Source organism: Mobula birostris, chromosome 14 (assembly GCF_030028105.1).
Source record: "Mobula birostris isolate sMobBir1 chromosome 14, sMobBir1.hap1, whole genome shotgun sequence".
In the NCBI taxonomy this organism is placed as follows: Eukaryota; Metazoa; Chordata; class Chondrichthyes; order Myliobatiformes; family Myliobatidae; genus Mobula; species Mobula birostris.
Window position 1 is genome coordinate 13,726,101 of NC_092383.1, and position 144,179 is coordinate 13,870,279.

General features: G+C 40.4%; 2 protein-coding genes across 4 annotated transcripts in view; one reads left to right on the plus strand and one right to left on the minus strand.

Annotated features, from left to right (window-relative positions):
• The first annotated feature begins 17,288 nt into the window (after positions 1 to 17,288).
• On the plus strand, positions 17,289 to 108,703 carry LOC140209707 (monoacylglycerol lipase ABHD2-like). Of its 2 annotated transcripts, none has more exons than XM_072278118.1 (11): positions 17,289 to 17,345; positions 34,365 to 34,465; positions 36,684 to 36,892; positions 53,609 to 53,784; positions 54,456 to 54,623; positions 66,284 to 66,467; positions 81,102 to 81,194; positions 85,087 to 85,200; positions 87,536 to 87,605; positions 89,303 to 89,387; positions 98,592 to 108,703. In XM_072278118.1, exons 3-11 carry the CDS (start codon positions 36,687 to 36,689, stop codon positions 98,792 to 98,794), a joined length of 1,299 nt encoding a protein of 432 aa, XP_072134219.1. In that variant the 5' UTR covers positions 17,289 to 17,345; positions 34,365 to 34,465; positions 36,684 to 36,686; the 3' UTR covers positions 98,795 to 108,703. The 2 variants fall into 2 exon arrangements, with proteins under 2 accessions (XP_072134219.1, XP_072134218.1); XM_072278117.1 differs by having other exon boundaries at positions 17,297 to 17,345; positions 34,362 to 34,465.
• A 27,260-nt stretch (positions 108,704 to 135,963) lies between these two features.
• rlbp1b (retinaldehyde binding protein 1b) overlaps positions 135,964 to 144,179 on the minus strand; it is a 20,577-nt gene continuing 12,361 nt past the window's right edge. For both annotated transcript variants that reach the window (XM_072277697.1, XM_072277696.1), the window contains exons 5-7: positions 142,432 to 142,590; positions 139,767 to 139,877; positions 135,964 to 136,154 (exon numbers count right to left, since the gene is read on the minus strand). In XM_072277697.1, coding sequence (XP_072133798.1) covers positions 136,002 to 136,154; positions 139,767 to 139,877; positions 142,432 to 142,590 — 423 coding nt within the window. In that variant the 3' untranslated portion in view covers positions 135,964 to 136,001. The remainder of the gene's footprint in view (positions 136,155 to 139,766; positions 139,878 to 142,431; positions 142,591 to 144,179) is intronic.

The following is a 144,179-nucleotide window of genomic DNA, read 5'->3' on the forward strand; positions in this document are numbered from 1 at the left end:
GGGATGGCGTTTTTACAAGTATCTGGTTGGGACGAGGTATGGTCCAGATATCTGTGAGAGTTGGTTGGTTTATAATAGATATCATAGATATGGTTTATAATAGATGTAAGCTGAATCTAGAGATAGAGACAGTGAGATGGAAAAAGGGAAGGGAAATGTCGGAAATGGGCCAGGTGGATTTGAGGGCTGGGTGGAAGTTGGAGGCAGAGTGGATGAAATCACTGAATTCAGCATGGGTGCAGGAAGCAGCACCAATGCAGTTGTCGATGTAGCATAGGAAAAATGTGGGATGGTCACCGGTGTAGGCTTGCAACATAGACTGTTCCACGCAGCCAAAAAACAGGCAGGTATAGCTGGGACCCATGCAAGTGCCCATGGCTACCCCTTCTGTTTGAAGGAAGTGAGAGGGCCCAAAGGAGAAATTATTTAGAGTGAGGACAAGTTCTGCTAGGCGGAGGAGAGTGGCGGTGGAGGGTAACTGGTTGGGTCTGGTGTCGAGAAAGTAACTGAGAGCTTTGAGGCCTTCCTGGTGGGGAAATGGAGGTGTATAGGGACTGGACATCCATAGTAAAAATAACATGATAGAGGCCACAGAATCTGAAATCCTTGTAAAGATCAAGAGCGTGTGAGGTGTCACGGATGTAGGTGGGAAGGGACTGAACCGGGGTGGGGGGATAAAAAGTTGAGGCATGCAGATATGAGTGCAGTGGGGCAGGAACAAGCTGAAACAATGGGTCTACCTGGACAAGCAGGTTTGTGGATCTTGTGTAGGAGGTAGAAACGGGAGATGCAGGGTGCAGTAACTGTGAGTTTGGTAGCAGTGGATGGGAGATCCCCAGAGTCAGTAAGGTTGGTCATGGTGTGGGAGACAATGGCTTGTGTTTCTTAGTGGGGTCCTGTTCGAGGGGTAAGTAAGAGGAGGTGTCTGAGAGTTAGCGCTGGCCTCAGCAAGGTAGAGGTCAGTTCGTCAGACTACTACAGCACCTCCCTTATCTGTGGGTTTGATGGTGAGGTTAGGATGGGTGCAGAGGGAGCGGAGAGATGAGCGTTTGGAAGGAATGGGATTGGAATAAGAGAGAGGAGTGTTAAAGTCTAGATGGTTAATGTCCCATCGGCAGTTGGCAATGAAAAGGTCCAGAGCAGGCAGAAGACCAGGGCGGGATGTCCAAGAAGTGGAGGAGGGTTGAAGATGGAAGAAGGGGTCATCGGTGTGGGGTGGGGAGACCTTGCCATAGAAATAGGCTTGGAGAGGGAGATGGCAGAAGAACAGTTCAGCATTATGGTGGGCGCTGAACTCACTGATGGGTGGGCTCAGGGGAACAAAAGTGAAGCCCTTACTGAGGACAGAACGTTCTCTAATAAAAGTAAGGCCCTCACTGAGGACAGAACTTTCGGTAACAAATGAGGCATGTTTGATAACTTTGTGACTGTACTTGCTGGAGTTCAGAAGAATGGTGGGGGATCTCATTGAAATCTAATGAATATTGAAAGATATTCAATAGATGGAGAGAGTCGATGTGGAGAGAATGTTTCCTATAGTGAGGGAGTCTAGGACAAAACAGCACAGCCTCAGAATTGAGAGGTGACCATTTAGGACAGAGATGAGGAAAATTATTTTAGCCAGAGAGTAGTGAATCCCTGGAACTCATTGCCACAGGCCAAGTCATCGAGTATATTTAAGGTGGAAGTCGATAGGTTCTTCATTAATCAGGCCATCAAAGGGTACAGGGAGAAGACAGGAGAATGGGGTTGAGAGGGATGATGAATCAGCTTCAATAGAGTGGCAGACTCAAAGGACCTAATGACCTAATTCTACTCTTATGTCTTATGGTCTTATGGTAATACTTTTTGTCTCAGCAATCTGAAGTTCATTGTCACCATCAAGTAGTCCATAGTCTTTACTTTGGTCTGACAGTGTTACAATGTGCACTGACGGACAACTGAACCCAGGTGCGGAGGAAGACAGAGTCCCACCTTGAGATGGAGATTAGTTTATTCAACAAAGCTCCAACTGAACTTTGTTAGCTTGGCAAAGTGACACCATTAGACAAATCATTCTCGAAACACACAGAAGGACCCTTGCGATAAGCATTAATTGGGAGTCCACGTTAAATAGTCACAGTTGGCTGAAAACCCATGCCAGTCAGAATAAGTTTGATAATATTAAACAGAAAGCACAAGGGCTTAACGACTCTAGATAAGATGACAATCACCAAATACAAGTGCAAATTTGGGAGGATTCATGATAGTACCTCCCTCCCTATTGCCGACATCTGATAGCTCAGTGAGTCCTGGGGAACTCAAGGCAGAGCTGGTAAATTCAAGGCAGATCTGATGCTCTCCAAACAGGGCTGGTAAATTCAAAATAAATCTGATACTTTCAAGACAGGGCTGGAAAATTCAGGAACATTGCACATAACTTGGAAACAGATGTGAGAGTACGGAGGAACATCTGGATAAACTTCTGAAATGCCCGCATCGCTGCCACTGCTACTGTGTGGTCCGGAATCTCCGGAGTAGAAAGGCCCCTAATCCTCGGCTTTGCTTGTTTTGGCGGCCAGGGCGAGGTCGAAGGTGCTCGGCAGAGGATGGCGCTCGGGAGGCTGTATCGGAGGGTCTGGCCGGAGGCTCGAAGTTTTTGGATGGATGGACTCAGTGTTGGCTGTTGTTGGGTGCTTCCAATACATCGGCAGTTGTTGGTGCTTGGAGGTTTATGGCAGCGAGTTTCTCCCTTTTGCCGCCTGCTATCGGGGACTCAGGAGTAGATTGGGACTTTGAAACTTTTTTTTTACCGTCTGCTCTTCATCAAATTATGGTATTGTTTTGCACTGCTGTAACTATATGTTATAATTATGTGGTTCTGTCAGTGTTAGTCTTTGGTTTGTCCTGTTTTTCTGTGATATCACTCTGGAGGAACATTGTATCATTCCTTAATGCATGCATGCATTTCTAAATGACAATAAACGAGGACTGAGTGTTCTCATAATGTAAAAACATAGAATCAAACTTGGGAACACAGCATCAAACTCAGAAACCTGCAATAGTCCTTGGACACCTGGAATAGTCCTCAGAAACTTGGAAGATTCCCTGGAAACCTGGAGGGCCATGGGAGACTTAGGAAATCTTCATGAGTTTGTACATAGACTAGAGAAGCGTGGAATGTGGACTTGGGAAACTCAGAACTCAGGGCCATCACTGAAAACAGAAGACACCCTTACCTCCAGCCAACCGATGTCAAGCTGCTGTTGAAACTCTACTGGATTCATTTATGGCACGGGGTCCTTCTGTCACGGTGTGCGCAGGCAGATGACTGAACCCAGGTATGGAGGAACAACAGACTCCCATGCTGAGACAGAAACGAAAGTTTATTCATTTGAACTCCAACTGAACTTCAGTGGCTTGATCAAGTGATGCTGGGAGATGAATCATTTGCAACACACACAAGGACCCCGCAATAAGTGCTAATTGGGAGTTCACTTTAAATAATCACAGTAGGCTGAAAACCTGTGCCAGTCAAAAAAAAACGTGACAAGATTAAGCAAAAAGTACAAGGACATAACGACTCTAGATAAGATGACAATAACAAGGTCGGCGGGGCTCTTGACCGAAAGAGTCCCAGATCTGTTTTATTCATTCGGATAATCAGGACCTGATCAGGATCTTGACCCGAAATGTTAACTGTTTATTCTCTTCCATAGACACTGTCTGACCTGCTGAGTTTCTCCAGCATTTTCTGTGTTGCTCTGGATTTTCACTATCTGTAGAATCTCTCGTTTTTTTATCTTCATATTCATATTTTGTTAAATATTTTCTCCCACCTTTGTCAAGTCAAGGAAAAGCATGGGAAATGAAGGAAACATTCAGTTGCAATTTTTCAGAAAATAGTCTCAGCATGGACGCTGAATATTTTGAATGCAGGTCATAGCTTAAGAAAATGCTGGGAATGTGAGGTAGATTAAAAAATCAGCACTTTGAAATCAAATCAAGTACAGCAATTCATAAACACAAGAAAGTCTGCAGATGCTGGAAATCTAAATTAACACACACAAAATGCTGGAGAAACTCAGCAGGTCAGGCAGCATCTATGGAAATGTTTGCAAAGGAATTTAATGTAAAACCTAAACACTCAAAGTGATCAGATATTTTGTGAATGCATTGTGCAGTTTCCATAAGCTGTGAGGTCTCCTCGCTGAAAATTATGTGCATTGGTAAGGAGGTTGCCAGACATGCATTCCAATGGCAAAGGACAAATTATACACAAGTTGGTGTCACTTGCACAGAATTTTAAACACCCAAGGCCAGTAACACAGTCACGTCTTGATGTCGCTGCATTAGTTAAAGGACTACAATCTTAAAAATTGGGTGGCTGGGAGAGTGAGGTCAAACAGAAAATAAATGGCTTTATTCCTCACTTTACTACCCACTCACCGACAACTCTTGGGACCTTGTTGTGTCCATTAAACACCAACAATTAATAAGGACTCAGATATGTTGCACGTCTACCAGTCATGCCTTAATATCCAGATATTTGATGTTTTCTAAACTCCCCTTCCCCACTTCTCACTCTCATTCTCATTCCATGTCTGAATTTTCCTACCATCCCTATGTCTAACTTATTTTCCTCCACTAACTCTGAAATGGGACATCCAACAAAGGTAATCAGTTAGGCCTCAGCTGGAGTATTTTGTCTATTTTTTGGGCAACATGCTTCAAAGTTTAGTGTAATCAATTACTCTTTCATGTATTAGGATCATCTTAGATTTATGTCTTTAGGTTTTTTTATTTGCTTAAACTTGCTTCTGTAGCAACTTACTCAGTAATGCAACCATAGCATCCCCTTGTGATCTCCTTTAGTCACTGTTGTGAACTATATCTTCAATCTCTCCAGTTTGCTTTAATCTGTGATCTTATTTGTTCTTCAGCAAAGATGAATGTACATTGCAATTAAGAGCTCAAACTACTCAGCAGAAAATTTCATATTTTATACTCACATAATAATACCTAAGAAGTACACACAACCCTCTATGAATGGATTTTAGAATCCTCTTGCCAGTGAAATGATTTAGAGTCAGAGTCATAGAAAAGTACAGCACAGAAACAGACCCTTTGGCCCATCTGGTCTGTGCTGAACCATTTAAATTACCTACTCCATTCGATATGCACCCTGACCATAGTGTTCCATACCCCTACCATCCATGTATCTATCCAAACTTCTCTTAAATGTTGAAATTGAGCTTGTATGCACCACTTTCACTGGCAACTCACTCCCCACTCTCATGACCCTCTGAGTGAAGAAGTTTCCCCTCATGTTCTCCTTAAATTTCTCTTCTTTCACCCTTAACTCACAAGCTTTAGTTGTAGTCCCACCTAAGCTCAGTGGAAAAAGCTTGCTTGATTAACCCTATCTACATCGTTCATAATTTTTGTATACCTCTATCAAATCTCCCCTCATTCTCCTACATTCTGAAGAACTACGTCCAAACCAATTCAATCTTTCTTTATAACTCATGTTCTCCAGTCCTAGTAAAATCCTTGCAAATTTTCTCTGTACTCTTTCAACCTTATTTATATCTTTCCTGTAGGTAGGTGACCAAAACTGCACACGTATTCCAAATTAGGCCTCACCAATGTCTTATACATCTTCACCATAACATCCGATCTCCTGGAATCAATATTTCAATTTATGAAGGTGAATGTGCCAAACGCTTTATTTATGACCCTATCTACCTATGCCGCTGCTTTCAATGAATTATGTACCTGTATTCCCAGATCCCTTTGTTATACCGCACTCTTCAGTACCCTACCATTCACTATGTAAGACCTACCCTGGTTGATCTTACCAAAGTGCAACACCTTGCACTTGTCTGCATTAAATGCCATCTGCCGCTGCAAGCTCTGATGGACTTCCACGCTGCCCACTGAACCCCCAATCTTGGTATCATCCACAAATTTGCTGATCCAGTTAACCACATTATCAATCAGATTATTGATATAGATAACAGACAGTAACAGACTTAGCACTGATCCCTGTGGCACTCCACTAGTCACAGGCCTCCAATCAGAGAGGCAACCATCTACTACCACTCTCTGGCTTCTCCAACAAAGCCAATGTCTAGTCCAATTTACTACCTCATTTTTGAATGCCGGGTGACTGAACCTTCTTGACCAACTTCCCATTCAGGACCTTGTTAAATGTCTCGCTAAAGTTCATGTAGACAACATCCACTGCTTCGACTTCATCCACTTTCCTGGTAACTTCCTCGAAAAACTTAAAAGGATTGGTTAGACATGACCAACCACGCACAAAGCCATGCTGACCATCCTTAATCAGTCCATGTTTATCCCTTAGGATACCTTGCATTTACTTTCCCACTACTGATGTCAGGCTCACCAGACCACAATTTCATGGTTTATTTTTAGTGCCTGTCTTAAACAGCGGAACAGCATTAGCTATCCTCCAATCCTTTGATACCTCTCCTGTCACTAAGGATGGTCTCTGCTAGGCCATCTGCAATTTTCTACACTAGCCTCTTACGGGGTCCAAGGTAATACCTTGTCAGGTCCTGGGGATTTATCCACACTAATTTTCCTCAAGACAGTGAACACCTACTCCTCTGTAATCTGTATAGAGTCTATGACCTCGCTACTCTTTTGCCTCCCTTCTATAGACTCTGTATCAATCTCCTGAGTAAATACAGATGCAAAAAAATCCATTTAAGATCTTCCCCCATCTCTTTTGGCTTCACGCATAGCTTACCATTCGGATCTTCCAGAGGACCAGTTTTGTCCCTTGCAATCCTTTTGCTCTTAACATACTATATCTTTAGAATCCCATGGGATTCTCCTTCACCTTGTCTGATAAGGCAACCTCATGCCTTCTTTTTGCCCTGTTAATTTCTTTCTTTTAAGTTTTCTCTTGCATTTTTATACTCATCAAGTACCCCATTTGTTCCTACCTGCCTTAACCTGCTATGCACCTCCTTTTTTTCTTAACCAGGGCCTCAAAATCTCTTGAAAACCAAGGTTCCCTAAACCTGTTATCTTTACCTTTTGTTCTGACAGGCACATACAAGCTTTGTACTCTCAAAATTTCACTTGTGAAGGCCTTACACTTACCAAGTACACATTTGTTAGACAGCAGCCTGCCCCAATCCCACACTTGCCAGATCACAAGACCATAAGATACAGAGGCAGAATCAGGCCATTTGACCCATCATGTCTGCTCCACCATTTCATCATGGCTGATCCAATTTTTCTCTCAGCCCCAATCACCTGCCTTCTTCTTGTATCACTTCATGTCCTGACCAATCAACCATTGTCTTAAATATACATGAAGACTTGGCCTCCACAGCTGCCCGTGGCAAAGAATTCCACAGATTTACCACACTCTGGCTAAAGAAATTTCTTCTCATCTTCATTCTAAAAGGACGCCCCTCTATTCTAAGGCTGTGTCCTCTGGTCTTAGACTCTCCGGCCATAGGAAATATCCTTGCCACATCCGTTCTCTAGGCCTTTCACCATTCAACTGGCTTCAATGAAATCATCCTTCATTCTTCTGAATTCTAGTGAGTACAGGCCCAGAGCCATCAGACACTCTTCATATGACAAGTCATTCTATCCTGGAATCATTTTCATGAACCTCCTTTGAACCCTCTCCAGTTGCAGCACATCCTTTCTAAGGTAAGAGGCCCAAAACTGCTCACAATACTCCAAGTGAGGCCTCACCAGTGCTTTAACATTACATCCTTGCCTTTCTCCAGTTTAGGAACTAAACCTGTGGACCTGCCTTATCTTTTACAGTATTTACTTTAAAACTAATGGCATTGTGAGCACTAGATGCAAAATTTTCCCCTACACAAACTTCTGTTACCTGCCCTAATAGCAGATCAAGTATTGCATGCTCTCTCACTGGGATTTCCTTGTACAGATTAAGGAAACTCTCCTGAACACACTTGACTGACTCTATCCCATCTAGCCCTTTTACAGTATGGAAGTCCCAGTCAATATGTGGAATTTTAAAATTGCCTACTATAACAAATTTATGTTTCTTGTAACTGTCTGAGAACTCTCTACAAATTTGTACCTCTAAGTCCTTTGGACTGTAGTGTGCTTCATAATTTAGCCCAATTAATGTGGTCATAACTTTCTTATTACTCAGTTCCACCCATAGGGTCTCACTAGGTGAGTTCAGTCTGTCCTGACCGAACACAGCCAACATTTTCCCTGACTAGTAACGCCATTTCTCCCCGTTTAATCACTTCTGATCTGTTGCATCTAAAACAGCAGAACCCCAGAAAATTGAGCTGCCAGGCCCACCCTTCCTGCAACCAAGTCTCACTAATGGCTATAATATCATAATTCCATGCGTTGATCCATGCCCTGAGCTCATCTGCCTTTCCTGCAATACTTCTTGCATTGAAATATATGCAGCTCAGGATATTTGTCACACCATGCTCAAACTTTTGCTTCCTGACTTTGTCTGAGGTCTTACCAACATTTGTCTCCACAACCTCTCCATTATCCGGTCTGGCACTCTGGATCCCACCCCCCTGCAATTAGAGTTTAATCTGCTCCTGTGCAGCGCTAGCAAAGCTTCCTGCCAGGATATTAGGCACTTTCCAGTTCAGGTGCAAACTGCCTCTTCTGTACAGGTCCCACCTTCCCTGGGAGAGAGCCCAATGATCCAAAAATCTGACTCCCTCCCTCCAACACCAATTCCTTAGCCACATGTTAAACTGTATGATCTTCCTATTTCAGGCCTCACTAGCACATGGCACAGGTAGCAATCCTGAGATCACAACCTGAGAGGGTCTGCCCTTTAACTTAGCACCTGACTCCCTGGGTTCGAGCCTCAGCCGAGGCAGCGAGTTGTGTCCTTGAGCAAGGCACTTAATCACACAGTGCTCTGCGATGACACTGGTGCCAAGCTGTATGGCTCCTAATGCCCTTCCCTTGGACAACATTGGTGTCGTGGAGAGGGGAGACTTGCAGCATGGGCAACTGGCTGTCTTCCATACAACCTTGCCCAGGCCTGTGCCCTGGAGAGTGAAGACTTTCCAGGCGCAGATCTATGGTCTTGCAAGACTAACGGATGCCTTTAACTTCCTGAACTCACTTTGCAGAACCACATCACTCTTTCTACCATATGACAAGCTGCTCACCCTCCCACTTAAGAATACTGAGAACTTGATCCGAGATGTCCTGAACCCTGGCACCCTGGAAGCAACATCCCATCCAGGAACCTTGTTCTCGTCCACAGAATCTTCTTTCTGTTCCCTTATCTAATAAATCTCCGATCACCACAGCTCGCCTCTTCTTCCCCCCTTCCTTCTTAGTCACAGAGCCAGACTCAGTGCTAGACCTCCTCTGCTAGGTCATCCCCCCAAAGAGTATACGAAGTGGTAACCTGTTGTTGAGGGGGATGCCCACAGGGGTACTCTGCACTGGCTGTTTATCCCACTTCTCCTTCCTGACTGTCACCCAGACCTCTGTGTCCTGCTTGGGTGTAACTACCCCTCTGTATCTATCACCCCCTAAGCCTCCCAAATTTGTTCTTGTCATCTTGTCAAAACTACTTGTAACGTTAGACATCATTTTAATCTCACTTTAAATTTCTCTGCCCTTGGGATCTTCTGAGAGTCTCCACAGGTTGGAATCCCCTCACTCGCTGCCTTTTGGAACTCACTGCCTGTTTACTTGGTGGTGCTGTCAAGAGGTAATTAGATTCGTAGAGTAACAGCCTGATACAGCATGGATACAGGCCCTTCAGCCCAAAGAGACAATGCCAACCATATTGTCCACTTTCCAATCTCAATTTTGGTACTATCCCTTCAGCCCCCTTGCCTCCATGTACCTATCCAAGTTGTCAGATGTGCAAATCCAGAACGTGTTGTCATTTACACTGTAGCTGACTAGTAAAATGGACTAATTACTAGAATGAGCCACACCAATATGTAGGACTTCAGAACATCAAATGATAACAGCAGATACTGGGAGCACTCGACAATTTATTATCTCTCTTTCAGACCCATCATTTCTGTAATATCTCATCCTTTGTGATAGTGGCTCATTTTTTTTCTTTCTTCTATAGTATGGTCTTACCTAAACATCCCACAGCCCTGCTATTAGCAATACACACTCAGTGGCCATTGTAATAGGTACACATGCACACCTGCTTGTTAATGCAGCAAATTTCAGCTGAGTATGTAGCATCAACTGAATACATAAAAACATGCAGACATGGTCAAGGAGTTCAGTTGTTGTTCAGATCAAAAATCAGAATAGGGAAGCATGTGATCTTGACATGAAATGATAGTTGGTGCCAGATAGGGTGGTTTAAGTATCTCAGAAACTGCTGATCACCTGAGATTTTCATGCACAACAAATTTTAGAATTTCAAAAGAAAGGTATTAAAAACAATAGGAAAATCCAGCGAGTGGCAGTTCCATGGGCAAAAATGCCTTGTTAATGACAGAGGCCGGAGGAATACGGCCAGACTGGTTCAAGCTGACAAGAAAGTGACAGTAACTCAAATAACCATGTGTTACAACAGTGGTGAGCAGAGGAGCATTTCTGAATGCACAACACATCAAACCTTGAAGTGGATGGACTACACACAGCCAGTGACCACTTTATTAGGTACTTATTAGATACTTATTAGCCAGTGAAAGCCTGGATAGGAGTCAGTTATTCCTGTTCCACACTCTGTTGCCGCTACTCCTCACACCTTACCTCTTGTAGCTTCTGTGAGAGTATCTGTCCTACCCTGTGTATTTCATCATGAACTTCTGAATGTGGATGAATTAACAATGAAGGCTATTCTGTTTGTTACTACATCTATTCCTTCAGCAGGGATAATAATAAATGCCAGATAACTAGACCTGACAGACCATTTAGTTTGCAATTTGCACATTTCACTTTATGTTTCGATGTACACATGACAAATATAACTAATCTTTAATTTGAAAAAGGATGGAGTGCTTTCCCAGCATATATGACAAATATACCCGTCTTGGGCTTCCAGCTGGGTACTGGTATCAATTTTAACTGACGTTTCGATGACAGACTCTCCCATCTTCATCAGAGATTATGCCGAGGCATGTCTAATCCAGTGATATATATACCCCCGTCATCTGTCCTTCCTGATTGGTTAGTCCTCATCCTATCAGGTTTCCACTGTCCCACATTGTTTACAATCGAATTCCAGTTCTTACTTAGAGCTACCATCTTGTAAGTGCCAGAAAATTCCCTCTGAATGCAGAACAGCATATATATGCCAGACGGGATGCACGGTGGAAACCCCAAGAAGCACAGGAGGAGTATCCATTTGGTTTACCCAGAGAAATTGGCAGTAGCAGAACATTGCATTCACAATGGTCATAGGATTGACTTCAATGGCACAAAACTATTGTGCCGTGCCAATGGCTTTCTTGACCGCCTGGTGAAGGAAACCATTGAAATAAAACTGGAGAAAAAGAACTTTAACGAAGATGAAGGTCTCACCCTAAGTAAGAACTGGAATTCGATTATAAACAAGGTGGAACAGAGGAAACCTGATCGGATGAGGACTAACCAATTTGGAGGGACAGATGATGGAGTCATGCATATATATACCACCAGACTAGGCAGGCCTAGGCGCATCCCTGATGAAGACGGCAGAGTTTATCATTGAAACGTCGGTTAAAATCGATACCTGTACCCAACTGGAAGCTCGAGAATGGTTTATTAATCTTTAACATCTTCAATATTGTTTTAGGTGAGGTCCAGAAATCTTCAAACAGAGGCATTTTGTTCCATTCTTGCCACAGTTGATCTTGCAAGTTTATCAGTAATATGTTGCAGTTTGGATAAGAAAATATACAGTATTTGCATTAAATATCAAATTGTAAAGCTAAAGCTCTGATTCTGTTTCTTCTCCGAGATGCTGCCTGACTTGTTGGATAGTTACAACAGCTTCTGCTTTTATTTTAGATTGCCAGCACCTGCAGAATTTTGCATAAGGGAGATGGAAATTAATGCAGGAATATGCAGTGTCCATCATTAAGGACCCCCATCACCCAGGTCATGCCCTGTTCTCATTACTACCATCAGGAAGGATAGACAGAATCCTGAAGGCACACACTCAGTGATTCAGGAACAGATTCTTCTCCTCTGCCATCCAATTTCTGAATGGACATTGAACCCATGAACACTACCTCACTACTTTTAATTTCTATTTTTGCACTAATTATTTAATTTAACTATTTAAACTTCCAGCCAAGATGGCACCAGCGAACAACGATTCCTCAGAAAATGTCTTCCATAATCCACAAGACTGTTTATTTCACTTCTTGTTTGTCTTCTCTTTATCTTAAATGTGTTTCTGGAACTGACAGAGCCTGTGATTTACAGCTTGGAGATCAGTTGTGTGATCTAGAACTCTGCTGTGTCCAAGAACATTCCAGGGGATAAGCAAGGACCCCGTGGTGAAGCTTAGAGACAGTGTGCGAGCTCATGATTGACTCCATTTTGCGGATTAAAGCATCCATCAATCACCAATTAAAGCACCGAGGAAGATTCAAACATTGAGACGAATGCCGAAGGCGAGCAAGTGTTCAGCGCTGGTGATGATCTGCCTCTCGCCGTGCTGTGATGGACCTTTGCCAGATAAGGTGTCTGAGGGTGACAGCCTATCGCTCACTGTTGCTAGATAAGTTGCATATGGGTGAAGGCCTGTCACTCGCTGGTGCCAGATAAGATGTCTGTGTGTGACGGCCCATCTCCCTGGTTGCTCTGTCTCTGCATTTGTGGTCTCCCTCTCCCTCGGGGAGGATCCCCCTAGGAGGATATTACTGAAGTTCTGTGATTTAATGGATGTGGGTACTAGACTGCTCTCTTTTATGTTTTTTGTCTTCTATATTCTGTGTTTTCACCAGTAAGTTTTTGTGTGATTTGTAAGTTTTCCGTGTGCGAGGAGGTTGGGGTTGGGGTATGATGTTCTTGCAGTTCACCCGATTTGTTGTTTTTCTGCATGGGTGGATGAGGTGGTAGATAGTCTTATTGCTGTTGCCATTTAAATTTTTTGGGCAATTGAAAGATTTATTTTGTGCGTGGGGGGCTTGGTTTTTGATGTTCTCGCAGTTCACTGATTTGCTTTTCTCCATTGGGGCTGGGTTTTGACGCTCTTGTTCCCATAGTGATTTAAATGTCTTTGAACGACTTCCTTTGTTTTCTTTGTTTCATGGCTATCTGGAGAAGAGAAATCTCAGAAACAACAAATTATGATTATGAAGACACGTAGTCCTCTTTTATTGTCATTTAGTAATGCATGCATTACGAAATGATACATTATTTCCTCTGGTGTGATATCACAAAATACAGGACAAACCAAGACTGAAGAAACTGACAAAACCACATAATTATAACATGTAGTTACAAACAGTGTAACAATACCATAACTTGATGAAGAAGTCCGTGAGCACAGTAAAGTTCAAAGTTTCTCAAATGTCCCATATCTCAGGCAGACGGGAGAAGGAAGAAAAACTCTCCCTGCAATGCCGATCACAGTCCGACTCTGAGTCATCCGAGAACTTCGAGCTCTGATCAGCTCTCCAACACCGAGTACTGAGCGCCATCTCTGTCCGAACGATTCGACCTCCTTCTCGGTCGCCAAAAGCAGGCAAGGCCAGGGATTTTGAGGCCTACCCTCCGAAAGATTCCTGACCACACAGTAACGACGGCTGTGGACGGGCATTTCAGAAATTTCTCCAGATGTTCCTCTGTGCTTTCACGTCCATTCTCCATCAAATCAGAATTGTCCACGGCCCCTATTTAACAGATACAATATCATTTTTTCACCGGAGGGCTGCGCACGCGCGGCGCGCTGCCATCTTCTCCTCCCGCCTTAACATAGGCCTGTGATATTAAACTAACTTAAGACTATTAACAGTACAAGACATGGAAAGTATTTTGACAGTTGCATTGCAGCCTGACATGGCAACTGCGCTGTTCTTGACTGACTGAACCTGCAATGAGTGGTGAACACAACCCAATCTATCATAGGTTCATCACTTTCATCCATCTGGCCCATCTTCACATTGCTTCAGGAAGGCTAATTGTATCATCAAGAAAACCTGGTCATTAATTTTTATCTCTTCTACTTTCTGGGAGAAGATGCAGGAGCTTACATGTTGCTTTTGGTTCTTTGCAGGAATGGGACTGGCTCTCAGGGCCTCACGACCGGCCGTTTTTCGATAAATTTAATTTTCGAAAAATTAAAGCACCGAGGAAGATTCAAACATTGAGACGAATGCTGAAGGCGAGCCCTTGGGGTGCTGGACTTTCGTGGCTCTGGAGGCAGGCGGATTCAAGGTCGGTGCCGCCACAGAAAACTGGTGTGTCGTGGGAGACGGAAGATTGTAAGCAGCGGGCTGGCTGCTGCCTGTGTGCCCAGAGACCCGAAATCTTTGGGCACAGAGCTCGGAAAAAGCGACACAACAGACTTTTAACACCATAGATCAGCGAGTTGATTTGTTGTGTCTCCTTTCTTTTTCCCTCATTAGGGAGAGAGAGAGCCAATGGTATGTTGAATTACTGGGTGGAGTAGTCTTTGGGGTACTGCAAGTCTGTCTCTTTGTTGATGCTTTGCTGCACGCTTGAGTGCTCAGCGGAGGATGCAGATGCTTTTTTTGCTGGGGGAAGGGTGTTTGTCCCTTTGCTGCTTACGCGTGGGAGGGGGAGCTGGGGGGACTTTGGGGTTCTAACATTTAACTGTCATTCATTCTTTGGGGCACTCCTCTGTTTTTTGTGGATGTTTGTGAAGAAAAAGAATTTCAGGATGTATACTGAATACATTTCTCTGTCAACACACATCAAACTTGCTGGTGAATGCAGCAGGCCAGGCAGCATCTCTAGGAAGAGGTACAGTTGAGATGCTGCCTGGCCTGCTGCGTTCACCAGCAACTTTGATGTGTGTTGCTTGAATTTCCAGCATCTGCAGAATTCCTGTTGTTTACATTTCTCTGTCATTGGATTGAACCAATTGAATCTATTGAACCTATTGAGCTTGAAAGTTTCTATACACCAGACTTAACAGCCAAGATGAGTGTGATCCAGCCAGCTTGGGTGAGGTGCCAGTGTTTGCATAGTCTCTGGAAGACTAAAAGCGCATGTGGTGAAATATTTGTGTGGATTCACCAGTCTCCTTGAGTTTTTCACTGATGGATATTCATTGGAAACACTGAAATACATGGTCTTGCACCTCATTGTCTGCCTGGACTGCACTTTCTCTAAAACTGTAACTCAGGTATATTCTGTATCTCGTTATTGTTTTTCCCTTGTACTACCTCAATATAATATGATGAAGTGATCTCAGAATGCAAGCAGAATCATGCTTATTATCACTGACGTGTGTCATGAATTCTTTAATTTGTTGCAACATTACAGTGTAAGACACAAGTCACAAAATAAATAAATAAAATAAATAAAATAAATAAATTGTGTGAAAGAGGAATAGAAAAAGGAAAAAGGGATCTGTGGGGAAGGCATGCCGGCATGTAAAACAAAACGCTTCACTGTACTTCGGTACATGAGGCAACAATAAACCAATCACCAATTACTTGAAGAGAGTCTTCATTAGGATTCAGATTTTTTTCATTGTTTGCTCCCCTTTAACATGTTCAATTTTGGCCTCAACAACCCAGATTTTGGGTGGTGTTGTGGAGATACTTCTCTGCCAAAGTAGGTATATGGTGATCCTTCTCTCCACTAGCCTATAAGTCACCCTTGGGCAAACTGTAGCACCTGATTAGCACCCCCCTCCCTGTTCAGGGTCACATGAAGCCATGGGAGCAGGTCGTGGATAGTTGTATGAGCAGCTGGTGCATATCACAAGTCCTGGTTATGTGACCACTGATGCCAAGCAGACAATCTCTGAAGAGTATTGATAATGGCTAGGGTAAAGACACGGCTCAGAAGAAGGCAATGGCAAACCACTTCTGCAGAAAGATTTGTCAAGAACAATCATGGTCATGGAAAGACCAGGCTCATCCGCATCATACAACACGGCACATAATGAATGAATGAACACCAATTTTAATTGTTGCCTTCAGGTATCAGGGCCTTAGGATTTGTAATTCCCTTTCCAAATCTCTCTACTCCTTTACAGCTATTTTCCTGCCATAAGCTCTTTAAGGACTAAATGTTTGTCCAAGCATTAGGACAGGGGTCAGCAGCCTTTTTGCCTCTGTGGGCCGGATCGCGTATTAGTGAGCGGACGGTGGGCCAAGTAAATGCCATAAAAAACTTGAAATATGGGAATTATTCATTTAAATACATCTATTTATGTTTTGCCTCAAATTAATGAATAACGCATGCTAGAAAATCACTTGTGCTTAAGGTTGTCTACCCCTGCATTAGGACATCAGCCATGTAGCCTTGCGTTAATTTTTTTGTTTAAATAAGCACATTTGTTAATGATTAATGTGAATATTTGCTATATTAAAGGTGCCATATATGTCAAAGTTAGTGATCAAGTTTCAAGTGCTTCTTTTTAGCTATTATTCAACTGAGGCACAGTGGTAGACCAGATAATACTACAGTCTCACAACTCCCACCACCTAGGTTCAAGCCTGTTATCTGTATGGACCTTGCACATTCTACAGGATTTCAACGCAAAACATTTGGGGCATTTCCTTTCTCTCCAAAGATCCTGTTAGACAGATTGGGTTCTTCCAGAACTTGATTCTGATTCTGAAATAAGTGGGGAAAATTGGATGGACAAAATTGCACGAGAATCAACAGGGCAAATGGCCTCCTTTGTGATTGTTGGAAAAGGAACATGTGTACTCCAGGTATACAATTTAACCAGGGTGGGCATAATGATAATCTTTTGGAGACACCATGGTCAGTTATGAAAAATTCTGTCTTGAATGTTCAACATTTCCAGTAATTCTAACTTACTTCAGAAGTGAATTGTTAACTCTGTCTTGACTTAATAAGTCATTGATTACTCTTTTGATTTTAGATTTCTACCGTACTTTTGCTTTGATATAAGGGCTCCAGACATCTTACTTTCTATTGGTTGACTGCATTGTCAATCATCAATATTGTGTTGCATCCTATGGGTGATGAGCGGCAAATAGGGAGAGAGAGACAGGAGGCTAGACCTATACTTGTGACGTAATTAGGACAAGGGCGGCTCGGTAGCTGGTCGACGGGCTTCCGCAATGCCCAATAGTTATTCAGAAGTCAGCGATGGAGGCGGGACTATGAGAAATTCAGGCCAATGACGGTGAGTGGTGTCGGTTGGGCGGGACTAGTTCATTGCCCGGCGTAGAGGAGCTGTTCGGTGGTGTCTGGGCGCAGAGGTGAGGAAAGTGCTGGAATGTGAGGGGAGGTGGGGAAATGAAAGGGTGGGAGGGGGTGGTGTCTCTATGGAGGAGAAATGGATGCAGTCGGAGTGTGGGCGCCGGCCTGCGGGTTTCAGGAATAGGAAGCGCCGGTATTACACCACCCCGTCAGCTGCCGGCTGGCCTTTCCCTTCCTGCAGCCGCCGGCCAGTATCTTTCTCTCTTTACCCATTAGCCTCCCTCAATAATCAACTCCTATCCCTTTCACTCACACCAATCACCCTATCCTCTGTCAATCACCCTCTCCACACCCCCCCGATCAGTCACCCCTTCCGACCGCTTCCCCTCCCCCGTTAGTCATCTCTTCCCCTCCTTCGTCAGTCACTCCCTGCCCTTCCACTTCAGTCTCCCTTTCCAGTCCCCGTCAGTCATCCCCTTCCCCTCTCCATCAGTCACCTCCCTTCCCACCGATCAGCCACCCCCTTCCCTCCCCTCTCCCCCGATCGGTCACCCACTCCCGATCAGTTACCCCCTTCCCACCCCTTTAGTCAACCCCTTCCCCCAATCAGTCACCCCTTCCCCTCCCGTCAGCCATCCCCTTCCCCTCGTCAGTCTCCCCCTTTCCTCCCCTCCCCATCAGTTACCCCCTTCCGTGTCAGTCACTGGCTAACCCCCTCAGTCATCCCCTCCCCTATCATGTCAGTAACCTCTCTCCTACCCCATCAGTCACCCCTTTCCCCCGATCAGGCACCACTTTCCCTCCCAGACAGTCCCTCTTCCCGCCCCCGTCGGTCATTCTCTTCTCACCTCCATCAGTCGCCCCCTTCCCACCCCTGCCAGTCACCCCCTTCCCTCCCCCGTCAGTTACTCCCTCTCCCCCTGATGTTGCCTCCATCCTACCCCTGCTGGTTTCCCCCCTCCTCCTATCATCACCTTTTCTTCCCCCTCCCTCCTCAATCATTCCCATTCCCATCAATCATCCTTTGTTCCTGCATTAAGCATCCTCCTCTTACTCTCATCACCCCACTTTCCCTTCCCTTCCTTATCTCTGCAGTCACTAGCCTTTGCCTCCCAGCACCTGAGCAGGCAAAAAAGTCTCCATTTCAGTGCTGAAGGAAGTTAAGGCCACCGTCTCTCTATTCATTCCTGTTTGCTATTGCATTCCTGTCTGTTTGAAGCAATAATTGAATTGCCATTGGAAGCCTGCTGTGTTTACATTTGGCCCATCCTACTTCTGGAGAGTCAAGCACAGAATTGGAAGTTGCCAACCTGCAGTGGTTCATTGCATTCACCAGCCTCTGATGTAATTCTGAGTGATAAATGGAGCATGGGGTAGATAATGTCCCTTTGTGGTCAATCTGGTCTCTCTCTTCCATCCTATCTGTTGGTGGAATTCTACCTGTAAGTTAAACAGATGAGAAAGATGCTTTTTTTCTCAATGTGATTACACTGGCTTTAGTACCTAGACTGTGAGGATTCAGTTGCTCCTTAGCTTTTGATTGAGTACACAGCCTGGGAGAAAGTTGTACCAATGAGGAAAATATCACTGCACCTACTTAAAAGTCAACCTGTGGGGATGTTTTTAGTTACTTGCTTTCAATACTTTTAAGGTTCCTGTGTAAACTAACTTTACTAAAAGTGTTACAAATATCTACTATATTTTAGATGTATGTTATTAAACTAAAGCTTTGTGAAATAGTTTTAAGGGTCCATCATGTCAGCTATTCTATTGCCTTTTTGATATTGCATCAATAGGGGAATTTTATATTTGTCTTTTATTGTAATGGGGTAAACCACATTCTACATTCAAACAAGTATGCATAACAAAATGGACTATGTAGATGTCTGCAGTTTGGGTGATAACTTTTTGGTTTAAATATTTTTCTTATGGAATGGAATCCAAGATACTGGATTTCAGATGTTTTATATAAACCAGAAACCTTTTCTCAAGATTGTGGATCAGTTAACTTTTCTTTCACTGAAAATGTTTCTTTTAATTTTGAACTGTTTCCATAATCACTCCCTGTGACAGATAAGCTGAAAAAAGATCCAGTGCTTTTCCGGTATATATGATGAATAAACTCTTCTTGGGCTTCCAGTCAGGTACAGGTATTGATTATAACCAACGTTTCGATGACAAACTCTGCCATTTTCATCAGGGATGATGCCTGGGCATGTCTAGTCCAGTGGTATTTATACACCCAAGATCTGTTCCCCTCGATTGGTTAGTCCTCATCCAGTCAAGTTTCTGCTCTCCCACCTTGTTTAAAATCAAATTCCAGTTCTTACTTAGATCGAGACCTTCGTCTTTGTTAAAATTCTTTTCCTCTACTTTTAATTCAGTAGCTTCCTTTACCAGGCAGTCCCAAAAATGCCACAGAAAGGGGCGACCGACAGAGAAATCGGCGGTAACAGAACATTGCATTTGCAATTACCATAGGATTGATTTCAATGACTCAAAACCCTTTGGCCGGAAACGCCGACTGTACTTTTTTTCCATAGATGCTGCCTGACCTGCTGAGTATCTCCAGCATTTTGTGTGTGGATGAGGACTAACCAATTTGAGGGATGGACTACGCAGATATAAATACATCCGGACTAGACATGCCCACGCATCATCCCTGATGAAGATGTCAAAGTCTGTCATCCAAACGTGTTAAAATCGATACCTGTACCCGGCTGGAAGCCTGAGAAGAGTTTATTCGTAGTATATAAGCTTTTGGAAAAGGATTACACATGAATATGATCAGCTTGTGTATCACATTTGTAATAAAATGTTTATTTGACTGTAATCTGGAATTCATTGGTGTAATACCTGGTATAAAATTCATGCATTGTGTGCATGACTTTGACTTCATGACACTCTGCATTTCATTCTTAAGACTTAAGCATTGATAACAAGGCCAGCATATATCACCTTTGCAGAGATGCCCTTGAGAGGTGATGATGAGATTTATTTTTGATATTTTTGAATTCAGACTCTTGAATTGCTGGATAAAATTTTATTTTGTTGCTATATGCTGATGTAGATGCAATGCTCATAATTACAATTCTGCAGGCGATGATTTAACTGCAATTGTAGCTCAAACGGTTTCATCCGTCATTTAAATCCTTTTGTGTGCTGACCTGAAAACTGTTTTCACTGCATATTTTTCATTGTAGAACATTCACAATTAAAATGTTTACTGCAAGAATGTTCAAATGAATTAAATGCTAAGTGAATGGGTTTACAAGTGTCCTTCAATCTGTTTATTTTCGTCTTTAAATTGATTTTATTATTAAACAAAAATATTCTCGATTTAATAATGACTGAAATTAAGCGGAGGAAATTCTTCTGTTGTCCAATGGTTTGAACTGCAACAGTATTAAAAAATTATTTAGTATTCATAATTATCCTTGGGATCATTGCAGAAGAATTTATTTACAACATTTTTAACCACTGATGGTGTTTTGTTTGTCAGTAACTTGCTGCTGTTTTGTACATTGTTGCTTGTGTGGTGTGTAAAAGTGCCGAGTGTACTTAACATATCTTGTTTTTTCATTAACTTAAATCCCATGTGTCAGTTGGGTATGCATTTAAGATCGGGAGTTTAATTTTTACTGGTAGGAATATCTTCAATTCTGCTTTAAATCCAGAGTACGTTGCAGTTTCCAGAGAGCAAAGAGAAAATATATCATCAGCCATCTTACTGTTCTCCATAATGCCTTTGAATCATCTGTCACTTTCCTTTGCCCGAAGTGCCTGGTATGTTCAGATTTCTGTTGTGCCATCCAGCCCGCTCCCTGGACAAGGCACCTACTGCAATTGGTGTTTTTGCATGTGGAGGAGTTCACACTTTAATCTTCACACCTGAGAGATATCCTTTAAGGTGGAGTGAGTTCTAAGAGGTAACTCAGTCTTGGGAGGTGCGCCACTGAAGCTTTATCATGGAACTACACAGCATATTTTGAAGATCACTGCTGTAAAATGCTTTAATCATAGATATCTAAAAACTATTAAAATACGTAAGATGTATTTGGTGTATAAGATGATGAGCGGCATTGATTGTGTGGATAGTCAGAGACTTTTTCCTAGAGCTGAAATGTCTATCACGAGAGGGCACAGTTTTAAGGTGCTTGGAAGTAGGTGCAGAGAAGATGTTGGGTATGTTTTTTACGCAGAGTGGTGAGTGCGTGGAATGGGCTGCCAGCGATGGTGGTGGAGGCAGATACGATAGGGTCTTTTAATACAGTAGTCCCCAACCTCCGGGCTGTGGACCGATATCAGGCTGCGAAGCATGCAGGGGCGGAGCGGTAGCCAGTGCACACCCAGCACATCTTTAAGAAAAAAGCCAAAATAAACAAGCTAATTAATTAGGTGCCACCCAGAAGCCAGTCTTCGTGAGAGGAACTGAGGTGGAGAGGGTCAATAACTTCGGCATTAAGGATCGACGTTTCTGTTTCTGAAAAGTGTCAGAGGATCTGTCCTGGGACCAGCATGTAACTGTCATTACAGAGAAACCACGGCAGCACCTGTACTTTATTAGAAGTTTGTGTAGATTCAACATGTCACCTTGATCCTGACAGCCCTGTCTTTTCAGCCTGTCTGGGCTGGCGTTTAAATTGACCAAACAATGGAACAGCTAAAGGCTCCAGCGCCCTGGAAAGAGGAGTGAACATCACGTAGAGCAAGTGAAATCAGCAATCGCCTCTGATCTGGGCCAACATTTACGTGCCGGGCAGCACCTAATTAATTAGCTTGTTTATTTCGGCTTTTTCATTAAAGATGTGCTGGGTGCGCTCAGACTACTGCTGCACCTCTGCATGCTTCGCGGCCCAGTATCGGTCTGTGGCCCAGAGGTTGGGGACCACTGTTTTAAGAGACTCCTCGATAGGGACATGGAACTTAGAAAAATAGAGGGCTATGGGTAACCCTAGGTAATTTCTAAAGTAAGTACATGTTCAGCACAGCATTGTGGGCCGAAGGGCTTGTATTGCGCTGTAGTTTTTCTGTGTTCTAAATGTAGTTAATAAATTGACACTGTAAAAGTATTAAAAATCTAAAAACATAGAGGTGATATAAATAAACCATTTCCATTGATTAGGGATGTTGTCATTGCTTTGTCCTTGGGCTCACTGGTGAGTTCAGCAATTGGAGGGGTGATTGCATTGGACTTTCACATTTGCTTGAGCATACACAATCGATAGAAACACACTAAACTGCAAATGGCTGAAGATAGTTGGCAATCAGCTTGGTTCAGTCCACTAGCTTTATTTACTTTTTATATGGCCAATATCAAAATTGTAAGCACATGAACTTTGCATGTATTAATGGGATAAGAAAATTAGTTTTTTTCACATTTATTTATGCCACAACAGATTTCCTATTGTCCAATGTGGTGTGAACTCTGCACTGAGATGATATTTCACTGTAGAGGAACATTTGTGAACCCTTGTCTCCAGACAGAAAATCCAAAGTGAATATTGTTCTATTAATTGTCTTCAGTCTTACAAGCAAATCTTTAGAGCAACACTTCTGGCCCCATCGTCCTTTGTGAAGTATTTATGTTGAGCTATAAAGTTCCATTTACATTTCCAATCAATAGTTAATATTTTTAAAAGAATACTTGTTAGTTGATTTTGTAGCTGTTCAGTGTGTCCACCTTGGGTAGGTGCCAATTTTTTGTTTTGAGGCCAATTAATTTAAAATTTGTAGCCTTTAGCATTCTGTCTAGCCTGTGTTACATCCATAGTCTGGTGTTTGGTTATTTCTCAGATTACAGGAGTGAAATTTCCAGTTGGTATTATCAAATGAAACCCGAAATTAGATACGAGTCTTGGAATTATTCATAAACATCTATTGTTAGCAATGATTACATTATACTTCACTGTACTCATCTCTTCAAAGAGATTTGCATGTGCTGACTAATGAATTTTATGTCAGTGTTGTAGGAGATTCTTGACCTCTATGAATTGTACACAGCATAATCGATATCCCAGAGTGACTTTAGGACAGCAAATCAATTTTTTAGTCATTTAGTAAGTATTAAACTTGTGGCATTTTGATAAGACAAGTTGCTTTCTAGTTCAGAGTTGTAATTGATAATTAAGAACAATATGTAATGTGTTACATATGACAAAAGTACTTGGATTTCTGTGTGTTGAATTGTGGAAAGAACTTTTGAAGAAATATCTTTTAGTTTTAAATTTTACATTGGAAATTCTGTTGATGATTTTTTCTTCCCTTGAGCATTTGATTTATTTTCCTAGTTTTTTTTCCCCTGAATTGATTCTGGAAGGCCAGTATCTAACCCTCCCCTCTTTCTTCCTCCCTGGGCCTCCTGTCCCATGATTCTCTCATATTCCTTTTGCCAATCACCTGTCCAGCTCTTGGCTCCATCCCTCCCCCTCCTGTCTTCTCCTATCATTTTGGATCTCCCCCTCCACCTCCCACTTTCAAATCTCTTACTAGCTCTTCCTTCAGTTAGTCCTGACGAAGGGTCTTGGCCTGAAACGTCGACTGTACCTCTTCCTAGAGATGCTGCCTGGCTTGCTGCGTTCACCAGCAACTTTGATGTGTGTTGCTCTAAAAGGTAGTCTTCTTGAGTACGGAAAAGCATATAAGCACCAGAATTATTGGAAAAAAGTAAACTCTTTAGTAATTGGTTAGTTTCTATTTGAAAGGTTTTACCTTGTGTATGCAAAGTGACATGATCAGGCAACTTGGCCTGTTAAGTGATGAATCAAGCATGAATGTACTATGTTCCAAACTGTATAAAGTGCAATGCAGCTTGCAATAATATTTGTGAGTAGTTTCTTGAAGTTGTTTGCTTGGAAGGAAAATTACTTTTTTGGGGATTTAAACCTTTATAGAGGCACTTGGGATATTTTGTCTAGCACTAATGCTGCACACTTCAGGAACAAAGCCAAAGCCTTATAAGAAGAGCTTGACATTTACTAGAATGATACCAGATATAATGAGTGCTTATAAAAGCTGGAAATGTTCTTCGTAATGCACAGGATGGCAATAGGAGATTTTTAGAACTTGGTCAAATTATGGAAGGTTTAAATTAGAGCGAACAAGGGAATTTTGTTTCATTTCTCAGGATAGTCAATAAAAGCTGGACAAAGAGTTAATTTTGAATAACTAGTTGTTGTCTGTACAGATGCTGCTTAATCTGCTGAGCATTTCCAGCTTTTCAGTTTTAAATCAAAGATTTAATGCATTTTTCCAAAATAACTGGAGGAGATTTTGCAAGTTATGATCTGGAATTCACTTCCTGAAAAATTGATGCAAAATTGATAGCAATTTGCAGAAGGGAATTTAACATAAAATTGAAAAGAGGGAAAAAGTGGGTTATGGGAGGAACAAGCAAGGTTGTGGAACTCTTTGAATAACTTGTTAAGAAAGGAAAAGATTCCATTAGCTCAATGACAATCTCCTCTACAATTCTATGATGTAACCAAGGTAACTTAAGAAGGGAAGTGCTTTATGAATTTGCCCCGATTGTCTGGTAAGAGAAATATTGACATGATCTCCATCTTTCTTTGCTTTTGTTAAGAGTGCAGCTGTTGGAGCTAAACTGTCTCTTGGGTAGCCTTAGTCTTCATGTCCCATATGTGTAATTTGGAAATCTCTGGCATAATTACATTTGAGATATGGTTCACCAGAAGTATCTCAGTTTGAGATCCCCACAAGAATATTGCAAGCGGTGATCAACATTACAGCAGAGGATGGGCAAGAGGTATATTCAGAGGGACAGAGGGTGAAAAAGGAGAGTGAGAGAAAAAATGTGTGCATAAAAATAAGTAACAGATGGGGTACGAGGGGGAGGTGGGGCCTTAGCGGAAGTTAGAGAAGTTGATGTTCATGCCATCAGGTTGGAGGCTACCCAGACGGAATATAAGGTGTTGTTCCTCCAACCTGAGTGTGGCTTCATCTTTACAGTAGAGGAGGCCGTGGATAGACATGTCAGAATGGGAATGGGATGTGGAATTAAAATGTGTGGCCACTGGGAGATCCTGCTTTCTCTGGCGGACAGAGCGTAGATGTTCTGCAAAGCGGTCTCCCAGTCTGCGTCGGGTCTCGCCAATATATAAAAGGCCACATCGGGAGCACTGGACGCAGTATATCACCCCAGTCGACTCACAGATGAAGTGTTGCCTCACCTGGAAGGACTGTTTGGGGCTCTGAATGGTGGTAAGGGAGGAAGTGTAAGGGCATGTGTAGCACTTGTTCCGCTTACACGGATAAGTGCCAGGAGGGAGATCAGTGGGGAGGGATGGGGGGGACGAATGGACAAGGGAGTTGCATAGGGAGCGATCCCTGCGGAATGCAGAGAGAGGGGGGGAGGGAAAGATGTGCTTAGTGGTGGGATCCCGTTGGAGGTGGCGGAAGTTACGGAGAATAATATGTTGGACCCGGGGGCTGGTGGGGTGGTAGGTGAGGACCAGGGGAACCCTATTCCTAGTGGGGAGGCGGGAGCATGGAGTGAGAGCAGATGGGCGGGGGGATGGAGTGAGAGCAGATGTATTTGCTATATTTGCTTTGCTACGCATTGTTCTTCTTTAATAAACTGAGGTTTTCTACTTCAGTTTCCAAAGCAAAGCAATACCAATAGCATTCAGGAAAATTTAATGTTCATTCTGGTCACATCAGACTGCACTACCCTTCTCTCAAAGGGTGCTCCAATGGGTCACCCCGTTGTCTAGTTTAAGTATTAACAGCTGGCATGTAGAAAGTAACACACAGAAGTTGCTAACAATAGAAACCAAAAATGAAGTTCAGATAAATAAAACATAATTCTTTTGTTGCTACACATACAAAATGCTGGAGGTCTCACGGAGGTCTTGATGAAGGGTCTTGGCCTGAAATGTTGAATGTTTATTCACCTCCATGGATGCAGTCTGACGTGCTGTGTTCCTTTAGCATTTTGTGTGTATTGTTCAAAATTACAAGCATCCGCAGAATCTCTTGGAAAATCTTTGGAACTCGCAAGGGATTTTAGGAGTTAAATAAATGTATTACTTAAAATAGGTGGTGGAGAACAGGAAGCGAAAGAGAGTTTTTGTCTGCTAAGTGTAAGCTATCATAGGAATGGAGTGGTTTATCTCCATAGCAATTGAACAGAAACTTTACCAACATATAAGAGAAGTGGGTACATTTGGACGGATGGAGGGAAATGGCAGGAGAGTGGGATTAGAATAGGTATTTTGGTTGAAACTCTGCGCAGCAGCCAATAGCAACATGAGTTTTCTTCCTGTATTGCAATCTTTGTTTTAAATATTTGTATGACAGTAGAGCTTTGACTTCTGTATTTTAGATTGTTATTCCCATCTCTGGGTGAAATGTTTCAACAGTTGCTTCTAAGCATCAATGAACCTAAGTATTAGCAGGCTACAAATTGGGATAAGTTATGGCAAAAAATAATTCAGGCCATTATGCTTGTTTAGAAATTACTCTAAATGTTTTATTCTTAAAACAACCGTGACTATAAATAGAATATCCTAATGTAGTGCAGCATTAGCAATAATATTTGATCTGTACACCCTTCCAAAGCACAATATGCAAAACCAGTGTTTCATGTTCAAAACCGAACAAATATAAGATGAGATAAAACTTTATTTATCCCGAAGGAAATTATTGTTGCTAGGTTGCTCAGTCAGAAATACATACGTCAAAATACAAAACGTAAGCATTGAGGTATGAAAAAAAACAAAATGGGCATTAAAAAGTAATAGTGCAAAATACGAATATGCAATGAAACCATATACTTATATACTTATGGAGGAGGAGTTGTAGAGTCTTATAGCCACAGGGAGAAAGGATCTCGGTGTGTCTTGGTATAATACCTAATGAGGTAGTAGAGATTATTGAATATTCATTTGAGAGTTTTTGTATATCCGGCAGGATAACAGCAATGTTGTTGAAACAAAACTGATTGATGATTGGCTATGTAGCTTCAGACCAGTTTCTCTGTTGTTGTACAGTTTAAGATGGCACTGGTGAAGCCCAGCAACTGCTTATCAATGGCAAATAAAGCAAAGGATGCAACTAAATATTTTATTGATACCACTTTTTCTGGTAAACAATCAACGCAAACAATGGAAGTGAGGCAGAGTCAAGGCGAGCGGATGGGAAGCGGAGTCGAGGCAGATGCAGGCGAGCCAGTTCATGGTAGAGTTGAGCTCAGCGAAGGCGAGGCCTGTTCACCAAAACCAAGAGCAAAGAACGACCCAAGGTTTGATTGATCTAAGCACTAGTCCGATTTGGAAAGGTCGAGTATGAGCTAAAATGTGGTGGCGAGGTCCAGGCACAGAGCGTATCGTATCGACAGGGCTTGGGTCCTAGAGCAAGGAACGACGTGATGTTTGGATGATTTAAAAAGCAGGGTGTTGGGACCAGAGGTGAGGGTCAGGCCGATTCTGCTCGCTGCTCTGCAATGTATACACGGCTCTGTGCTGAACTGAGGCTGTGGCTTGCTCTGGCTGCAGTGATGCTGGGTTTCGTGTCTGTAGACTGTCTCATTCTGAATGCTATTTGCTTATTTTTATTGTTTGCACAATTTGTTTTTTTCTCTCTTTACACATTGTATGTTTGATGGTCTTTTTTAATGGATTCTTTTGGGTTTCTTTGTTTTGTGGCTGCTTGTAAGGTGACAAATTTCAAGGTTGTATAATGTATACATACTTCGATAATAAATGTACTTTGAACTTTTAAAAATTTATTGAATGCTCTTTCAAATGAGAAATTATCTTTCACTAAATATAAGTTTCCTCTTCTTACACTCATACAGAAGTGGGCAGTTTTCAGAAGAAACTGATGTCTGCTTGGTGTAAAGTTTATATTGCTTATACATCTTTAGGGAGCGGTGTCTGAGAAAGGCGGCGTCCATTATTAAGGACCTCCAGCACCCTTTTGCCCTTCATGCCCTTTTCTCACTGTTACCATCAGGTAGGAGATACAGAAACCTGAAGGCACATACTCAGCAATTCAGGAACAGCTTTTTCCCCTCTACCAACCGATTCCTAAATGGACATTGAAACTTTGGACACTACCTCACTTTTTTTTAATATACAGTATTTCTGTTTTTGCACATTCTTTTAAATCTATTCAATCTATGCAATTGATTTACTTGTTTATTTATTATTATGTTTTTTTTCTCTGTCTGTGCTAGATTATGTATTGCATTGAACTGCTGCTGCTGCTAAGTTAACAAATTTCACATCACATGCCGGTGATAATAAACCTAATTCTGATTCTACTGTATGTCTGGTCTAGATGTTTCAAGCACTTGTGAGATTGAAAATCAGTTTAAAAAATTCATTTTTCTTATTTTTAATCCACCTTCCACATGTGTTTTTAATTGCTGAACTACAGACTTAATCATAGTGTTGCTTTTAATATCTTATAGGGAATTTGGTTGTATACAGACTTTGTCATGGATAGCATCATAGGGCACTGCAGCACAAAAATAGTCTCTCCTGCTTAAGATGGTGCCAAGCTGTGCTGTCAGTCAAGGTCATGGCTCAGACCTCGTTGCTCTTTACGTTTGTAGAGATGGCTTTGAGGACAGCACGGAGACTTAGGAGTCTGTTTAGAGCTTAGGATCAGAGAGCACAGAGAGTTGTAGGTCAGGGGTAGTAAATGCAGAGTTAGGGGCAAGAGCTGGATTTTGGAATGTTACAGGGTTGAAAGGCAGCGATTTCCAGGGGTTGGTTGGCCGGCACTGAGTACGAAGACCAGCGATCCCTGTAGTCAAGGACTGGGGTCAGTGGGCCCTGAGGACAAGGGATTGTAATCTCTGAGGTTGGCAAGACTCAGGGTAGGAGGTCTGTGTGTAGGAGTAGGAAAGGGTGTGGTTTGTTGTTATTGTATTTGCCTTGTCGTACATTGGCTGTGTGTAGTTCTGCTGAACATTGTGGGCATGCTGTGTTGGCAAGGAAGCATGGTGACACTTGCGGGCTGTCCCCAGCACACTTTCAGACTATGTTGGTTGTTAACACAAACAACACATTTCACTGTATTTTTCGATATGCATGTGACTAATAATCTAATCTGTTTCAATTCCTTTGAGTCATCTAGTCCATGCCAACCTAGTCTTCTGCTTGGTCTTTCTGCACCTGGACCAAAGCTCTCCATATCTCTCTCATCGACATAACCTATCTAAACTTATATTAAATGTTAGTAATGAACTTGCATCTACTGCTTCCACTGGTAGCTCACTCCACACTGAGAAAAAGACTTTTCTACAGATGTATTGAGAGCATTTTGACTGGTTGCATCACAACCTGGTATGGAGCCTCCAGTGCCCAGGATTGCAAGAGGCTGTAGAGGGTTGTAGACTCTAGACAGCTCTATCATGGGCACAACACTCCCCATCATGAGGACATCTTCAAGAAGTGCTGCCTTAAGAAGGTGGCTTCCATCACTAATGCTGAGGATTACAATGCTGAGGATGTTCTACGAAACTGTGGTGGCCAGTGCGATCATGTTTGCTGTTGTGTGCTGGGGCAGCAGGCTGAGGGTAGCAGACACCAACAGAATCAACAAACTCATTCGTAAGGCCAGTGATGTTGTGGGGATGGAACTGGACTCTCTGACGGTGGTGTATGAAAAGAGGATGCTGTCCAAGTTGCATGCCATCTTGGACAATGTCTCCCATCCACTACATAATGTACTGGTTGGGCACAGGAGTATATTCAGCCAGAGACTCATTCCACCAAGATACAACACAGAGCGTCATAGGAAGTCATTCCTGCCTTTGGCCATCAAACTTTACAACTCCTCCCTTGGAGGGTCAGACACCCTGAGCCAATAGGCTGGTCCTGGACTTATTTCCTGGCCTAATTTACATATTACTATTTAATTATTTATGGTGCAACTGTAATGAAAACCAATTTCTATGACTATGACTAAACAGCCTCACCATCTGAAACATGCCATGATGAAAATGTTTTAACAATACAGATGCTGTGTCTGAAATAAAAACAGAAAATGCTGGAACAACTCAGCTGGTCAGGGAACATCTCAGGAGCTAAAAGACTGTTCCATTTCATTCCCCCCTCTTCCACCCACCCACCCATCTTACCCCTCACCTACACTCACCTGTTGCCTGACAGCTGGTACTCTTTGTCCTCCCCTCAACTTCTTTTTCTATTTTTCTGCCCCCTGCTTTTCTCATTTCTGATGAAAGGTCTCGGCCCGAAACACCAACTGTTTCCCTTCATAAATGCTGCCTGACTTGCTGAGTTCCTCCAGCATTTTGTGTGTGTTGCTCAAGAATGTATTGTGTCATGGTTGAGGCCTAAAGCTGTAAATAATAAGAGCAATGGAAATGGAGTGTGAAAAATTATTTCCAAATCAATCAAGTACTTCAAGGATTTTATTAAATTGGAACTGAATTTGGGTTGTCAGTGAGAGGTACTTGTTTGGCAGTTCTTCCTTTCCTTGCTGCCATTCTTTCTTAAGTCCCTGAAACATGCTATCTATAAGATGATGACTCATGGTGTTCCACAGTGACTATTTAGTGACTAATGATGTTCCACAGGAATCTGTTCTGCGACCCTTGCTCAACGTATTTTTTGTAAATGATTTGGAAGTGGAGTGGTGAATTACTAAATTTGCAGATGCCACAGAGGTTGGAGGTGCTGTGGTTAGTGTGGAAGGTTGTTATAGGGTACAATGGGACATAGGATGCAGAGTTGGGTGGGAAGTGGCAGATGGAGATCAATTTGGAAAGGTGAAGTTATACAGTTTGGAGTTCTGGTTTTATTCCTCAGGGGTTTCCTATGTGTAGATTGAGAGCACACAATTTTCTTACTATTTAAATAAGTTGCCGATGTTGAGATGAATTACCCCCAAAGTAAATAGTGAAGTTGGATGATGAGTAATTATAGTAAAAGGAGAAGGAAACGAGAAGTCTGAGTAGAAAAGGAGTCAGAATTTTCCATGGGAAATGGATGGGGATCTATCAGTGCAAACTTGTCCATTCATAATGTGGTACAGTGTGGAATCAGGGCCTTGATCCACCAAGACCACGTCGACCATCAGCATTTACACAAATACCATTTAATTCCAATCACATTCTCATTGGCCTTGTTGTTGTATGCCCTGTTTGCCAATGGTACTTTACTCCCATGATTTCAAATTATATTGTAAGGCAGTTAGCCACTTGGCTTAACACTCCTTGCAATTCACCAGCCTTGCTTTATATAATGGTGTTAGAGAGTTTGTTGACCCTGTAGAATTTTCTCTATTTCTGCAGAAATATGACCTAAAGTATGACCAGATCTTCACTCAAGTCCTAAAACTAGATAAAGAGAACCCAATTAAACAAGTAACACAAAAAACATAATACTTGTTCATTGATTTATTGAGAAAAATGATCCAATATTACATGTATTTGTTGGAAAAAGTATTAGAGCCTTTGCTTTCAGTAACTGGTGTCACCCCCTTGGAAGCATTAACTTCAACTAAACACAAACGGTAATTGTTGATCAGTCCTGCACATCAGCTTGGAAGGATTTTAGGCCTTTTCTCCTTACAAAACTGTTTCAACTCTCGGATGTTGGTGGGCTTCCTTGCATGAACTGCCTGCTTCAGGTCCTTCTACAACAGTTCTATAGGATTAAAGTCAGGACTTTGACTCAGCCATTCCAAATTACAATATTCTTCTTTTTAAACCATTCTGTTGTTGATTTACTCTTGTCTTTTGGGTCATCGTCTTGTTGCATTAGCCAACTTATATTAAGCTGTCCAGGCCTTGAGGCAGTAAAGCAGCCCCAAACCATGATGCTCCTTCTACCATGCTTCACAGTTGGGATGAGGTTTTGGTGTGGGTGTACAGTGTCCTTTTTCCTCCAAACATAGCAATGTGCATTTCTGCTAAAAAGTTCTTTGGTCTCATCTGTCCACAGAACATTGTCCCAGAAAGGTTGTAGAATATCCAGGTGGTCTTTTGCAGCAATGCTTTTGGAGTAACTGTTTCCTCCATGGTGTCCTTCCATGAACGCCATTCTTGTTCAGGGTTTTTCTTAAGTGGACACATGAACAGAGACTTTAACAAGTTCTAGAGATTTCTGCAAGTCTTTTGCTGTTACCCTTGGTTCTTTTTTTTTTAACCTCCTTTAGCACTGCACATTGTGCTCCTGCGGTGACCCTTGCAGGACGCCCAGTCCTAGGGAGAGTAGCCTCCATTTGTAGACAGTTTCTCTTACTGTGGACTGATGAACACTTAGGTCTTTAGAAATGCTTTTGTAACTTTTTCCAGCAACTCTACAAATCTTCTTCTAAGGTTCTCTGAAAGTTGTTTTGATTGAGGCATGGTGCACATAAACAGATCTTTCTTGAGAAGACCAGGTTCTGTCAGTAACCTGACTTTGTGGGGCAACTCACACCTCCAATCCCATCTCATTCATTGGAACTTTTGACTCCAAATAGCTTTTGTAGAAGGCATTACCTCAGAGGCTCACATACTTTTCCAACAAATGCGTGTAATATTGGATCATTTTTCTCAATAAGTGAACAAATGGACAAGTATCATGTTTGAAGTAGAGAAAATTCTACAAGGTTCACAAACTTTCTAGCACCACTGTATGTTTAAGTGTCTGTGTTTACACTCCCCATTGGATTCAGGTCACCTTGCTTCATCTCATCTTTGTTAATACAACCACTTACTATTTTTTCTGCCTTAAGCTTCCTCTGAAATACATCTGTGCTACTCACTTTAGTTACTATGAAGAAGAATTTCTATGTAAGAAGTATTCAAAACTGCATTTCTGTATTTATGATCCACTAAGGACCCAGAGGTCCTTCCGCAGTTGTACAGGGCCCTGGTGAGACCACACCTGGAGTATTGTGTACAGTTTTGGTCTCCAAATTTGAGGAAGGACATTCTAGCTAGTGAGGGAGTGCAGCGTTGGTTCACGAGGTTAATTCCCGGGATGGCGGGACTGTCATATGTTGAAAGATTGGAGCGACTGAGCTTGTATACACTGGAATTTAGAAGGATGAGAGGGGATCTGATTGAAACATATAAGATTATTAAGGGATTAGACACGCTAGAGGCAGGAAACATGTTCCCGATGTTGGGGGAATCCAGAACCAGAGGCCACAGTTTAAGAATAAGGGGTAGACCATTTAGAACGGAGTTGAGGAAAAACTTTTTCACACAGAGGGTTGTGGTTCTGTGGAATGCTCTGCTTCAGAAGGCAGTGGAGGCCAATTCTCTTGATTCTTTCAAGAAAGAGTTAGATAGAGCTCTTAATGATAGCGGAGTGAAGGGATATGGGGAGAAGGCAGGAAAAGGGTACTGATTGTGGATGATCAGCCATGATCACAGTGAATGGTGGTGCTTGCTCGAAGGGCTGAATGGCCTACTCCTGCACCTATTATCTATTGTCTATTTCATGTTGATAGCCCTCCTTAACTGTTCAATCTCACTGACCTTGATCAGTAACATTGACCTATTCCTCTTGGCCTCTCTTGTGACTCACATTTATAAATAGTCTTTTCAACAGTTCTGCTACTGCCCCTGATTCTGCTTAAATATAACTCCAACTTAAAGTAGCTACCCATTTTAAAGGTACCCTGTGAATGCATGTTTTTGTTAGAGAGCCATAAATATAGCTCATTATATAATGCATTGCACTGGACTCCCAAATTCTTGAAATATGAAAGAAATCAGTAATAGTTCATGTGTGCAAGAGCAGTTTTCCTGAGGTGTATAGTGTTGGCAACAAGAAGAGTGATGGAGTAACGACAGCTGAAGCACCTTTGATGTTCCAGATGGAGCTAGAATTTACAAGCTGATGGGATAACTGAGAGTTAAAAATAGCAATGTAAATTTAGTGAAGAAGTCAGTCTGTGACGGATTGTCTTCATCGTGATTCATCTAAAACGGAATTATTTTCCAATAGGTGCAAATGGTATGTTTGTTATGATGTGAATTTTATGTGAAACCCTATTTATTGCCTTGTTTTTGCAATTTATTAGATCTTTTTAACCTCAGACCATTTATGCCTATACATATATTAAAGTACCTTTTGTTTTAGTAGGTTGGCAGTCAGAAGTCCAAATCCTGTTACTTGAAGAGAACCATTTTTTCACCACTATTCTGATAACTGATTTTGCCTTTGATCAGTGGCTAGCTTAATTGGTAAGTTCTTGTTTCTCTTTAATTTTCTTATTTTTACTTTGTGTTGTGAAAGTGAATTATTGCAAAGATGGGAAAAGTGGTTTAAAGGTTATGTAATCGCTCTGCCATGCAACTCGAATCCATGCTTGAACCTCATGTAATGGAAGTGGGCTTCTCCTAGAAATGTGCTTATGATTGTTTTTAACATTGGTGATTCGAGGTAATAACTAACCCCCTAATGTAACAGAAGAAAGGCAAGTTAGTGTTTTTTAGGGCCCCTGAGATTGGTAAGATTACTAATAACTTGTTCATAACTGTCACTTAGAGCAAATTGAATTATATTATCTTATAAGTCAAGATGGACTGCTTTGTCTCAGCAAATTGCGGTGTGAAAAATTATCATTGTAGACATTTGGAACTTTCTGTGACTGTCTCTGAATTATATGCAGGTCTGCAAATTTGTTTTGATTTTCTCCTCTCAAAGAATGACTCAATTTACCGTATGTAGTATTGTGCTTGGGAAATGCTGGCTAAGTATAGAATCAGAATCAGGTTTATTATTACTGGCATGTGTCGTGACATTTGTTAATTTAGCAGCAGCTGTTCAATGCAATACATAATATAGAAGGAGAAAGAATAGTAATAAAAATAAGTAAATCAATTATATAGTATACATATAATGAATAGATTAAAGACATGCAAACACAAATAACATATATTAAAAAGGTGAGGTTCTGTTCACAGGATCCATGTCCATTTAGGAATTGGATGGCAGAGGGGAAGAAGCTGTTCCTGAATTGCCAGCGCATCATCCTCTGTAACTTTAGCTACTTCCCTTCCCCTTCCCCCCACTTTCTTATTCCTGGCTTCTCCTCCCTTTTTCCAGTCTTGATGAAGGGTTTCAGTCAAAATGTCAGCTTTTTTTTCCCCTCCATTGATGCTGTCAGACCTGCTGTGCGCTACCAGTATTTTAAGTGCATTGCTTTGGATTTCCAGCATCTGTAGAATCTCTCCTGTTCATCAAATCCAACTGATTCCTCTGTAGTTGTTTCTCCCCAGGAACTAAATATTCATTTCTCGCCTGTCACCACACAGATCACTTCTAAGGAACTATTTTGTGTTAACTAGAACCAAGTAAATTGATTTGAGTTGGGCAGTTAGCAGTCTTGTACCTAAAGCATAATGCCAATGTATTTCAAAGATTTGAACTATTTTTATGGTGTCAGTTTTATGAGAGGTGTGTTGGCATTCATCTGCCTCAAAGGAGAATGGGTGATGATCATCATCACAAGCTTGAGCGGAAGGTATGGAGATCCTGAGATGCCCAGTCATCAAGATCCCCCTCTCAGCCTCACCAATGTAGTCCAGAGAAAAGTTTATGAAGCAATAGGTTTGGCACCAGCTTGGCTGCAGAAACTGCCAGAAGGATGTTCAATAACATCCAGCCGCCTTAGTGTAGTGTAGTGGGTGGTGCTCTAGATCCACTCTGGATTTGCTGTCTGGGTTTACTCCCATAGCCTTTATCTCTCCCAAGGCTGCCCACAAGGCAATAGGACTTTTAACCCATAGCTGAGGATCTGGTTCATAAGCACCAGGGCGTGTCCACATACTGGTGGGCCTGCATGCTTCGTGTGCAGGGATCAGACCTCATCCCCATCCTCTGTAGCCTGAGTCCAAAAGGAGTTCAGTTTCCGTGTGTTGCCAGTGAGGAGGTACTGCATGAGGTTTACTGTTGGAGAGACTATGTACTGGCATGGAGAGGCTTACACATTCAGCTGTCCTTTTTGCAAAACTGCTAGCCAGCAGTGGAAGCTGAAAGTAAGAGTGACAATCACTACCCATTACACTACCACACTAGATGGGTCACAACAACCATTTTGAGGTATACCATGAGAGGTATAGGTCGGGATATTGCAAGCAGACTCTTTCCACTGAGGTTGGGTGAGACTAGATGTAGAAGTTAAGGGTGAAAGATAAATTTTTTTCAGGGGAACCTGAGGGGGATCTTCATTCAAAGGGTAGAACGAGTCTAGTTCAAGCTGCCGGCGGAAGTGGTACTGGTTTCATTGCAACATTTAAGAGTAGTTTGGATAAGTTCATGGAGGGCTATGGTTCAGGTGCGGGTTGCTGGGACGAGGCAGAATAATAGTTGGGCATAGATTAGATGGGCTGACGGGCCTGTTTCTATGCTGTAATGCTCAATGACTCTATAATCATTTTTTAAAACTAATACCTACAGGTAATGATGGCAGACTCTGAAAGTGTAAGGATTGCTCCAGAAATGCCAGCCATGTTTGATGGGATGAAGCTGGCTGCAGTAGCTGCAGTGTTGTATATCATTGTAAGATGTCTGAATCTTAAGAGCCCCACTGCTCCTCCAGAGCTGATGTTCCAGGACACCCCACTGACTCGATTCTTGCTGAAATCATGCCCACTGCTGACCAAAGAGTAAGTAACTTAATTGCATTTCCATTATATGTAGGTGTACAACAGTTACGTGTGTTGTTAAAAGCCCAATGCCTTAATTTGAAAGACTCTTCAATGCACATGATTGAATTTTTGTTGCAAGGAAATTGCTATTAAACTGCCTCCTACCTAGATCTGATAACACTAATCATTACATTTTTCAGTTAACTTGTGATGCAAAGTACAAATATTTCTAGTTCAACTCTTTTTTTTGCCCCTGCTGGCTTTATTTAATATTTGGCAAAATCAGGTGTGATTAGTTTTTTAAAAAAAGTTCAGTCAAATGAAGACCTTCTGGTCTCGAAGGTCCAATTAAATTGCAATTTATGATAATACCAATTCGCTCATATTCCAAGTTGTATTAACTTACTACTGTGTACCATTGTTAACGAGCTAATGACTATTACATCACTGATCATATAATAATGCCAATTTGCGCACATTCCAAGTTGTATTAACTTATTAATGTGTACCATTGTCAATGATGTAATGACTATTACATCACTGACCAGCACTTTCCACAAGCAACTGGGATTGAACATCTCTTTATAAAAGTGTTTTAAAATCCACAGACAACATTTTTTAACTGCTTGTGCTAATTTTATCAAAATTTAAATGATTTTTTTCCAAGTTTGCAATTGTGCTTTTTAGATTTTATCTGCAAAAGCTAGTAAAATACATGGCTAAATGTAGAATAACATGTTTCTTTTGACAAGTGAACAATTGAGATCATGCTACATGAAATACCAATGTATAAATTTTAAACTACTAAGTTATTGCAATTATCTGAATCATAAAATGTTGATAACTGCCATTGATATGTGTAAAGAAGGGAGCAATTTTGAGTTTGAAGTATATCTTTTCATTCGAGCAGTTCTGTTGATCTGTGGCACTTCCAGTAATATGTTCCTTACAGTTATAATTTTCAGGAATTCCTTGGGAGAATATCTAATAATTTTCCCAAAGTTTAGTGTGTACTGACAAAAGCCGGCACAATTGATTACTTGGGATCTTGTTGAATGATTATGTAATTCACTTTTACATAACGTATCCAAAATGCTGGAAGGAGCTCAGAAGGTCAGGCAGCATTCATGGAAAGGAATAAGCAGTCAACATTTTGCCCTGAGGCCCTTCATCAAGACTCTTACATGCTGATGCAGGGTCTCAGCCAAAATGTTGACTGTTTATTCCTTTCCATACATGCTGCCTGACCTGCTGAGTTCCTCCAGCATTTTGTGTGTGTTGATCTGGATTTCCAGCCTCTGCAGAATGTCTTGTGTGTAGGATTCATCTGTAAGTATTGGGGTTTGTGGATCATGGATATGGAAATTCTTTTCAAGGGGTTTAATTGCAATAAACTTGAAAGCACATCCTTTGGAAGTTCAGAATGAGTGAACTTATGTTTTTTGGTCGAAAGCAGTCCTGCTGGTCATTTACTAATACAAGGATATTAAGAAACTTTGAAGATAAGCTTGCAGTTTGTTGATTTCAGTTTCAGCAGAGCAATAGTTCAACATTTACTGGCTGCAGTAATATTGATAATGGAAGCATTTTCCTTTGACACAGAGCAAATGATATACAAATCATGCTAGGGCTGTTAACAATCAGTATCACATCAAAATTTATAATTTAAGACTTATTTAAATGTAGTATATTAATAGACCTTTCATAAAGACGTATTAGACTATGCCAGGTCTCCTCTTAACCATTTTGACAGCAATGTTTTTATTTAATAAATTTTAACTTTTTATCTCTATTTAATTTATGTTCTGCTTTTTCAATAAAATATCATAAAAAGTGCAGATATAAGTTATAAATTAAAACCTTGAGGTCCTTAATTTTAACTTGAAATGTCAAACTGATGTGAGGTAAAATGGTCACCACCTGAGCCATACTGATCCTGTGTTGTCCCAACTTACATTAAACCCATAAAATTATAAGACATAGGAGCAGAATTAGGCCACTCGGCCCCTCGAGTCTTCGCTGACATTCCATCATGACTGATTTATTATCCCTCTCAACCCCATTCTCTTGGCTTCCCACCATAACCTTTAATGTTCTGAATACATTACTGGTGTCCATTTTATGACTTTTTTTTTTCTCCTTTGTTTCTTTTGACAAGTGAACAGTTGAGATCGCGCCACAATAAATACGGATGTATAGATTTTGAATTATATAGTATAGTATAGTATAGTATAGTCATACTTTATTGATCCCAGGGGAAATTAGTTAAATTGGAATTACCAAATTATTGCAAAATTATCCAAATTTTAATATCCCTATGATTTTGGGACAGTGCCATTCTTCGCAGTGGCAAACTTGTAAATTTGTCAGGATGGTCTTTGTTCAGCAGAATGAGTGCCTCATGTTCGCAAATTTCCTCTAGCCCTCCACTCCTTTGCCAAAAGGCCTGGTACCCACTTGACATTCTCCTTTTCACAGCAATAGACATCAATAGCTGTTTGTGTCAATACCCATATTATATCAATCATTGGAAATGACATTTGTTTACTTTTTAACATTCATTGTTCTGCTATAATTCTCAAGGGCCTTTATTATAGGAAGACATAGGCAAAAATTGCCTTTGATATTGAGGCTAAATGGAGATTGATGAGGCGAATGTCAAGGAAAGGTTTAATGTAAGGGAGATTTCAAGGGGGGGGGTGGAATTCCAGAGTTTAGAATTCGATTGCTAACAGTGGAACAAACTAAGTGGAGGGCAGACAAGAGGCTGCAAAGATATGGGAGGTTATTGTGCTGGAGAATATTCTAGAATTAGATGGGGTGAGGACAAAGATAATTATAAAATTAAGATGGCAAAAATTATTTCTCAAATGAACATTGTTCTGTTGAAATGGAATCAAACTCTTTACCTTTTAAAAATGGATTGAGACTAGCTAGTATTAACATTGATTGAATCTTCTCTATTAAATAAATGTTAGCTCTGTAGGCCTGACTGGAGAGACTTGCAGACAGAAGTGGATTGTATTTCATTTGTCTGACTGCGTCAGATTGGATTTCATTTGCCCAACTGATTCAGGAACTTAAATCCTACACCCAGCTGCTCAGCCATTTTCTGTAGTATATTTAAATACTGAAGAGAGACAACTGGCCTTCTTGAATGGGAAGTTTAACATCACAGTTTTGTGGGATATAAAAATTAGTTTGGTGAATTCAATTATGTTTCCGTGAGATGCTGAGAAAGATAAACATAACAACACACATCAAATTTGCTGGTGAATGCAGCAGGCCAGACAGCATCTCTAGGAAGAGGTACAGTCGATGTTTCGGGCCGAGACCCTTCGTCAGGACTAACTGAAGGAAGAGCTAGTAAGAGATTTGAGAGGGGGAGGGGGAGATCCAAAATGATAGGAGAAGACAGGAGGGGGAGGGATGGAGCCAAGAGCTGGACAGGTGATTGGCAAAAGGGATATGAGAGGATCATGGGACAGGAGGCCCAGGGAGAAGGAAAAGGTGGGGGGGGGGGACCCAGAGGATGGGCAAGGGGTATAGTCAAAGGGACAGAGGGAGAGAAAGAATGTGTGTATATAAATAAATAATGGATGGGGTACGAGGGGGAGGTCAGGCATTAGTGGAAGTTAGAGAAGTCAGTGTTCATGCCATCAGGCTGGAGGCTACCCAGACGGAATATAAGGTGTTGTTCCTCCAACCTGAATGTGGCTTCATCTTTACAGTAGAGGAGGCCGTGGATAGACATATCAGAATGGGAATGGGATGTGGAATTAAAATGTGTGGCCACTGGGAGATCCTGCTTTCTCTGGCGGACAGAGCATAGGTGTTCAGCAAAACGATCTCCCAGTCTGCATCGGGTCTCGCCAATATATAGAAGGCCACATCTCTGAGTAAAAGATTTACCCCTGACATCTCCTCTGTACCTACTCCCCAGCACCTTAAACCTGTGTCCTCTTGTGGCAGCCATTTCAGCCCTGGGAAAGAGCCTCTGACTATCCACACAATCAATGCTTTTCATCATCTTATACATCTCTATCTGGTCACCTCTCATCATGTTCATTCTCCGTACCACTCCTTCCCTGATCTCTGTCTTTGGCTGTCTAAACTGATCCAGCGATGGCCTATCCGGAGATGAGAAACAGGATTTCATCTTTGAACTGGACACATAGCAGTCTTCATGACTCAATACTGAATCCAACAGTATCAGATAACTGCCCTTTTCTATTGCATTAGAGCCATCTAGTTCTGATACAAGCTCATCTACCTGAAATATTACCTGTTTTCTCTCTCCATGGCACTGCCAGACATTCTGGGTATTTCCAATATTCACCTTTGTTTCAGATTTCCAGTAACTCCTGTGTGTGGCATCACACAGTTCCAGCATGTTCTTTTGTTCCTTTTCTCTCTGTACTCATTCATCGATTACCCAGATAAGACTGAAAGGAATTTTGTTCCCCAGATAACTTCAGTCTCTACCCAGTCACAGACATTCTCTTTCCATGTATCACTGCAGCTTAAACCTGCATGTTTTCTCACTTTTTCCAGTTCTGATGATGGGCATTACCAAAAATGCAATTTCTCCTTCCACAGATACTGCTGTTTCCAGCATTTTGTATTGTTTAGATTTCCAGCATTTGAAGATTTTTCTTCAATTCCATCCATCTATCTCATGTCCTTTTATAATTTCATTCAGGCTTCTGGCTTTCAATGTTTTAACACAGTTGACATTCAACTGAACCTTGGAGTTTGGTCATATGTTACATTATGCCTTGTGATTAGCTTAACATGAATCACTGCAATGAGGCGGCTAAGAATGAATTGTGACTCTGGTAAAAGGAGGAAGGTTTTCAATTCTGGGGCTAGACAGAGATTTGCAAGGTGTAAGGGTAATATTTTTTGTTGAGGATTCAGCTAATATGCTTGAATAATGTCTGCCCCAAAAGGTGGCCATGCTGGTTGTATGTAATGTTCATGATTTTATTGATGGTGTTTTGACTTTAGGCCCAGGCAGTAGTGACAGAATTTAAACCCAGGGTTTAAATGAAGCTGATATTTTATTGAACAATGAGGATAATGGTATTAGGAAGCAATGTAAGGTAACACTTGTTACAAGAATCACTCCTTGTAATAATGATCAGTTAGATAGTAATACCGTAAATAAATGAGTATTTTCAGATTGAGTTTGATTTTTTTATTCTGTTCTAGGTTGGTTGTCAAATGAAATCCTACTGCTTGTTTTGATATTTGGTTGGTCACTTTTCCCATTCCCATTTACTCTAAAGGTTTTCTCCTCCTGATCTAACCAGAGTTATGATTCTATGAGTTGGCAGTGTTTTTAAATCTTATCCAACTCCGGTGCTGCCCAAGTATTTAGTTAAACTATCAATGCTATTTCTTCTGAATTTTTTTTAAATGGATGGAGCTGCATGACTGGTTTAGATCAGAATCTGGTTTGTTATCACTTGTGTATGTCATGAAATCTGTTATTTTGCAGCTGCAGTATAGCGAAAGTCATAAAAGTGACCATTAGTTACAAAAATGAATAATGCAAAAGAGGAATAGGAAGATCATGTTCATGGGTTTATGGACTGTTCAGGAAAATGAAGCCAGGGAGAAGAAGCTGTTCTGAAAAAGTTGAGTATGGATCTAAAGGCTGCTGTACCTCCACCCCGATGTTCAGAACATAAAGGGGGCACGTTCTGGCTGGCGATGGTGTTTAATGATTGCTGCTGCTGCCTTGAGGCACAATCTTTTGGAGGCTTCATGTTGGACTCTGATGCAAACAGAATGTTTTCCATAATGCATCTGTCGAAATTTCTAAGTATCTTTGGTGACATACCAAATCTCTTAAAGTCCCTAATAAAGTAGAGCTCCTGGTATGCCTTCTTTGTGATTTCTTCAAGTGTTGGGTCCAGGATAGATGTTGAGATAGTTGATGCCCCAGGAACTTGAAGCAGCTCACCCTTTCTAGCACTGACCCCTCAATGAGGACTTGTGGGTTTTCTTGTGTGTTTTCCTGACTTCATGCTCTTGAAGTCCACAGTCAGTTTGGTGGTCTTGATGACATCAACTGTGAAGTAGTTGTTGTGCCATCATTCAACTAGCCTGTTAATCAGTTCACAGATGAATTGGTTTCCTGAAACATGCTTTTTCTCTTTTCTGTAGAGTTAAGTTTTTCAGAACAGTCAAAGATGGGGTTCCTGAAGAAATCACTGTTAAGTGAATTCATTGCTATCTTGTGGTTGTAAATAGTTAATGATTTCACTGAAAGAATCTGGAGTATGCTTATATGGAGAATACATGTGTATATGAGAGATATTTATAGGTGGAGGTGTGAACTAAAAGCAATATAATTTTGTTTAACTTGTACAAGCATCTGTTTTAGTTGCTGCTATAATGGTAATGCGGTAAGATGTGGCAAATTTATTGTTTCAAAATCCAGTTCACAATCTGAGTATTTAATCAACGCTGAGAGGTGGATATATTTGAGAGTACTTTTCAGCTGGCAGTCCATGCCTTGTCAGGTGAATATATGCAGAAAAGGAAGTTTTGTAAATCTTGGGCATGAAACTTGCAGGGTGGAGGAGGGGTTGCTGGAGGAAGGCCACTGGAAATAAAAGGGAGTGTATTGTATCAGTCAAAAATTTTAATTTTGTTTTAATACCAGTTTCCTCTTGGTTTTGAACGAATCCTAAATTTAAATGCTGAGTTTTTGCTTGAATTTTTTTGTATATACTTCAGATATCATGAAAATGCTGCTTTAGATAGCCTGTGCCTAGGGAAATAAAATGTTGTCTTAAACATATGCAGTGGATTCTGGTTAATTGGGATACATTGGAACCAGTACATTTTGGACCAATTGAGCGGCTACCCCTGTTAACAGAAGTTTCTTGGAAATAGATAAAAAGATATAAAAAAAAAGACAGTCTACTATTTAACTGAATAACTAAGTACATAAAAAATCAGACAATACCAATTTTACTACTACAGTACTATAAAACTATGTTTTAGTTCCTAATAGTCATCGACAGAGAAATTCACCCAGTGTACACTGCTGTGTTTGTTTGATTGACTGTAAATGCACAAGTTCAACAGAGACATACCTTGTGCAGATAATGGACTTTAAAAGTCCATTTTTTAAAAGTCAAAATAAAAACAAAATTATCAAAAGTTACACACAACTGATGCTACTTAAAACTTGTTCACTCAAAGCATGGCGTTTTGTCTAATGAACTCATAACTGCATGTGATTGTTTGGGAACAGTCTCCTGTCCTACTTAAGTGGCTTAGTGGCCCAAATAAACAAAGGGAGTCGTGGCCATTTTTCGATTAGATTTTGTTCTTTAATAGTTGTCCCAAATAAGCAGCTGTCCCAATCAACCGAAGACCCAATTAACCGGAATCCACTTTAACTGGAATTTGCTTTAAGACTAAGCATTATTCATAGGTTTGCCATTGTTAAATCTTAGTTTGCAAAGTCTCAATTCTTCTAGGTTCTGAACTTTAAGGTTTGATAATATTCTCACTGCTGAAAATGTGGTTCCATGTTCACCTTTCACCCCATTAATGTTCTGGTTTTATGAGAAGAGGAGAGAGGGGTCATTGAGCTTTGTGATCTTTGAAAACTGTTGAGCCACGTCCCATACACCCGACTGAATGTTTAATATCCTTTGCCATTAACTTTATATATGTGTAATTTGAAGTGAACAAAATTATTTCCTGTTTGACCTTAGAATCATATAATTAAAGAGCTTGTCCCAGTTTTTTTAAAATCCCATAACATTTTGAGAAAATTACATTTTAATGCTGCCTTTAGTGACTTAACTAATGGCAACTTGGGTACTTTAATTACTGGAGTGGTTCAGCAGTAAACTAATTTCTAAAAAGTTGTGCTCTGCTGTAATTTTAATGGGATCATATAGAATTGCTTTCCTGTTGATGAAAACTTTTGGATGCATGTCTATGCAAAGAGTGTATGATGAGACCATGAGTAAAGAGTGAATGGCAAAAATGTTATGTAAAATGAAAAAATATGAAAACATTCAGCAGTTTTTCAAGCTCAAATCTTTTGAATGATCTTCATATGTCCAGAAGTTAGTGTTTTTATGTAATTATGGTTAGTGCATAAATGCTGAATTGAGGCATGAGATTCATCAGTGTAACTCTATATCACATTGTAACACCATCATGTACCAACCCTACTTTATTTAATAAATGGATGGGGCCTCATACAGTCTCCATGCAAGGAAATTAAAAGACATACCTAACTTTGGATAGCACTGCAGTTATTTTAAATTAACCTTAATTGCATTGCTTCTGTCAATAGTGCTTGATGCAGCATCTATTATTTAGTAAAGTAGAAGCTAATGTTCTTCCAGGTTGGCATAAATTAGAGACTTGAGATGACAAGCAGTTATTAGGTCTAAAATGGCCTGACATTCAGAGCCTACAATTTAAGCTGTTTCCTCAAATAGTCCTTGATACTGTGACTTCTAATGTTTCATGTAAAGTTACCTAATTTGCTTTTAATCTGATGGCTAGTGGTCAAAAGATAATGTAGAAGTTAATTTGTAAGGAAGTCTGTTAGTCATTTAAAGAATTTTAATGTCCCAGAGTCATACAACACCAGAGCAGGTTCTTTATGCCACTGTGTGCTTAAGGCTGCTTACCAAGTTAAGAGCCATGGTATTACAGGTAAGTTACTAGCATGGTTAGAGCATTGGCTAATTATTAGGAGGCAGCAAGTGGGAATAAAAGGATCCTTTTCAGATTGGCTGCCAGTGACTAGTGGTATTCTGCAGGAGTCAGTGTTGGGACCACTTCTTTTTATGCTGTGTATCAGTGATTTAGATGACGGAATAGGTGGTTTTGTTGCCAAGTTTGCAGATGATATGAAGATTGGTGGAGGGGCAGGTAGTGTTGAGGATACAGAAAGACTACAGAAGGACTTACACAGATTAGGAGAATGGGCAAGAAAGTGGCAAATTAAATACAATGTTGGAAAATGCATGGTCATGCACTTTGGTAAAATAAATAAATATGCAGTCTATTTTTCTAAATGGGGAGAAAATCCAAAAATCTGAGATGCAAGGGGACTTGGGGGTGCTTGTGCAGAACACCCCAAAGGTTAATTTGCAGGTGAAGTCAAGTCAGTGGTGAGGAAGGCAAATGCAATGTTAGCACTCATTTCAAGAGGTCTAGAATATAACAGCAGGGATGTGATGCTGAGGCTTTATAAAGTACTGGTGAGGCCTCACCTTGAGTATTGAGAACAGTTTTGGGCTCCTCATCTAAGAAAAGATGTACTGGCATTGGAGAGGGTTCAGATTCTGGGAGTGAAAGGGTTATCATATGAGGAATGTTTGATGGCTCTAGGCCTCTACTTGCTGGAATTTAGAAGGATGGGGGGGTGGGGTGGAATCTCATTGAAGCCTTTTGAATATTGAAAGGCCTAGACAGAGTAGATGTGGAAAGGGGGAGTCTAGGACAAGAGGGCACAGCTTCAGGATAGAGGGGCATGTATTTAAAACAGAGATGTGGAGAAATTTCTTGAGCCAGAGTGTGGTGAATTTGTGGAATTTTTTACCACAGGCAGCTGTGGAGGCCAGGTCATTGGGTATATTTAAGGTGGAGACTGATACGTTCTTGATTGGCCACGGCATCAAAACTAGCAGGGAGAAGGCCCGGGAGTGGGGCTGAGGAGGGGAGTAAAGGATCAGCCATGACTGAATGGCAGAGCAGACTCGATGGGCCAAATGGCCTAATTCTGCTCCGATGTCTAATGGTCTTATGGCCTTGCCAACCTTTTTTGCCCTTCCTCATTAATCCCATTTACCTACATGAGGTCAGTATCCTTCTAATCCTTGCCTATTTAAGTGTCTATCTAAATGCCTTTCAATTATTTCAGTACTGCCTCTGATATCATCCATTCTGTGTATAAATAAAACACAGTCCTCAGGTTCCTATGAAAACTCCACTTCATCTTAAACTTTATGCTCTCTTGTTTTTAATGCCTTTACTATGGAGAAAAAAATTTGGACTATCTACTCTATGTATGTCTCCCATAATCTTACTATTTTCAATCAGGTCTTATATATTTCTATCAGATAACAATTCACCTTCTGATTCCTTCTACTGAAGTGGATGATCTTTCACTTCTCCATATTAAACCCCATGTGCCAGGTTTTTACCCAATTGCTCAACCGTAGATGTTTTTTCTCTCTTTTAGCACAAGAGATTCTACAGATGCTGGAAATTTTGAACAACACACACAAAATGCTGGAGGAACTCAGCAGGCCAGGCAGCATCTGTCGAGGGGAATAAACAATTGATGTTTCGGTCTGAGATCCTTCATCAGGACTTGGAAAGAAAGGAGAATAAGCTAAAATGAGAGGGTGGTGGGGAAGGGAAGGTGTATTTTGGTAGGTGAAATCAGGTGAGGGAAGGTGGGTGGGTGACAGAGGGAGATGATAGGTGGATAAGGTAAAGGGCTCTTTTGTTTAGTCATTGGTTTAAAGAGCCAGTCTCATTGGAAGTGCTGTGGACTATTATTTTCATGTTGTTGAGTAATTTCATTGCTTTGTATGTACAGTAATCTTTTCCTGAAGAAGGGTCTTGGCCCAAAACATCAACTGTTTATTCCTTTTCATTGGTGCTGCCTGACCTACTGAGTTCCTCCAGCATTTTGTGTGTGTTGCTTTGGATTTCCAGCACCTGCAGACTTTCTCGTGTTTATGACTTTCTACTTCCAGTTAAAAAATGAATCTGCCATGTAAGGCACTACATCAGTTACAACAGTTCCCCTAAAACTTTCTTTGTGTGTTCCATCTGTTTCAGACATTTATGGTGGTGTGCACAAATTGTGCCTGAATTGCCAGTAGTATTTTTGTCTTGCATGGGTTTTGACCAGTGGTTAACTTAATGTTGAACTTTTCTAGGGAAAGGTAGCTCGAAACCTGTTAGTTTGCAAGTGTTTAGTGGGTAAATGCTAGATCAACAAATGAAGCAGCAGTAGTGAAGTTCATTATGGTTAGGCAAAAGTCAGCAGTTTTCTGGAAATAAAATCACATTTGACATCTGCGGACATGTTTGACATGTCTGATTTGTTTTGATAACTATAGACAGGTAAAAATATAAGAGCATAAGATATTGGAGCAGAATTAAGCCTTTTGGCCCATTGAATCTGCTCCACCATTCCATCATGGCTGACTTATTATCCCTCTCAACTCCATTCTCCTGCCTTCTCCACATAACGTTTGATGCCCTGACTAATCAAGAACTTATCAACCTTTAAATATACCTAATAACTTTGTCTCCACAGCTGTCTGGGGGCAGTGAATTCCATAGATTCACCAGTCTCTGACAAAAGAAATCCTCATCTCACTTATAATGGGTTGTCCTTGTATTCTGAGGCTGTGCTCTGTCTGTGGTCCTAGACCCTGCACTGTTGGAAACATCCTCTCCACCTCCACACTGTATTCGATTTGTCTTTCTGAGGCCTCCATTGGCTAGAGATGACCATGGATATTACGTCCTAGCTGTCTAGATACGCAAGCCTGAGGGGTATGATATGGAGAGCAAGCTCCCCTCTCCACGCAACTGATGAACCCAAAGGAACGGCAGAGACCGATACAGTTTGGTACCAGCAGCATCGCAGGAGTTGCCAGTTAGTATTGAGCTCAATGAGGGAGTGCCTTAGGGACTCCACCTCCGGATTTTTCCTTCGGGGTTTACTCCTGAAGCCTTCCCCATGAGTGGCTGTAGCTGCAAGGCAGCGGAGGTTTAAGATCAGAATTTTCCTTATCCTAGATGAGCTGCCAACCATGCCCGAAACAACTGCTTTTAAAGTGCCAGTAACCCGCCTTTGCCCCTTCTCCTGTCAGCGGAAACAGTTCCATCGGCCACATGTGAAGGCCAGGAGCTGAACTTGGTTCTCAGAGGCTATTGCGGTGCATGCCATTGGGAGCACTTAATAGGTCGTGGGAGCTTGTCCCCATTACCATCCCCAGTTATAAAAACCTTAAGAACTATATTCAATAGGCCTTTCAATATTCAATAGATTTCTTATTCTTCAAAACGCCAGCGAGTACAGGTCCAGAACCATCAAATGCTCCTCATATATTAATCCTTTCATTCTTGGGATAATTCTTGTGAACCTGTTCTGGCCTCTCTCCGATGACAGCACATCCTTTCTTAGATAAGGGGTACACAGCTGCTCACAAAACTCCAAAGCCTTATATAGTCTCAGCATTACATCCTTGCTTTTACGGAACTGTGCAGAAGTCTTCGGCGCCCTAGATTTTTTATATGAATTTTGTTTTAGATGTTTATTTTTTGTCTTCTACATCAGTATGTCAGTAAAAGAGCAAATTTTAGATTTCCAAACATTCGTTTTCCAAAAAATTAAATGTTGCAGAGAAATTTTTGTATTTTGTTAAAGAAAGTAACATACTAAGTAATAGACCACTTTTCAAATACAAATTTAATTACTTTGTAGGTATATAATCCAGAGCATGATTAAACAAAGACAACAAAATGATCAATTACATAGTTGAATGAACTAAACTGATTAACTGACACAGGAATGGGTGTAGAAGGAATCAAACTGGGTGAAGAACGAACATACTAAAGGGTGAGAGTGTGGCAAATGTGACAGTTTAACCTTCAAGTCATTAGTTTGTACACCATGGCAAGGGTGAGCTTAGCAACAAGACACAAGGTGGTCATCCTGCATCAGCAAGGCCTCTCTCAAGCAGAAATTTCGTGGCAGACAAGAGTTTCAAGAAGTACTGTCCAGGCCCTTTTGAAGAAGCACAAAGAACAGGCCAGGTTGAGGACCAGAAACAACAGTGGACAGCATGGAATCTGAGTGCAGCAGATGAGAAATGCAACAGACTGATGTCCCTTCTAAATTGGAAGAAGTCCAGCACTGCTTTCAGCTCTGTACTCACAGAAACCACTGGAACCCAAGTATACCCTTCTGCAGTCCAGAGAAGTCTTGTCAGAAGGGGTCTTCATGGAAGAGATGCTGCCAAAAAGCCTTTCCACTGAAGTTGAAACAAAGCCAAGAGACTCACCTACGCACAGAAACATAAGCACTGGGGTGCTGAACAATGGCAGCAGGTGCTCTGGACTGACGAGTCAAAATTAGAAATTTTTGACTCAAACAGGAAACTGTTTGTCTGTAGAAGAGCTGTTGAGCACTACATGGATGAGTGTCTGCAGCCAACAGTGAAGCACGGCAGAGGATCCCTATAAGTTTGGGCTGCATTTCTGCAAATGGAATTGGTTATCTGGTTAGAGTTAATGGAATCCTCAGTGCTGAGAATTACAAGCAGATTCTGATCTGTCACACAATACCATCAGGGAGGCATCTGATCGGACCCAACTTCATTCTGCAGTGGGACATTGACCCCAAACACATGGCCAAGATCATAAAAATCTATCTTTAGCAAAAAGAAGAACGAAGGTTCTGGAACAGATAGCCAGAAGCAAGCAAGACAGCCAAAGTCTGCAGGAGAACTTGACAAGTCTCCAAGATGCTTTGAACAACGTACCAGCAGATTTTCCTATAAAACTACATGACAGTGCGCCTAAGGGAATTGATGCAGTTTTAAAGGCAAAGGATGGTCACAACACATGTTTATTTGATTTATTTTTTTTTACTGGTTCCAGCTCTTTATAGTCATTTTTTTTGATATTTAGAAACTTTCATTTCATTACTTTTGAAGCATCTTCGCTTTACAATTTTTTTTAACTTGTGCTTCAGACTTTTGCACATTATTATATATTCTAATCTTATTGAAATGAATGCTAATATTGCATTTACCTTCCTTACCACCAGCTCAACCTGCAAGTTAACCTTTAGGGAATCCTGCACGAGGTCTCCCTAGTCTCTTTGCATTTCCCAATTTCTGAATTTGCTCCCCAATTAGAAAATAGTTTTCACTTTTATTCCTTCTATTAAAGTTTCTTTGACCATTCTCCTAATCTGTCAAAGTCCTTCTGCAGACTCCTGGCATCCTCAACACTACCTACCCCTCCACCTATCTTTGTATCATATGCAAACCTGGCCACAAAGCCATCAATTCCGTCATCTAAAGCATGTAACGTTAGGAGAAGCGGTAACAACACTGACACCTGCGGAACACCACTAATCACTGGCAGCTAACCAGGTCGGGCCCTCTTTATTCCCACTCTTTGCTTCCTGCCAGTCAGCCATGCCAGTATCTGTGCTAGTATTTTTCCTGTAATATTCTTGTTCTTGTTTAGCAGCCTCACGTTTGGCGCTTTGCAAAAGGTGCCGTGCAAAAGATAACTGAAAGTAAGAGTTTGTGGCGTTGGTGAAAGTTAACCATGAGATGAAGAATGTTTATCAGGAAATAAAACAAAGGTCATTTTTGGGTTGCTAAGTTGTTACTTGATGTGCAAAGTTCAGAGTAATTGACAATTAATTTTAATAACTGAAATGATAAAACAGTGTAATAAATTTAAATCTGCGGTCTGTACAAAGGTAGCTGGGAATAAGTTGCAAAGCACGCATGAATAGGTGGGTTGTTTGGGTAACAAGTTGGTATATGGAATATAACAGTAAGGACTGTTACTCCATTTTGATAGCGGAAATGTTTCTTTAAAATATAATTGTAAATAAAATGGTTCAGGAAGGCCTTTGTGTGTTCTTGTGTATTAACAGTACTTGAGGCAATGAAAATGGCGCTAGCGAACAACACAACCAAGGTCAACATGCTTCAGATAGTTCACAAAACTACTTCTTTCACTTCTGTTTACTTTGTCTTTTTCTTTCAAATATGATCCTGCTGCTGTTGGAGCCTGTTTTGGTGGCATGTTTTCAGGCTGACCGAGCGATCTGATACTTTGCTGTCTCTGAGGAGTTTCAATGAGGCTTTGAGTGAAGTGTGTGGCCTGGAGGCCAAGCAGCCTGAAGAAGGAGCACAAGCCCATGCTAGACTCTATTTCTCACCAATCCCGACGATTAAAGTGTTGAGCAAAATTGAAAACATCGAGGATGAGAAAGGAAGGTGAGCAGGTGCTCACCGCCGTCTACCTGTTGATGACGAAGAGGGACTCTCTCTCCTCCTTGCTTGCTGCTCCCAAAGGAAGGTCTCCGAATTTGGATAGTCTCTCTCATCCTCTCACTCGATGCAGCCGGAATCCTGGGTTTTGGGCAAGATTCAATCAATGTGGTTTGTGAATTGGACTCTGTAGTTCATGTTATGATGTGTTTCTGGTTGCTGCTTTTTTTTGTTCCGAGAAAATCTGCAGGTGCTGGAAATCCAAAGCAGCATACACAAAATGCTGGAGGAACTCAGCAGGCCAAGCAGCATCTGTGGAAAAGAGTAAACAGTCGACGTTTTGATCCGAGACCCTTCTATTTTTGTGCGATTTTTGATTGAAGCAGAGTAGTTCTGCGGCCTGAAGATAATGAATCGATACAACACTAGATTGAACTGAACTGAGCTGAACTAAATATGCCTGGATGGTTTCAATGATTTGTAGTTTGGTGTTTTATATTCTGTGTGTTTTTACTTGTTTTTTGCAATTTGCGCAATTTGTTTTTTTTGCACGTTGGAGGTTTGATGTTTTTGTTTGAACAGGTTCCATGGTTTTCTTTCTTAGTTTCGTGACTGTTTGTGGGAAGATGAATCTCAGGGTTGTTTACTGCATACATAGTAATAAAAAATGTACTTTGAATCTTTGAATCTTGAAGGTGCAGTGAGTGGTTAGGAATGCAAATGATATGTTGTCTTTTATTGCAAATGTTTTATGTACAAGAAAGAAACCTTGTTATCATTTACACAATTTTAGATTGAGCACATCAGGAGTACTACGTAAAATTGTGCTGTCCATTATCTCTGAGGTTAAACTTGGAGGCAATGTGACGTAGTTCAGTAATCGCAGTGATTTGATGGATATATGGGGCTGTCATCTGAAGAATTTGCTTACATTCTTGATTAAAAACAATGAGCGGGGCCAATGGAGTGGATACCTAGAGGATGTTTCAATTTTTTGGCTACAGCGTTAGACATGGTTCTGGTTAAATTAATTATTTAGTAAACTGGTGGATTTTCCTTTCCTCTCTGGTTTTTTATGCACCTTGGGGATTTTCTAGCCTACCAAGCTATGGATGACAAGCTGTGCAACGATTTAAAGCTAGGTGATAAATTTTTGAACACTGGAAATTAAGAAATGAAGACTAGGAAGGAAAAATTAGGTAATTGATTACCTACTTACCGACCTAATGGATTGATTTTTGCAGTTAGCAGAGTATGTTTGAAATTTCTTGTGGCGTATGTCTCCTGTTATTACTTATTTCATAAGTAGGCAAATAATTTTAGTAAAATTTTACTAAATTTCCTTAGTTTAATAAAGTTTTCCTTATTAAAATAATTAATCAGTTTAATAAGGAATACCCAGACTTATGATTAATTAAAAATTCAGTATGGCAACCAAATAAAAATATTACTTTTAGTTTATTTTATTGGGTCTCTAGAGAATTCACTTTTCAAATGGCACTAATAAGTGAAGAGTGAAAAGTTAGACATCTCATAAAATGTCTCTGGATAAGATTAACAGTACTGCTGGCAAAACACTTCCAACTACTGAAATATGTGGCAAGAAGGAGAGATCTGTTTATGGAGAAAATGGGATGTAGAATAATGTGCTTATGAAGGGGCTAGTAATTTCGATGTTTATATTGTTGAACAGATACATTCCACCCCTCATTTGGGGAAAGAGTGGACACGTACAGACAGCTTTATATGGTAAAATGGGACGTGTAAGTTCTCCTCATCCCTATGGTTTACGCAAGTATCTCCCTATGCCAGATGGAGCTACTGCAACGTGGGATCTTTTTGAGCCTTTGGCAGAGCACAACACTAGAGGTAAGTGAAATCAAGTGTGACTGTAGAGCATTTTTGGTGGAATTTTGAATAATTCATACAATTGTCATTCTTCCATCCAAGTACGTAAAAGAAGGGTGATTGATTTGAATTCCAGCTTGTGACCTCGGCTGTTGCAGCGATAAAGTCATTATATTACCTTCTACACAGCAAGATTTGGGAAAGCTGAAAGTAAATTATCATGTGTTCTTTTACTTCTATTCATTATCCAGAAACAATTTAAGAGCTTGGAGTGCTTGCTGAGTAAGGATGCTATTTAATTCACTGAACCTTTCAGATGAATAGTACATCAGCTGTAAGTTGACGCACAATGCTAGGTAATACTTTGGTCATACACTGTTGAGGGTTCTGATCCCCTAATCCATGAAGGTATTGGTCTTGATAAATTTCACGCATACACATAGCTCAATGAGCAAAATGCAAAAGTAGTTAAAGATAAGTGGTATATTTTCAAATGAAAGGTAGTAGATTTATGGAATAAATAACTTTCTGTACTGCATATTGGCAGAGGGGACAGAATTAAAGGAAATGCGCACAGTCCAGAGGACTTGGTGTCTAGGTCAAATACCCTTTTTCTGGGAGAAACAAATTTCTTATCAAGCTGTTTAATAACACTCACTTTATTAATACCATGAATTTATTGTATTGGATAGAGGATATTACTATGGTGATTTGTCCTGGGATCGCCAATCACAGTGAAAAGCAGTATATTCGAACATTTGTCGATTATGCTCAGAAGCACGGATACCGGTGTGCTGTTCTCAACCATCTCGGTGCTTTGCCAAATATTGAACTCACCTCTCCTCGTATGTTTACATACGGTAAGGCAATTTTCACTTACCATTTTCTTGCTAATAGAAAGAAACATTTTACAGGGTTGTCATGACGTATTATACCATCAATGTGCGGTTACAGAGAATCTAAACATCAGTAATATTCCAATATTTATGTAAGCAAAGACTTTGTCATACAATATAACTCTGATGTTCTAAACTAATGCATTTTCCAAATACCTCTATTAATATTACAACATTTTAAATTCACTTTTTAGATGTTACACAGCGTCATAATGAATTTTCCAGTGTGCCAGGTAAATTCAAAGGGAGCCTGGGGACAGAAACCCTAGTGAGTGGAAAGTGAATGAGGCAAACATCAACTGCTGAGTAGATGGCAAATCATCTGCAGTACCCCTCACCCCCACCAAAAAAAAGAGAATGGCAGTAACATTTCCAAATAGATAGATAACAAATTATCAGAGTTTTGTTAATTGGTTGCTGACAATTAATTGCACTAAAAGCAAAGATGAATATACATTAATATTTATTATGATAAAATTTCAAGTTTACACCTTTTTCCATAAATTGGTCATTTGCATGGTCGTAATTTGTCACATCCACACATGGGTTATGCAGATAATGCAATGCAGATATCCTTTCCGAACTTGATCTGAAATCTCAGCAGCAAGCTTTACTGATCTCTTTACCATCACCTGTTTGGGGGGGGGAGATGGGCTGTGGGGAAGAGGATTGCAAAACAAAACTCCCCACTCTCAGAAATTGCAGAAATTCTGGTTCAGCAATTCATAGGTAAACAAAGTACCTCCATTTGTAGGTAGATGAGGAAGATAAATGATAAGGCAAGATGGACTGTGTTGCAGTTCTCAATCTCCTTGATGTCTCATTCTGACTCTTATTCGAAGAGGAATTTGCAGAGTAGAATGGTCTCGGCCTGAAACATTGACAGTTTATTCCCCTCCATAGGTGCTGCCTGACCTGCTGAGTTCCTCAAGCATTTTATGGGCATTGATTTGAAGAGTAGACAAGTCTTTCTCCTATTATGTGGGGATTGAAAGGGAAATATATGGATGCTTGAGGGAAAAAAATGTAAATTAGATGACCTTTTAAGAGTACTTCTGATGACCCTGCATTTCCAATCACTTGTCATTTTAATTCTCCATTCTACACATAATCTCTCACTTTCATCAACAGTCTTCCAGAAAGGCTTAATGTAAGTTTGAGAAACAATGCCTCACCCAAGTAGACATGCTAAAGACCCCATAACTCAAAATTAACTTCAGTACTTTCAGGTAATCCATCATTCTGATTTGTCAGAGCAGACCGGTATTAAAATAATGACATCCACCCAGTGTTAATTCAGTTTCCCTCTAACTAATCTGCTGAATAGTTACACTATTCTTTTCTTTCAGGTATCTAGCCACTTCTGTATTCTGGACCTCACTGTTCCTGTACATTTTTCTCTCTCCAACTTAATTTTCTTTTCCTCTGTTTACATTCCTCCTGATGGAGCTTTGATTAAAATGATAGCTTTTGAAAGCAATGTATTGCCTGAGTAAACCCTTTGTTTCCACACTATGATAGACATTTCTTTTACTTTCTCCACTACAATCATCCGTTTGGTTCTTGGAACTTAAAACATAATTATTTTCTTTCTTTTGCACTTGGAAAATCATTCAATGGAAGATCAGCTTAAAACTTAAAAAAACTACATTTCCCTCTCCAGAAATGCTGAAGAAATGATCTACGAACACACAAATTACGAGCAGAATTAGAGCACTATACCCGTTGAGCTAGTTAAAAGGACCTTGTTCTAATTTGCTCAGTATTTCTAGAATACAGTTTACAATTAGTGTTATGTAGAACCCCAGTGGGATTGTATCTGGAATGTTGTGTACTGTCTGGTCTGTTTACCTTGGGAAGAATATTCTATGATTATTGGATTAGGATTGTGAGTTTGTCAGATGAGAAGCTAAGAAGACTGGACCTATACCCTCAAGTCTAGAAGAATGAGAGATGATTTAACTGAAACACAACAGCGTAGATGCTGGGTTGAAGTTTCCCTTGGCTGGTCTGTCTACAACAGTCTTAAAATAGAAGTTTGGCTATTTGGGGCTGAGACAAAAAGGAATATCTTCACTTTGAGGCTCATAAATCTTTAGAATTTTCTACGCAAGGACAATCACTGAATATATTCAAGAGATTTTTACATATTAGGGAACTTGAGGAATATGGAGCTTGTTCAAGGAAATGGTACAGAGTTAAAAAAAAATTAGTCATGAATTAACTTGAATGGTGGATCTGCCATCTGAGAAGCCAATGTCTGCCTACTCCTTCTGCTTTTTGTGTTATATTTGGCTACTTGTTTTTACTTGTGATTAATTTGCTGCGCTGTTGTCTTAACAATAATGATACCTATTTTGGAGGCTGGGTTTAGTATAGTCAAATGTTCTCTGCTCCTTAACGGTAAGTTAACAAATTTCACGGCACATGCCGGGGATAATAAACCTGATCCTGATTCTGATATCGCAACTCAAAGTCTGGAATATTGCCCTTTTAATTTAGTGGTTTGGCACGCCAGTTGCAGACTGGTTTGAAAGGTTGATCCAAAGCCTGCTATCTAGTGAGATATACCTAGCTAGCCTATTATCCACTTCCCCATGTGTATACACTCAGAGGTCACTTTATTAGATACACCTGTACACCTACTCATTATGCAAATATCTAATCAGTCAATCATGTGGCAATAACTCATTGCATAAAAGCATGCAGACATGGTCAAGAGGTTCGGTTGTTCAGATCAAGCATCCAAATAGGGAGGAAATGTGATCTACATGACTTTGACCATGTTGCTGGTGGCAGACGGGTTGGTTTGAGTATCTCAGAAACTACTGATCTCCTGAGATTTTCATGTGCAATAGTATGTATATAATGATCTGAAACAAGTGTGTAGCCTTTTGTGGTTAAAGTTGGGCAGGGGCTTTCCATTTTTCATGGAGAAAATGTTTGTGGATCAGAATTTTATCAACTGTAGCAGCAGGTGTAATAACAGGGAAGTCATAAAAGAACTACATAAAATGCGAGTTACGTCATAAATAGAGTAGTCTCTACTAGTCAGGTCACAGACTAAGAATGTGATGGTATTACAAAGAGTGCAGAGAATCTTTCTAAGGGTTTTGTCATACTAAGGCAATTTTGATTATGAAGCGAGATACTAACTAAGCTTGGAGTTTTCTTTCAAAGAAGGTTGAGGTAGATTCTATTCTCTTTTCAAGGTTTATTTTATATTGATGAACAGGAATGAAACAATCCGTTGAATAAAAGTAGTCAATAATCAAAGTGACATATGTTTAAAATGATTACTGAAGGTTTAAAAGGGAGTTGAGGAAAAACCTATATGCCCAAAGACTGTTGGAGGCTTGAAAGGGTGGCAGGTGCAGAAATTGAAAGCACTTAAGGGCGTTGAGCTATAAGGTTTTAGATCAGGAGGTATGAAGTGCCTAAGTAGCACTGTCTTTTGGCTGGCATGGACACAGTGAGCTCATTGGGAGTCACCTGTGTTGTAAGTATCTATGATTATATGCCTCTAATCACTGCTGGTAAGTTAGTAAGTGCAACGATTGAAGATCACATTAGGATTAATAGGTTTTCTTGGGGAAAATTAGACTCCCGTGTGCTGGCTAATGTGTAAAGAGTGACAATCATAGGAAAGAGCAAAGGTAACCACTTTCAGGCGAGGGTAGGGAGACAAATGTGTTCCAGTGATGTTAATTTGACATTTTAAAGTATATAATTACTATTTGAAAATTATCCATTAATATCTAGTTATGGCAAAAACTTTATTGTAATTTGTTATCCTAAGTGTTAGAAGTATGCACAGTTATATGAGAGGCAAAAAAAAGGTTAATAGTCTTTTTCCCAGGGTAGAAATACTTGAGGATACAGCTTTAAGGTTAGGCGGGTAGTTTACTTTCTTTCTACTTCCTTAGGAGTTTTCAGAGATTCAGCATGACATCTAAAACTTTGACAAACTTGTGTAGATGTGTAGTGGAGAGTAGGTTAACTTACTGCTTCACTGCCTGGTATTTGGAAACACCAATACCCTTGAACAGAAATCCTACAAAAAGTAGTGGATACAGAAAGTCACCGGTAAAGCCCTCCCAACCATTGAGCAAATCTACTTGAAACGCTGTTGCAGGAAAGCAGCGTTCATCATCAGGGCCCTCTACCACCCAGGCCATGTTCTTGCTGCTGCCTTCAGAAAGAAGGTAAAAGAGCCTCAGGACTTGCACCACCAGTTTCAGGGACAGTTACTACCCCTCAACCAGTGGGGATAACTTCACTCAACTTCACTTGCCCCATCATTGAAATGTTCCCTCAACCAATGGTCTCACTTTCAAAAACTCTCCATCTCAAGTTCTCAATATTTATTGCTTATTTATTTACATTATTGTTTCTTCTTTTTGCATTTGCATAGTTTGCTGTCTTCTGCACTCTGGTTGAATGCCCAAGTTGGGCAGGCTTTCATCATTCTGTTATAGTTACTAATCTATAGATTTGCTGAGTATGCCCACAAGAAAAGTGAATCTCAGGTTGTATATGGTGACTTTGATAATACATGTACTTTGATAATAAAATTTACTTTGAATTTTAAAGATTTGAAATACAAGTTTATTCATAGAATAATAACTGCCCAGAACATACTGCTGCAGAAGTATGCTAGAAACAGTTATGATAGCAACAGTTAAGAGACATTTTGACAGCCACACAAATGGGTAGAAAGTAGAGGAACACAGATTGTGCGCAGACAAATGGAATTTTTTGGCATCATGGTCGACATGGACATAGTGAGTAAAAGGATCAGTTCGTGTGTGTACTCTTCTAGGTTTCAGTTTTTGATCCATATCCATGCAAATCAAAAAAACTACCAACCTAATTTCACCTCTGTCACGGGGTCAATCACCCTGCAGGTCAGGCCTCAGCAAATGCACATTCAAAAAACTAACTTGCTGGTAATGAGTTCCAGATTGTTGGATGAAAAATGTTGCTTTATTCTTATCTGTTATATTTAAAGATGATCTTAAATCTGTTTTCCACCCCCCCCCCCACCGCATTTCTTCTGCTTTTGGCATCTCTATGAGAAACTGGTCCTTTGTATTTACTGTATTTAGGCTCCTTTATACACTTCAGTCAAATCTGCCCTTCAGGTGCCTTTGTTTTATAGAAAAAAGCACCAGCACTATTTATCTTTCTTAGCTCAAACTTTCCAGTGCTTGTATCATCCTCATAATTCTTCTCTGCGTTTCTGTAATGTGACCGCAGTTGTATGTAGTTCTCGAGTTGTGGTCTAGCAAGTACAGTGCACACTCCTGCAATAAAGTTTCTACTCTTTTTTTGTGGCAACTAATAAAGCAAAGCAGCTCATATTCCTTTAAAGTAATCTTTCAACCTAACCTTTTCCTTCTAAGAATCTATGTTACTTGAAATTTTATACACAATTTTCCATATCTCAAGTAGCTGCTAGAATTTACAGCTATGTCTACTGAAGTTGTAATAAATTAGAACATAATTTGTATGGTCAAGAGAGTTCTTTGGTAGTGGCATGAGCTCTGTATAAATCAAAAAAGAAAAACCTCTCTGAGAGTTAATTTATTATTCGCAAGTGCGTGATGCTTCATGGAGGTGTATACACTCAGTTCCACTTTATTAGGTTTCCCTGTTCACTTGCTCGTTAATGCAAATATCTAATCAGTGGCCACTGTATTAGGTACCCCTGTACACTTGCTCATTAAATTAAACATCTAATCAGCCAATCATGTGGCAGCAACTCAGTGTGTCAAGTGGTTCAGTTGTTCTTCAAACAAACATCAGAATAGGGAATGAATGTGACTTTGACCAGTTGGTGCCAGATTGGGTGGTTGACAGTTTCAGAAACTGCTGATCTCCTGGGATTTTCACACACAACAGTCTCTATAAACGTCCAGTGATGGCAGTTCTATGGGCGAAAATGCCTTGTTAATGAGAGAGGTCAGAGAAAAATAACTGGACTAATTCAAGCTGACAGGAAGGCGACAGTAACTCAAATAATCACGAATTACAATATTGGTGTGCAGAAGAGCATCTCTGAATGCACAACACATCCCCATGACGTGGTTCAGAAGACCACAAATATACGCTCAGTGGTCACTTTATTAGGTACTGGAGGTGTATAATAAAGTGGCCACTGTGTGTAATTTATTACATTTTCTTGTTTGGAGATGATTATGAATTTAATTTCACTTTCACCTCAGTTTGTGATGATAGCTCACTACAGAAATGTAGCTCTGTCTTAATATTAGATTTCCTGGGATTCTCAACTTCACAGTTAAATATTGTTGATGAGTTGGAGAGTTGGGTACTGCTTTTCACATCTCTTTTAATATGAAAATATCTTCAGGAATTTAGCTTGGTGTAGACTTGAAGACACACAAAAGAAGGGATTTTTTTTGCACCTTGCTGAACAGTATATTGAGGCTGTGTTTTTGTCTAACTTCTTGAGTGTTGCTCCAAGACTTATTTTGCTGTCCTTGTACTCTCGTTGAAGTTAATAGTTAACGTAGCAGTTTATTCTGACTCTTAAGAATGTCTCTGTCTTTCCTTTCTTGTACAATTTACAGGGATGTGAAAACAGAGTTTGTAAAATCAGACAGCAGACTGTTAGTGACTTTAGGAAAATGCAATTATGATGTGTTTAAAGAGTATAGATTCAAAGAAATCTAGCGATTGGGCATAATATCTGCAAATGCAAGTAGATACACCTGACCTATTAGCCTGAGTTTGGACAATCATCTATAGGTACAAGAGTGCTAAATTTAAACACACAAGGCCACATCCACTGTGCTTTCTAGATCAGCTATAAAAAGTACAATGAAATTGTTGGGAGTATATATTTATCAGAATGAAAGCGCAAACAAAAATCATTTGAGACACTTGAGACACTGGGACCAGAGAGAACTTCCAATGATCTGTGTAATTTGGAAGTTTATATGATATACTGATGGCTCAATGTGTTCCCCAGAAACTCACTGAGGCCCGTGTTTCCCCATATCCTTTAAATTTGCTGGGTTTACTAGAAGGTTCATAATATCATGTAACATCTTTAAAAAATGAGCTTAAAATGTGTTGAGACGATAATGTGTATAACATCCAATTGTCAGTAGAATGTGCCATTCTGGCAGCATCAAAATTCTGACTACAGGATCATTAGCATTTTACTGTATTTTCACTGCAATGAAGTAGTCAAAGAGGCAAAATTATACAGGCAATACCCTAAAAAATATAAACAGAAAATGCTGGAGCCATTGAATGCCTGTAAGAGTGATTAAAAACTTGGAGTACTGGAAGGTAAGGGGCAAGTATGCACATGTCATCAAGACACTAAAGAAGTTTTAAAGTGAAGAATTTGCTAATTTGGGTTGCTTTTGCAAAGTATTGGCATAGATGCTTTGAGCAAATAATTTCATGTACTTCAAAATTCTATGACATTTGAGCAGTATAACGTGCCTGCTTACTACTTCATCAATCTTGCTGGTGTCCAGCATTATGACCCTAGGTTCCCTAGCTGCATTTTTCCTGTTTTAGATCTGGATTAACGTCGTAATTTGTTTCTGTTGGTATGAGCTACTGTAGGAATTTAGCAGGAAAGGCAGCATCTATGGAAAAGAGTAAATAGTAGACGTTTCAGGCCAAGAGCCTTCTTCAGAATTCTTTAGGTCAACTGTTTACTCTTTTCCATAGATGCTGTCTGACTTGCTGAATTCCTCAAACACTTCATGTGTTTTGCTTTGTATTTCCAGCTTCTGCAGATTTTCTCATGTATGAGTTACTGTCACCGCTTTACTTCAAAGTTCTGCTTTTGTGTTGAATCTCTTTTGTGATTCTGTTGATTAGAATTGCCAAAGGCTGTAATAATACATGTTCAGGTAGATAGTACTTTTGTGTGAAGTTCGGTATGTCATGACCATTAAATGTTATCTACTATTTGATCCAGGCTGCCTGAATGCAGGTCTAAATTAAAACAAGGGATGTTTTTATATGGGAACTAGATAATTAGGAAGGCCTAAAGCCCTTTTCTAATAAACTTTTACCTGAATTTCACCCATGGTTGAGTAGTGAGAAAACATGTTCACACCTGTGGATATTCCAGAAATATTGAATCAGATGTGCTTCATGGATGTTGCTATTTTCAGATGCTGGTGCCAACTGATTATAGTGTTTCCACAGCTCATCAATTAAAAATCTATCGTTTCACATCTGTTTGAATTTCAGTTTGAATGGAGTTTTCAACATCAGTTAAATGATTAAGATTCATTAATCATTCAAGTTTCGGCGTATCATTTGTTTTAGTTCATTGTCCCTCATAATTACATTTAATAATCTAAGTATATAATTTTGGAATAATTGAAAGATCACTAAGATTATGTTTCACTTACATTTGGAAAATTTTAGTATTAATAACTATACGCTATGAGCACATCTCAAAACTTTAGTTTGGATGTGTAATCAAAGAGCAATGTTCTGTCTCTTATGCTGAAGCATAATTTATTTCCACTTCCTTTTTTGAATTGCAGAAAATACCTTGAGTTGCTTTTGTCTTTTGGCATTAGGTTGTACTCTTTTTCTGTCTTTTATTAAAATAACATTTTGATAACTTGCTCATATTTTGACCAGACTGAATCAACCAAATGCAAATGAAAAGGCTTTTCCACTATTGATGGTTACATCCCATAAATAAAAGCACAGAGCAAAAGCAGAGACAGGTCATTTTGTTTTAAAAGCTATATCTGTTGTTCAGTCAGGTCATGGCTGATCCCCTGTAATTAATTCTTCATTTGGATGATACAGCTTTCATTCTTTACAAATACATTTCCCATGCATGTGCTAGAAGAGTATACATATAATTAAAAATTTATTGCTATTAGTTAAGCAAAACTTCATTTCATTTAATTCTCTTTAAATCAGTCTTAACAGTTGTAAAGGATTGTACCAAGGAGATGTCCAGCTGTTTTTATTTTTTTTTAAGAAAGGTAGCTATTTGGAAAACCAGTAAACTTTATAAATTTATTTTGCCATGAAAACCCTTTTGTTTTATTACAAATTCAGAACATGAGATTATTTTGTGAATTTTTCGATGCATTAGGTTTGACATAGCTGTTCTGGTACTGTGACTGACTAGCACTCTTCTCAAGGCTATTTTGACGTATTGCAGGAAGATGGCAATCAATTGAGAAACTGAACAACCTATAAACTCAGTTTGGTTATAAGAGGTGGAAAGAAATAACCCAGATATGTTATTGCACTTCTTCTGTATCCATTCTCGTACCTTCTGAGATCTGATGAAGTCCCAAAGTTTCTTGCGCGTGAATGCTCTTTTTTTTTAATCTTCTTTTTCTATGCAGACATGATTCTTCCACTGTCATTGCCAAGAATTGCCTTCTATTGCTATGGGAGTTGGAAGAGAAAAGGCAATGTTAAATTTTCTTGGTTGATTCCTTCTAAGATTAATGCTTGATAATTTATACAATAAAATTTATATCATAAAATTTCCTTATTTTATTGGTTTAATCACACTAATAAAATGAACAGAAATTTTCTTCACTTGTTCCTTTTCAGTTGCATATTCACTGAGTTTTAAAATCAAGCTAATACTGCCACCTCTAATTCTACCGTTTTGTAGAAACTCAAAACTTGAGATCTCTTTGCCTGCTAAATGCTTCCTTCCAACTTGGTTTTACAAATTTCAGCTGATGTTTTTGGCATTTACAACATAATAAAACGTAAGACCAGAGTCTGGCTACTTGGCCCAAGTCCGCTACACCATTCCATCATAGCTGATTTATTATCTTTCTTGACCTAATTCTTCAGCCTTCTCCCATAACCTTTGAAACCCTTACTAATCAAGAACCTATCAGCCTCTGTTTTAAATATACCCAATATACTGCCCTCTTTGAATGTCTGGCTATGAATTTCCACAGATTCACCACCATCTGGCTGAAGAAATTCCTCCGCATCTCTGTTCTAAAAGGACATCCTTGTGTCCACAGGCCATATAGCTGTATCCATCTCTTACTTTGGTGTTCTGCTCTGTGGACCTTGACTCATTTTCTATTCCTTTATCATGACAAGATTAACACGATAAAGGAGTTGGTTACTTGAGGGTAACGCACATAAAATGCTGGAGGAACTCAGCAGATCAGGGAGCATCCATGGAAATGAATAAACAGTCAACATTTTGGGCTATGACCCTTCATCAGGACTGGAAAGGAAGGGGGAGGATTCCAGAATAAGAGATGGGTGGGGGAAAAGGAGGACAAGTTAGAAGTGATATGTGAAGCCAGGAGGGTGGGGGATGAACTAAGAAGCTGGGAGGTGATAAGTGGAAAAAGCAAAGGACTGGAGAAGGAGGAGCACCAGGGGAGGTGAGGAGAAGAGGTCAGAGGCCGATATGGGGAAATAGAGAAAAGAGAGGTGGGAGGGAAAGCATTACTAGAAGTTGGAGAAATCAATGTTCATGCCCTCAAGTTTGAGGCTACCTAGACAGAATATGAGGTGTTGCTCCTTCAACCTGAGAATGACGTTATAGTGGCAGAAGAGGAGGCCATGGACTGACATGTCGGAATGGGAGTGGGTGTAGGAATTGATATGGTTGGCCATGGGAAATTCTGCTTTTTGTGAATGAAGTCGAGATGCTCGACAAAGCAGTCCTCCAATCTATGTCAGGTCTCACCAGTGTAGAGGAGGCTCCATTTGAGAGCAGTGGATACAGTAGACAACACCAGTAGATTCACGGGTGATGCATTGCCTCACCTGGACGGACTTTTTGGAGCCCGAAATGGAGGTGAGTATGAAGGTGAATGGGCAGGTGTAGCTTTTCTGCTGCTTGCAGGGATAGGTTACCCACTCACCCCATCTTTCTGCTGCCTTAACAGGAACAGAGCCTCTTGTCCACATTTACTACCCTGTGAGGTTCCGCATCCAACACATCATCCTCTGCAACTTGTGCCATCTTCGACGGGACCTTACCACCAAATAGATCTTCACCCCTCCACACCCTCTGCTTTCTGGGATTTCTCCCTCCATGATTTCCTTGTCCATTTATCCCTTCGCATTAATATCTCTCCCAGCATTTGGAGGTGTATCCATCTGCAGCCTACCTGTCTGTCTGAATTCCATTCTTACCTTTGTTAGTATAGTTGGGCAAAATTAAAGAATTGCAGAATATATTGACTTTTTATAAAAGAAAAATATTTGTTCAAAATTACTGTGGAAATGGTCTGGTCTGCAAACCTAGGATTTGTTAGGTACATCTTCCAACTTAAATATAATACAGAAAGATAGAATGAAAGTGCATGTAATATGGTTTATTAGTCAGCCTTAAGTTGAATTAAAAACCTTGAAAATGAATTCTAAAACATTAGCAGCATTTGCATTCTGACAATCATTGGAATTCATTAAAATATTCGTCATTTTGAACCATTTTAACTCTAAATTAGCATTTTTAAATTTGTCAGATTACTGGAGCATTTGGATCACAGTTTGTGTGAGAACTGAAGTAAAATGGTGATTTAGGTCTTCAAATAAATGGTTTGAAATTTGTTTTTATCTTCAATTGCTTTGAAAATTAATCTTTTTTTTTAATATGTGTGTAGGTTGTACGTGGGAATTTGGCGCTATGGTAAACTACATAAAGAAAACCTTCCCTCAGACCCAGCTGGTGGTTGTGGGTTTCAGTCTTGGTGGAAACATAGTTTGCAAATTTCTAGGAGAAAATCGAGCCAATCAGGAAAAGGTTCTTTGCTGTATCAGTGTGTGTCAAGGCTACAGTGCACTACGGTGAGTTGAATTAAAATCAAAGATATAAATGTATGTATTCCTTATCAAGGTGCAAAAAAATGTTGACTGTACTTAAAAACCAATTACCTCTTGTATTCAATCCCAACCAAGACATACTTGGTTGCTGGGGTTGGCTTCAGTGTTCTGGAGCTAAGTAAGTACAAGTAATGAATTCTCATGCACATACGCAAAAGAACTTGGAAAAATAGTAACCAAGGTTAATGCACAAGGTCAGGATCTGATCTCTCTGTGATGGTCTCCTTTATTCAGTAATAAATTGACGTTGATTTAAAGCCAGGCATGAATAGTTCTTTGTATGCGGGAGCAAAACCCAGGGGAGCCCTTACACCCTACAATCAGCCTTTACTTCCTTGATGATGGAAAATATTGAAACTTTGGTTATGAATGTATGGCAAGGCAGTTTAGTGGATACATAATGAGACTAATAGTTTAGAGACCCAAACTAATAATTTGGAATCACAAGTTCAATTTGCTAGGAATTTTATATGAAAGGTTTAATAAAAAGTGAAATGAAAAGCTGCTTTAGAGGCAACTGGACCACAGTTGAATGCTCATTTAAAACAAAGTATTTCCTTTTAAGGAAAGAATGAAAGTACCCGTTAACTTCTGAAAGAAGTAAGAGGTACATGATCAGCCATTTGTTTTTTTTTAATTTCAATATTATGATGAATAACTCAGATGCTTACTGCAAACAGAGGCGAATACAGATTAGTTGAATCACGTTGACTAAGTGTTGGGAAAAATGGATTTTATGCAGATTGATCGAAGGGAATCTTCTAGACTAGTAGGGCATTTTACAGTTCAAAGTTGTGACCTTGAATGCATTGAATTAATTTTTGTACAAATGTTCACTTGGGCCTAAGGAGACAGTACGCTTTGTAACATCACTTTGGGATTGCAGTTTTGAGTTCAGTTTAGGAGGAATTTTGTTCCAACTTAATGTTTTCAATTTTGCTATGTATTTGAACGTTACAAATATTTAGTTGTAGAGATTCAGATTGTTTCTTTTTCCCCCCATCAGTCTTGTACATAGCTGAGACCTGAATTTCCTTTCAAATGGATTTCAAGACATTAACTTTAAACTGTTGTTTTGGTTCATTTTGAAAGGATGTTAAAATATATAATATTTTAAAATATTTTGCCTAATCTAGTGGATCCAATGATTTCTATTCCTTGTATTCAATAAAAAAGACTTGCTGCTCGCCTACCTATTCTCCCTATATAAATAAAGAAAATAGATTTAGTTCAACTCAGTGCTCTTAGATCTTTCTGTACAAAATGGTTGTAATATACCTGCACAATATTGAAAAATCGTTTTTCAAATTTCCAAATTTCCAAATTTAGCAGCGGAGGCCTTTTGAAGGAATAGAAAGATAGCCAGTATCTTTTACCCAGCATCGAAACATCTAAAATTAGAGGAGAAGTATTTAAGATGAGAAGAGAAAGTTCAAAGAAGGTGCATGGGGCAAGTTTTTTTTTACAGAGTACTGGATGACTGGAATGTGGTGTTAGGAGTGGTGGTGGAGGCAAATAACATATGTTTTTAAAATGCTCTTAGGCATGTGAACGTGCAGAGAATGAGGCATTTGGGTCATGTGCAGGCAAAAGGGATTAGTGTCAATAGGTGTTACCAGCTTAATTAGTTTGGCACAGCCTTGTGGGTCAAAGTGTCTGTTCCTATGCTGTACTGTTCTATGTTCTTATATTCAGGACAATAAAGTGTGTCAAAGATTTAATCTAGATTCAGTAGCAAATTATATATCTTTGGAAGGTGGTGTTTTCAGAAGTGAAGAGTGTAGCAAAGCATCATATTACAGAGGATGAAATAAAGGGTTTGTAATCTTTCATAACTCAGTGCCTGGTTACCAGGTAGCCCTGAGAGGCAAATGAAGAGTCTTGGAGGTTTTTATGATGTTTTTGCAAAATAATGTGTAACAGCTGCAACTTTCTGATAAAAGTCCTTAGAAATCAACTGACAGGAATAAACTGAGAATCAACCTAGTACTTTAGGGCTGATGAAGTTCTCTGTGTAGAATTTCCTTTTATCCTCTCTAGTATTAAAATGCCAGTTTTTGTTGAAGTTCCACACATAAAAGTTGCTGGTGAACGCAGCAGGCCAGGCAGCATCTCTAGGAAGAGGTCTCGGCCTGAAACGTTGACTGTACCTCTTCCTAGAGATGCTGCCTGGCCTGCTGCGTTCACCAACAACTTTATGTGTGTTGCTTGAAATTTCAGCATCTGCAGATTTCCTCGTGCTTGCGTTTTGTTGAAGTTCTCTGGGTTTGTAAAATCCAGTAATATGAGTAAGTTTATAGCATTTCTAGTGAAACATGCACTAAGTTTTTGTCAAGATTGGAACATTTCCCTTTGGCAGAGTTCCTCTATAAAATTTGAGCCTAAACAATCCCAAAATGATCTTTTTCAACATTTCGGATCTTATGTTCCTAGTACACTGCATGAGACCTCTAGTGTTTGAATAACTGCTCTGCAGCTTTGGAACACTAATCCCTTTAATTAAATGGTGTTGAAAATGTTTTTCTTTCATTGTACAAGGTGAATGGGTTTTCGTTATTTACAAGATATGTACATTGTGTTACAGAATGATCAGTATCACAAGGAAAGCTGCTTGTTCCTCTCGTTAGTATACAATTGGTGCTAACTTTTATCGTCTGCTCACTTATATTTGGTAGTTAAATACAGAAGCCAGAATCAGGTTTATTATCACCGGCACATGATGTGAAATCTGGTAATTTAGCAGCAGCAGTTCAGTGCAATACATAATCTAGAAGAGAGAGAAAAAAATAACAATAATAAATAAACAAGTAAATCAATTATGTATATTGAATAGATTTTAGAAAGTGCAAAAACAGAAATACTGTATATTTTTTTAAAAAGTGAGGTAGTGTCCAAAGATTCAATGTTTCTTTTGGAATTGGATGGCAGAGGGGAAGAAGCTGTTCCTGAATCGCTGACTGTGTGCCTTCAGGCTTCTGTACCTCCTACCTGATGATAAAAGTGAGAAAAGGGCAGCCCTGGGTGCTGGAGGTACTTAATAATGGACGCTGCCTTTCTGAGACACCGCTCCCTGAAAATGTCCTGGGTACTTTGTAGGCTAGTACACAAGATGGAACTGACTAGATTTACAACCTGCTGCAGCTTCCTTTGGTCCTGTGCAGTAACCCTTCCATACCGGACAGTGATGCAGCCCGTCAGAATGCTCTCCATGGTACAACTATAGAAGTTTTTGAGTGTATTTGTTGACATGCCAAATCTCTGCAAACTCCTAATAAAGTATAGCTGCTGTCTTGCCTCCTTTATAACTACATCGATATTTTGGGACCAGGTTAGATCCTCAGAGATACTGACACCCAGGAACTTGAAGCTGCTCACTCTCTCCACTCCTGATCCCTCTATGAGGATTGGTATGTGTTCCTTCATCTTATCTTTCCTGAAGTCCACAATCAGCTCTTTCGTCTTACTGAAGTTGAGTGCTAGGTTGTTGCTGTGGCACCACTCCACTAGTTGGCATATCTCACTCCTGTATGCCCTCTTGTCACCACCTGAGATTCTACCAACAATAATTGTATCGTCAGCAAAGTTATAGATGGTATTTGAGCTTTGCCTAGCCACACAGTCATGTGTATATGGAGAATAGAACAGTGAGCTAAGCACACACCCCTGAGGTGCACCAGTGTTGATTGTCAGCGAGGAGGATATGTTATCACCATTCCGCACAGATTGTGGTCTTCCAGTGAGGAAGTCAAGGATCCAATTGCAGAGGGAAGTACAGAGGGCCAGGTTCTGCAACTTCTCAATCAGGATTGTGGGAATGATGGTATTAAATGCTGAGCTATAGTCAATGTCCAGCATCCTGACGTAGGTGTTTGTGTTGTCCAAGTGGTCTAAATCCATGTGGAGAGCCATTGAGATTGCGTCTGCTGGAGACCTATTGTGGCAGTAGGCAAATTGCAATGGGTCCAGGTCCTTTCTGAGGCAGGAGTTCAGTCTAGTCATGACCAGCCTCTCAAAGCATTTCATCACTGTCGATGTGAGTGTTACCGGACGATAGTAATTAAGGCAGCTCACACTATTCTTCTTGGACAGTGGTATAATTGAAGTAAGTGGGAACTTCTGCCTGTAATAGTAAGGGTCATGTCACAGAATGTAAACCAGCACTTTGGTTTTGCCTCAAAACATCATTTGATTTATAAAATTTAGTTTTAACTTTAAAATCTTTTCCATAGATGCTGCCTGACCTGTTGAGTTCTTCCAGCATTTTGTGTGTGTTTCTTTAGATTTCCAGCTTCTGCAGAATTTTCTCGTGTTTATTAACTCTAAACACCAACCTATCCCCAGAAAATTTACTTCTCCTGAACGGAAGGGGATTGCATGCTTCTTTGGCTTAGATTTTAAATAACATGTATGTATGGAGTGTATTTATATACATATACAGAGGATTCTGGTTAATTGGGACACATTGGGACCACTACGTTTCGGCCCAGTTAGGTGTCTGCCCCAATTAGCCAAAGTTTCCTGAAAGTAGTTAAAAAACTATAAAAAGCTTGAGGACTTCCGGGTCATCAAGGGAATGGCGGCGTAAGGAAAAGGTCTCTCGACAAAAAAGAAGGTAAACTGCCCCATAATCGAATTTAGACAAATACTTAATATTGCATAACTATATTAATAAAAGGGGCAAGGATAATGTCTCAGAACAAGATTAAAAAGTCCGCTCTGAAGGCTGATAAACATAAAGAGACGCAGCAAGGCGACGGGCCTAGCTCCCCCACGGCAAACCAGGACAGAGATAATGAGGGGGAACCGGTGACTCTATCCTTGATTCTCGGAGAGATTCGCGAGTTCCGACAAGATAACAGCAAACAGCTGGAAGATATTAAAGGAGAAATAGTAAAAACTAACTCGCGGATAGATGAAGCCGAAACGAGGATTGTTGGAATTGAAGAGAAGCTACAAAACGCAGAGGAGGTGATAGCAGAAATGCTGAAGCTGCAAGACCAGCTCCAGTGGAAACTAATAGATCAAGAAGGCCGCTGGAGAAGGGAAAATGTGAGGATTTACAGAGTTCCCGAAGGAACTGAAGGTAAACCCGGATTGATGATTCCCTTCGTGGAGAAGCTACTTAGAGAGAACCTTGTTATACCGGCCGCAAAAGACCTACAGATAGAAAGAGCTCACCGCGCGTTGGCACCACAGCCTCCAGCAGGCGCCTAGCCCAGATCGATTCTGGTCAGATTTCTCAGTTACAGAACGAAGGAAGAGGTGCTTAAAAGGGCATGGCAAAAGAAAGGTTTCATGTGGAACAACTGTAAAATCAGTTTAGACCACGACTACGCACTGGGGATTCTTGCCAGACGGAATGAATATACGGAAACACGGAGAGTCCTGAAGGAAAACAACATCAGATTCCAGACCCTGTATCCAGCTCGGCTGAGAGTCTTTTACGACGAAGGGACAAAAACTTACGCTATGGTGGAGGAAGCAACATTGGACCTGGCGGACCGGGGACTACCTATTAAAATTATCACCCAACCAGAGTCGCTACTGGAGAGGATTCGGCAGAAGTCGTGGCAGTTAGTGTGGCGAGGACGCTCCTCACGAACCAGAGTGTCAAACTACAAGGAAAAGCTGCAAATATTCAGACGCGAATGTACAGAGAACACAGATTAATTAAGAGAAATGACTGAAAAGAGTAAATCGGACTTAAAGGTAAAATGAAAACTGGTAACTGAAAATAAACTAGACGGAATAACTTGAATGATAGCAATATGGTCGAGACATAAATAGGAGAAAATTCTCTATGATTATTCAAACTGCTGAGGGCCCTCTAACACAGGGTGAAGATAGAGGTTATCCCTCTGAACTGAGGCGGGTCGGTGCTCAGGCCTCACTGTGGGAAGTCGGGAAAAATTTTCAAATGTTGCACGTTCAAAAATGTCTAGGGTGTGGTTATATGTCTTGGTTTACTGTTGAGAAGGGATTGCTTACTGTTTGGTTAGAAAAGGAGAGTGTTTTTTTTCTACTAGAGAAAAATGCAAACTGAATTGGTAAAAATAATTTCCTATAATGTTAATGGGGTTTTGAATCCAATTAAAAGAAATAAGATTATGTCTAAATTGAAAAAAGAGAGGGCACAAATAGCTTTCCTTCAGGAAACACATATGAGCCAATCTGAACATGGAAAATTAAAAAGAATGGGCTTTAAGCATGTATTTTATTCATCATATAAATTGAGTCACAAAAGAGGGGTAGCTACTTTAATATCAAGTACTCTTAATTATGAACATATTTCAGAGACTAGAGACAAAGAAGGATGGTTCGTAAAAATCACAGGAAGAATAGAAGGTACAGAAATAACATTGCTGAATGTTTATGCTCCTCCAGGTTGTGAATGGTCATTTTATAGACACATTTTTGACCTAATGGTCAGTTCTCAAGGGGTAGTAATTTGTGGAGGGGATTTTAATATTAGATTAAATCCTATATTAGATTCTTCAAGAATAGTTACTCAGAATAAACTTCTGACTCGGAAAGTGAATTCATTGATGGAGGAGTTGGGAATTATAGATGTCTGGAGGGAATTACACCCTACTAGTAAAGATTATACATATTACTCTTTCCCTCATTCAGCCTATTCAAGGATAGACTATTTCTTTATCTTTAATACAGATAGACTCAGGATAAAAAACTGTAATATTGCAACAATTGATCTGTCGGATCATAGCCCAGTCTCTATGTCTCTAATCCTGGAAAGGAAAATGAGGAAAACACTATGGAGGCTAAACTCACATATACTCAATAACCCAAAAGTAATGGAGAGATTAAGGGGAGAAATCAAAGAATATCTAGACCTTAATGACACGGGAGAAACATCACCAGTGATCTTATGGGATACATTGAAAGCTGTACTGAGAGGGAAAATTATTTCCATTACCACTCACACGAAAAAAATCAATGCACAAAAATTAGCAGACCTTCAAGGAAAATTAAAACAACTTCAAGTTGTAGATAGCAACAAAAGTAATTCAAATCGAAAACAGGAAATTAGGAAATTGCAAAGTGAAATTGACGATATTTATATGTTGGAAACTCAAAGAAATCTTCTTTACCTGAGACAAAAGAATTATGAAGTAGGAGGTAAATCAGCTAGATTATTAGCATATAAATTACGAAAACAACAAGCAGACAATACAATTCATAAAATAAAGAATCCAAAGACAAAGCTTGTGGAGAGTACAATAGGGAAAATTCAAGAGAGTTTTGAAACATATTATCGAGAGCTGTACTCCCAACCCCGGGCCCCCAATGAGCCCTATATAGACAGTGTATTGAATTTTTTAGATCTACCTAAACTTACAGGTTTACAAAATGAAAGTTTATTAGAACCAGTAACTGTCAAAGAACTGAACGTGGCCATCTCCAGGTTAAAGGCTGGAAAGTCCCCGGGTTCTGATGGGTTTACCTCAGAGTGGTACAAGTCCCTGAAGACACAGTTAGCCCCATTACTACTTAACACCTTTAAATGGATCTTGCAGAGAGGAGAAACTCCACCTTCCTGGAGAGAAACGATTATTTCAGTTATTCCTAAAGAGGGTAAAGATAAACTAGAATGTGGCAATTATCGGCCAATTAGTGTTCTTAATTTAGATTACAAACTATTTACATCTATATGAGCGCGCAGATTGGAAAAGCTTTTACCTGACCTAATCCATTTAGACCAGACTGGATTTATTCAACAAAGACAAACACAGGACAACATAAGGAGAACTCTGCACATATTAGAACAGGTTAATAAGAACGAGACAGAGACAATGCTAGTAGGATTGGACGCTGAGAAAGCTTTTGACTCTGTTAGTTGGGCATTCCTATACAGAGTGTTAGGAAGATTCGGCTTTCAAGAAAAGTTTATTAAAGTAATTCAGACCCTATATGACAGCCCTACAGCCCGAATTAAGATAAATGGGGACCCCTCTGACTCCTTCATCTTAGAGAGAGGCACTAGACAGGGATGCCCAATTTCTCCTCTCCTTTTTGCGCTATATATTGAACCGCTTGCCCAACTAATAAGACAGAGCGAGATCGTAAAAGGTATCAAGGTGGCAGGGATTGAACAGAAAGTGGCGTTATTCGCAGATGATGTTTTGGTCTATCTGAGTGAACCAGAAAAATCATTTATAGGATTGTTTACACTGTTGGATGACTTTGGGAAAATAACAGGTTATAAAATAATGTAAAGGGAACGCAGGTTATGTCCCTAAATTGTACACCATCCAAAAAATTGCAGGATACATATGATCTTAAGTGGGAAGCTAAATCATTAAAATATTTAGAAATAACCCTGCGGAAGGATCTTTCAACACTGTCACAGGTAAATTATGGGCCATTAATCTCAGAGATAAAAGCAAATATGCATAGATGGAATCTTATCCCCTTTTTAAGTTTAAATTCAAGGATAAATACTATAAAAATGAATATTCTTCCTCGGTTATTGTATCTTTTCCATACTTTACCGGTGGAGGTGGATGATAATCAATTCAGGGAATGGGACAAATGGATTTCCTGCTTCATTTGGCAAGGAAAGAAACCTAGAATTCGATATAACACCTTACAGTTAGGGAAGGAAGGAGGAGGTATGGTTCTTCCTTGCCTGAGAAATTATTTTTATGCCTCACAGATAACCCCTCTGTTATATTGGTGTAATAGGGAATATAAGGCTAGATGGAAGGAAATAGAATTTGGATTAGTTGACAGTTTTCCTCTTCAGGCCTCAGTAGCTGACAAAGGATTGATGGCCCAGATGGAAAAATTTAAAAACACTTGGATAAATCTTACATTAAAAGTATGGCAGAAGGTGGTTAATTCATGTGGAATTAATAACATGTTAAAACTCCTTTAGATGGTGCGCATATGAAACCGAATTCCTTCCCAACAGAGGAGATAAAAGATTTGAGCTATGGATAAAGAAAGGTCTTACAACCTACCTCTCATTTATAGATAAAAGAGTATTACAAAGTTTCCAAATCCTGCAGGACAAACATGGCCTAGAACATAATGACTTTTTTAGGTACCTTCAAGTACGAAACTATGTTAACCAGAGTTGTAGATATACAGACCTATCAACAGTAGAATTAGAATTTTTCAAGATTCTGAATTCGGCTTGCAGTTCAATACCTAGTAAATCAGTTTCTCGATTATATAATGCACTCTCCCATGCTAAAGATGTAAATACACTGTATATTAAAGAGAAGTGGGAGAAAGAAGCGGGGTTGGTACTTTCAGTGGAGGCTTGGGAGAAAATCTGCAGCTTTCAATGGTCCTCGACTAATTCTTTGACTTGGAGAGAACATTGTTGGAAGAACATTATAAGATACTTCAAGACACCATATCAGGAAAAATATAAAGATACAAATGTGATGTGTTGGAGAAGGTGCGGCTCCAAGGAGGCAAATCATTTTCATATTTTTTGGGATTGCCCTAAATTAAGTCTATTTTGGGAAGGTATTCATAGAACATTAGTTAAGGTACTTAGGTCCCAGATACCTCTGAACTTTGAGATGCTCTATTTGGGGCATGTATTGTTTCTTGAACAGAAGGAAGATATAAAGTTGCTGCAGGCCCTCTTAGCGGCAAGTAAGAAATCAATCACTAGAAAATGGCTAAATCTAATACCACCTACATTAGAAGATTGGTACGAAATTATCTTGGAAATATTTAAAATGGAAAAGTTGACTTACTCCCTGAGAACTCAAAAAGAAGAATTTTATCAAATCTGGAATAAATGGATTGAATATATAACCCCAATGCGAGCAGACTTTAGATGACTCTCCTAATGATTTATACTGCTTGTCTCATCAACACAGTAATATTGCTAACGTAAGCACCCCTAGTCTAAATGTTTTTTTTTTTTGTTTTCTTTTGGGAAATAGAGAATTAACACAAGTAAAGGGAAAGATTTGGGAAAGGGATAAAAAAATGAAAAAACTAAGTAAATAAGTACATAGGGATTGGATAATTATGTCTGCGGGCAGGAGCAAGCATGAACAAATTAGGATATAAACACCTACAATGGTTGATACATAGGCTTATATACAACATTTTGGACCAGTGGAAATGGTCCAGAAAGGTTATATGGAAACTATTATTACCATTTTTCTTAACAACTAATTCCATTACTTAGCCTAATAGGTTAGATTTACCACAGTACATAATTATCTATTTAAATGTTTATTTTCCTTTTATATCATCTCAATGTGTACTTAAGAATGTATAAATAATTGTAGTTTTATACATATAAAAAAAGGAAAAGGGTATATGTGTGAAAAAAGTACATGATATTTGTGAATTCCTTATCCAAATAAAAATAAAATTTAAAAAAAAGCTAAAAAAAAGTTGAACTACCATTCAACTGAGCAACAAATTATGTACTTAAACGAAATACAGAACAAATTAGAATACTACTATTGCTATAGTACTATTAAATTGTCTATTGGTTCTTATAGCTGTTGATGGAGGAACATCCTGGGAACACTGCCATGCTCTTTTGATTGACTGTAAATAAAAATTATCGCAGGCACCTAGTGCAGATAATGGACTATTTTCATACAATATTCATTTTCATTGTAACATTCAAGATGATTGTTGATACCTGCAAATTCTTTGTAGTTCCTAACTTGTTGAGGTAGTGAAATTGCTTCATTTCACTCCCCACTGTTTTTGGCTTCTCCAAGCCTGAATGTTTGAATTGCAGTGAGCAAAATAGTTCTGAATTGCTTTACTGCTTACTTCTCAGTGATAAAAATCCCTGCTTTTTGAACACAAACACATGCAATTGATTGTTCTGTCTAAGCCCACTGTAGTGCCTTAACGGCCACACAAATGCACACCAATGACACTATTTAGAAACTGTTCGACAACAGTCTTCTGTCCCAGTTAAGTGGCATTGTGTCCCAAATAAACAAAGGGAATCCCTGCTATTTTATCCATTAGTTTTTGTTCTTTAAGAGTTGTCCCAAAAAAACAGCTGTGCCAATTATTTGGAATTTACTCTTGATATATACAGCTGAAGTCAGAAGTTTACATATACCTTAGCCAAATACATTTAAACTCAGTCTTTCATAATTCCTGACATTTAATCATAGAAAACATTCCCTGTCTTAGGTCATTTAGGATCACTACTTTATTTTAAAGAATGTGAAATGTCAGAAAATAATAGTAGAGAGAATGATTTATTTCAGCTTTTATTTCTTTCATCACTTTCCCAGTGGGTCAGAAGTTTGTTAGTAGTTTGTTAGTATTTGGTAGCATTGCCTTTAAATTGTTTAACTTGGGTCAAACATTTTGGGTAGCCTTCCACAAGCTTCTCACAATAAGTTGCTGGAATTTTGTTCCATTCGGCCAGACAGAACTGCTGTAACTGAGTCAGGTTTGTAGGCCTCCTTGCTCACACACGCTTTTTCAGTTCTGCCCACAAATCTTCTATCGGATTGAGGTCAGAAAATTATGTCAAGTCTGGTTCATCCTTGGGAGCAATTTCCAAATGCCTGAAGGTACCACATTCATCTGTACAAACAATAGTACACAAGTATAAACACCATGGGACCACGTGACCGTCATGCCGCTCAGGAAGGAGATGCATTCTATCTCCTAGAGATGAATGTACTTTGGCGCAAAAAGTGCAAATCAATCCCAGAACAACAGCAAAGGACCTTGTGAAGATGCTAGAGAAAACAAGTAGACAAGTATCTATATCCACAGTAAAACGAGTCCTATATCAACATAACCTGAAAAGCTGCTCAGCAAGGAAGAAGCCTGTGCTCCAAAACCACCATAAAAAAGCCAGACTACAGTTTGCAAGTGCACATGGGGACAAAGATTTTACTTTTTGGAGAAATGTCCTCTGGTCTGATGAAACAAAAATTGGACTGTTTGGCCATAATGACCATCGTTACATTTGGAGGAAAAAGGGTGAGGCTTGCAAGCTGAAGAATACCATCCCAACTGTGAAGCATGGGGGGGTGGCAACATCATGTGGGGGTGTTTTGCTGCAGGAGGGACTGGTGCACTTCACAAAATAGATGGCACCATGAGGAAGGAAAATTATGTGGATATATTGAAGCAACATCTCAAGACATCAGCCAGGAAGTTAAAGCTTGGTCGTAAATGGGTCTTCCAAAGGGACAATGACCCCAAGCATACCTCCAAAGTTGTGGCAAAATTGCTTAAGGACAACAAAGTCAAGGTATTGGAGTGGCCATCACAAAGCCCTGACCTCAATCTGATAGAAAATTTGTGGGAAGAACTGAAAAAGCATGTGCGAGCAAGGAGGCCTACAAACCTGACTCAGTTACAGCAGTTCTGTCTGGGGGAATGGAACAAAATTCCAGCAACTTATTGTGAGGAGCTTGTGGAAGGCTACCCAAAACGTTTGACCCAAGTTAAACAATTTAAAGGCAATGCTACCAAATACTAAAAAATTGTATGTAAACTTCTGACCCACTGGGAAAGTGATGAAAGAAATAAAAGCTGAAATAAATCATTTTTTCTACTATTATTCTGACATTTTACATTCTTAAAATAAAATAGTGATTCTAACTGACCTAAGACAGGGAATATTTGGCTAAGGTGTATGTAAACTTGTGACTTCAACTGTACTTATATATTACATATGTATCAAAAGAATGTGAGACAAGGTCTGTAGATTTAAAATAGACAGCTGTTCGTGTGTATATTCTGTAGAAAAAAAATATGCTGTTGCCTCAGAGCTCTGTGGCTGATGCAAGTCCATTAAGTGTGGCCCCATTTGATACAGAGCAGTGATCATTTAGTCTGCGTTTTTGATGCATCGGCAGATGACTCCATAGTTGGGTCAATTTCTGGTTTGGCTTTCTATAATTAACAACAAGAAGTAATTATTTGGAAGTAAAAACATCTGGTTGTTGCCATTCTCTTTATTGCAGCAAGGTTGATTATATACAGCGGAAATCAACTTTTCTAAATATGCAGGTCGGGTACGGACCCTGCAATGAGGAATGTTACTGTTTTTAGACTCCCAATCACAAAAATTGGCCTAATGTACATAAATTGTACTTTCTCCCTTGTGAATGTATACTGAATAAGTTGGATGCATAATTGAATGGATTAGAAAATATTTGAAGAAATGGAAACTCTGCTTCATGAAGGTCATTCCTCCCATAGTACTTGCACTACATATGAACCTCTCCTGATTTTCTCTGGCATTTTTGTATAATGTTATTTCTTTGGATTATTAATGCAATATCTGCTTTCAATTTATTAGTTATTTAATACTTGAATTTTACCACTATTCCTACGGTAGTGTAGCAGCACAAGCGATTGGAAGATCTGGGTTCAATTCCTGCTGCTGTCTGTAAAGAGTTTGTACATTCTCCCTATGACTGTGTGGATTTTCTCTGGGTTCCCCAGTTTCTTTTCATATTCCTAATGCATACTGGTTAAGGGTAAAAAATTGTGGGCATGTTATGCTGGTGCTGGAAGCATGATGACACTTGTGGAGTGTGTTGGTCTTTGACACACACAACACATTTCACTATATGTTTTGATGTACGTGACAAATAAAGCTAATCTGATATAATATCTGCCAACCAGAGGGCACAAGCTCAGATTAGAGGATGTTTCCTATAGTGCGGCAGTCTAGGACCAGAGGGAACAGCCTCAGAATACAAGGACAACCCTTTAGAACAAAAATGAGGATGAATTTCTTTAGCCAGATAATGAAATAAAATGCCACAGATACCTGTGGAGGCCAAATCATTGGGTATATTTAAAGCAGAGCTTGATAGGTTCTTGATTTGTCAGGCATCAAAGGTTACAGGGAGAAGGCAGGAAAATGAGATTGAAACGGAATTATAAAAAATCAGCCATGAAGAATTGGCAGAGCATGCATGATGGGCTGAATGACCTAATTCTGCTCCTGTGTCTTATCCTCAATTATAGTAGAGTTGTTGCAAGTTATTTATTGAAGTGGTTATTTTTATGAAGTCTGCTGTTGTGTCAGCTGCCTTTGTCTAGATTGAGGACCAGTTCCCTTTTGAGTAAGCCAGTAGTAGGGTCAAAAATGAATAATGGGAAACCAGTTAACCCAGTCATGGTGTTGAATTTTGGAAGCGTTACAGGGCTCCAAAGTTTTATTATCCTAAAAGGAATCATTTGGTGTAAAAAAAACACACCATGTAATGACAAGAGTGTAAGGTGTAGCCTTGTGGGATATGTCATGAGTAAATTTTGGATATATAATGATTACAGGATCTGTCGATTAGATGCACCCAGAAAAGTTGTACTGAAGAAGCCAAGAGTGCTAATTGTCCAATAGACAGGAAACTGCTGCTTGCCTCCTGGACAGGAATGTCAAGACTGTGCCGAAGAGCTTCCTGAGAATTGAAATTCAGGTTTTTAGCTAGCTGTAAATGTAGATAATAGGACATTACTTCACTTCTTAAATTTGTAATGCGGTCTGATTCTATCTGTCTCCTAACTTACTGGAGGAACCAACTTTGTATAATACCTCATGAAGGAAGTGTTTATGTTGTTGAACCTTATGCTTAAGGTTTTTGTTTTTCTCAGGGCACAGGAAACTTTCCTGCAGTGGGACCAGTGTCGGAGATTTTACAACTTCCTAATGGCAGACAACATGAAAAAGATTATTTTATTTCACAGGTGACCTTTATTTTCATTGTTAATTTTCTTTTGTGATTAGAGATGTATTTGAAAATTAAGTGATCCTTGGTGAACAAGAGCAACCTATGTAGCAGCCAATTAGTAAAGTGTTATTGCATAATTATGTGCTCACTGAAGGGGAAGCTTGCAGGTCCTCCCCAGTCCTCCCTACTTATGGCAAGGTTCTCTTCCTGAGAACTCTTTGTCACCTGAACTTTTCACAAGTTGAAATTTGACTGTGAACTGAGTTACAACATGGAATAAGATGCCTGCAGAGGTGAGATATCCCAGAGGAATAGATAGTCTTGGAGAAGCATTTTAAATGTTATTTTTCCATTCCTAATAATAAAGCTAATGTAAAGAATTTTAGCCCGGGCCTGTATCTGGCTAATGGTTTAAGAAAAGATTTTACTGCAGACAAGGTTTTAATGTTACTGATGGTTTTAAAAAAGGACACTGCCACTGACCTGGATGTATTCTTCTTGGGTTTGATGTGGCAAAATTCCAAAAGGCCTGCAGCCCCATAACAACTAGAAAATCCATCCTGCTGGTCACCTGTATGTATGGGCTGAACGTAACCGGGGTGTTTGTAAGCCGGGGAGGACCTGAACTTGACAACACAGATTTTTATGTTTACCCATTAGTTCTACTTTGATCTGTAATTTATAAAGCAGATTTAATGTACATTTTCATATTCAAGAGCACTTTATCGTAAGCTAGTTTTATATTGTACTTACTGTCATCTTGGTTCTTCTGATCCTCAGACATATTGTGCACTTAGTGGCCACTTTATTTGATATACTTTATTAGTGAACTTAATAAAAGTGGTCAAGGCCTTTTGCTGCTGTATCCCATCCACTTCGAGGTTCAATCTGGTATGCATTCAGAGATGCTCTTCTGCACACCACTGTTGTAATGCGCAGTTATTTGAGTTACTGTCACCTTCCTGTCAGTTTGAACCAGTCTGGCCGGTTTCCTCTGAATTTACATTTCCTCCACATTCTGATGTTTGGTTTGAACCTATTGACCACGTCTGTTGCCACATGATTGGCTGATAAAATATTGCATTAAGGAGCAACTGTACCCAAAAGTGGGTACGGAGTGTACAATTCACGAAGAATAGTAACATAAAAGTAAACTTGCTGGATTTGGCAATACTTCAATTTTTCCGTTCATTAGCTTGGGCAAGTTTACCTTGCTGGTGTTAATAGTATTGCCTTATTAGCACTCATTGTTGCTTGTGCCAGTGCAATGTTTTTTGACAATGCAAATGGAAAATTATTTTGTAACTTCCAGTATTGTTTTTTGTGATGTCATTTATAGTTTTAAAAAAGATTCCTTAGAGCTCAGTTTTATAAAGTTGCATCTCTATCAACTACTAAAACCATTTCTTATGGGAACCAAGAGCTCTTAAAATATATGACTGTTGGCTCTTCCACAGACCCGGTGGCATCAATGTGTGGCTGTCTGATTTCTTGCTAACCTGGTAGCTATATTTGTTGAGATTTTACTGCCACTAATTTTGGCTTGGCCAGGGCTGGAATGACTGGGAAGAAGGAGCCAAGGTTGTTTGTTTGAGATGTTAATCAATGCTGGTTAATGTAACTACTGCTGACTATGAAGAAACAAGGAGGTTTATGTGTAAGTGTGGTGGGTATACTCATTTTATGAGAAGGCTGTATTATGTAGAATAGAAATTAGATTTTAAAATCAGCAAAGAATTTCATTTTATCGTCTCCTTTAAGGAATTGCATAGGCAACATCAAAAGAGTACAAATAAAAGTTTGTTCGTTATGTGCCATGTTGTATGACGTAAGCAATCATGGTCTAATGACCAAGATTGTTCTTGGCAAATTTTTCTGCAGAAGCTATTTGCTCTTGCCTCCTTCTGGGCAGTATCTTCACAAGACAGGTGACCCCAGCCATTATCAATACTGTTCAGTGATTGTCTGCCTGGCGCCAGTGGTCACATAGCCAGGACTTGTGATATGCACCAGCTGCTCATATGACCATCCACCACTTGCTCCCGTGGCTTCATGTAACCCTGATAAGGCGGGGTGGGTGTTAAGCAGGTGCCACACTTTGCCCACGGGTGACATGCAGGCTACCTCCTTTGATAGAGATATATCTCCACCCCACCACACAATAAATAATAGTACAAAAAGCAAAACAGCAAACTTGAGGAACTGAATGGGTTGCATCTGTTGGAAGACACCTAATACAAACAGGACAAGTGAAAGGAAGAGACAGGGTCTGAGAGGTGATCGGTGGACTGAAGAAGAGTGAGGGTTGATGGACAGCAGGAGGCGGGTGGGGGAAGGATGGAGCTGGGAGACAGAGGTGTGCATGAAGCAGTCAGGAGGAAATGAGCAAATGGAATCAGGTCAAGGAGGGGAGATTGAGGTGGAGACAGGACTGGAGGATAACAAGCAAGGACTCAATGTTCATCACTGCTGAAATCTGGTAAGTAAGAAAGGTGAATGGGATTTAACAAGGGGGAGATGGAACCAGATCTGGGAAAGAATGCAATGGTGAAGTATGTGTAGTAGGTTGACAATACCAGGAAGTCACTGGGGGAGAATAAAAATAGGTGGTAGGGGCTGGAGTGGGCTGCTGAGGGAAATGGTATAAAGTGGGAGGACTGTGGGTGGATTCATAGGTGGCAACAAATGGAGTTACAGCTTGCCTGTAATTGGAAAATTCAACATTTTCAATGTTTATACCACTGAGTTGTAGACTACCCAGTCAGATTTGAGGTGCTGTTTGAATTTGCATTGGGCCTCAATTTGGCTAGGAGAAGGCTGAGAACACTCGGTGGTGTAGGAAAGAGAAGGGGAAATCGAAATAGCATGCATCTGGGAGATCAGGTGGGCATTGCAGGCAGAGCACAGGTGCTTTGCAGACCAGTTGTGGAGTCTTCACTTGGTCTTGCCAATGAAGGTGAGGCTACATTGCAGCAGTGAGTGAAGTTGTTGGAGGAGCATTTAATTTTTTTGGATTGCGTGGAAGGTCTGTTTCACCCCTGGTGAGGAGGAGGTTTAGGAACAAGCTTTACTGTGGAAGGTGAAGGTGAAGATATAGCTAGTGGTGGGTTCCTTTATGAGCAGGCAGAAATGACAAGTGCAAGCAGAATCTGAATCACTTTATTATCAGTATAGGAAACATACCAGAACTGATAGTGGTTTGGTGGCAAGGATAAAACATAGAACAATACCATAACAGACTACACAATATCAATACACATTTGCAAGGCAATAGTGCGAACAGACATGAGCAATCGACAATTAGCAGAACAGTCACATGAACAAATATCAAACAAACTTAAATAAATATGGAGATATGAACAGATTCAATAATAATCAACAGAACAGGAAAGACCATTTAACGGATGTTGTGCAGGGACAGTTAAGGTTTTACACCTGGTGAGTGAGTGCTGGATGCAGTAGGATGAAGAATAGAGGATCTCCATCTCTGTTCTGTTTGGAGAAGGAAGGATTGTGAAAGCAAAAGTCCAGAAAATGGAGGAGATGTGAGAGAGAGCTCCACTGAACACCGTGAAGGGGGAAAAAAAACAAAGATGGTGAATGGTGAGGGTGAGACTTAAGACACTGTTGGCAAAGTTTTTAATGCCAACTGGCTTCATATTTGTAGAGAGTAGAATGAGAGAAATGGGTCCTGAAGAACTTTGGAATAGTCATTTCTTTAGATGATAGAGACAAGTACGAGGATTTCAGCAGCAGTTGAATTGAAATAAAGTTGACGTTGATGTTATAGATCTGGAATTATCTGGTCTTAGTGGTTAATATCTGTTTATGATCTTAGACTTTTTCAATTGTTTTCTGTGAATATTAATGCATAATATTCTGTTCTTGGTTTTAATATTTTGTTGCAGAAAAATATTGTTTGGAGAAAATGGTTGCAAATCACCTAATGCTCTGGTAGATGTAGATCTCAGCAAACTTTACACAGCAACTTCCCTCATGCACATTGATGACAACATCATGAGGTAAGTGACAATCTATTTCTGTGCTACTGCAGGTTGTGCTTTACCATCTCTATAGAAGTTCAGCCTATTAATCTAAATTGATACTCCAGCAAATTATGAAGGGAGTGCTACATAGATGGAGGTGCATGTTCAGATGGATATCGAAGTGCCCGTGAATTTCAATGAAAAACCTGAAAGCAAAACCACTGTACTCTTTCAAATCCTAGATGCCAGTACAAGTTAACCTTAAGTATTTTATTCAATAAATGGTTGAGGAGATTACTCCTTTGGACTTGCATCTTTTGGTTCACTAATTTATTTATTGACTATAGTAGATTAAGTTTTCTTTTATACTTCAAAAATCAACTTTTCATGATAAATTATATAGAGCAACCCGGGTTCATTTCCACCACTGTCTGTAAGGAGTTTGTGTTTTCTCCCCATTACCTCATGGGTTTCCTCTGAGTGATCCGGTTTCTTAACACATTCCAAAAACATAGGGGTTAGTCGGTTAATTTGGTCACATGGGTGTAATTAGGCAGCGTGGGTTCGCTGGGCCAGAAGGGTCTGATACCGTGCTGTATCTCTAAATTAAAATTAAAAAAAGTTTCCACCTTTATAGCATCACCCCCTGTCCAGTATGTCTCATCTTTTGAAATTCTCAACTGTTCCTTTGCTATAAAGATGGAATTTTATGAAGACAAGTGTGAGGTGTTGCACTTTGGGAGGACAAGCCAGGGTACTACTTGCATGGGGAGCAATAGGGCATTAGAATAGAGGGATCTGGGAATACAGGTCCATAATTCCTTGAAAGTGGTGTCACAGGTAGATAGGGTCATAAAGAAAGCTTTTAGCACATGGTTCTTCATATATCAAAAGTATTGAGTACAGGAGTTGGAATGTCATGTTGAAGTTGTATAAGATGTTGGAGAGATGTAATTTGGGGTATTGTTTGTAGTTCTGGTCACCTACCTACAGGAAAGATGTAAATAAGATTGAAACAGTGCAGAGAAAATTTACAAAGATGTTGCCAGCACTTGAGGACCTCAGTTATAAGGAAAAGTTGAATAGGTTAATGTTATATTCCCCAGAGGAGAATGAGAGGAGATTTAGTAGAGGTGCACAACACTATGCGGGATATGTTCCTCCTGTGCCTTATTTGGTGCATAGGACGTCAACTTTGCTGTTTCTTTAGCGTTTGTCTGTTTTACCAAGTTGCTAGCTTGATGCTCAACCCAGCACAAGTGGACCTTGTGCAAGGAGCCAGCTGGATTTAAATCCGGACCCATTATAAGGGCTATAGGTGGGCTAAATGCAAGCAGGCTTTTTCTACTGAGGTTGGGTGGGACTAGCACGAGAGGTCATGGGTTAAAAAGTTCAAAGTGCATTTATTATCAAAGTATGTAGGCAGAATATAACTCTGAGATTCGTCTTCTCCAGACAGCTACAAAACAAAGAAAATTATGGAAGCCGTTCAAAGTTAAGGGCAAAAGGTGAAATGTTTAAGGGAACTTCTTCACACAGAAGTTGTGAGAGTATGGAATAAGCTAACAGCAGAAATGGTGGATGCGGGTTTGTTTTCAACATTTAAGAGAATTTTGGATATGTACATGGATGGAAGGACTATGGAGGACTATGGTCCAGGTGCAGGTCAATGGGACTATGCAGATTAATAATTTGGCAGGGGCTAGGTGGTCCAAATGACCTGTTTCTGTGCTGTAGTGTTCTATGACAATACGGCGTTAATTGTTCCTTTGATTTCCTGGCCATTGTGTATAAACCTGAACAACTTTTAAAACCATGCTATCATATCTTGTCTTGTGTCATCGGTGTGAATCTTGAAGCTTAAATAACTTTTCTTAATTCTATTAATTCTCTTAGTTCACCCAGTAAATACACGGATTGTGATTATATAGGGAGATGCTAATATTCCAGTAATTCATTCTTAGACATTGTGTGTTTGACTTCTAGTTGTTCTAATTGAATGTATACTTTTATTGTAACATGTAAAATACACAATGTATAAAAATGAATTACCAGAACATCAGCAATGTGCTGCTCTAAAGAATGCTATATGAGGTCATTCTTACCCTCGGCCATTAGGCTCTATAATGAGTCAACCTATAGCCGGGGAAGTGATGACCTCTCCTGTTAGACTGTTTGCAGTAACTTTTATTCCTTCCACTTCTCCAAGTATTTATATCTGTGCACTTGTAATGCTATTATGACTGTAATTTTCTTTGGGATCAGTAAAGTATCTATCTATCTATTTAGCTATCTACCTACCCACATATCAAAATAACTAGCAATTCTGCTTGGTGCATTTTGAGTCTACAATACTATCTGTCTATTTCAGAAAGTTCCATGGCTATAACACACTAAAAGAATATTATGAGCAAGAAAGCTGTATGCACTATCTTCACAATGTAAGTTACTAGATTCTGCTTTAATTTGTAATGGTTTTTGCTTTGTGCTATGCATTGAATTCCCCAAATTCAATAAAAGCTTGCTAATGTAATATTCTAAAGAGCGAAACATTTTATGTATTCAGCAAGCTAGCCCTGATTATGACAGGCAGCAGCAGTTTACCCCACCGTTTCCTATTTGTCCTCGGCGATAGATAATTTAAAACCCAAGCATTGCCCCTTCAGGCTTCAACATTCCTCAAAGGCACATGTATGCTACCTGCTTCTTCAGCATGCCCATGGGTCAAATGCAAACTGAAACACAAACCACAGTGTTCAGTGGAACAATTACAGAACTACCCGGCTTGGAAAACTGTGTCCTGACAAACACGAGGAAATTTGCAGATGCTGGAATGTCAAGCCACACACATAAAAGTGGTATCCTCTTCCTAGAGATGCTGCCTGGCCTGCTGCGTTCACCAGCAACTTTTATGTGTGAAACTGTGTCCTGAAGCTTTTTTGTGGCTCCCAGAACTTGTCATCTCTCAGCTCGAGTACAATTCCATACAGGTGATGGAAAGCACTAGGTTATGTTACACATGTCTAAATTGTTTCAAAAGCATTGTGTGCTATTGACGTAAGAACTGTATTTAAATCACTCTTTTTAATCCCTAGCCAGAAAGTGTGTTGCAAGTCTGTCTTGCAACTGTTAAATTTATGTTTACTTTTCTGGAGAATGGACTAGGCAGAGCTGTGGGGTGCCCACTTAGAATTGTTGTTTAAGGTAAAGAGGATTAGAGGTTTTGTTTTCTTCATTTCCCAATTCTTTTGTTTAAAAACAAAAGTTGATTTAACCAGGTGTAATGCTTATCTTCCAAAATGCAGGTGTTGATGCTTATGCACATGTGAATAATGCATATTCTTTATGAATGTTAATGATGATTTCAGTGGTTGCATTTTAATTACCTTCATCATGGTGAATTTGAATACAGTACTGGAACACTAGTTATAAATGCCCCTGGCGACAACAAACTTTTATATTGGTCTTCAAATTTACTATTGTATAGGTTATTTAACCTTAAGCATTAGGGAAAATTGCAAAAGTCAGATAATTTGAATTACCACCTTTCTCGCCGCACCCTTCGCCTCTCTGTGCCAGCCATTTTGCTTCTCCACTTTCAGCCCTGATGCAGGGATTCAGTCCAAAATGTTGACAGTTCTTTTTCCCTACTACTGATGCTGCTCATCTTGTTGAATTCTTACACCAGATTGTACAGTATGTTGCTCCAGATTCCAATATGTGCAGTCTCTTGTGTCTCACCTTATTTTCCTTGCTATTCTTGGAGGAAACGCCTTACCAATACTGATCCGTAGTCAGCGGTATCCTCGCAAAAAAAAGCCCCTGAGACAATTAATATTTATCTAAGTACTATTTTTCCACATTGAGAAACAAACATTCACACGTTCTTCTTTACTGATATTCTGGATTTTGAGCCCAAGCAAGACAAATTTGCCATGTATTTCATAAAGCATTCTCTTAAGCGCTATTAAGTGTTCTGAATTATCACTTCTGCGGCCCTTGTACTTGGGAGAGAAGCGCTGGCTAAAACTGTTACAAAGACTTAATTGAATGCCAATGAAAAGGTGAGAGATACTTTTTTCTTCTTCCTATCAGTAAATAGCATCTATTAGTAATATAATGTCTGTACCTTACACAGATCCAGGTCCCTCTACTGCTAGTGAATGCTTTAGATGACCCCCTAGTGCATGAAAGCTTGCTGACCATTCCTCGTTCACTTGCAGGTAAGTTAAATAATAATGCTGTTTACAACAGAATGCCTTTTTGACGGCTTGATATTTAGAGACCCATCAATCTTTAATGCTCTTTAACAGACTGTGCAGATGAGAAATCGAAAATCCATAAAATCAAACTATCCAACTACCTTAGCATTCCTTCCCCAAATCATTTCGTCTAATATCCACAAGCTATCGGGAAAGAAGGACTTATTGTATCCACATGTGAGATCTTGGGGCATGTATGAGACAGGATATCCAGGGATCACTGGAATAAATTTGCCCTTTGTACCAAAGTTTCAGCAGTTCTATGGAATGTGTTATTGGTGAAGCCTCATTGCTTCGTGAACTTTATACATGGAAGAGGTCAATGCCTAACACTTTGATTTGATCTTGAAATGGATCTGCATGTAGTAATGCAGATGCAGTCTGTATCCTTTTTGACTTATGAGATGCATACAGTTTACACCTTTATGTTTGACAGAATGTTTTATTGCAATTTAATCCAGGTTCAACATATTATTTTTAGCCATCTCATGGGCTTTACAAAAAGTATAACTGACACTAGGGGTAAAGGGCTGTGCATTCAAGATCCACTTCACAGATTGTGTGAGTGTTTCCTGGCAGTGGATAAGACCAGAAAACTTTCTCTACTCTACTCCCAACCTTTCCTAAGTGGAAATCAACCAGGGTTTGACAAAGGTTTGCTTGCTTTAGGCCTCCTAATCACTTTAGACTGTGCATTGCACCTTCTAGATGGAAGGCGTGTCAAGTTCAAAAGTTGTGCATGGGTAAGAGAAAATCGGGAAGGTAGAGGGAAGAAGTGCACACCTTCCATTACAGGCAGTTACGTAACACACAGAAAATGCTGGAAGAGCTCAGTGGGTCAGGCAGCATCTGGACAGTCTTCCAGTAAATTCTGTGTGTTCTGTGAGTTCCTAGCATTTGTAGAATCTCTTAGTTGTTTTTCACATTGTTACATGCTCCCATTGGGCTCAAAGTAATATATAATAACAGTAAGATGCTAAAAGAGGGGTCTATCCCAGTATTCGCTGCTTGATTTTCGAGACTGATTTAATTTCCACCCTCTACAAAAATGGTATGATCTTTAATAAGCTTTTTTTTTCCTGCTGTAATGGCCTGTGAGCGCCTTCTGTTGGTTAAAGTATACAAATGCTTGCAGTTACCAGTTGTACAATTACATGCATCCAGTGAATGAACTTTATATGTACAGGACACTGTGTGTGATACTGAAAGGAAATTGGGAAGAATGGTGCTAATTTTGCAACACAGGGTTAATTAAGGACTGTAGGCTGGTAAATCAGCATTTTAATTGTTGCCATTATTCCAAGTTGTAAACCTTGCCATGCAAAGAACCTAATATCATTCTTTACTAAAATAACTTATCTGCACTTGTAATATTTGTACTTGGTTTTACAAATGCCTCAAAAAGGCAACGTCCATCATTAAGGACCCCCACCACCCAGGACGTAACCTCTTCACATTGCTACCATCAGGAAGGAGGTACAGAAGCCTGAAGGCACACACTCAACAATTCAGGAATAGCTTTTAAATGGATATTGAAACCAGGAACACTACCTCACTATGTTTTTATTTCTGTTTTTGCATTACTTACTTAATTTAACTATTTGACATACATATACTTAGTGTAATTCAGTTTTTTTCTATATCATCATGTATTGTATTGCAGCTGCGAAGTTAATAGATTTCACGACATATGCCAGTGGTATTAAACCTGATTCTGATTTTATAGGCTTCAAGCCTTTCAAATGTTTTGCTGCAATACATGTCTAGTATTTAAATAAACTTGATCCACTTCTTAACACCCAGCAGTCAATGAAATTTTGGTTGAATTCTGCCAATGAAATGTTTGTAACAGATGTAACAAAGCAGTAATTGAACATAATGATTTGCTGTTATCCTATAATTCAGACATCAAGCATAACTTTCAGCAGCCAAAATGTAGCATTAGTCAGTGGCTGTCAGTTAATTTGTTTGTGACTGGGGTCAATTGCGAGACCATAGTAGAATATTGGATGATGATGTAAAGTCAAATTGTCAGCAAGAGGATGTTTTCAGTGAAACACATATGTTTTTGGTTTAGAAACCCCTTAAGATATGAATTAGTAATGATAACACTTATGGAACTGTCACAAGTTGAACTAGGATCAGAGTAGTATATACACTCAGTGGCCACTTTAGTAGATACAGCTGCTTGTTATTCAAATAATTCATTAGCCAAATATGTGGCAGCAACTCATTGCATAAGAGGATGCAGACGTGGTCAAGAAATCCAGTTGTTGATCAGACCGGACATCAGAGTGGGGAAGAGATGTGATCTAAGTTGATGCCAGACTGGGTGGTTTGGGTACCTCAGTAACTGCCGATATCCTGGGATTTTCATGCACAACAGTCTCTAGTGTTTACAGAGAATGGTGCAAAAAAACAAAAAAGAATATCTCCCTAGGGACAGTTCAGTGGGTGAAAATGTCTTGTTAATGAGAAAGGTCAAAGGAGAATAGCCAGAATGGTTCAAGCTGACATGAAGGCAATAGTAACTCAAGTAGCCACACGCAGTGATGTGCAGAAGAGCACCTCTGAACAAACAACACATCAAACTTTGAAGTGGATGGGCTGCAGCAGCAGAAGATCACAAACACACATTGGCCACTTTATTAGGTACAGGAGATGCACTGGAAAATATATTGAGTGTATTTTTCAACTGTAACAGCTTTGGATTGTAGCAAATTGAATTAGTGAATACAGTTAAACAGCAGAGACATTCGACTGCTGTGAACTCTTTCTCTGCACGGGCAGGAATTCATTTATTCGATAAGTAGTAAGTGGCTAAGTGCTCTTGTACAGTGGTTATGTTCCATCTTTGCAACATAGATTGTAGATGACAACATTCTGTTGCAAAATGTGTTAACAATCAGGACAGAGTGGCTGTGTTCAGTCAATTTTAAATATTTTAAAAGCATCTAGAGAAGCATGTGTGGTTGACAATCTGAAAGAGGAAAATCAGGTTAAGATTATGAAGTGAAGATGACTTTGTCAAACCAATGTGATCTGTGTTCTGTATATATACAGCACTGTGTAAAGGTCTTAGGCACATAGGTATTGCTGAGGTGCCTAAGACTTTTGCACAGTACTGTGGTCATTTTATGTATTGCACTGTGCTGCTGCTGTGAACAAAAAATAAAATGTATTACATATATGAGTGATAATAAACTGCATTCTGATAAGGGTCTCTTTTGTTGACTGAGAATGGGATGGGGCAGGGAGAGGGGAATCATGTTGGGAAAAGGGGAAGGGAGAGAAAGGGGAGGGAGCGGGAAGCGCCTAAGGCATTCTGTCATGATTAGTAAACGAATCGTTTGGAATCAAGTGACCTTGCCTGGTGTCTCGGGGCTGGATGTGTCTGGGCCTGCTCCATCGCCTCAACCCAGCAGTCCTTCTCTGTCACCTGTCCCACCCCCCTCCCGCAGTGCTCCACCCTTGCCAGTCTCAACATCCTTTGCTCCCGCCAGATTTACAAGCTCATTCTCCATGTTGACAAATACAGTAATATGCAAAAGTCTTAGGCACACTAGCTATGTATATATGTGCCTAAGATTTTTCACAGTATTGTATATATGTCTATTTATATATGTTTATACAAAATATATTTAGGATAGATTATGGTTGTCTGGTTTACTTCATGAGGTTTTACTGAGATATTTGGCAAACTTGAGAGAAACCTTGTAACATGCATTGGTAATTATTTGGGAAGTAGGAAAGGTAAATCAGAATAAAAGGTCTGTTTAGTGATTGACACGTTACATTGAATACCATTCCCCAATGATCTATTTCAGGCTTCCAGTTTTTATATTAGTAACTTGATGAAAGAATTAAAAATCCGAGTTTATAGTGGGCATTAATTTAGAAGGGCGATTATTTAGGCAGAAGCAGAAAATTAGAGAGAGTGAGACTAATTAAATATGGGCAAAACTTCAGCATACTGTGTAGATACAAGTAAACAAAAGGCTTTCTTTATTTGCTGGGAAATATTAGCATAGTGTCCAATATGATTCTCATAGTTAATACAGAATGCTAAAGTAATCAAAATATGCTAATTAAATCATTGGCCTTATTCTTAAGGGGTTTGGATCTCTAACTTGTGGAGATGCTGCTTCAGATACGGAGTCCGGATCATCTGGATTACTTGCTCTCATAATTTAATGGTTTAAGTTTTGCAAGCAAGTTACATAAACTCTGTTAACATTCTTTTAAATTTAAACAAAAAGGTGATTTATTCAAGACACCTGAATTGCTAGAGTCAATAAAATATATTCATTGTTTTCCAAATAAGTGGTGATTTTACGTTAAAACTATCCATAGGTAATTACATTGGATACCAGTGTAAATTTGAAGTTTTTGAGGGTTGATGTGGATAGATTTTGTCGGCTAATGTAAAAATATTGCAAAATTTACATTGCAGTAGGGTTACCTATAGATTGTTCATGACCTGATTAAGTTGAGAAGCAGATCTGAAATGCTGAATAGCCCATTCCTGTTCCTCTATTTAACAGTTACAAAGAGACAATAATCATCAATGCCTAAAGACTGTGGGCCTAAAATTTAAATTTGAACAGAACTCATATTAGTTTCCTGGAGGTGCTGTGCACATTTAGTTTAACTTTCCATTTAAGATTTTAAGGTTTGCAGTTTTTGACTATAATGCTCCTCTCATGCCTCCATGAACAAGTTGATGATTAGCTGAAGCTTGCCAGCAAACATTGCTTAAATTTAAGCATTATCTGCATATTGCAGTTTAACCATTGAAATAGAAGTGACATAGGTTGAACAGTTCCCCATTAGTTTCCCAATATAACAGTTTCCGTGGATTAGTTCAATCCCACTAGGAAGCTTATAGGATGTGAGGTGCAGCAATGGACCAAATAATGTGGTGATTGTAATGCAGCCTTGTTTGATACAGGTCTATAGTAAGCTTGCCTTTGTTATTGTGCCACTTCATTGGTTCATGGCTGATAGAAGTCTATAGCTGGGAGTTTAATGTCCAAGGATACATTGAGGATAGAGCTAAGGAACTGCAAGGATAAAAAAAAAACCCTGATGGGAATTGTGTACAGACCTCCCAAACAGTAGTAAGGATGTGAACTACAAATTACAATGGGAGATAGAAAATACATGCCAAAAGGGTAATGTTTCAGTAGTCATGGGGGATTTTAATATGTAGGTAGATTGGAAAAATCAGGTTGGTGCTGGATTCCGAGAGGGAGAATTTCTAGAATCCCTATGAGATGGCTTTTCAGAGCAGTTCGTGGTTGAGCCCACTAGAGGATCAGCTGTTCTGGATTGGGTATTGAGTAATGACCAGAATTGATTAGAGTTTAAGTTAAAAGAACCTTTAGGAGAAAGTGGTAATAATATGATCTAATTCACCCTAAAATTTGAAAAGGAGAAGCTGAAGTCAGATGAATCAGTATTACAGTGGAGTAAAGGGAGTTACAGATGCATGAGAGAGGAGTTGGCCAAAATTGATTGGAAAAGAACACTGGCAGGGATAATGGGAGAGCAGCAATGGCTGGAATTTTCAGAATGCACAGGATATATACACTCCAAAGAGGAAGGAGTATCCTAAAGGCAAGATGACACAACTGGTGCTAGCAAGAGAAGTCAAAGCCAACATAAAAGCCAAAGAGAGGGTATATAGAGCAAAAATAAGTCAGAAGTTAGAGGATTGGGAAGCTTTTAAAAACCAACAGAAGCCAACTAAAGAAGCATTAAGAAGGTAAAGACTGATTACAAAAGTAGGTTAGCCAATAATATTAATCAGGAAACAAAAAGTTTCTTCAGATACATAAAATGTAAAAGAGAGGTGAAAGTGGATATTGGACTGCTGGATAGGTAGTAATGGGGACAAGGAAATGGTGGATGAACTGAATAAGTATTTTACATCAGTCTTCACCGTGGAAGACACTAGCAGTATGGTGGAAGTTCCAGGTGTCAGAGGTCATGAAGTGTGTGAAATTACCATTACTAGAGAGAAGGGTCTTGGGAAACTGAAAGGTCTGAAGGTAGATAAGTCACCTGGACCAGATGGTGTACACCCCAAGGTTCTGAAACAGGTGGCTGAAGAGATCGTGGGAGTATTAGTAATGATCTTTCTAGAATCACTGGATTCTGGAATGGTTCTGGAAGACTGGAAAATTGTAAATGGTGTTCTAATCGCCAAGAAGGGAGAGAAGCAGAAGAAAGGAAACTATAGGCCAGTTAGTCTGACCTCAGTGGTTGGGAAGATGTTGGAGTTGATTATTAAGGATGAGGTCTCAGGGTACTCGGAGGCACATGATAAAATAGGCTATAATCAGCATGGTTTCCTCAAGAGAAAATCTTGCCTGAAAAATCCATTGGAGTTCTTTGAAGAAATAACAAGTAGGATTGACAAAGGAGAATCGGTTGATGTGGTGTTACTTGGATTTTCAGAAGGCCTTTGACATGAGACAGATTAACAAGCCACAAGCTCATGGTATTACAGGAAAGACCCTAGCATAGATAAAGCAGTGGCTGATTGGCAGGAGGTTAGGAGTGGGGAAAAAAGGGAACCTTTTCTGGCTGGCTGCCGGTGATTAGTGGTGTTCCACAGGGGTCTGTGTTGGAACTGATTTTTTTTACATTATATGTCAAATATTTGGATGATGGAATTGATGGCTTTGTTAGAAAGTTTGCAGATGATATGAAGATAGGTCAGAGGCAGGCAGTTTTGAGGAAGTAGAGAGGCTACAGAAGGACTTAGATTAGGAGAATGGTAAAAGAAGTGACTGATGAAATACAGTGTCGGGATGTCTATGGTCATGCACTTTGGTAGAAGATATTAAAGGGTTGACTGTTTTCTAAATGGGGAGAAAATATGCAAAACTGACTTGAGAGTCCTTGTGCAGGCTAATTTGTAGGTTGAGTCTGGTGGGGAAGGCAAATGTGATATTAGTATTCATTTCAAGAGGACTGGAATATAAAAGCAAGGATGTAATGTTGAGACTTTTTTTTGTGGAGCCTCACTTGGAGTATTGTGAGCAGTTTTGGGGCCCTTGTCTTAGAAAGGATGTGCAGAAACTGGAGAGGGTTCAATGGAGGTTCACAAAAATAACTCTGGGATTGAATGGATTGTCATATGGAGAGCACTTTATGGCTCTGGGCCTGATTTCATTAGAATTTGGAAGAATGAGGGGTGACCTCATTGAAACCTATTGAATGGTGAAAGGACTTCATTCTTCTGCCACAACCCTGAGAGATATTCAGGGAGAAGCCACTCTGGCAAAGTGGAAAGATGCAAAATTTCCCCAGGTTTTGGATGAAGTGACTAAGCAAATCCTTCCATAATTTTTTAAAGCATTTTCAAGGAAACAATAATAATATGTTGTGAAATTCATGAAAAATCAGATAGAGCTTAAATTCTATTTGCTTTATTATGAGTAGTGTTAAAATGAATGTTCAATAAATGAACCACGGTAAGTGTATGTCAAGCACTACAATTGAGTTATCATTGAAAATGTAGGTTTCTGATTTGTGGAGAAATCAGTATATAGACAATTCTTAGGCACTGAGCCCTTTCATAACCTGGGGACTGAATGTATTGTTAATTAGGAGATTCATATGATTGTGGCTGCTGCTCAATTTTCCCCATCCTTTTGCAGTCTTTGGGTTATTGTAAAAGTGTAAAATATTTATCCTAACTGTGTTTTATTCCTAGAAGCCATTTATTGTAGAAGAAAACAAATTTGTTAAAATGCGGGTCAAATCTGCTGTTTACTGAGTGATATAAATACTGTGACATCTACGGCACAAAACTTCATTTTCATCGTTGTTCAAAGCTTGTGGGAAAATATTTTGATCCTTTAGTTGTATCTTTGATCGTCCAATCTGATTTTGCCTGCAGTAAACATAACTCCCCTCTTAGAACAAAGATGTTGTTTAAAACCAATGAAGCTTCTCAACTGCATCAGCAGAGCAGTTGATTTCCTGTTTTGTACACAGAAACAGGGCTTGATCAGTGAAAAACACTATTCAGCATTGGTGACTTCTAGAGTTCTTTTATGATTGTTTAGTTACCTTGCACTCACACTGTGCTGATTGACTAAGAAGCCATCAAGCAATTAATGCTGTTGGTAAATATTTGGTTTCAGCACCATCTCCTGAACAAATATTCTACACTTTTTGCCACAGTTCTTTATCTTTTAAAGTGGATGTATTCAGAAGCTGGAGTAACTTAAAGTTAAATAGAATTGTTTTGTGTTTAACTTTGTGATGCATCATACTGTTTATTTGGATTAAGACCATAATACATAGGAGCAGAATTGTCCATTCAGCCCATGAGTCCTCTCTGCCACTCCAGCACAGTCTTTTTTTAGATAAGGGGCCTAAAACTGTTGGCAGTACTCCAGGTGCAGTCCGACTAATGTCTTATAAAGCCTCAGCATCTGAAACATTATTTTAAAAGATGGTACTTGATAAACTGTGCAAAGCACATGCTTCACTAAATGCAACTGAAGGTTTAATTTATATTTGTGTGGGATTTCAACCTCTTATTGACTCTCCCGCTGCCATCACAACTTGGCTCAATTTGTCCCTGCCTACCATGCATAAGCAAACATTCTGGCAGATGTTATTGGATAATGACCAAGGTTTCTGCCTCCCATTTGATAGGCATTCTGAAGCAACTCCTAGTTCCTCAGTTGAGATCCTCTAATTTGACACAACATGAGGTTTTAACTTGGAATGTTGGTGATCTGAAGACATTAAGACAATAGGAGCAGAATTAGGCCATTGGCCCATCAAGTCTACTCCATTATTTGATTGTGGCTGATTCATTTCCCCTTTCAACCTCATTCATCTGTCTTCTCTCTGTAATCTCTCGCACCCTTACTAAACAAAAATCTATCAACTTCTATCTGATTAGTGAAGCACAATGTCTCAGTGACCCATTTAACCTACTGAGCTATGAAATTCTAAAAAGTTGGTATGAAATTAGGACAAGAACAAGTTAAAGTTGATCTTAGTAGAAGAAATGTTAGTTTTTTGCACTTATATAGAGAAAGGTTGGTAGTTGCAAATATTTGGCTCTAGTTTATAGCATTTACTATTGTGTAGCATATTCTTTGTGAATCTCTGGTAATTATTTTTTTCTTATAGAAAAAAAAGAAAACGTCATGTTTGTGTTAACTCTACATGGAGGGCACCTTGGATTCTTTGAAGGCGCAGTGCTCTTTCCAAAACCTTTAACTTGGATGGATAAGCTTATTCTCGAATACACAAACGCCATTTGTCACTGGGAGAAGAACAAGCCACAATGTACAGCAGCAGGAGATCAGAACTGCTCAGACCACAGCGAGTAGCCACTGTACAAACTTTATTTGCCAAATTCTTCAATCATTCAGTCCTTTATCATCATTACATTCCTGGCTTGGATTTGATTATCTTAACAACTCCCAGCTATTAATGTAGTTCATCTGGCCAATTTATACTCTTTTATCACAACAGTTTAGATGTGATTGTAAGACCCTTTCTGTATCTTTTTTCAGTCAAAGAAACATGGGTGCACAAGACATGACAATTCACTGTGCTTGACAATAACTTAGTTTTATATTCATCAGGACATGGAACAAGAGTTTCTGTATCACAAGAGATCTGCTGTCAATATGAGCAAATGAGCCAACATTTAGAGGTCCCAGAAGTCTTTTCAGGAGTTCATTTGTTGAAAACTTGTGCCTTCTGATATATATTTTTAAGTTATGGTTTCAAAAAGACATTTATTTTTCTGCCCCTTAGAGAGATTAATCTTTTGTTTTGTGGTCATGTGATCAGGTTAAGTGCAGTAGTGTTTGAATTAAAAAATATGCAGATGGTTAAGTCTTTCACAGGAAACAAACTGTAGAATTCTTACATGAAAAAGTTCTTGCAGAACACATTTATTACCTCCATTTGGTCGTTAGCGATGCCTTTTTCAAATTCACTATTAAGGGGCAACAATGAATTCCTTTCAAAATAGAGTATTTGTTCCTACATGGCACATATTAGCACGATGTTTGTTCATTGTCATTTTATCTCCACTTAGAATACTCCTAATACCTAAAGGCAAGCAATTTTTCCATAAAATGTTGTCCAAATTTTTCTGAAAATTCCTCAAAAAGAATGGTACGAATGGTACATTTGTAGCGGTAAATGTTAAATAGTTCTTCACACTTTGAAAATCCAGGTTAAATAGAAGTTTGTATTGTCTACAGAATCTATAAATTACCTATATATAGAAATCCTATCTTGATCATTGCACTGGAGGACAAGGTGAATGTTCTACCATTCCAGTAAAGTATAAATTTGGACATTATCCTTTCCTGATTAATCTGTTGCTTTTGATGCTGAGTCAAGTACCTAAGTATTGTAACAGCTCGACAATGAGAAATGGAATAAGTTGTTTAGGCATTTGCTGATGCTTTGCTCTTGATTCATTCTTTAGAATTTATCTCATCAGTCCTATAGAATTCTTAGTTCTATAGAATTTTAATACCAGGGCATTCTAAAATCATACTGAATTGGTTGATTTTCTCTGGCTCCATAAGCAAGAGGAAATGTATCAAATAGATTCTGTATTTCCGGAATAAAAAGTAGAAAAGTCCTTGCCTCCATTTTAGATGAGCACTTTCCACTATTTTCTGCATTTAATTAAGAAATATCCACTCTGGGAATGGATGCTGCTCAAGCACAATTGTTACCAGGGATATTTAGCATTAGCACCATCAGGATTGGAGAAGACTGAAATAAATATTGATGCCTCTTCACTTCCACTGTGGGTTTGCTCCACAGTTCCAGGAGTAGCTGTGTTGTGATTACTGGCTGCTAACCATAAGTAAATATGAGATTTAGCAAAGTAATGTGATTTTTTGGGAGGTTTGAATGATTGCAGGGATGGGAATTTGTCAAGATTGGATTCCTGAATGCCAGAATATATATTTGTTGTAAGAAGTAACACATCAGTATAGTAAAAAAAAATTCAGCTCATTACCAGAGATCTTTCTACCTCTTGAATGATGTACACAAGCACAAGATAAATTGATATCCATTCAGGCGGATTTTGTATTCTTACTGCACCTTGTGGCTGATGGAACCAAACACTAGTTCCTCAGGATTACTTACCAAGCAATACATTTTTCTCAATTTTTCCCCTCTAGACTTGATTGCAGTTAATTTTGCTGTTTGTTAAGTCAAATTTATCTTGGTCAGGTTTAATTAAAATTGGCTTTTTGATTAGATGACTTTTAGAAATTCTGTTAGAAAATGGTCACAATCCAATTACACTTAAAAATTATAAAAATAAAAAGATAAATTTAAATCAATTTTAAATTTGAGATATATCCAGTAATAATTATCCATCTTGTGGAATCAACCACAGCTTTTTCATGTTGTAACTTAATAAACTGGAGACTGTATTTAATCACCAGTATGATGCCAGCAACAGTCTCTTTGTAGTACAGGCTGTTATTGACTATGTCCAAAATATAGTCAATGCTGCACTGTGTTTGCTACTTTCCACTTGAGAAGGAAACTCATTCATTTGTGCTTTAGTATTTTAAGGTTTGTGAAATAATTTATGATTCACAGCCCCCATTTCTCATGGCTCTTAAGTTTGCCTTGTAAGAGTACAACACGAAGTGCAAACATCTGTACACAGATGCATCAGTTAATAATATTGTGCTTGAGTAGGTGGCAGAGTGGTGGAAAGGTAAAAACATTGTGACACTTAACAAATCATTTTTTTTTGCAGTGCAACTATAAGTCTTAATACCATGGGAAATTTGCTTCTATGGCTTCTAATATTATACAGGGTCTTGTGCAAACATCATGTTAGAAAGCCTATTACTGACACATCTATTCCATCATATTTAAAGGTTTTTCCCTGATATTTGACAATGTTTAAAATTTGAGTTTATCACCTTGAAAATATTGCTGTGGATGATAAGGTCTTGTGAGCTATTGCAACATAAATGCAATCAATGCTCAATATATATAGGCTATGTACCAGCTTTAAACATCCCATTTAGAAGGATATTGATTGTAGCTTCAGCCTCTGATAATTAAAATTATTTCCTGGATTCTGTTAGGCATCCTTAAAGATCCATTGATTGGTACTTGTGTAGTTGTTTGTTTTAGATGCCTCTTCTCATTCATGTAGGTCACTGCACTTGTATAATCTTTATCTAGTGTAAACCAAAGAAAACATGCCTCATTTTTCTTCTGGTTAGACTGTACAACATTGAGTTCAGATTTCATTGAAATAAATGAACTGCAGTAGAGGAGTTAGGCTTGAGGATTTAATGATATCTATTGAGATGTTTGAAATTTTGAAGTGAATCCATGCCAAATCCATGGACAGTTTTCAAGTTTAAGTTACTGCATTGGTATGAGTGACTAGCACGCGTAGTATTAATGGCTTTATGTAAGGTAAAATTGCAAAGAGTTTTGCTTGCTCTTGAATAATCAGCCTATGCAAAATCTATTATCAAATATCCCTGCTAACGTATAGGGCATTCAGAAATTGATGGGAGTTTTTTTTTAATTAGCCAATGACATTGATACCTCAACTACATATTTCTGCATGCATTTAGCTGCAGATATTTTGAATCTCAAAGTGCAGAAAATAACTATAGTTTAAGTATTGATGTGTTTGTGAATATAGCTTATTTTGGGAATAATAGTGATTTAATAAAGTTAGTAAACTAGGTTAATAATAACTTGAGCAGTTAAAAACATTACAGTTCTTTTGCATTGTGAATTGATTGATATTTTTTGGTATTTAGGAAGTTCATTGGTAGGATGGCACAAATAAATTTTGTAAAACAGATGCCATAATTGTCCATAGATGTGCATTTTGCTTTAGAGGAATTATTTCACAATGATGCATCAGTCGATTGCTGGGATGAAAAGTTAGATTTTTAAGGTCCTGGCTTGATATGTGACTATTATGATTCCTAAATTGTTTTCAGTACTTAGGTGAGAATGAGTTGGAGTGGATCAGGAAGGTACAAGGCAAGGTGTGTTGTGTTAACTTTTTGTTTGAGGATGTTCCTTGTGTTTAACGTTGTTATTGCCATAATTGATCAGGAAATGGTATCATTAATAATGGTAGTGGGAGATAGTTTGGTTTTGGTAATAGTTTTCATTGGTCTCAGAATCTTCATTGGCTTGCAAATTTCAATAATATGTTATATCAGTGACTATTTCTACCAGGTAAGTATGTTTTGCATTTTCTGTGCCTTTAATTATTAGACTTCTTTCAGATTACTGGAGTCTTGAGCTGCAGTCCTGTCCTGGGGTTGAGGGACACTTTATGTACTGTACATTGCTAGTAACAAGGCTTGTTTTTGCTGTTGTTGGTTGTCGTTTGTTGTGTTCTGTGTTGATTTGCTGAATATTGTGGGCATGCTATGTTGACGCTGGAATGCTGACACTTGTGGGCTGCCTCCAACACATGCAAACAACACATTTCACTGTGTGCTTTGATGTACATGTGACAAATAAACTTTAGTCTTGAATCTTAACTGGGATGCATGTGACCTAGCAGATTAGCTCAATATTTTCTTCTACTCTGTTCACTTATGCTAGGTGAAAATTCAGGGTTTTGGCTGCTTTCGAGTGCAAGGTTTTCTAGGGCTCATTGCTAAAGATCAGAGAAATACGAGAAGGAAGTTGCAGTTGCTTTTAATGCCTTGAAAATTAAGTTACAAAGATTTCACTAAGGTATAAAAACGTCATATTTTCATTGAAGAAACTTGAAGAATGGAGGACATGTACAGTGACTTCAACTCGGTGGTTGTGCTGGCAAAAAAATCCCAATTTCAGCACAGTATTGTACATTTCAAACATAATTCCAATCAGTTCATCAGTTTTGACTGATACATGGCTCTAACTAGAGTATTTCACGGCAAGGACACTGGAGGTTAATTTTGAATTCTAAGTTTGAGGAACTTTAGTTATTTTTTACATTTCCGTTTTTGGATCTGCCAGTGTTGGTGGAAAATATGTTTTTGAAGTAAGGCATTATTTTGAGGTGTGCAGTTTGCAAATTGGCAGCAATGCACCATATAAAAGGTGCATCAAAATGCTGCAGTGTTTTAAACATGCTCTAACTAGTTTCAAGAGGGGTTTCAGTCACTCGAGGTCTTTGTTAACTTAATCCTAACCAAAGATCTTCACTGCAAAGAATCTTTTGCATTTATTTAGATCCAGCTGGTGATATCTGAAAGTCATCTGATGTTACATAAACTGTTAAGTCATCTCAAATGAGGTAACCATAGGATCACAATGGGGTTTTCTCTCCTCGTGATTTTCTGCTTGAAACTCCACTACTACATTAAAATTTGAAATCAAGCTCCTGATACATTGCTGCCACACATATTGTGCACTTCCAGCCAAAGCAAACGTCAAAAGAAGTATCCATCTTCACCTGTTATTATGTTGAGTTCCTACCTGCATGCAATAATAAAATCAGATGTTTTTACCTGACTGTAGACTCAGAAGTCAGAAAGGTCTGGAATCAATGCTGAATATGCATTATCCTGATCCCTCCATTGTCATTTTTACTTTCATAATTTAAGACTCTCCTTTTATACAATATGTATTTTGATAGTAAATCATAGTTTTGTCAATGATGTGTACTTGATTTTAATTAAGCATTGTATTTAGCTTGTTCCAATTTCTATGCAGGTAATTTCAATATTTGATGGGACCAGAGAGGGAATAGTAATGTTAATTATTTATTGACTTTAGATCTCAGGTAGATATTTTCATTGCACAATGCAAAGGTTCTGGAGAAAAACAGTTGACTTGTAATAGTTTGTAGTACTTAACTGGTAATATTCTACTTGAATGTTTGACTGAATTTGTCAATAAATATAGGAAGACATAGTGTATGTAGCAAATGTCAGCTTTGTCAGGCGCTAACAGTATTGCAGGAAAAATCTCCCATTATTATTATTAATGTTTGTGCTTTGTCAGTGTGCCTCAAAAATAATTAATTGTACATGCAACAATGACTTGCGTAGATTCTGGGAGAAGAACATTATAATGCATGGAATTTCTTTTTACATTGGGAAATGTTCTTTTAAATTATCTACTTGATGAACATATTTATTATCTCCAATAACTTTTACTACCTTCCTACTTTGCCTGCGATTTTAAAATGTTCAGTTGTATACTGAATTGTGAAACTATTTCCACTGTCCTAAGCAATCTTTCCTCTATTTCCTTTAAGCCATTTTCTATTTTGTGCAACTCTCATTGCTTTGAATGCTTGGAAGATAGATCCAGGAGATGCAGTAAGGATTCATTAGTGTTGAGCCTGTTCCATTCAGGTAGTCTACATAATTTCAACATTGAGTAACTTCGTTTTCCTGGTTCCATTTTACCATTATTAACCCCACTTGTTAGAATTAACAGTGTAAGCCTTTATTTCTGAATTACGCCACAGAATAGATTCTGCACATATGCGCACACACACAATTGACATTTAAGAGAAATAACTTGCATTTATACAGTGCCTTTCATGATCTCAGGACACCCCAGCATTTCAAGACACTGGAGATGCTGGAAAACTGAAATTAAGAATAGAAAATGTTGAATTTAGAGTAACACACACAAATTGCTGCAGGAACTCAGCAGATCAGGCAGCAACTATGGAAAGGCAAAAAACAGTTAACATTTCGGGTTGAGACCCTTCATCGGGACTGGAAAGGAAGGGAGAAGAAGCCCGAATAGGAAGGTGGGTGGAGGGGAAGAGGACAAGCTAAAAGGCAATAGGTGAAGCGAGGTAAGTGGGAAAGATAGGTGTGTGGGTAAATATTGAATTTACTCAGCAGGGAGGCTGAATCTGTGAAGAGAAAAACAGCTAATGTCCCAGGTTATTTCCAAAGTATTTCGTAGTCTATGAAATGGTCTTTGAAGCAGCATAAAGAAGCATCCACCACCACTTTGAAGACCAGTACTATTCCATAAACACCTTTGATTGTTTATTGGTAATGTTGTTTGTGAGTGGGGGTATATTTGCAAAGAGTGAGCACTCCTTTATCCACACCCCATATGTCTGTGCACTTAGATAACTCTCTGGGATCCTTTAAGTTCATTTGAGAGGGCTGTCAATATCCTGTTACACTAAACTCTGTGTCATTAGTTGACAGCAAGTTAAAATGATTTCAGTGGTTTAAGAAACCCAGATAGATTTTTTTTATGCAGAGATACAGCATGGAATAGGCCCTTCCAGCCCAATAAATCACACTGCCCAGCAACCCACCTAGCCTAATCACAGGACAATTTACTGTGCAGTGACCAATTAACCTACAAACTGGTATGACTTCGGATTGCGGGGTGAAACAGGAGCACCCAGAGGAAAGCCATGCGGTTGCAGATAATTTGCAGAAACCAGTGAATGAATTAACTGGTGAAACACTATTCACTGCCACTGCAACAAAGGGGTACAACTACTTTCTTCACTAAACTCTAGGACTTGCATTTGTCCAGTAAATATTTCAATGAAAAGCTTCTGTATTTATCTGATTGGCCTATTGATATAGATGGCTACATGGATTTAAATTAGTGGCATAGTACATCCCAGATTAAACACTTTTGGTGTGAATTTAGCATGAATGCATATATATTTATTACTTGATACTGATTAAGATCCAAAAAAAAACAATTCCCATTTCTGCTCTCGAATTAGTTATCCAGATTTGAGTATTTTTTCTTAAAGATAATTGGTTATGATCTCTAAAAATGTCCAGTAAAAATAAAGTATGTTTATGGGAACCAAGAATCAGCAACTATAATATTTAGAAATAAACCTTTGCAGATTTGATAAAACCCAGAAATCTGAGTAAATTTCTGGCAATGTCCCATGGTAAGCATTCCTATACCAGCTTCCTGTTGGTTCTTGATTCTGATCTGTCCTTTTACAAGTGTTGTTGAAAGCACTGATTGGTTTGGCATGTCTCAGCCTGTGTCATGTAAGCTTCCCCTGAATAATGTAGTAATAGACGTGAATTATTTTTGGGGACAGGGCATGCATTTAGCTCCAGTTTGTTCTGGCAGGATTCGGGTCAAAGTTACCCAAATGCTACATAGTGAAAATAATCCACAAATAGACAAAAATAAGGCATGTTCACCAGTTAGCATCCAAAATGGAGAGATGAAGACCATGTGTGTGTGTGCATTTATGTATTTTGTCTTTATCCCTTTCTGATGCTAACCAACATATTGTTCATTTCCAGTATTTTCTGCCTATACAGGTCCTCCCCAGATTATGGCAGGATTCCGCTGCTGTGAACTGTTCGTAGCCAGAACAGTTTGCAAATCGGAAATGCGGCCACAAACCACCTTTGCCCACACAGCAAAAATGCCTGCAGCCCTGCAGCAGCCGGCAAAGCCATCCCACTGGTCTTAGAAACATTTGTTTTTGTGTATGATCTGTACATAAGCTGGGCATTTGTAAGATGGAGAGGATCTGTATTTGGAAACTCAGTTGTAAACTGTTTTTAAGTTTGCATATTTTTAATTTAAAATCCATTTTGATGCTGAATGCAATTCCCCAATACTGTTATGAAATTGTCCCCCCACCCCCTTATTGAGAGGAATTTGAATCCAATCCAGGTGGAAATCTGGATGGATGGGTGGGTTTTGCCCTTCTGTTTAAATACTGAAGTCTACTGAAAAACTACAATTCAGCTGCTAATTATTTTCAAGATCTTCATGATTTATTTTCAACATTGTATCTTTACTAACTTTCTCTTAAGGCGAGACCTTTCATATGCCAAAAATACGGCAATTTAACAAAGATTATTTTTCCCCTTTTTAAAGGAAAGGCAGTTTCATCCTTTCATGTGTTGTTCTTCATCAAACATTCCCCTAAACATAATACATGGCTGAGGCCTAATTTTCCACAGCCAGACACTGCCCACAGAGCAAATAGAATAAAATGACATGGGAAAAGAAATAACAATATTCAGTACAAATGTCAAGTGAGGAGAAAAGTGGGATGAAGATTTTGGAGTTCTTACATTAGGTTCTTATTGTATAAATGCATTATGGCTAGATTCCATTTCTAAACAATGGAGCTGAGGGAGCAGTCACCCATTCCATTCAGCAGAGATCAAGTTTAAAGCCTCTTGATACATTTGTACAAGGTCCCGAAGAGGGCCAAGTGGAAGAGATGCAAAACAAAAGTTTAAATAAAAATACAATGCCCATTAACTGATGCAAGCAGTTATTGATTGAGTTATAATGTGCAATGGAGAGGGGAGAGGACTGCAGTTTTATTTATAATAAAAATTCATTCAAAAATGAAATTACAAAACACCAATGAAAATATTATGGCCTTTTGCAAAGCGACAGCACAAACCTGTTTATTTTTTATCATCCTTTGTATTTCAGTGTTCAATGAAAGACTGACTTCTCTTCCTCCAGTTTTTCTTTATATTGTTACTATTGCTGTAGCTTTTGTTTATAGAATGAATGAAGATCATATTTGTTGGATTAGTGTGACTTGAATGAGTGCTCTCTATTTCACTTGCCTTGCACTGTGACACTTGCACAGCTTTCTGGATAATCAGTCCATTAGTTGGGATATGTAACATGGAACACACAGAGGTGACCAATACCTGAGAGCCAGTTATCAGATACTGAATAAACAGTGTGAATGGCAACAGATTGGTGGTAAAAGTGAGAGATCTTAATCTAGGGATTCGGTATTTATGTTGAGAACTTGTTTTGGGGGTTGAAGAAAGAATATTTGAACATGAAGATGTGCCTACTTTAAAGATTGTGCCTGTTAAGTGAAAGACATAGTACTAAAAATCACTAAATCACTCAAAGTATATTCCTGGCTTTGGGAACTGGATGTCCTAACTGCATCCTTTAGTCTGTTAAATCTGGTAGGTTGGTGCCTGGTATTGGAGATCCTTTTTGTTTGAAAAGAACCAGTGTGTGTTGATCTGTTTTTCCAAGCAAATAAGTGATGAAATGAGTTTTTGAAGCAAGAAGCAACTAGCAATGCAATGTTTGTTTATCTACATGTGCAAAATGCACAAGTTCTTTGTGCTGATTTTTAAAACAGTTTGCTTATATGGAATTGTGCAATGTAATTAAAGATGTATTAAAATTATTTTCTTTATTACATTAATACTGTTGCAGAATTTTATAGAATTGTTTTCCTGAGTTTGTGTGTTTTATGTTCTGAATTGTTGAAATAAAGGTTGTAAATCTGAGGAATTGGTACAGATGTTTCGACTTTCTCCTTTTTAAATATATTCATCCAATCCCATTCCTTGCATATATTAAACAGTCTTCCGCAGTAAATGAGTGCTCTGCAGTGACAAGGTTTCTTTCACATTCTGTCCTGTAGCCTGACTAATGTTACTGTTTAAAGTCTAAATTCTAAGTAGTTACATCTTTCATAGTAGCATTCCACTGCTGTTTTTTTTTATGGAAATAGGAGTCACTGTTGTGGGGTATGTGGTAGCTAATTCACACAACACTGACTAATGTGATGATGATGAAGTATGATGTTAGAGGGGTGAAACATTGGCTAGGATACTGGTTAGAACTCCCTTGCTTCTCTTGAACAGGTGGTACAGAACCTTTCACAGAAGTTTCAACAACACAGACTGATTTTGATTTTGTTACATGGGAGATGTAATCCCTCTAATCATGCAGTGTTTCCTGAGAACTGCACTGGTTTTTCAGTATCTTCTGACAATTTTTTTCTTTCTTCTGTTCTCCACTTTGGCTGCTTACCTCTTCTCCTCACCCACCTATCACCTCCCCTGTTGCCCTTCCTGCTTCTCTTTCTTCCACGGCCCACTCCTTTTTCCTATCAGATTCCTTCTTCTCCAGCCCCTTACCTTACCTTTCCTACCCACCTGGCTTCACCTATCAACTTCTGGCCAGACCTCCTTCCCCTTCCCCCCACCTTTTTATTCTGGCGTCTTCCCCCTTCCTTTCCAGTCTAGAAGAAGGGTCTCGGTCTGAAATGTCAACTGTTTATTTATTTCCAAAGTAAAAACTCCTTACAGACAGTGGCAGGAATCGAACCCCGATCGGTAATCACCAGCTCGGTAAAGCATTGCACGAACCGCTACGCTACCGTGCCATAGGAGGCTGGATCTGGTCTGGCCAGTCTGTTTGAGGACCCTGATATGGGTAACGCAGAACTGGTGCACGCTTTTTGACCCAAAACAATGATAATTCTTTTCCTCCCAGAGAACCTGCTTGACCTGTTGAATTCATCCAACAGATCCTAGGTTGCTAACATGGTAATTCTTGAAGGAACTTCCGGCTGGTCCGTAGAATAGAGATCAGGAGTACAGAGGGCAGGTGGAATGGTTATCAGACTGCCGAAGAAAGAGCAGCTTGTTGTTTTATTAGTGGGTGTAGTGGAAATATTTATGGCCATCCAATGTTGTGGCATAATAAGCTTGTAAAAAGAAACTTGCCTGATGTAAAACTGGCCCTTGGCATGTGAAGAATTTAGGTCTCTCAGTCAATAAGTCACTCCACATCTTGCAGCTCCTGCGCCTCCACAGTACTACTATTGTCAGGAAGGAAGCTACACAGCATCCATTGCCAGGGCCACAAGACTCAAAAACTTAAGTTTCCCTAAGCCTTAAGGCTGATTAACAAGTCCACACTCCCCACCACCACTACTTTGTCATTTCCTGTCAGAGTCACCTTATGTATAGACACATGTGTACCTAGCGTCACTTTATGGGTATACAATTAATCTATGTATTTAAGCTATCTTACGTATTTATATTTATTGTGTTTTTAAATTATTATTGTGTTCTTTATCTTATTGTATTTTTTGTGTGTTGCATTGGATCCAGAGAAATAATTATGTCATTCTCCTTTACACTTGTGTACAGCAGATGTGGCCTGATTTCCTCCAGCGTTTTGTGTTTGTTTCTCAGTGTAGACTGAGTTCAAGTGTGTTTGTTTTAACCTTTAGCCCAAGTGTGGAGTACAAACACTAGCTATAGCTAATAGCTCATAAAGTTAGAGAATGTTCCTTCTGCAGTGAGACTGCTCAGTGTGGGATTTTTTAAAGAAAACCTAAAGTTAATAGAACAGGAAAGCACAGGAAGAGGCTTTTTGTCCCTCCATAATATGAAATTAACTTATCCCACCTGCCAGCACTTGGTTTGCATCCCCAACAAATGAAGGCACATGTGCTTACACTGTCTTTACTTCTCTATACATTGAATTTGGTATTTTCAGGAAGAAACAGAATTGTACCCCAAGATTCCCCTGTATCAATGCTCCTAAGAGTCCCGCCATTTACAGCATACCTTTCTCTTACATTTGACTTCCCAAAGTAAAACTATCATTCAATTGTCAGGATTAAGCTCCACCTGTGATTTATCCACCCATATTTCCAATTGACTATTTCAGCCAAATCTCTAGTAAACCTTCCTTGATGTCAACAAGACCCTCAATATTTGTATTGTTTGTAAACTTAGTTGCGTTGCTTTAAGAATTGAAGATCTGGAATTTTCTGGCTGGAAAAATGCTAAATAAAATTTCAGAAAGAGGTTTATACAAAGAGGTTTGACCATGTAGCACTCTGGGAAAGGTTTCACTGGAAGGGTTTTCTGTAGCAGCAGTGTTTGGGTTATGGCTAGAGATAACAGGGGCTTTGGAATGTGCGCCATCCCGTGAAGGGAGTGTTTTTTCTTGTCATGTGTCTGAGACCGGGGTGATCTGGGTCTTTTGTTCTGCGGAGGATGGAGAGAGAAGGTGCCAGAACGGAGAGGTCATAGACACCAGAAAGAAGTGAACTTGGAGTGGGGCCAGGAGTCAATGAAGCCCGAGGAAATCAATGGAGGACCAGCGGAAGGGAAACCGTGAGCTCCAACTTGTGCACTTTAGACTGTTTCATTAAAATTGGCCTTTTCTTTTTGTTTTACTTTACTAACACTTTAGTTTAATTAAGAATTATAAAGCTAAATTGTTTAATTGCTTATGGTGTACCGTCTGTTATTTTGTGGTACTGATTTGTAACAGGGTGACACATCACACAGCATCCACACAAACAGGAGGTTTTGCACCTCAATCTCAGACGTTTGGTGGGGCCAGAGGTTGTCTTCCCCAGACTTTCGCAGCCAACAGAACCTGAGGGTTACACTATATTTAAGAAACAAAAGTAAGCATCTTTAACCTCCATTCCCATTCCTTCCAAGTTGTGCAAAGAAGTTCTACAGGAAGGTGCCAGTAACTCAAATGATCATGTGTTACAAGAGTGGTGTGCAGAAGAGCATCTCTGATGCACATGCCAAATCTTGAAGTGGACGAGCAGCAGCAGCAGAAGACCACAGTGGGTTCCACTCCTGTACCCAATAAAGTGACACTGAGTATATATGGACAGTGGCAGTTGAGTGTGCACAGTAATGTCAAATAGTAGGCAGCAGATATTTCAGCATCACTTGCACAGGCTTGTTCAGCATGTATAAGGCCTTTAAATGTCATGGACCTTATAAGACCATAAGACAATGAAGCATAGGCTAATCTCTTCTCCAGAGTCAAGCTGGTGAACCTCCAATCCACTATTTGACTAGTAATGTATAGTCAGCTCTAAACACATTTTTCCAGATCAGGAAATAGTGATTAAATGACTTGAAGTTTGTTCAAGTTTAATTGTTATTCAACCATACATTTGTCTACAGCTAAGTAAAACAACCTTACCTGGGGCCAAGATGCAAAGCACAGTCCATAGCTATGTAGTCATTGGGTATATTTAAGGCAGAGGTAGATAAATTCTTGATTAGTCAGGGCATGAAGGAATACGGGGAGAAGGTCGGAGACTGGGGCTGAGAGGGAAATGGATCAGCCAAGGTGAAATGGCAGAGAAGACTCGATGGGCCAAATGGCCAAATTCTGCTCCATTATCTTATGGTCTTATATTCTTCTGATAGCACATACAGTCACAAAAATAATATTAATTCATCCCTGAGTGCCATCAGCTGAAGATTGATGGTGGATGGGATGTTGTCCTGGAGCCATATTTCTGCAAGAACAAGCACATAGCAGTTCCTCATCACACGCTAGTGTAGCTGCAGGCAAACTGAGTGAACATTAGAGAGCAGCCCTGACAGGAGGGAACAGCCCTCAACCCCTAAAAAACTCCAGTCCACCCACCACTCCTCTGCTCTCTCCTACACTGCCTTCAGCACATCCTCCCCTGGGCAAGGAAAGAGAATGGGTTAAACTGAAAATGCAAAATAATTTCATAGTTTTATAGTTCTGCGACTGTTGATATTACCTTATGACGTACAATTTCAAAATGAGCCATTTAACTATAAAGTTGGTAAATGGGGAGTGAATACCTCATAAAGATGTCAGTTGTGTTTTAAAAATGAAAGCTTTCAGAATGCTGTAGTGCATAAGCAGATTTCTGATCCATTTATTTATCACACGTACATTGAAACATACAGTGAAATGCGTCCTTTACATTAACAAGGGCATGCCTTTAAGCGGGGGGATAATTTCAAAGGTGTTGCGAGGGGCAAGTTTTTTAAGTAGAGGGTGGTGGATGTTTGGGGTGGTGATAGAGGCAGAAACATTAGAGACTTTTAGAAGACGTTTAGATAGGCATGTGAATGTGAGGAAAATGAATAGAAATTATTTAACCCATTCTTCCATCCTCTTTAGTAATGAAACTGCTGCAAGTTAACACGTTGCCAGAGTTGGGTCTAATCATCACTCTGATATTTCAAAGTTCTCTCTCTCTGCTAAGAGAATCAGTCAGGAAATGGATGAGATGGAAGATTAGATTGTTCTGCTGCATGGCAGAACAATCACAGGGATGTAAATCCAACTTCTGTTTCCTCTGTCCTTAAATAGCAGCAGCTATCTAAATTCAGAAATCGGAGGTGCCAAGAGACTTGGAAGTCGTCATGTGGGATTTGCCTAAAGGGTAATTTGCAGGTTGAGTCGGTGCTAAAGAAGGCAAACACAATGATAGCATTTATTTCAAGAGGACTAGAATATAAAAGCAAGGATGTAATGCTGAGACTTTATAAGCCATTGGTTAAGCACACTTGGAGTACTGTGAGCAGTTTTGGGTCCCTAATTGAATTGCTGGATTTTAGAGGGTTCAGAGGAGGTTCATGACAATGATCCCAGGAATTGAAAGGTTAATGTGTGAGGAGCATTTGAATGCTCTGGGCCTGTACTTGCTGGAGATTAGAAGGATGAGGGTGGACCTCACTGAAACCTGCCGAATATTGAAAGCCCTAGATAGAGCGGACGTGAAGAGGATGTATCCTATCATGGGGCAGTGTACGGCTAGAGGACACAGAGTCAGAATAGAATGATGTCCCTTCAGAACAATGGCGGGTGACCTCTGTCAGTCACCTAGGAATGTTCTAGATACAAATTCGGACCTTCTAAATTTAATGCCCTATTCCAATTAAACCATATCCTAGGAGAAGTTACGCTTATATCCCCTCTAACCATTGCAGTATAGGGCATCAGATATGACCAGGGGTCACTGGCATTTGCTCTGGGTTGAAGAATGAAACAAACTCTGTGTAACAAATTCCTAGTTTGAATATCATTATCTCTATGTCAAATCCATTCATTGCTTCTAGTGGAAGATCAAAATCAGACTGAGAAGCCTAGGTTTAACTATTTTCAATTCCACTACTAATAATAGTAACTATAGTCTAACACTTTTTTATTGCTATTTTGAATGATTTTGATTAGAGCGGATTGGCTCTGTGGTCAACAAACAACACAATGTTAAATTGAACTGAACTAAACATTCCTAGTTTCAGGTTTCGGCCGGAAATGTCGACTGTACTTTTTTCCATAGATGCTGCGTGGCCTGCTGAGTTCCTTCAGCATTTTGTATGTATTGCTTGAACGTTCCTAGATGTTTCAAGGACTCTGCGGTTTGATGTTTAATAGTCTGTGTGTTATTTGCTCATTTTTTGCTGTTTGTGTGATTTGTACCTTTTTTGCGCATTGGGTGTTTGATGTTTTCGTTGTACAGGTTCCATGATGTTTCTTTGTTTCGTGGCTGTCTGCAGGAATATAGTGTCAGGGTTGTATATTGCATACATATGTTGATAATAGATAATCTCTGAATAATCAACTACAGGAAGAAAGAGACTGAACTGACCTGTGCTGAGTGCTATAGCAATAAACCACACATGTTAGTGAAGATTAACTGGATTTTTATTCACATAACACAAAATACTTAGAAATCTGAAAGAGAACTAAGCGGGCCGTCGGGGACATCATGTCTATCAGTGGAGGAGCTAGGAAATTGACCAACACAGATTTGCATTCAGCAGAAGGTTGGGATGAAAGTTTCTGGGATGAAAGGGGACCAGAAACCATTCTGAAAAAAGTTATCATATTTCACTCCAGACAAAAGTCACTTTTCAGTTACTTAACAATGAGAAAACACTGAACCAATTGAGCCAATTTCCTTCAAAATCTTTCAATTTCCAAATCTTTCACAGCCAATAACTTTAACCTTTTTCTCATAACCCACTGTCTTGATACTGCTATCATCGCCATTAACCTCTCAGCACCCTCTGGCCGTAACAATATTTCAATGAGAGCTCTGTGACCCAAAAACCCCATCCCATTGTTACCCGCACTTGCTAGTTCAGGTATTTCCCTTAACAGCTGCCTGCCAGATGTTGTGTTATTTGTTCAGACTATTCCACAAGCATGTGTTCCATAGTTAAACAAACATTTAAACAGTGGGAATTAGCTGTGTAATCTTGTCAGCTTGTAAATTCAGCCAGCCTTCATTACTCTGTAGGGTTCTGCTTTCTGTTAATTTCAGCCTGAGGGTTTCAGCTCCGGACCTGAGTTGTGTTCACCCATGACCCAGAGACATGACTCTTTCAATCTCTTTATGCCTGTTTGGCTTGCCACAAGCTTCCCATTCAGCGGGGCACGAGAGCTTGATATGTTCACTTCCCAATTAAACCTAGGATTCTGATTGGCTAGGTATAGGTTTCGGCTTCTGAATCTGAGTCTGAATCAGATTTATTATCACTGGCATATGTCGTAAAATTTTGTGGCAGCAGTACAGTGCAAAATGTAAAAAATTACTATAAGTTATAATGAAAAATAAATAGAGTTAAATAAGAATAGAGAAATTGTGTTTGTGGGTTCATGGACCATTTAGAAATCTGATAGCTGAGGGGAAAAGGTGTTCTTAAAAAACTGAGTGTGTGCCTTTAGGCTCGTGTACCTCCTCCCGATGTAACAATGAGAAGAGGGCATGTATCAAATGGAGAGGGTCCTTCATGATGGACGTGATTCTTTTGAGCCATTGCCTTTTGAAGATGTCCTCAATGGTGGGGAGTGTTAGAAACTGGAACACAGGAACAGGCCACTCAGCCCACAATATTGTGCCAAACCAGCTAGAAAGCATATCAAAAACACCCAAACACTAATCCCTCCACCTTCCTGCATCTATGTGCCTGTACAAACGTCTCTTAAAAGTCTCCAATATATTTGCCTCTACCACCATTCCAGGCATCCATGACTCTCTGAGTAAAAAAACTTACCCCTCACATCCCCCTTCAACCTACCCCTCTCACCTTCAGTTCAATGTGTTGTGCCCCTGATGGGGCAGCTGAGTGTGCAACCCTCCGCACTGCGGCCTCTTCGACCAGATTGGGTTGTATCCTCTGGAGTGCTGGAGGCCAAGGAGAGACCCGATAAAAGTTTATTAGAGGCATAGATAGCGTAGACTTGTCAGAATCTTTTTTTCCCAGGGTAGAAATGTCAAGTACTATTTAAGGTGAGAGGGGAACATCTGAAGAGATGGCAAATACAAGGGGGGGGGGTAATTTTAAGGTGATTGGAAAAAAGCATAGCAGGTGTCTGAGATAGTTATTTTTTTACAGAGTGTAAAATGAATAAAATGTGTGCCAGAGCTGAGATAGAGGCAGATTTATTAGGGACATTTAAGAAACTCTGAGATAGGCATATGGATGAAAGAAAAATGGAGAGGAATGGGGGAGGGAGAGTTAGATTGATCGTGGAGTAGGTTAAGAGGTCGGCACAAAGGGCCCGTAATGTGCTATAGCGTTGTACGTTCTATGTTCTCTGAGCAGGGCAAGCTTTTAACACATAGGCTGTTGGGTGTCTGGAACAGAATGCCTGGAGAATTGGTGGAAGCAGATACAGCAGTGACGTTAAGAGGATATGAAACAGACATATGAATACGTTTGTAAGTAATGGATGGATATGGAACCATCTGCAGGCAGAAGAGATTTAGTTTAATTTTGCATTGAGTTTGGGACAGACATTGTGGGCGTTCCTGTGCTGTACTGCTCTACCTTTCTGGGACAGAATAAGCTGCGATCGGCAATGTCGTGAATGCCTACATCAGCAGAGATGTTGCAATGGTGCACAAAAAGTAGAGTTGTATGAAATGAGAAGGAAGCACTTAAAAACCTTATGAATAAAATAGAGATCAGGAGATTTAAACAAAGGTTGGAAGCTTGCATGGACCCACGTCTAAACACTAAGAGATTCTGCAGAGGAAGAAAATAGCCAGTCGGTGGTGTAGTGCATCTGCACCGGACTTCAAGGCAAGTGGGTCCCAGGTTCAAATCCAGCGGCTCCCTGCTGGGTTGAGAAAAAAAACTAAAGAAATGGCACGGAAAGGAACACCACCAACAACAAACACATAAAATGCTGGAGGAACTCAGCGGGACAGGCAGCATCTATGAAGGGGAATAAAGAGTCCATGTTTTCGATCCAGACGCTTCATCAGGAACTGTGTCCATTTTGAGCTCAGAAGTTCTGCCTGCAGTACCCACTGACCTGCTTTCATCCAATGTGCATCATACAGTATGCCTTCAAAGATGATTCATTCAGTTTTCTGTTACCTGCTGATGTTGTCTCAGTAAGTTGAACACTTCAAGATTCAACACGAGTTTGGAAGCTTTCATGGACCCCTGTCTAAACACAAGAGATTCTACAGGTGCAAACACTAGGAAATCTGCAGATGCTGGAATTTCAAGCAAAACTCTTAAAAGTTGCTGGTGAACGCAGCAGGCCAGGCAGCATCTCTAGGAAGAGGTGGAGTTGACATTTCAGGCCGAGACCCTTCGTCAGGACTGATTCTACAGATGATGGAAATCCAGAGAAACACACACAAAATGCTGAAGGAACTTAGACAGCATTTCCGGTACACAAGTGTAAAGGAGAATGAAATAATTGCTCCTCCAGATCCAATGTAGCACAAAATCCCCCCACAATAGTCCAGACAAAGAACAGAATAAATGAAAATACATAGATAGCTTATGTACATCTATTGATTGTATATCCATAAAGTGACGCTAGGTACATATGTGTCTATACGTAAGGTGACTCTGACAGGAAATGATAAAGTAGTGGTGGTGGGGAGTGTGGACTTGTTAATCAGCCTTAAGGCTTGGGGAAACTTAAGTTTTTGAGTCTTGTGGGCTTGGCATGGATGCTGTGTAGCTTCCGTCCTTACAACAGTGGTACTGTGGAAGCGCTGGAGCTGCACGATGCGGAGTGATTTATTGACTAAGAGACCAAACTTCTTCACATGCCAAGGGCCAGTTTTACATCAGGCAAGTTTCTTTTTACAAGCTTGTTATGCCACAACATTGGATGGCCATAAATATTACGACTGCACTCACTAATAAAACAACAATCAGCTCTTTCTTTGGCCATCCTGATAGCCATTCCACCTGCCCTCTATACTCCTAACCTGCGTTCTACACACTAGCCTGAGGTTCCTTCAAGAACGTCTATGTCGGTAACAAATGATCTGTTGAAGCAATTCAGCTGGTCACGCAGCGTCCCTGAGAGGAAAAGAATTATCAATGTTTTGGGTCAAAACCGTGCACCAGTCCTGTGTTACCCACATCAGAGTCCTCAAACTCGGACCAGGCAAAGCAGATCTATCGGCAACGCTTTACCAAGCTGGTGATCACCGATCCGGGTTTGACTCCTGCCACTGTCTGTAAGGAGTTTTTACTTCTCCCTGTAACTGTGTGGATTTCCTCCGAATGCTCTGGTTTTCTCCCATATTCCAAGGATGTACAGGTTACGGTTAATAAGTTATGGGCATGCTATGTTGGTGCTGGAAGCATACTGAAACATATGTGCTCCCAGCACGTAGAATCAGACTCAATGGAAATTACAGCACAGATTAGTCATAGAAAATCAAAGGTAGGCCCTTCAGTCCATCTAGTCCATGCTGAACCATTTAAACTGCCTACTTCCATCAAGCTGCATCAGGACCATAGCCCTCCCCACCCCTACCATCCATGTACCTATCCAAACTTCTCTTAAGCATTGAGATTGAGCTAGCTTGCATGCACCAGTTCGCTGGTAGCTCGTTCCACACTCCCACGAAATTGGGACCTCATGGGTCGTTGGCAAGCAGGTGGCCATCGGGTGAATCAGGCAAGGTTAGGGGTAATGAATAGAGTACATTCCTGCCCAATTCATATCCATTCCCGTCCCAAAATGGGGATAGCCATCTTCCCAAATTAACTTTGCAAATACTTGAAATGCAATTGCACTTACTTCACTCTGTGTAGTATATAACTAAATATGTGTGAGACAGGCTGAGAAAAGTTTTGATTAAAAATGAAAGTAACTCAAATATTTTACATCCTTAGTAGATGGGTTAGACAGCCATAGCATTACAAAACCGTACAGCCTATAAACAGGCCATTCAGCCAACAGTGTCTGTGTTGACCATCATGGTGTACTCTTGCCTGCACTAATTATGAATCCATCTATGCCCCACTCATTTAAGTGCCTTTTAAGATCCCTCTTATGATTAAATAATTCTTATTTATCAACATCAGATCATTTTCGCATCACTTCTGTTCTGATGGCAGTGATGAAGTTCTCTTTGCACATGAAACCAGGCTTTCTAACTTCGGGGCAATTTAATTTTGTTTCTGTCACCACCTTCAGACAAACCACATTCCTCCCTCTGTAAGACCCAGACCCTTGACTTACGCAGCCTTACATAGACTTACCCTGACTCTGGGATCCAGCTGAACCTATTTATCGTGTAACTATGTTTAACCCCTTGCTCAGTCCAACTTCCTACCCTTATCACAAATATGTGTTCCGTAATAAGCAAATAACTGAAGAACATTTTGTACCAAAGAAATTCATTGTTTTTGTTGTACCTACTTTATGGTCAGTAGCTGCATCAGTTCTCTATCCACAATTAAATTGACATCAGTCAATGAGAATATTTATACCTATTAAATCTTTGTCTATGGAAACCATTTAACAAAGTTAATCCAGCAAAAACATAAACACGAGGAATTCTGCAGATGCTGGAAATTCAAGCAACACACATCAAAGTTGCTAGTGAATGCAGCAGGCCAGGCAGCATCTCTAGGAAGAGGTACAGTCGATGTTTCAGGCTGAGACCTTTCATCAGGACTAACTGAAGGAAGAGCTAGTAAAAGATTTTCACTTACTAAAGCTCTTACTAGCTCTTCCTTCAGTGAGTCCTGACGAAGGGTCTCGGCCCGAAACGTCGACTGTACCTCTTCCTAGAGATGCTGCCTGGCCTGCTGCGTTCACCAGCAACTTTGATGTGTCCAGCAAAAACATGTTTTCATTGCAATAATTTAACAGCATCTTCAGTAGCTTCTTATCATCAACAAAATCCAAACTACTTTTTAATCTTTTTATTTGGTTAATCAAGAAGAATTATGTAAGTACTGAAAAGTCAAATACTTGTAACACAAGATTAAGTTGTCCTAATTTTCTGGACGATATGTTAGCTAGAACCCTTTAGCTGTTGTGAAGCAAGGTAGACTTGAATTGCCTACAGAAGTCTGAGTTTCCACACCACCAGGTTCAGAAACAGCCACGTACTTTCCTGCAAACACCAGGTTCTTCAAAGTTCAAAGTAAATTGGTTATCAGAGTTCATATAGGTCACCATAAACTACCCCAAGATTCATTTTCTTATGGGCACACCCAGTAAATCTGTAATAGAATAATAACCAAAATAGAATCAATGAAAGATGCCACCAACTTGGGCATTCAACTAGTATGCAAAAGAGAACAAACTGTGCAAATACAAACACCAGAAAAAATAAAAATAAACAAACAAACAAACAAACAAATAAATAAGCTATAAATATCCAGGACATGAGATGAAGAGTCCTTGAAAAGGGCACATTTCACTGATGGGGCAAGTGAAGTTACAAACAAGAGAAAATCTGCAGATGCTGGAAATCTGAGCAAAATGCTAGAGGAATTCAGCAGACCAGGCAGTACCTATGGAAAAAAGTACAGTCCACGTTGGAAGTTATCCAGTTTGGTTCATGAACCTGATGGTTAAGGGGTAATAACTCTGCCTGTGAGTTCTGAGGCTCCTGTACATTCTTCCTGATGGCAACTGCACAGCTCTAATCACTACCTCACAGTGAAACGCAACAGACCATCACTTCTTGTACTACCATTAACTTGTCTCTGATTGTGTCTTCCCCCCCCCCACCAATGTTTTTAGACGTTTTCTCTCTTTCTTTATTTACTATCTTGTATAACTTACGTCCAATTTATAATTTGTGTGGTTGTTGTCTGTACCTTTGAGCCTGTGATGCTGCTGTAAGCAAATTGGTTTATAATTGTGCTTGTACCGCACGGTGCGTACACCCATGACAATAAACGAATTGACTTGATGTTTACCCACATTCCCTCATCCCAAAGCACTAAAAAGGAAAATGGAAGCAAGTTGATCAAGATTCTCGGGAAACCACGTGCTTGTTAAAGTCTGTAGTAGCAATTTTAACCTGATTCACCAGGAAGGGTGACATAGCCTCACTTTATCCAGTCTATAAGTGCTTAGTTCTAAGAGTTCACACTGGATTTCAATCAGCCCGATGATGAGAATATTTTCTGTTCATCCTCGCAGTAGTAGGGGCGAGTAAATTCCTCTAAATTATATTTCACATGCTCCATACACGTTTTAAACTCTTTGCTTAAAATTTGGACCCAATCATCTAATGGCAGATTTACGACCAGCGAATAGTCTGCTAATTTGATCTGTTTGTAGAAAATCAGTCACTTGAGACCTCGCAAGTGGTGGGTTACACCACCCTCTAGTGGCGGTTCACTTCACTGCCATGCAGCAAGACGGTGACTCGAAGCAGCCCTGACAACAGGAATCAGGCGGCAAAAATACTGAAAGATCTTTTAAAAAACTTTCCTGATAAAACTGAAGGCAGGAGGGCATTTTGCCTGAGCGTAGATTCGAATGTATAAAAATAATCTAATCAATGGATGAGTAAAATCATAAATCTCTTTCGTTTACCGCGGTTGTTTCTTACTCCTGGAGACAGAGCCCTTTGCTAATTAGCCCTGAACGTTGTATATCCCCCCACCAAACTTAAAGGCCTTGAATAGATCAGGAGTGGAATGCCACATATTAGAGAGGAGGGGAGGGCAAAGATTCCGTTAACACTGAAACATTTTCAAGCAAATTCCTTGAAATGAACCTCTGGCCCCGAAGAATGAGTAATTATAGTGTTATTAAACACCTCAATGAACTGCTGTCTGGGGCAAATTTCTTAATCATTGGCATGTGTCCTACTGCATCAGCATTCATTTCCTGAAGGAACCTGACCCCACTCCCTCGCCTGGATTCGCGGTGAATACAAGAGCCTTCATCCGCACAGCACAAGCGGCGATTCTCCAAAATAACCGACCCCGGCTCCATACTCACAGGGGCAGTATTCAGCATGAAGCCTGCATTTGAGCAGGGTAGACTCAATCTTCCAAACCCGAGGAGGTGATTTGACAGAAGTATTTAGAGTTATGAAAGGTGGAGACGGAGTCAGCAGAATAGTGTTTTGATGCGATTGACTGGCCTCGAATGTGGAACTTTAGAAAATGTAGCCGATTTAGTGCCAATAGTGAAAGAAAACATTCTGATGCGGGGGATTATGTGACTGTGACCCACACAACTAGCTACTGATTACACTGAACATTTTTGTTTGTGTGTTTGTTTGTTCTTTGAGATACAGCGTGGAATAGGCCCTTCGACCTGCGCCACCCAGCAACCGCCATTTAACCCTAACCTAATCACGGGGCAATTTACAATGACAGAATAACCTTTAGGAACGTCTTTGGACTGTCTACGTTTAAGAATAGTATAGGAAGGTGGTTGATGAGGGATATTACAATAAGGTGGATATAATGAATTAGGACTTTAGCTCATCTGAGAAAAGAGAGGAATAACATTCTCTCTGTCCGTGTCACTGTCCCTAGATTTGTGTGCATGCTTATGTGTATGAAAGAGAGAGGGAGGGAAGGAGAGAGAGATAGGAGAGAAAAAGAGAAGGTGAGAGGCTTCCTTTCTGCTTATGTGTTGTCAAAAAATCATAAAAAACCTACTTGAATGTAGTTATTCACAGCACTGAATTCACCCAGAGTGGATCATTTTGGACATGACTTCTGGGTGAAATTGGACCAGGCATTCCATGCAGTTCTCATGTCTGCCGGCTTCGTGTTTACCCACCATCAGGTAGGTACCTGGTAAAGTCATTGCTCAGAAGATGCTCATTTCTGGTTGCATGAACATGTTGATTCTCAAACCTCCAGACTACATCATGTGTTGAAGAGTCCTGGTTGAATTGGAGCATATTGTGTGAGCTCTTTGCTTTGTTTTGCTGCTTAAAAGGAGATTTTCCTGATAGGCTGCTTTCAGAATTAATCATGGGCTTCTCAAAGAACTTCCAAGATTCACAGAGTTGCTTCAAGTAACAGGGGTGTTTTGTTTTGCAGAATTTAGCTGTTCAGATATTCTGTGTGTTCCTGAATATCTCAACCTCATCTGTCACAATGTGCGCCGGCAACGTTGGAATCCAAGTGCGGAGGAAAGACAGACTCTGGTGTAGAGACAGTGTCCAGAGTTTATTCATAAGAATCCTAACAGAACATCAGTGGCCACTCAGGACAACCTCAGTCCAGGAGCTGCAGACATGCCGGTTTGCAGAGTATTCCCTCCTGCAGATCACATCCTATCTGGACCTATCTGACTACAAGGTACTTGCAGGTTCCGGTTCTCCAGGATTGTTGCTACTGAATTCTGCGACATTCTGCCGGCTAACCCCCGCCACACACTAATACCTGAACTGCTTCCTCCCTGAAGGTCAAAGTGAGTCTCGGCTTCCTCCCAGAGGTGGCCACTGAACTGAGATGCTGTGGCCTGCATCAGGTATAGTGACATCATCTCTGTGTAACTCAGAAGCCAGCAAATCAAAGACAGAAGCTGGTGCTAGAAGGGGAGCAGCATTGAGGCTCTGAGCCTGAGAGACACAAGGCAGAGCCTGAAGAACAGAAGGTGAGAAAGGAGAAGGAAAACTACAAAAGATCAATGTTTGGCAGAGCAGAGGCCTGCGTGGCCTATAGTAGTTACAACATGGCTGGTCAATTTTGGTAAGGAGCGTGCCAAATTACTGTTACCAGTACAAACAGAGTGACCCTCCTCACATACCAATCCTTAATGCCAATGTACCAATCCTTAATTCCAATACAACCCAGTCCAGATAAAGGGTTTCAGCCTGAAATGTTGATTGTCCATATCCCTCCATAGATGCTGCCTGACTTGCTGCGTTACTCCAGCACCTTGTGTCGCTTCAGCTTCCAGCATCTGCACTTTCTCCCCTTCTGTTCTTCAGCCCCCGTCTCATGTGCCTCAGGCTTGGAGCTTGTATACTCCTGATGGATGCAGGCAAAAGAATCTCATTCCTGTGGCCACTTCTGAGAGCCCTATGGTGAGGGAGCTCGATTAACCGAGAGGTTCCAGATGTTACAGCACATCTCCTCAGCCATACCCAGAGTCACCTGCTAGCTCGCACTTCAGAGAATGTGGGGGCTGTCTCTTTCTATCCTTTGCCTATATTGATCCAAGTGATTAGGTGCATTGCTGCTGTCTGGTTGCTGAGGGGAGGACAGGGTGCTTTTAAGGGTTGATGTCGTTCCCTGAACCCTGTGCCAAAAGATATTGGAGGTTGCTTTCAGTCATGACTGGAACCATCAGGGTCTGTGTTGGTCACATATATCACTTGATTCTGGCATGCTAACATTATTGATGGCATCTTAAATTGGATTTTCTCAACTTGATGATTTTATTTTAATGGGAATCAGCACTAAGTGCAGTCATATTTCAGCACACCAAAACAGGCTACATCCAACTTTTAAAAATTTCTCTTTTTACAGTGCTTATTTTAACTTAACTATTTAATATTCATATACTTACTGTAATTCAGTCTTTTCCTATATTTTTCATGGGTTGCATTTTACTGCTGCTGCAAAGTTAACAAATTTCATGAAAAATGCCAGTGATGTTAAACCTGATTCTGATTCTGACAAGAGAGAGGGAGACTTTTAAACAGAAAGAGAAAGAGAAAGCCAGGCATACAGAAAGACAGACACACAAGCACAGAGAGAGCGGACGCAGAGAGAGAGGGATAGTTGACCGGGAAAAGTGAGAGACTTACAAAGAAATTTGGATGTCTGTGAACACCAGTCACTGAAAAGAAACATGCAGATGATGCAAGGATGGCAAATGACATATTGGCCTTCATAGTGAGAGGATTTGAACCCTCTCTCCCTCTCTCCCTCTCCTTATTCTTTCTTCTTGCTTTTTATTCCTTCTCCTCTCCATCGAAGCTTTGCCTATATTGATGCAAGTGATTAGATGGGGATAGAACCAGGTTTGGCACTGGTGGCTTCCTGCACAGTTGAAGGTCTGTTGGTATATGTCACAACGCCACTTGATGAGGCCCCAGATAGTGGAATTCAAGGGCTAATTAGAATTTAAACTGTGGGGAGGGGAAGATAAGTTTGTTATCGCTCATCGTTAAGTGATGTACCGTAGCTACTGTGCAAGGGGACCAGCACCAGTAGTGGGTCAGTAAAGTGGTTTAATGTCTTGTTATCAGGGCTAAGTGTGTGAGGTAACGTGGAAATAGATCTTCCTCCCCATGAGAGAGACAGTATATGCAATTAAGTCGTCATCGTCTTTAAAGAATACTGGATGCTGACAAGTGACCGGCAGCTTATAAAAGACAGGCCACCCACTATCGTGCCATTCCCCTCTGCTTGTCTTCCTAACATTCCATGGATATGTCAGATCCAGGGAAAAGTGAATCCTGTTTAACCTTAACGCACACCAGTTCACCAGAAGCATTCAAATCCCCGAGCATACTCTTCTTGACACTGAAACTTGAAACTGTTCCGAAGTTACTTCACAGATGTTACTGACAATTTATTGCTCACTCTCTGTTGCCCTCGAGAAGCTTGTGATAAACTGCCGCCTTAAATGCCATTAGTAACAGTACTCCCGTGGGGTTACTGGGTGGAGAGTGCAAAGATTTAAACACACACCAATCTTCATAGAGGGATCAGGAATGGAGTGAGCAATTTCAAGTTCCTGGGTGTCAATATCTCTGAGGAACTAACCGGGACCCAACATATCGATGCAGCTATAGGGAAGGGAAAGCAAGACAGCAGTTATATTTCATTAGGAGTTTAAGAAGATTTGGTATATCACTAAAAACACTCGCAAATTTCTACAGATATACCATGGAGAGCATTCTAACTGGCTGCGTCACTATCTGGTGTGGGGGCGTGGGGGGGTTCTGCACAGGACTGAAGTAAACTGCAGAGAGTTGTGAAGTTCGTCGGCTCCATCATGGGCACTAGTCTCCGTGGTATTCAGGACATCTTCAAGGAGAGTTGCCTCAGAAAGGTGGAGTCCGTCGTCAAAGATCTCCACCACCCAGGACATGTCCTCTTCTCATTGTTACCATCATTGTTACCTGAAGGCACACGCTCAACAATTCAGGAACAGCTTCCTCCCCTCTGCCATCAGATTTCTGAATGGATACTGAAACCATGAACGCTACCTCACTACTTTATTTTCTATTTTTTGCACTGCTTATTTAATTTAACGATTGTAATTCACAGTTTTCTTTTTCTCTCTATTATGTACTGCATTGCACTGCTGCCACAAAGTTAACAAATGTCATGACATATGCCAGTGTTAATAAACCTGATTCCAATTCTGATCTTGATTCACAGCAATGGTGAAGAAACAGTGATCTACACTCAAAATAATCTGCAGATGCTGGGGTCAAAGCAACACTCACAATGCGCTGGAGGAACTCAGCAGGTTGGGCAGCATCCATGGAAATGATCAGTCAACGTTTCAGGCCGGAACCCTTCGTCAGGACTGACGAGGGAAGAGGCAGAGGCCCTATAAAGAAGGTGGGGGGGAGGGTGGGAAGGAGAAGGTTGGTAGGTTCCAGGTGAAAAACCAGTAAGGGGAGAGATAAAGGGGTGGGGGAGGGGAAGCAGGGAGGTGATAGGCAGGAAAGGTGAAAAAGGAATAGGGGAAAACACAATGGGTAGTAGAAGGAGGCAGAACCATGAGGGAGGTGATAGGCAGCTGGGGGAGGGGGCAGAGTGACATAGGGATGGGGGAGGGAATTACCGGAAGTTGGAGAATTCTATGTTCATACCAAGGGGCTGGAGACTACCCAGTCGGTATATGAGGTGTTGCTCCTCCAACCTGAGTTTAGCCTCACCATGGCAGTACTGGTTTTTCACCTGGAACCTCCCAGACTTCTCCTTCCGCCCTCCCCCCACCTTCTTTATAGGGCCTCTGCCCCTTCCCTCTACTGTCCTGACGAAGGGTTCCGGCCTGAAACGTCGACTGATCGTTTCCACGGATGCTGCCCGACCTGCTGAGTCCCTCCAGTGTGTTGTGAGTGTTGCTTTGACCCCAGCATCGGCAGAGTATTTTGTGTTTAAAAATGTAGGGGGAGAGAAGGAACAGGAGTTGGCAGGTGATAGGTGAAAGCAGATGAAGGGAAAGGTGATCACACAAAATGCTGGGGGAATGCAGCAGGTCAGGCAATATCTATGTTGGGGAATAAGCAGTCAAGGTTTCAGGCCGAGTCCCTTCATCAGGACTGGAAAGGAAGGGGAAGGAGCCAGAATAACGAAGTGGGTAGCTGGGGGGAAGTGAAATACGATGATAATTGTCGTGTGAATTCTGTGCTTGAAGTATGAGACACTGCTTTTATGTGCTCAGTGGGTGTAGGCAGGTTAAATGGTTCAGCATGGATTAGATGGGCCGAAGGGTCTGTTTCTGTGCTGTGCTTTTCCATGACTCCAGGTCATACTCAACAAGGATCAGAAGGCCTAGTGACGTTACAAGTCAGATAGACAGAGGATGGAATTAAAATAGTGGTTCCTCAACATTATTCTGAACAGAACTTTCGGCATGTGTAGGCTAGATACAGAGTAACCCCTCCTTCTGTTCTATAACAAGGATCATCAGCGTTGTCTTCAATCCTTTCAGCATTTAAAATGGCCCATTGCTGAGAAGGTGAGGACGCATTGAGAAGAACTTTGAACAACACTGGGGTCCTCACTCAGATTTTTGCATATTTTTCACATCAAGTTCTGTTTCTTTTCCCTTTCTTTTGGAGGACAAGAATCCCAACTCTACTTCAGTTTCAAAAGTAATCAGAAATATGTCTAACAAATGCGTGGTCAAGGGTTGCATGAACAGCTGTTCTGATTTAGTGTTACACTTTGTGATATGTACATTTCACTTTGTTTTCCTTCTGTGCCTTCCAAAGAAAAGGTTCTGAATGTTTCTTCTTTGTTCACCCCTTTCAGAATTACCTGAGTACTAACCTCTGAGATACCACCATTATCATCGCCTTAAGCACTCCCTCCCCCATGACGCTCTTCCATTTTCCTTCCCCACTGACGGTAAATGTCCAGTATAGCATAATTTCTTCTCTATACCTCGTGACTCACCATACCAAACAGCAATATGTGGATTCTCTAGAAGTGGCTTTAGAAAGTTATGGGCTAAACACTGGCAAATGGGACCTCGGGGTTGCATCTTTGTCACCCCGGAACAGTTGGACCAAAGGGCCTGTTTGCATGCTGTATCCATAAATCCACACCATGTTTGAGAAGCTCTGTTCTCATTGAGTTATGAATCTACAAAATGCTCTATCCTACGGTGCTTTATCTAATATACAAGAGATGAGTGCTGTACACACTGTTTGTTCTAGTTATGTTAAGTCCTTAAGACATAGGAGCAAAGTTAGATCATTCTCCTCAGTACCTCCCGACCCACCACGCTAAGCAGTGACGTGTGTATTCTCTAGAAAAGGCATTGAGTCTGCCCTGCCATTCGATCATGGCTGATTTATTTTACCTCTTAACTCCATTCTCTTGCCTTCTCCCCATCACGTTTGTCATTTTTATTAATCAAGAACCTATCATCGTCCATTTTAAAAAATGCCCAATGACTTGGCATCCACAGCTGCCTATAGCAATGAATTTCACACTCGCCACCAAGGAAGTCCTCATCTCTGTTTTAAAGAGATGTCCTTCAATTCCTCTGGCCCTCGGTTCCCCCACTATAGGAAACACCCTCTCCACATCCACTCTATCTAGACCTTTCAATATTCAGTAGGCTTTAATGAGACCTCCCTTCATTTTTCTGAACTCCAGCCAGTACAGATCCAGAGCCATCAAATGCTCTTCATACATTAATCCTGTCATTCCTGGCATCATCCTCACTGTTTGAAGGTTTTGCGATTCGGATTTAGTGATACAGCGCAGAATAGGCCTTTCCGGCCCTTCGAGCTATGCCACGCGGCAATCCCCAATTTAACCCTAGCCTAGTCATGGGACACTTTACAATGACCAATTAACTTACTAATTGTGTGAGGAAACCGGAGTTCCTTGAGAAAACCCATGCACGCCGCAAGGAGGACGTAAGACTCCATACAGAGGACTCCAGGATCGAACGCCGAACTCCCATGCCCCGAGGGGTAATAGCGTCACGCTAACCGCAAGCTACCATGGTGCTCTGCATATGTGCAGTGGCAGGAATAAGGAGATCACAGGATGGATATCTGTATGAGGATCTCCTTTTCATATTCGTCCCCAACCGCCTTGGGATTCTGAGAACTTACAATACCAACCCCTACCCACCCACCCTACCACTCTAGTAAAACAGCTGCTTCCTTACGGACTGATCTCACAGCTCAGTGCAACATTAGTGCATCCTTCAGGAGAGCTCTTTGCCTTATTGTGATCTTCTGTGAACTTTAATTTGTCATTTCTGGGCAACTATAGATCCAAGTTTGAAGTATTGACCCAACGGTGAGCGCTAATTAATGTAGCCCAGGTCTGGCCACTGAACAATCTGCAGATGTTTTCTAGAAAGTGCTTGGCCCCAAATTAAAACCATTCTGTCACAGCAAGTAAAAATGATTTTAAGGCATTTTGAAGACCATCTGAGGGGCTTATCTTATGGCATTAATGTCTGGAGGCTTTATCCCATCAAAAACAGTGATGTCTTTGTTTGTCTATGTCCTGAGTTCTGGAATTTCATCCCTCAACCTTCTTGTCCCTGCACGCCATCCCCTCCACTAATCAAATCCAGCTGTCTAACCAACATTTTGTCACGTAGCCTAAAATCACTTTTGTCATTCAGTGTCAGATTTTATTCAGTGAAGTCCCATTTGGTGGAAGTCCCTTAGGATAACCTTAAATATGCTGCATGTGGCTCCATTTTATATTCAATATAAGCAGAAAACACTATGCAAACTTTCAATTACAATAAGGATGCCCTTCTGAGTAGCATGTCCATAGAAATGTCATGGGCTCTACCTTATCTAAATGTTTGTCAAATGAACTTATAAGGTACTCAGTTGCTGGAACTACTTGCATATTTGACTAATATCATAGCCCAGTTTCGATCCACTATCATCAGTACTGTAAATCGTAAGACACGTTATTAGTTTGTGTGTTACACTCTCCCATCCCCTCGTTCCAACACCTTTATGCTCCCAGCCTGGTAGTGGTCAGAAACTCTGTAAATGGAGTTTCTCTTTAACTCTCTTCAAGGTAACAGTGTCAAAGCAGGGCAGTCCCCAAGGAAATTCACAGCCTCTCCCCTCACATAAAAAGCTGATAGTCCTAAACCACTGCTTCCAAACACAGCATGACAACAGCGTGTGAGAGTGTGACCACGCTGTAGTTAAGTAGTTTAAATCCCAGCATAATCCTTTGAAGATTTGCAATGCAAATAGCATGCACCCGGTTAAAGTCACTGTGAAATTGTCAGGTTGTAGCAACATTCCAGTTTGTATACGGACATCTTTTGGAGAAGGGTATTTCTTTCCTCACTGTAACTTCCAATGCCTTTCACTGTCTTCTGATCTGCCTTACTTATTACAACACAGAAGGAGGCTATTTGGTCCAGGCAGAACAATACCGTCATTTCCACATCCCCCATGCCCCAGCAGTTATTTTTTTCTCACATGCCCCTATGATTATAATTTATTTACACCAAGGGGTAATTTTCAGTCGGCAATTGGCCTACTGGAAATTACCCCTTGTCTTCGGGATGTGGGATGGATGTTGCGTCTGTCAGAAATTCCTTGTGGTCACTGGGGAGAATGTGTAAGGTTCGAACCCTGATCGCTGAAGCATGTTTACATGCAGCAGGTACAGTCACCACTCAGTCATGTTGTTAACAATGAGCAATTAATGCCATAATTTTCCCAGTAGTTTTACATCCCAAAGGTAAATGGTGTTACTTTATTTTATGGGGTGTTGGAAGGACGGACCTTCCATTAGAGTAAAGTATGCCTGAGTTTAAGCATTCTGAACATCTGATGCAAGCTTCCTTTACACCATTCCCAGGTCACGAGTGCCCTGTTTAAGGACGCCCCTACATACAAAGGTGAAGTGAGGGTCTCCGCTGGTCATAGTTGACCGTGGATATTGTGTCCTAGCTGTCTAGATACGCAAGCCTGGGCAGTACGATTTGGAGAGCAAGCTGTTTCCCATGTAGCAAACTCCCCTCTCCATGCGTCTGATGAACCCGAAGGAAGGGCAGAGACTGATTCAGTTTGGTCCCAGCAGTGTCGCAGGAGTTGCAAGTCAGCATTGAACTCAATGTTAATGACACCCCTATATACAAAGGAGCTCCATTATATTACTAAATCCATAACTAATATATATCCAAATTGGGGGAATCGCTTTGTCGAGCACCTCCACTCCATCTGCTGAAAGCGGAATTTCCCGGTGGCCAAACATTTTAATTCCGTTTTTCACTCCCGTTCCGATATGTCGGTCCATGGCCTCCTTTTGTGCCGCGATGAGGCCACCCTCTGGGTGGAGGAGTAACACCTTATATTCCATCTGGGTAGCCTCCAATTTGAAGGCATGAGTATCGATTTCTCCTAGTAAACAACTTAACACCCCCCCCCCACCCTTCCTCTATTCTCCACTCTAACCTTTTACCTCTTCTCGCCTGCCTATTACTTCCCCCGGGTCCCTTTCTCCTACAGTCCACTCCCCTCTCTGATCAGATTCCTTCTTCTCCAAACCCTTGACCTTTCCCTCCCACCCACCTGACTTCACCTGTCACCTTCTAGCTTTCCTCCCTCCCCCCCCCCACCACCTTTTTATTCTGGCATTTTCCCCCTTTCTTTCCAATCCTGAGGAAGGGTCTCGGCCTGAAACATCAACTGTTTGTTCATTTCCATAGATGCTGTCCGACCTGCTGAATTCCTCCAGCACTTGGTGTGTGTTGCTTAAGTCTGACATCTGTTCATTGCTATGCAAAATACTCTGCAGATGCTGGGGTCAAAGCAACACGCACAACACGCTGGAGGAACTCAGCAGGTCGAGCAGCATCAGTAGAAATGATGAGTCGACGTTTCGGGCCGGAACCCTTCGTCAGAACTGTAGAGGGAAGGGGCAGAGGCCCTATAAAGAAGGTGGGGGGAGGGTGGGAAGGAGAAGGCCGGTAGGTTCCAGGTGAAAAACCAGTAAGGGGAAAGATAAAGGGGTGAGGGAGGGGAAGCAGGGAGGTGATAGGCAGGAAAGGTGAAGTAGGAATAGGGGAAAACACAATGGGTAGTAGAAGGAGGTGGAACCATGAGGGAGGTGATAGGCAGCTGGGGGAGGGGGCAGAGTGACATAGGGATAGAGGAAGGGAGGGGGAGGGAATTACCGGAAGTTGGAGAATTCTATGTTCATACCAAGGGGCTGGAGACTACCTAGACGGTATATGAGGTGTTGCTCCTTCCCACCCTCCCCCCACCTTCTTTATAGGGCCTCTGCCCCTTCCCTCTACGGTTCTGACAAAGGGTTCCGGCCCGAAACATCGACTCATCGTTTCCATGGATGCTGCCCGACCTGCCGAGTTCCTACAGCGTGTTGTGAGTGTTGTTCATTGCTATGAATGGCAGTACTAGTTTCTCCTCTGTCTGCGCCCTTAGTAATTGTTCTTTCTTACCTTTGATAGCATTCATTACAATACTGTGGAGATAAGGATTCCATATTGAGTGATTTTTGTCTATTTTCCAATTTAAGGGCAAAATCAACTTATGGATGAAAGCAGAATCCTTCCTTTACCTGGGGGACGTCTGTAGTGAGCGTCCCTGGTAGCCGCTCAGACTGAACAAACAATACACCCACTCAGTCACTGATCTGGACAACAGCTGCATTTTTACTTTGTGTTTTCTTTTAAAACTTCCTTCCATATGGCTATATATCAGGGCTAATATGAGGGGAAGAACTTTAAGGTGTTTGGAGGAAAATATAGGGGGGATGTCAGAGGTAGGGATTTTACACAGAGAGTAGTGGGTGCGTGGAACGTGCTGCCAGAAATAATGGGAGAAGCAGCTACATTAGGGACTTTTAAAAGACTCTTAGGTAGATGGATGGAAGAAAAATGGAGGGCTATGTGGGAGGGAAGGATTAGATTGATCTTGGAGAAGGTCATGGGTCCAGAAGAACATTATGGGCCTGTATTGTACTGTAATGTTCTATGATCTACCTTTGCTATTGAAAGAAAATGTTCAATATTATAAGGAATTTGCTTGTCAATCAATCTTTGATTAAGGGGTTTGAATTACATAGAAGCAATCTGTCCTGGAACTCAGTTTCTGAAAGCTGTAGGCCAAGTAAAATAGATATAATTTCTGTTTTGCGCCAGCCAGTTTTGCAACCCCACCTCAGTAATAAATGGTTGCCGCTGGCAAGTCCCTGAGCAGTGGTAGAACCTTTCTTTCACCCACCCAAGCTGCTGTGATTGACTTGATCAGGGTTGAAACAAAATGGAGGGGTAGTGCTGGCCATTCTGGGACAGCTCACTCACTCACGGTCCTGTTGGATTGGACTGCAGAATTGTCATTTTTCTTTGAGTTTAACTTTCCTGTTCTTGCTTGTATTTTTTATAGGCACCTGTATACATCTGTATTTTGCAGTACCTGCACTGAAGTTGCCTCTGTATTTAACATAGAAACATAGAAAACCTACAGCACAAAGTTGTGCCGAGCATGTCCCTACCTTAGAAATTACTAGGCTTACCTATAGCCCTCTATTTTTCTAAGCTCCATGTACCTATCCAAAAGTCTCTTAAAAGACCCTGTTGTATCTGCCTCCACCACCGTTGCCAGCAGCCCATTCCACGCACTCACCACTCTCTGAGTAAAAAACTTACCCCTGACATCTCCTCTGTACCTACTCCCCAGCACCTTAAACCTGTGCCCTCTTGTGGTAACCATTTCAGCCCTGGGAAAAAGCCTCTGACTATCCACACGATCAATGCCTATCATCATCTTATACACCTCTATCAGGTCAGCTCTCATCCTCCGTCACTCCAAGGAGAAAAGGCCGAGTTCGCTCAACCTATTCTCATAAGGCATGCTCCCCAATCCAGGCAACATCCTTGTAAATCTCCTCTGCACCCTTTCTATGGCTTCCACATCCTTCCTGTAGTGAGGCGACTAGAACTGAGCATAGTACTCCAAGTGGGGTCTGACCAGGGTCCTATATAGCTGCAACATTACCTCTCGGCTCCTAAATTCAATTCCACGATTGATGAAGGCCAGTTTCTCTGGAAACATCCTGGTTTCAGTGATGGGTGTCATATTGCTTGAATCTGGCTATTTTATTGGTTAACTGTGATCAATGGAATTTCTGTTATCTCTAGTCTGGTGTGAGAAGACTGCGACTACTTTTTAGTCTGCTCTTTTTAAAATTTCTCTCATCACACTTCTTTGCTCTCATAGCACCTAATAAAATGGCCGTAAGCAACAAGTTTCATGCCTCATTCTTGACTTCCAACGAACCTTTGGACGGCAAAACGCATCGGGATCCAACAGTCCACACCGGACACTCAGTTCTCACCTGTGGCTCCAGGTAGCTGTTTGCATGTGACAGTGGCCACAGCCCAGTACACCACTTCGAGAGAGAGGCTAAACCAGGTGAGGGTAGCCATTGGCCTCATACCCCGGTGAGATAGGGCCACGTCTGTCCTAGCATGCAAATCCAGCTCTGGTGGACTGCACAGATGAGATCAACAGTGAGATCCAACGGCCGGAAAGGCAGTTCTGCAAGGTTTCGAGGAGAGCAAAGGAGATTGCATGGCTCAGAGATAAGTCATGGTCTTCCAGTGCAACCAAGGAAGACCCCAGTTGTGACTGCCCGTACCACGGGACCCAGACTTCTGAGGTCGAGAGTGGAACTGCCCCAGTGCAATAGCTTCTCCAATTTAAGAACTCTCCTGCACAGGTTTCTTTGTGTTGTTCACATCACAAGAAGAAGTGCACAAATCTGTCATTGTCAGATATAGTGGACAAACAATCACTGTACGTGCAAGATGATCAAACAGTCTGCAAAGACATACAAGATGATGCACAATGGACTCCGATCTTACAACAGGCGGAACTGCATTTTACTCTTCATAAAAATTCTTATATTTGCTTATTTTAATTGCAATGATAAAGGATGAACTGGCTTAGTGGTAGCTATTGTGTGTTTAATATTTCGATAATATTTGAGTAATCTTGTATATATACTGTTTAAGTATTCTTTTTCGTTTAAATAATTCATTGTGGGTTACATGTAACAATACTTCATTTGCACACATCATGCTTCTACCTGATACGTGTGAGCCTCGCTAAAAGTAAAGACAAAGTTACACCATATTTTCAGACTCTCTGCATCTTCCTTTGAATTGGTTTAATGTTTTGAAGTTACAAAACAGAACAGTTAGAAGCCTGCCATCAAACCACATTTATATAGAGAGGTTTCAAGAGGGGTCATTGTATATGTGCAATGCTTTGCCTGGACAATTTTGAAAGAAAATTCCACAGATCATGTAGCATTTGTGGGGAGGAGAAATGCAGTTAATATTCCATTAGTTATCTTTAATTAGTTACCTGATGAAGGGTTGCTGACCTGAAATGTTAACTGTTCCACTCTCCACAGATGCTGCCTGTCCTGTTGGGCATCTCCAACACTTTCTGCAATTATTCCAGATATCCAGCATCTGCAGGTTTATTTGTTGCTTTTTGAAAACCAAGCTCCTGTGGTAACTAGTCTGCAATCAGCTCCCCCAGCCCCTTCCCTATCTAAGGCTTTCTTCAATGCAATTCACCAATAATTAAAGGGTGGTATCTTCTGACTCAGCACCAAAGATTTTCTCAGCAATTATTTTGCCATTGTACTTGGGTTGATTCCCTCCAAAATCTTCTGGGAGAATATCAATATCAATCTCCTTAAAGAAATTTTCCAGCTCCTCACCGTGGACATACACCTGGAAGAAATATTGATAATTGTTCATTGTTATTAGTAATTTAAGATGCTACCAAAGCTATATTTTTGCAGAAATTGCACTCATCAATATTAGACCTCAATTGCAAATAATTGGCTGAAGTCATCAGTACAGAACACCACCCTGCTCCCACCTTCACTCACTGACTCTCTTCCAAACAATTGGCTCAGAGGAGTGTCCATGGATGATACCGAAGATCAAAGCCTGAAGGTCTATTGGACGTCCAGAAGTCAAGGCCCAATGGCATGAACCCTGAGTTTGCAATTCTCTGTGAGTCATCAGGGGAAGTTGAAAGCCCAGCTTCTGTGAATCCGTGAGTCGGCTGGAGGATGGAGGTTAGAGGACTGGGTATGTACTTGGGTGGGTGGGAAGCTGGGAGGAAAAGTTTGTTTTGCTGTCGTTGCTTTATAATTTGGTGTGTCCTGACTATTTATTCACCTCCATAGATACTGCCTGACACACTGGGTTCCTCCAGCATTCTGTGTGTGTGTGTCTGTTGCTTAAAACCTACGCTGAATGTTTTTCCTAAAGAGAGGCCGGCTTGGAATTTATGAGATGTACTTTGTGCAGAAACGTTGTACCAGTTTTGTGGGCATTGCCTGGTGTGGGTTGTTGTGAGGGAAAAAACCAGGCCAAGATCCAGCTGTGCGAGTGGGTCTACGACACGATTCAGGGGGCAGGTCAGTTGGACAGACAGTGGTGGGGAGAAAACATGAAAAATTCTCAACACAAGAACACAAGGAAATAGGAGCAAGAGTTGACCACCAGACCCCTCAAGCCTACCCTGTCATTTAACACAATCACGGCTCAGTTAGTTCCCTTCTTCTTTGTGACTGAGCCAAGCTATTGGTACAAGCAGGATCTTTACACAAGGGACATCAAGATAAATATATATATATATATATATATATATATATATATAGATATATACACACATACAATATTTAGCACCTCAGTACCTACCTGGCTCTCTCAGTGCATGCATGCTGGGGGAATTTATCGTAAATTTTCCCATCTGCCCAATCATGTGACCCCCCCATCACATATCACACTTGGTTTTTAGATTAGATTCTTTTGTACCCACACAGAAAGAGACTGCTAATCAAAAGCATTGTCTGCCCTCTGTTTGTATAAGAGAGATAGTGACAGTCTTCTGATTGTACACTTTATTTGATTTCTAAAGAAATATTTAAAGTCTGTTGATTCAAGGGAAAGAGGAGTTAGCATAAGAGAGCTGGAGGAACAGAGACTGGGAGTATATTCTTTATGAATTGTATTCTGTTTTTCTCATGATCTGACCATAGCACCCTCACAGCAAAGTCATGGAAATATAGTTCATGTCCTTATACATGGTAAAAACTGGCTCTTTCCTCACCATTAACTTCATTTTACATGTCAGGTGCCTGTATTATAGCAGCCTGTTTGTTTAACATCCACTAGTCCAACTGAACCTTCAAAAGGATGAAGTCAATGACTTCAAACTCAGTTGTTACTTTCTTAATTCACAGGGATGATCTTGGTTTCAGAGAGGGGAGCTAGGGGTCGGACTAGGGTGTAGGGACAGGGAAGTGGGGGAGGTGGAGGTCAGATTAGGGTTTAGGGACTGAGATGTGGGGAGTTAGAGCTCAGATTAGGGTGCAGGGACAGGGACGTGGAGGAGTTAGAGGTCAGATTAGGGTGTAGGGACAAGAATGTGGGGGATGTGGAGGACAGATTCTGGGTTAGGGACAGGGATGTCGGGGAGTTAGAGGTCGGATTAAGGTGTAGGGACTGGGATGTGGGGGAGTTAGAGGTCAGATTAGGGTGCAGGGACAGGGATGTGGGGGAGTTAGAGGTCGGATTAAGGTGTAGGGACTGAGATGTGGGGAAGGTGGAGGTCAGATTAGGGTTTAGGGACAAATTAGGGTGTCCGGCTTTTGTGTCTTCTGCCCAATGGGAGTGGAGAGGGAATGAATGAGTGGTGTGGGAAGAGTCATTGATTCTGTTGGTTGCTTTCTCAAGAAGTGCAAGCAAAGTCAAAGTCAATGGAGGGGAGGCTCCAAGATGGCACCAACGAACAATGCAGTCAAAGGCACCGTTCTGCAGACAGCTCATGAAGCTACTTGTTTTGCTTCGTCATCTTCTTCCTGCTACTAAGCTGCATGCAGTTAGAACCTATGATTTACAGCTTGATGCTGTGCTTTTGCGCCGATTGAGTGATCTGGTGCTTTGTTCTTTTCAAGGGGTTTCGGTGAGGTTTGGAGTGGAGTGTGCAGCCCGGAAACTTCGAGACCGGGCCTGAGTCCATGATCAACTCCATTGCTTTTCTCCGATACAGGGGTCGATCAAGGCTGAAATCAATGAGGATGAGAGCAGAGGACGGGTGGGTATTCGGTGCCGTCTGCCAGCATTCGACCGGTCTTCCTATCCCTCTCGCTAGCTGCTCTCAGAGGAAAGTGCAGGAGCCTTGGAATTCACATTGCAAGGATTGATCAACAAGGTTATGGAATCATTTTTGAGGACTGAGGTTCATGTTGGATGTTTTTCTGGATTCTGGCTACTCTTTTTTTTGCAGTTTTTGAGTGATTGATACGGATTGGGGCGCTTTGGCAAAGAATGGCTCTGTGTTCTATGTTCCATGTTCTATGGGGGGGTTATATGGGAGGCAGGGTTTAAGGGTCGGCACAACATTGTGGACCGAAGGGCCTGTACTGTGCTGTACTGTTCTATGGTCTATGTCCTGCTGTGGGCTAGCAGCACGGCATTGAACTGACGTAAACCGAAAACTCAACTCCTGGTTTAACGTCTGATATTCTGTACGTTGTTCACTTGCTTTCGGCCATTTGTGCAATTTGTTCACGCATTGGGTGTTTGATGCTTTCTTGAACGGGTTCCATGGTGTTTCTTTGTTTCATGGCTGCCTGTGAGAGGACGAATCTCAGAGCTGTACTCTGTATACACACTTTGATAATAAATGTTCTTTGAACTTTTGGTCTCTGTGATGGAATAGATACATTCACAACTCTGCAATTTCTCATTGCCTTGGTCAGAGTAGCTGCCATACCAACCCATGATGCTTGTGGAGAGGATAGTTCCTTTGGTACATCCATAAGAATTGATTAAGATTTTGCTGCTTTCGTTCTTACCATTTCATCACCATTTAGTGTTCAATTGCCACTGCTGTCTGTAAAGGATTTGTATTTTCTCTCCATGACCATGTGGTTTGCCTCCAGGTACTCCAGTTCCCATCCACATTCCAAAGACGTATGGGTTAGGGTCAGTGAGTTGTGGGCATGCTACGTTGGCACCAAAAGTGTGGCAACTTGCAGGCTGCCCAGCACAATTTTTTCAGACTTGTGTTGGTCATTGATGCAAACAACACATTTCATTGTATGTTTCAATGTACATGCGACAAATAAAGCAATTCTGTCTTTCTTTCATCTTTCAATATGTGCATGAGCAATTTCTGCATTCAGAACTGAGAATTGCTTGGGGTATCTAAAAAATGTATACGCAGAGCATTACGGAACAAATCTTAGTTAGGATTTCAGTGAGAACAATTGGTTAGAGGAACAAGAGTGCTTAAAAGAACAGTCTCTGTTGTTATGTACTTACCCTCTCCAAAAGTTTGCCCTTCAAGAAAGGCTTAACCATGTTGTAGGTGGTGGTGAAATACCAAGGCTGATGGATGAAGTGGACGGCTTTAAACCGAGCAGGGAAGGAGTCCTAGAAAGAGAAACAGGGGTCAAACTATTAAACTCCTCTCCATTTTCTTGTCTGATGTATATTTAGTCTGGGAGAAGGTGTCATCTTCTGCTGTTTACTCTCTGTACTTCTGGCCAATGGACTCAAGGCTTTCAATGCTATCCTGAATGCTGCCTCTTCATTTTGAATTCACAATGACACCCAAGAGATTCCCAGGAATTAGTGGGGATGTTATAGCTTTTTAACTTTGAGAACATCCTTGTCTACCTGGTAAGCTCTTACTACAATAGATCTCGCAATATTCCTTTAGTTTCATAGAGCTTTTGTTGGGAGTGAAAACAGAGGCTTTGACTGAGGGTAAATTGGGCCTCATTGCTGGGAATGTTGAGCTGGGATAGGACATTGACTTATCCAGCATGGGGTGAACCTACCTAGAGCTTTAAGGTGTGTGTTGTAGGTAGCCCCTGTCTTATAGGTGTACATGAAGTCCATGGGTTTTGTACTGGATTTGAGGTCTTGATCTTCAAGCACTCAGATAGCCAAAGCCTACGCTGGTACACAGAAGGAGATGGTGAATTTAATCATTGATGTCAACCTTCATTGAGAGATGCCCACCCCCCCCCCCGCCCCAATACAGTAAGTTCTCCACTTTTTCTCAGGGCTTGCTGTGGACCTTTCATTGTTGGAGGTCTGTGCTGTACAGTGAGGGAGAGCTGGAAGTGGAAACTTGTTCTTTGCACGTTAAGTATAACATCAATACATTTCAATAAATGAGCACTGAAGAATTCAGTAAACATTTGTTACCTACGTGACCCTCCAAACATGTTCAAAAATGAAATTGTTGACCTGGTTCCCAAATGGTAGAATGCTGCAGGTGGAGAAGAACCTCAGAAATCAGGAGAAATGGAGACAAAATAACTGGGAGATGAGTTGAGGATAGTGAAGACCCGAGAGAGGGCAAGCACTGGAATCTGGATGAACAAACAATCTGCTGGAGGAGCTGAGCGGGTTGAGCATGCACCAATCACTGGTTCCTGTCACATCGCTTCTGCTTCTTCTCTGTATACGGTTTCCCTTCCACTGCACACCCAGTCCTGATGCAGAGTGCCAACCCAGATAAGTAGAGAATTCCTTTTCCCCCACAGTTGTAGCAACAAGAATCCCTTCTTTGTTGCGGAAGGAATTAGTGGTCGCTAGTTCTACTCATTGACTCAAGATTATCATCATCATTACGTGCTGTGTCGTATGACATGGGCGAGCAAGGTCTTCCACCTGTTTTAAGCCTGTGAAGAAGACCCCATTCACATTGGTGTTATTCTTTTCTCTATCCATGACTTTGATTGTTCTTGGAAACTTTTCTACAGAAGTGGTTTGCAAGACAGGTGACCCCCAGCCATTATCGATACTCTTCAGAGAGTTTCTGCCTGGCATCAGTGATCGCGTAACCAGGACTTGCAATATTTATTTTTTATTTATTGAGATACAGAGTGGAATGGGCTTTTCCGGCCTTCGAACTGCACTGCTCAGCAATCCTTGATTTACTCCTGGCCTAATCATGGGATAATTTACAATGACCAATTTATCTACCAACTGCTATGTCTTTGGACTGTGGGAGGAAAGCAGAGCACCCGGAGGAAACCCACGTGGTTACGGGGAGAATGAACAAATTCCTTACAGTGGCGGGAATTGAAACTGGGTCACCTGTATTGTAAACCGTTGTGGGGGGGGGGGGACAGTGGATCTAAGCAGGTGCTACACCTTACATCTCCTTTGGTAGAGAGATATCTCCACCCTGCCATCCAGTAAGTCAAAATAAAAGGAACTTATCAGGGGTGATTGATAAACTCGTGGCCTAAGGTAGAAGGAGTCAATCTTTGGAAACCTAGCACCTTTATTTTTCAACATAGTCCCCTCCTACATTTACACACATAGTCCAGCGGTCGTAGAGAATACAGATCCCTTCTTTGTAGAAGTCGGCGTCTTGGACCACAGCAGGGGTGATTGATAAGTTCGTGGCCTAAGGTAGAAGGAGATGAGTTATACAGCTCTTGTTACATGCATGTGCAGTTCAACTCTTTGAGTGATTATGCAGAAAGTTTGAAGCTAATAACTCATCTCCTTCTACCTTAGGCCACGAACTTATCAATCACCGCTCGTAAATTCCTTTAAAAGGAAATGAAAAGATAATAAACGCTCTTTCAATTTCCAACACAAACCCCTAACAGTGGTGTGGCACAATAGTGTGCTGGTTAGCACAAACACTTTTCAGTACCAGCAATGAGGTTCGATTCCCGCCAACGTCTGTAAAGAATTTGTATGTTTTTCCTGTGATTACATAGGTTTCCTCCGAGTGCTCCTGTTTCCTCCCACATTCCAAAGAAGTACAGTTAGGGTTAGTGAGTTGTGGGCATGCTATGTTGGCACTGGAAGCGTAGAAACACTTGCAGGTTGCCTGGCACAATCCTCACTGATCTGATTTGATGCAAATGATGCATTTCACTGTGTGCTTCAAAGCGCGTGTAACAGATAATATTAATGTAATCTTTAATCCCTGGTTATTGCTTCTGATGCTCACCTGAAGCATGTCCACCATTTTCTTGAGTTCTGAGGTTTTAATACCAGATGCTTGTTGCATTGTAAATCCCTTAAAATTTTCGATGATGCAAAATCCATTAATCTGCGTCTCCTCGTTCTCAAGAAGTTTCTCCAGGATCACACAGTAAGCACGTAGGATCTGACGAGAAAGAGAGCAGCTCACATCACACCCAATCATTTTTATGGTTCAGGTCTCTGAAACGAAAGCCCTTTCAGTGAGTTTCAGTAAAGCTCACTGAGGTATTGCACCAAATGGCACCAGCACCAAGATACCTCTGCTTGATCATTGTACATTGGAATAGAAGAATGAGGATGACCTCTGATGATTAGATAACCAACCAATCAAGCACTGAGGCCTGCTGTTCACTGAGTCATGTGATTTGTACTTGGTGCATGTGGGACGTATAATTAGAAACGGGAAGAATATACCTGGGATTTCTACTCCTATTAAGTAATCCCTGTTGATAATGTGTGTGTTTAATGGGGGGAGGGCAGAGTGAAAGGAGGAACAATGTCATTTACAGTCAGATAATCTTCCAATGCTCAATGCTGAGAATCAGCCATTTTTTTGGATAAGTGGGCAAGGATCACATCCTCCTGGGAATGGCCCTCAGTTTTCATCTTTGCTGGGTTTGTGTTCACTGGGATCTTTTATTATTTACTTATTTATTGATACAGAGCAGAACAGACCCTTCTGGCCCGACGAGCTGCACTGCCCAGCAACTCACCTATTTAACCCTATCCTAACGCAGGGCAATTTACAACGACCAATTAACCTACTAACCGGTACGTCTTTGGATTTTGGGAGGAACCCGTGCACAAACAACCTTTCTTACAGAGGATGTCGGAATTAAACTCTGAAGTCCAACTCCTTGAGCTTTAATAGAGTTGCACTAACTGCTACGCTACCTTAGCATGTCACTTTGCTGCAGATGCTGAAAGACTTTTTGAGATGAAGACTTGGTTCTCTAATTTCCCTGCACATGACAGGTGCAGATAGAGCCTCCACATCTAACCCAAGCCAGAATGACCGGTGTAGCTGCTCTGGCTAATACAGACTGCTGGGTTTTACCTCTCCTCAATAACAATTCATAAGATCGCCCAAGACATTCTGAAAAGTTGCAATCTAGGGGCTTAAGCCATGGCAAGAATTTAAACCCCCAGATATTATACCCCACACATTCCCCTGCCAATCTACTGTGTCTCCTCATTTAAGAAAAGATGTGCTGGCATTGGACAGGGTTCAGAGGAGGTTCACAAAGGTGATTCCGGGAATTAAAGGGTTATCATACGAGAAATGTTTGATAGCTCTGGGTCTGTAATTTAGAAGGATGGGGGGGGGGGGCAGTTCTCATTAAGACCTTCCGAATGTTGAAAGGCCTAGACGTAGATGTGGAAAAAATGTTTCCCATTGTAGGAGAGTCTAGGACAAGAGGGCACACCCTCAGGATGGAGGGGTGTCCATTTAAAACAAAGATGTGGAGAAATTTCTTTAGCCAGAGGGTGGTGAATTTGTGGAATTTGTTACCACAGACAGCTGTGGAGGCCAGGTTGTCGGGTGTATCTAAGGCAGAGTTTGCTAGGTTTTGATTGACCACAGCATCAAAGGTCACGGGGAGAAGGCCAGGGAGTGGGGCTGAGGAAGGGAGAAAAAGGATTAGCCGTGATTGAATGGCAGAGCAGACTCAATGGGCCAAATGTCTTAATTCTCCTCCTATGCCTTATTGT

What these genes read in the sequence shown, in the direction of transcription:
- LOC140209707 (XM_072278118.1), top strand. Translation starts at nt 36,687, where the DNA reads ATGATGGCAGACTCTGAAAGTGTAAGGATTGCTCCAGAAATGCCAGCC. An exon ending in TGCCCACTGCTGACCAAAGA is followed by an intron (nt 36,893 to 53,608) that starts GTAAGTAACTTA and finishes ATTGTTGAACAG; the next exon opens with ATACATTCCACCCCTCATTT. An exon ending in GTATGCACTATCTTCACAAT is followed by an intron (nt 87,606 to 89,302) that starts GTAAGTTACTAG and finishes TACCTTACACAG; the next exon opens with ATCCAGGTCCCTCTACTGCT.